At 46.4% G+C, this 109266-nt stretch overlaps 1 protein-coding gene across 1 annotated transcript; it reads left to right on the top strand.

Annotated features, from left to right (window-relative positions):
- Window positions 1-48121: 48121 nt before the first annotated feature.
- pcyt1aa (phosphate cytidylyltransferase 1A, choline a) lies at window positions 48122-107051 on the top strand. Its single transcript, XM_072254886.1, has 9 exons — window positions 48122-48191; window positions 66118-66250; window positions 80435-80534; window positions 85393-85509; window positions 96752-96903; window positions 98726-98804; window positions 104749-104891; window positions 105801-105989; window positions 106818-107051. Exons 1-9 carry the CDS (start codon window positions 48160-48162, stop codon window positions 107013-107015), a joined length of 1143 nt encoding a protein of 380 aa, XP_072110987.1. The 5' UTR covers window positions 48122-48159; the 3' UTR covers window positions 107016-107051.
- The last annotated feature ends 2215 nt before the right edge of the window (window positions 107052-109266 follow it).

Below are 109266 nucleotides of genomic sequence, written 5' to 3'. Positions count from 1 at the left end.
CCACCCCCCCCCCCCCCACCCCCCCCCCCCCCCCCCCCACCCCCCCCCCCCCCCCCCCCCCCCCCCCCCCCCCCCCCCCCCCCCCCCCCCCCCCCCCCCCCCCCCCCCCCCCCCCCCCCCCCCCCCCCCCCCCCCCCCCCACCCCCCCCCCCCCCCCCCCCCCCCCCCCCCCCCCCCCCCCCCCCCACCCCCCCCCCCCCCCCCCCCCCCCCCCCCCCCCCCCCCCCCCCCCCCCCCCCCCCCCCCCCCCCCCCCCCCCTCCCCCCCCCCCCCCCCCCCCCACCCCCCCCCCCCCCCCCCCCCCCCCCCCCCCCCCCCCCCCCCCCCCCCCCCCCCCCCCCCACCCCCCCCCCCCCCCCCCCCCCCCCCCCCCCCACCCCCCCCCCCCCCCCCCCCCCCCCCCCCCCCCCCCCCCCCCACCCCCCCCCCCCCCCCCCCCCCCCCCCCCCACCCCCCCCCCCCCCACCCCCCCCCCCCCCCCCCCCCCCCCCCCCCCCCCCCCCCCCCCCCCCCCCCCTCCCCCCCCCCCCCCCCCCCCCCCCCCCCCCCCCCCCCCCCCCCCCACCACCCCCACCCCCCTCCCCCCCCCCCCCCCCCCCCACCCCCCCCCCCACCCCCCCCCCCACCCCCCCCCCCCCCCCCCCCCCCCCCCCCCCCCCCCCCCCCCCCACCCCCCCCCCCCACCCCCCCCCCCCCCCCCACCCCCCCCCCACCCCCCCCCCCCCCCCCCCCCCCCCCCCCCCACCCCCCCCCCCCCACCCCCCCCACCCCCCCCCCCCCCCCCCCCTCACCCCTCGCCCCTCCCCCCTACCCCCTCCCCCGCCCCCCCTCCCCCCCCCCCGCCCTCACCCCTCCCCCTCCCCCGCACCCCCTCCCCCTACCCCTCCCTGACCCTCTCCCCTCCCCGCTCCCCCGCAATCCCCCGACCCCCGATCCCCCTCCACTGCCCTCTCCCCTCCCCGCTCCCCCGCACCCCCGACCCCCCTCACCCCTGCCCCCTCCCCCTCCCCCGCACCCCCCGCCTCCCACCCCCGCTCCCCCCCTCCTGCCCCTCTCCCCTCCCCGCTCACCCGCAACCCCGACCCCCGCTCCCCCCCCCTGACCCTCTCCCCTCCCCCCGATCACCCCGCAACCCCGTCCCCCCGCTCCCCCCCCGCCCCTCCCCCCCCGACCCCCGCTCCCCCGACCCCCTCCCCCCACCCCCGACCTCCCCCCCGCCCTCCCCCCTCCCCCATCCCCCCCCTCCCCCTCCGCCCCCTCCCCCCCCCCCCCTGCTCACCCGCAATCCCCGACCCCCGCTCCCCCCCTCACTGACCCTCCCCTCCCCCTGATCCCCCGCAATCCCCCGTCCCCCCTGCTCACCCCTCCTGCCCCTCCCCTCCCCCTGCTCCCCCCGCCCTCCCCCGACCCCCCGATCCCCCCTCACTGACCCTCTCCCCTCCCCCCTATCACCCCGCAATCCCCGTACCCCCTGATCACCCTCACTGACCCTCTCCCCTCCCCCGAGCACCCCGCAATCCCCGTACCCCCCGATCACCCCTCACTGACCCTCTCCCCTCCCCCTGATCACCCCGCAATCCCCGTACCCCCTGATCACCACCTCACTGACCCTCTCCCCTCCCCCTGATCACCCCGCAATCCCCCGTACCCCCCGATCACCCCTCACTGACCCTCTCCCCCTCCCCCTGATCACCCCGCAATCCCTCGTACCCCCTGATCACCACTCACTGACCCTCTCCCCTCCCCCCGATCACCCCCGCAATCCCCCGTACCCCCTGATCACCCCTCACTGACCCTCTCCCCCTCCCCCCGATCACCCCGCAATCCCCGTACCCCCTGATCACCCCGCAATCCCCCGTACCCCCGATCACCCCTCACTGACCCTCTCCCCTCTCCCTGATCACCCCGCAATTCCTTCCTGTTCCCCCCTATCACCCTCCCTCCTCTCCTGATCACCCCTCACTGACCCTCTCCCCTCCCCCTGATCACCCCGCAATCCCCCGTACCCCCCGATCACCCCTCACTGACCCTCTCCCCTCCCCCTATCACCCCGCAATCCCCCGTACCCCCCGATCACCCCCTCACTGACCCTCTCCCCTCCCCCTGATCACCCCGCAATCCCCCGTACCCCCTGATCACCCCTCACTGACCCTCTCCCTCCCCCTGATCACCCCACAATCCCTCTCCCGTTCTCCCCGATCACCCCTCACTGACCCTCTCCCCTCCCCCTGATCACCCCGCAATCAGCCGTACCCCCCGATCACCCCTCACTGACCCTCTCCCCTCCCCCCTATCACCCCGCAATCCCCCGTACCCCCCGATCACCCCTCACTGACCCTCTCCCTTCCCCCCGATCACCCCGCAATCCCCGTACCCCCCGATCACCCTCACTGACCCTCTCCCCTCCCCCTGATCACCCCGCAATCCCCCGTACCCCCTGATCACCCCTCACTGACCCTCTCCCCTCCCCCGATCACCCCGCAATCCCCCGTACCCCCTGATCACCCCTCACTGACCCTCTCCCCTCCCCCCGATCACCCCGCAATCCCCCGTACACCCCGATCACCCCTCACTGACCCTCTCCCCTCCCCCTGATCACCCCGCAATCCCCCCGTACACCCCGATCACCCCTCACTGACCCTCTCCCCTCCCCCTGATCACCCCGCAATCCCCCGTACCCCCCGATCACCCCTCACTGACCCTCTCCCCTCCCCCTGATCACCCCGCAATCCCCCGTACCCCCCGATCACCCCTCACTGACCCTCTCCCCTCCCCCTGATCACCCCGCAATCCCCCGTACCCCCCGATCACCCCTCACTGACCCTCTCCCTCCCCCCTATCACCCCGCAATCCCCCGTACCCCCCGATCACCCCTCACTGACCCTCTCCCCTCCCCCGATCACCCCGCAATCCCCCGTACCCCTGATCACCCCTCACTGACCCTCTCCCCTCCCCCCTATCACCCCGCAATCCCCCGTACCCCCCGATCACCCCTCACTGACCCTCTCCCCTCCCCCGATCACCCCGCAATCCCCGTACCCCCCGATCACCCCTCACTGACCCTCTCCCCTCCCCCTGATCACCCCGCAATCCCCCGTACCCCTGATCACCCCCTCACTGACCCTCTCCCCTCCCCCGAATACCCCGCAATCCCCCGTACCCCCTGATCACCCCTCACTGACCCTCTCCCCTCCCCCGATCACCCCGCAATCCCCCGTACCCCCTGATCACCCCTCACTGACCCTCTCCCCTCCCCCTGATCACCCCGCAATCCCCCGTACACCCCGATCACCCCTCACTGACCTCACCCCTCCCCCTGATCACCCCGCAATCCCCCGTACACCCCCGATCACCCCTCACTGACCCTCTCCCCTCCCCCTGATCACCCCGCAATCCCCCGTACCCCCTGATCACCCCTCACTGACCCTCTCCCCTCCCCCTGATCACCCCGCAATCCCCCCGTACACCCCTGATCACCCTTCACTGACCCTCTGCCTGCCCTCCCCCTGATCACCCCGCAATCCCCCGTACCCCCTGATCACCCCTCACTGACCCTCTCCCCTCCCCCTGATCACCCCGCAATCCCCCGTACACCCGATCACCCCTCACTGACCCTCTCCCCTCCCCCTGATCACCCCGCAATCCCCCGTACCCCCTGATCACCCCTCACTGACCCTCTCCCCTCCCCCTGATCACCCCGCAATCCCCCGTACCCCCTGATCACCCCTCACTGACCCTCTCCCCCTCCCCCGATCACCCCGCAATCCCCCGTACCCCCCGATCACCCCTCACTGACCCTCTCCTGTTCTCCCCTATCACCCCGCAATCCCCCGTACCCCCTGATCACCCCTCACTGACCCTCTCCCCTCCCCTGATCACCCCGCAATCCCCGTACCCCCCGATCACCCCTCACTGACCCTCTCCCCTCCCCCTGATCACCCGCAATCCCCCGTACCCCCTGATCACCCCTCACTGACCCTCTCCCCCTCCCCCTGATCACCCCGCAATCCTCTCCCCTCCCCCGATCACCCCGCAATCCCCCGTACCCCCCAATCACCCCTCACTGACCCCTCTCTCTCTCCCCTGATCACCCCGCAATCCCCCGTACCCCCTGATCACCCCTCACTGACCCTCTCCCCTCCCCCTGATCACCCCGCAATCCCCCGTACCCCCTGATCACCCCTCACTGACCCTCTCCCTCCCTCTGATCACCCGCAATCCCCCGTACCCCCCGATCACCCCTCACTGACCCTCTCCCCTCCCCCTGATCACCCCGCAATCCCCCGTACCCCCTGATCACCCCTCACTGACCCTCTCCCCTCCCCCTGATCACCCCTCACTGACCCTCTCCCCTCCCCCCGATCACCCTGCAATCCCCCGTACCCCCTGATCACCCCTCACTGACCCTCTCCCCCTCCCCTGATCACCCCGCAATCCCCCGTACCCCCTGATCACCCCTCACTGACCCTCTCCCCTCCCCCCGATCACCCCGCAATCCCCCGTACCCCCCGATCACCCCTCACTGACCCTCTCCCCTCCCCCCGATCACCCCGCAATCCCCCGTACCCCCTGATCACCCCTCACTGACCCTCTCCCCTCCCCCCGATCACCCACAATCCCCCGTACACCCCGATCACCCCGCAATCCCCCGTACCCCCTGATCACCCCTCACTGACCCTCTCCCCTCCCCCCGATCACCCGCAATCCCCCGTACCCCCTGATCACCCCTCACTGATCCTCTCCCCTCCCCCCGATCACCCCGCAATCCCCCCGTACCCCCTGATCACCCCTCACTGACCCTCTCCCCTCCCCCCGATCACCCCGCAATCCCCCGTACCCCCTGATCACCCCTCACTGACCCTCTCCCTCCCCCGATCACCCCGCAATCCCCCGTACCCCCTGATCACCCCTCACTGACCCTCTCCCCTCCTCGATCACCCCGCAATCCCTCTCCCGTTCTCCCGATCACCCCGCAATCCCCCGTACCCCCTGATCACCCCTCACTGACCCTCTCCCCTCCCCCGATCACCCCGCAATCCCCCGTACCCCCTGATCACCCCTCACTGACCCTCTCCCTTCCCCCGATCACCCCGCAATCCCCGTACCCCCCGATCACCCCTCACTGACCTCTCCCCTCCCCTGATCACCCCGCAATCCCCCCGTACCCCCTGATCACCCCTCACTGACCCTCTCCCCTCCCCCCGATCACCCCGCAATCCCCCGTACCCCCTGATCACCCCTCACTGACCCTCTCCCCTCCCCCCGATCACCCCGCAATCCCCCGTACACCCCGATCACCCCTCACTGACCCTCTCCCCTCCCCCTGATCACCCCGCAATCCCCCGTACACCCCGATCACCCCTCACTGACCCTCTCCCCTCCCCCTGATCACCCCGCAATCCCCGTACCCCCGATCACCCCTCACTGACCCTCTCCTGTTCTCCCCTATCACCCCGCAATCCCCCGTACCCCCTGATCACCCCTCACTGACCCTCTCCCCCTCCCCTGATCACCCGCAATCCCCCGTACCCCCGATCACCCCTCACTGACCCTCTCCCCTCCCCCTGATCACCCGCAATCCCCCGTACCCCCTGATCACCCCTCACTGACCCTCTCCCCTCCCCCTGATCACCCCGCAATCCCTCTCCCCTCCCCCGATCACCCCGCAATCCCCGTACCCCCCAATCACCCCTCACTGACCCTCTCCTCTCCCCCTGATCACCCGCAATCCCCCGTACCACCCTGATCACCCCTCACTGACCCTCTCCCTCCCCCTGATCACCCCGCAATCCCCCGTACCCCCTGATCACCCCTCACTGACCCTCTCCCCTCCCTCTGATCACCCCGCAATCCCCCGTACCCCCGATCACCCCTCACTGACCCTCTCCCCTCCCCCTGATCACCCGCAATCCCCCGTACCCCCTGATCACCCCTCACTGACCCTCTCCCCTCCCCCTGATCACCCTCACTGACCCTCTCCCCTCCCCCCGATCACCCTGCAATCCCCCGTACCCCCTGATCACCCCTCACTGACCCTCTCCCCTCCCCCGATCACCCCGCAATCCTCTCCCATTCTCCCCGATCACCCCGCAATCCCCCGTACCCCCTGATCACCCCTCACTGACCCTCTCTCCTCTCCCCGATCACCCTGCAATCCCTCTCCCGTTCTCCCCGATCACCCCGCAATCCCCCGTACCCCCTGATCACCCCTCACTGACCCTCTCCCCTCCCCCTGATCACCCCGCAATCCTCCGTACCCCCTGATCACCCCTCACTAACCCTCTCCCGTTCTCCCCGATCACCCCGCAATCCCCGTACCCCCTGATCACCCCTCACTGACCCTCTCCCCTCCCCTGATCACCCCGCAATCCTCCGTACCCCCTGATCACCCCTCACTAACCCTCTCCCGTTCTTCCCCCGATCACCCCGCAATCCCCCGTACCCCCTGATCACCCCTCACTGACCTCTCCCCTCCCCCTGATCACCCCGCAATCCCCCGTACCCCCGATCACCCCTCACTGACCCTCTCCCGTTCTCCCCGATCACCCCGCAATCCCCTGTACCCCCTGATCACCCCTCACTGACCTCTCCCCTCCCCCTGATCACCCCGCAATCCCTCGTACCCCCTGATCACCCTCACTGACCCTCTCCCGTTCTCCCCGATCACCCCGCAATCCCCCGTACCCCCTGATCACCCCGCAATCCCCCGTACCCCCCGATCACCCCGCAATCCCCCGTACCCCCCCGATCACCCCGCAATCCCTCCTACCCCCGATCACCCCTCACTGACCCTCTCTCCTCCCCCTGAACACACCGCAATCCCCCGTACCCCCTGATCACCCCTCACTGACCCTCTCCCCTCCCCCTGATCACCCGCAATTCCTTTCCTGTTCCCCCCTATCACTCTCTCTCCTCTCCTGATCACCCCTCACTGACCCTCTCCCCTCCCCCTGATCACCCCGCAATCCCCCGTACCCCCTGATCACCCCTCACTGACCCTCTCCCCTCCCCCTGATCACCCGCAATCCCTCTCCCGTTCTCCCCGATCACCCCGCAATCCCCCGTACCCCCTGATCACCCCTCACTGACCTTCTCCCCTCCCCCTGATCAACCCGCAGTCCCCCGTACCCCCGATCACCCCTCACTGACCCTCTCCCCTCCCCCTGATCACCCTCACTGACCCTCTCCCCTCCCCCCGATCACCCCTCACTGACCATCTCCCGTTCTCCCAATCACCCCGCAATCCCCCGTACCCCCTGATCACCCTCACTGACCCTCTCTCCTCCCCGATCACCCCGCAATCCCCCGTACCCCCAATTACCCCTCACTGACCCTCTCCCTCCCCCGATCACCCCGCAATCCCCGTACCCCCTGATCACCCCTCACTGACCCTCTCCCCTCCCCCTGATCACCCCGCAATCCCCCGTACCCCCTGATCACCCCCTCACTGACCCTCTCCCTTCCCCCGATCACCCCGCAATCCCCCGTACCCCCTGATCACCCCTCACTGACCCTCTCCCCTCCCCCTGATCACCCCGCAATCCCTCGTACCCCCTGATCACCACTCACTGACCCTCTCCCTCCCCCGATCACCCCGCAATCCCTCTCCCCTCCCCCCGATCACCCCTCACTGACCCTCTCCCCTCCCCCCGATCACCCCGCAATCCCCCGTACCCCTGATCACCCCTCACTGACCCTCTCCCCTCCCCCTGATCAGCCCGCAATCCCCCGTACCCCCCGATCACCCCTCACTGACCCGCTCCCCTCCCCCCGATCACCCCGCAATCCCCCGTACCCCCCGATCACCCCTCACTGACCCTCTCCTGTTCTCCCCTATCACCCCGCAATCCCCCGTACCCCTGATCACCCTCACTAACCCTCTCCCTCCCCCTGATCACCCCGCAATCCCCCGTACCCCCCAATCACCCCCTCACTGACCCTCTCCCTCCCCCTGATCACCCGCAATCCCCCGTACCCCCTGATGACCCCTCACTGACCCTCTCCCCTCCCCCTGATCACCCGCAATCCCCCGTACCCCCTGATCACCCCTCACTGACCCTCTCCCCTCCCCCTGATCAGCCCGCAATCCCCCGTACCCCCGATCACCCCTCACTGACCCTCTCCCCTCCCCCCGATCACCCCGCAATCCCCCGTACCCCCTGATCACCCCTCATGACCCTCTCCCCTCCCCCTGATCACCCCGCAATCCCCCGTACCCCCCGATCACCCCTCACTGACCCTCTCCCGTCTCCCCGATCACCCCGCAATCCCCCGTACCCCCTGATCACCCCTCACTGACCCTCTCCCCTCCCCCCGATCACCCCGCAATCCCCGTACCCCCTGATCACCCCTCACTGACCCTCTCCCCTCCCCTGATCACCCCGCAATCCCTCTCCCGTTCTCCCTGATCACCCCGCAATCCCCCGTACCCCCTGATCACCCCTCACTGACCCTCTCCCCTCCCCCTGATCACCCCGCAATCCCTCGTACCCCCCAATCACCCCTCACTGACCCTCTCCCCTCCCCCTGATCACCCCGCAATCCCCCGTACCCCCTGATCACACCTCACTGACCCTCTCCCCTCCCCCTGATCAAGCCCGCAATCCCCGTACCCCCTGATCACCCCTCACTGACCCTCTCCCCTCCCCCTGATCACCCCGCAATCCCCCATACCCCCTGATCACCCCTCACTGACCCTCTCCCCTCCCCCTGATCACCCCGCAATCCCCCGTACCCCCTGATCACCCCCACTGACCCTCTCCCCTCCCCCCGATCACCCCGCAATCCCCCGTACCCCTGATCACCCCTCACTGACCCTCTCCCGTCCCCCCGATCACCCCGCAATCCCCCGTACCCCCCGATCACCCCTCACTGACCCTCTCCCCTCCCCCTGATCACCCCACAATCCCTCTTCCGTTCTCCCCGATCACCCCGCAATCCCCGTACCCCCAATCACCTGCAATCCCTCGTACCCCCCGATCACCCCGCAATCCCCCGTACCCCCTGATCACCCTCACTGACCCTCTCCCCTCCCCCGATCACCCCGCAATCCTTCTCCCATTCTCCCCCGATCACCCCGCAATCCCCCGTACCCTGCCGATCACCCCGCAATCCCTCGTACCCCCCCGATCACCCCGCAACCCCCGTACCCCCTGATCACCCCTCACTGACCCTCTCCCCTCCCCCTGATCACCCCGCAATCCTCTCCCGTTCTCCCCGATCACCCCGCAATCCCCCGTACCCCCTGATCACCCCTCACTGACTCTCTACCATCCCCCCGATCACCCCGCAATCCCCCATACCCCCTGATCACCCCTCACTGACCCTCTCCCGTTTCCCTGATCACCCCGCAATCCCTTTCCGTACCCCCTGACACCCCCACTGACCCCTCTCCCCTCCCCCTTATCACCCCGCAATCCCCGTACCCCCTGATCACCCCTCACTGACCCTCTCCCCTCCCCCTGATCAGCCCGCAATCCCCCGTACCCCCGATCACCCCTCACTAACCCTCTCCCCTCTCCCCCTGATCACCCCGCAATCCCCCGTACCCCCCAATCACCCCTCACTGACCCTCTCCCCTCCCCCTGATCACCCCGCAATCCCCCGTACCCCTGATCACCCCTCACTGACCCTCTCCCCTCCCCCTGATCACCCGCAATCCCCCGTACCCCCGATCACCCCTCACTGACCCTCTCCCGTTCTCCCCGATCACCCCGCAATCCCCCGTACCCCCTGATCACCCCTCACTGACCCTCTCCCCTCCCCCCGATCACCCCGCAATCCCCCGTACCCCCTGATCACCCCTCACTGACCCTCCTCCCCTCCCCCTGATCACCCCGCAATCCCTCTCCCGTTCTCCCTGATCACCCCGCAATCCCCCGTACCCCCTGATCACCCCTCACTGACCCTCTCCCCTCCCCCTGATCACCCCGCAATCCCCCGTACCCCCCAATCACCCCTCACTGACCCTCTCCCCTCCCCCTGATCACCCCCGCAATCCCCCGTACCCCCTGATCAGACCTCACTGACCCTCTCCCCTCCCCCTGATCAGCCCGCAATCCCCCGTACCCCCTGATCACCCCTCACTGACCCTCTCCCCTCCCCCTGATCGCCCCCGCAATCCCCCATACCCCCTGATCACCCCTCACTGACCCTCTCCCCTCCCCCTGATCACCCCGCAATCCCCCGTACCCCCCTGATCACCCCCCACTGACCCTCTCCCCTCCCCCCGATCACCCCGCAATCCCCCGTACCCCCTGATCACCCCTCACTGACCCTCTCCCGTCCCCTGATCACCCCGCAATCCCCCGTACCCCCGATCACCCCTCACTGACCCTCTCCCCTCCCCCTGATCACCCCACAATCCCTCTCCCGTTCTCCCCGATCACCCCGCAATCCCCCGTACCCCCCGATCACCCTGCAATCCCTCGTACCCCCCGATCACCCCGCAATCCCCCGTACCCCCTGATCACCCCTCACTGACCCTCTCCCCTCCCCCGATCACCCCGCAATCCTTCTCCCATTCTCCCGATCACCCCGCAATCCCCCGTACCCTGCCGATCACCCCGCAATCCCTCGTACCCCCCGATCACCCCGCAATCCCCCGTACCCCCTGATCACCCTCACTGACCCTCTCCCCTCCCCTGATCACCCCGCAATCCCTCTCCCGTTCTCCCCGATCACCCCGCAATCCCCCGTACCCCCTGATCACCCCTCACTGACTCTCTACCATCCCCCCGATCACCCCGCAATCCCCCATACCCCCTGATCACCCCTCACTGACCCTCTCCCGTTTCCCTGATCACCCCGCAATCCCTTTCCCGTACCCCCTGATCACCCCCACTGACCCTCTCCCCTCCCCCTTATCACCCCGCAATCCCCGTACCCCCCTGATCACCCCTCACTGACCCTCTCCCCTCTCCCTGATCCATCCCGCAATCCCCGTACCCCCTGATCACCCCTCACGGACCCTGTCCCCTCCCCCTGATCACCCCGCAATCCCCATACCCCCTGATCACCCCACAATCCCCGTACCCCCTGATCACCCCGCAATCCCCGTACCCCCTGATCACCCCGCAATCCCCGTACCCCCTGATCACCCCGCAATCCCCGTACCCCCTGATCACCCCTCACTGACCCTCTCCCCTCCCCCTGATCTACCCCGCAATCCCTCTCCCGTTCTCCTGATCACCCCGCAATCCCTCTCCCGTTCTCCCCGATCACCCCGCAATCCCCCGTGCCCCCTGATCACACCTCACTGACCCTCTCCCCTCCCCCTGATCACCCCGCAATCCCTCTCCCGTTCTCCCTGATCACCCCGCAATCCCTCTCCCGTTCTCCCCGATCACCCCGCAATCCCCCGTACGCCCGATCACCCCTCAATCCCTTTCCCGTTTCCCCGATCACCCCTCACTGACACCCTTCCGTCCCCCGATCACCCCCCAATCCCCCGTACCCCCGATCACCCCTCACTGACTCTCTCCGTTTCCCTGATCACCCCGCAATCCCCCGTACCCCCGATCACCCCTCACTGACCCTCTCCCATTCCCCTGATCACAGCTCACTGACCCCCTCCCTCCTCCCATTCCCCTTGATTGCCCCTCACTGATTCCTCCCCCTGCCATTCACACCGATCTCCTCTCACTGACCCCCATTCCCCCAATAATCCCTCACTGACACCCCCTCCCCTCCTGTTCCCTCTGATCACCCCTCACAGACTACTCCCTCTCTCCATTTTCCCTGATAACCCCTCACTGATCCCTTCCCCTTCCATTCCCTCTGATCACCCCTCACTAACCCCCATTCGCCCGATCACCTGCCACTGACCCCTTCGTTCCCCCGATTATCCCTCACTGTCCTCCTCCTCCTCCAGTTCCTCCTGATCTACCCTCACTGAGCCCCCATCCCCCATCCTGTTCTCTGACCACCCCTCACTTACCCCTGAATTCCCCCTGATCACCCTTCACTTGTCCCCCTTCCTCTTCCCCTCCTGTTCCCCCTGATAACCCACCCCTCACTGACCCTTGTTCCCCTCCCCTTACCCCAATCACCCCTCACTGATCCTTCCATTTCCCCTTATCACCCTTCCCTGAATATTCCTCCATTCCCCTAATCACTCCTCTCTGACCCCCTTTCCCATTCCCCACTCCCATCTCATTGACTCTTCCGCCCCCGATCTGTCCCACTTCCGTTGTTTCAATCCGCTTTCCACTGTCTGCCTCCATCTCCCTTTTCCCTGAAGCTCTCAGTCTGAGTGGAATAGTGCCACACTTGTCTGGTGAGAGTTGCTCCGCTGACTGGAACCTAGCTAGTGTCGCAGTTAGCTTGGCACAATTGCAGCTTTGCATGTTGGAGTTGAAAGTTCAGCGTTGACGCTGTCTGTAAGGAGTTTGTGTGTACTTCACGTGACAACATGAGTTTTTCTGGGTGCTCTGCTTTCCTCCCACAGTCTAAGGATGTACGTGTTGGTAGATTACTTGTTTGTTATAAATCATTGTGCGATTAGGCTGGGGTTAAATCGTCTGGTTATTGAGCATTGTGGCTCTTTGGACCAGAAGGGCCTGATGCACACAGTATCTCTAAATAAATGAAATAAAATAAACAGGACAGATGCTGCCTGTTTAGATAGATAGATAGATAGATATACTTATTGATCCCGAGGGAAACTGGGTTTCATTACAGCCGCACCAACCAAGAATAGAGCATAAATATAGCAATAACAAAAACCACAAACAATCAAACAACAATATGCAAACTATGCCAGATGGAAATAAGTCCAGGACCAGTCCATTGACTCAGGGCATCTGACCCTCCACGGGAGGAGCTGCATAAGTTCGATGGTCACAGGCAGGAACAACCTCCCGTGACGCCCAGTGTTGTATCCCGGTGGAATATGGCCGGGGTCCAACAGCAAAAGGTTCAATATCCGGTCTATAAACGCGTTCCTCGATCATAATATGACCCGGATTGCCCCATCCGTTGTTAACCAGAACAGTAAGCACCCAACTCTTTTACGCTTACCACTCTCAGTGCTGTCAGTTTGAATAGTGTCCCACCCACCACCTTAAGCATTCAGCTCTGTCTCAGTGTGCACTATCTCCCAGCATCTCCCAAACCTGTGACCTCTACCGCTGAGATAAGAACACCACCATCAGCAGGTTTCCCTTCAAATCCAATGCCATATTCCTTTACCAGGACTAAATCCTGGAATTCCCTCTTCAATACTAGTAGGATTGCACTTGGGAGTATATCTTGAGCAGTTTTGGGCACCTTGGCTGTGCTGGCAGTGGAGAGGGTCCAGATGAGGTTCATGAGAGTGGTTCTGGGAATGAATGGGTTAACTTATTAGATGCATTTGATGGCTCTGGGTCTCTGGTTTGATGACTGTCGCTGGAGTTTAGAAAAATGAAGGGGGGTGCAGATCCCATTGAATATTGAAAGACCTGGATAGCGTTGATGTAGAGAGGATGTTTCCTGTAGTGGGAGAGTTTTAGACCAGCATCAGAATCACCGGCACACTGAATGTCATGAAATGTGTTAATGCAGTAGCAGCACAATGCTATACGTGATAAATATAGAAAACACTGGGTTATAGTATGTATATCATATAGTTAAATTAAAATAGTGCAAAAACAGAAATTACGTAAAAAGTAAAGAGGTAGTATTCATGGGTTCAATGTCCATTCAGAAATTGGATGGCAGAGGGGAAGAAGCTGTTCCTGAATCACTGAGGTGTGCCTTCGGGCTTCTGTACCTCCTTCCTGATGGTAAGAATGAGAAGAGGGCAGGTCCTGGGTGATGGGGGTCTTTGATGATGGAAGCTGCTGTCTGAGGCACCACTCCTTGAAGATGTCTTGGATACTGAGGAGCTGACTAATCTTACAATTCTCTGGAGCTTACTTCGATTCAGAGGGCACAGCCTCAGAATAAAGGGATGTCCATTTAGAACAGAGATGAGTAATTTTTTTAGTCAGCGGGTGATGAATCTGTCGAACTCATTACCACAGACGGGCTAAGTTATTGGGTATATTTAAAACAGAGGTTAATTGGAGATTAGTCAGAGCGTCAAAGGTTATGGGAAGAAGGCAGGAGAATGCAGTTGAGAGGGATGATTGAATAGCAGAACAGATTCGATGGGTCGAATGGCCTAATTCTGTTCCTTGCTCTTATAGATTGGTCAGTACGTTTTACCGCCTTCCAGGAGTGAAGGAGTAAAAACTTGTTCACTACTGCAGCCTTTCTCGGGACAGATACCGAATGTGGAACGCCTGTCCCTGTGACATCATGAATCGTAACAATCATCAGCCTTTTTGTTCATGAGCTCACAGGGTTGGGGGGGGGGTTACTGAAATTCAATGGAAGAGCTTTTCAAAGTTTCACACTCTTAACCAGATCTTTAGTGTGGAAGTGACGGTCTGCTGTACTCGCTGTCCTGTCTGGCTGACATCTTGACCGAGCTGTGAGTTGATTAGCTTTTGCATATCATCTGTGGGGTTATTGGTGCACACATTTGCTGTCCCTTTTGTTAATTAATTCAAGTTTCATTATTCCTTCTTGGTATGTGGGAATTGCAAGGTAAACACTTATAGAACACTACAGCGCAGAACAGGCCCTTCAGCCCACAGCACCGTGTCTTAACACAGAACATAGAAATCTACAGCACAGTACAGGCCCTTCGGCCCACAGTGTTGTGCCGACCATGTAACCTACTATAGAAATCGCCTAGAATTTCCCTAGCGCATAGCCCTCTATTTTTCTAAGCTCCATCTACTCATCTAATAGGATCTTAAAAGACCCTGTTGTATCCACCTCCACCACTGTCACTGGCAGTGCATTCCACTCACCCACCACTCGCTGTGTGAAAAACTTCCCTCTGACATCCCCTTGTACCTACTTCCAAGCACCTTAAAATTGTGCCCTCTCGTGTTAGCCATTTCAGCCCTGGGAAAAAGCCTCTGACTATCCACACGATCAATGCCTCTCATCATCTTACACACCTCTATCAGGTCACCTCTCTTCCTCCGTCGCTCCAAAGGGAAAAGGCCAAGTTCACTCAACCTATTCTCATAAGGTATGCCCTCCAATCCAGGCAACGTCCTTGTAAATCTTCTGTGTACTCTTGCTACAGTATCCATATCCTTCCTGTTATGAGGTGACCAGAACTGACCACAGTATTCCAAATGGTGTCTGACTAAGGTCCTATATAGCTGTAACATTACTGCACGGCTCTTGAACTCAATCCCATGGTTGATGAAGGCCAACACGCCATATGCCTTTTTAACAACACTGTCAACCTGCGCAGCAGCTTTGAGTGTCCGGTGGACATGGACCCCAAGATCTCACTGATCCTCTACACTGCCAAGAGTCTTACCATTAATATTATATTCTGTCTTCAAATTTGACCTACCTAAATGAACCACTTCATGCTTATGTGATTTGAACATCATGTGCCACTTCTCAGCCCAGTTCTGCATCCTTTCGATGTTGTGGTGTAACCTCTGACCACCCTTCAAACTATTCACAACACTTTTATGTCATCAGCAAACTTACTAACCCACCAATCTACTTCTTCATCCAGGTCATTTTTAAAAATCATAAAGAGGAGGGATCCCAAAACAGATCCCTGCGAAAACACAACTGGGCATCGTCCTCCATGCAGAATACGAACCATCCACAACCACCCTTGCCTTCTGTGGACAAGCCAATTCTGGATCCACAAAGCAAGGTCTCCTTGGATCCCATGCCTCAATACTTTCTGAATGAGCCTCGCATGGGGAACCTTATCAAATGCCTTACTGAAATCCACTGCTCTACCTTCATCAATCAGGCTTGTAAGGTACAACCTACCCTTAGTCAAAGCCATGCTGACTACCCCTAATCAGATTATGTCTCTCCAAATGCACATAAGTCCTCCCTCTCAGGATCTTCTCCAACAACCTGCCCCTACTGAAGTAAGACTCACTGGTCGATAATTTCTTGGGTAATCTCTACTCCCTTTCTTGAACAAGGGAACAACATTTGCAACCTTCAAGTCCTCTCGTACTTCTCCCATCAATATTGATGATGGAAAGATCATCGCCAAAGGCTTAGCAATCTCCTCCCTCACCTCTCTCAATAGCTTGGGGTATATCTCGCCCAGTCCCGGCGACTTATTAGTACTTATTAGTACCTTTCAAAAGCTCCAGCACATTCTCTTTCTTAATGTCTATACACTCAAGCATTTCAATCTGCTGTAAGTCATCCCTACAACTGCCAAGTTCTTTTTCACTGGCGAATACTGAAACGACATAGTCATTACATACCTCCGCTGGCTCCATCCACACGTTTCCAATCATGCTTCTGATTAGTCCTATTCTCACAAGGCTCATCCTCTTGCTCTTCACCTACCTATAGAAAGCCTTGGGGCTTTCCTTAATCCTGCTCACCAAGGCCTTCTCATTATCCCTCTGGCTCTCATAATTTTATTCTTGAACTCCTTCCTGGCAAACTTGTAATTTTTTAGAACTCTAAGAGTACCTGGTTTCTTGAACCTTTCATAAGCTTTTCTCTTCTTCTTAACTAGATTTTCCACATCCTCTGTACCCCATGGTTCTTTTACCCTATCATCCATTTCTTGCCTCAATGGAACATACCTATGCAGAATGCCGCGCAAATGTTGCCTGAACATTTGCCACATTTCTGCCGTGCATTTCCCTGAGAACATCTGCTCCCAATTTACATTCACCATTTCCTGCCTAATAGCAGTAGTAGGGATAGTCCGGGTAATTATAGACCAGTGAGCCTTACGTCTGTGGTGGGAAAGCTGTTGGAAAAGATTCTTAGAGATAGGATCTGTGGGCATTTAGAGAATCATGGCCTGATCAGGGACAGTCAGCATGGCTTTGTGAAGGGCAGATCGTGTCTAACAAGCCTGATAGAGTTCTTTGAGGAGATGACCAGGCATATAGATGAGGGTAGTGCAGTGGATGTGATCTACATGGATTTTAGTAAGGCATTTGACAAGGTTCCACACGGTAAGCTTATTCAGAAAGTCAGAAGGCATGGGATCCAGGGAAGTTTGGCCAGGTGGATTCAGAATTGGCTTGCCTGCAGAAGGCAGAGGTGGTGGTGGAGGGAGTACATTCAGATTGGAGGATTGTGACTAGTGGTGTCCCACAAGGATCTGTTCTGGGACCTCTACTTTTCGTGATTTTTATTAATGACCTGGATGTGGGGGTAGAAGGGTGTGTTGGCAAGTTTGCAGACGACACAAAGGTTGGTGGTGTTGTAGATAGTGTAGAGGATTGTCGAAGATTGCAGAGAGACATGTCCTTCTTGAACCATCTTAAGCCCAGCACACTCCACAGCCATTCCTTCCCCTGAGACATCCAAGTCTGTGTAATGGCCACAACATCAAAATTCCACGTATTGATCCATGATCTAAGTTCATCCGCCTTGCTTATGATACACCTTGCATTAAAATAGACAACTCTCAAACCATCTGGTTGAATGCTTTTTTGCTCTATCATCTGCCTATCCTTCCTCACAAACTCCCTACAAGCTGTCACTACTTGTGTGCCAACCGCCCCATCCTCTGCCTCTTCACTTCGGTTCCCAGCCCCCTGCAAATCTAGTTTAAACTGTCCCCAATAACATTAGCAAAGCTCCCTCCCAGGATATTGGTTCTCCTGTAGCTCAGGTGAAACCCGTCCCATTTATACAGGTCACTCCTTCTCCAGAAAAGGTATCAATGATCCAAGAACTGGAAACGTTGCCCCCTGCACCATCTCCACAGCCACTCACTCATCTCACTATCTTCCTGTTCTGACCTTCCCTAGCTCGTTGTACCATGAGTACAATAATCCGGAGATCACCACCTTGGAGGTCCTGCTCTTCAGCCTCCTTCCTAACTCCCTAAACTTACTGTGCAGGACCTCCCTCTCCTGCCTATGTCATTGATACCAACATGTTCCACGACCTCCGGCTACCTACCCTCCCCTTCAAGAATATTCTGCAACTGCTCAGAGACATTTCAACCTACTCTAACATCTTCCTTCCCACAGAACTGTTCAATTAATTATTATCCATGTGCCTGTCTAAAAGTCTCCTAAATATCCCTAATGTATCTGCCTCCACCACCACCCCTGTTCCATGCACCCACCACCCTCTATGTAATAATCGACCTCTGACATCCCCCCCATACTTTCTTCCAATCACCTTAAAATTATGTGAGGGCCTCCACTGGTCAGAGTTGACCATGGATATTGCATCTTAGGTGTCTAGATTAAGAAGCCAGGGCAGTACGATATGGAGAGCAAGCTGTTGCCCATGTTGCAAGCTCCCTCTCCACGCAACCCTAAGAAATGGCAGATACCAATACAGATTGGTACCAGCAGTGTCACGGGAGTTGCCAACAGGCATTGAACTCAATGTAGGACTGCCTTAGGGATTCCAGCTCCAGAGTTTTCCCTCAGGGTTTACTCCTGAAGTCTTCCCCATGAGTGGGTATAGCTGCAAGTCAGCGGAGGTTTGAGCTTTCCTTCTAGATCAGCTGCCAACCACTTGCCCGAAGCGACTGGATTTAAGGTGCCAGTAACCCGCCTTTGCCCCTTTTCGTGTCAGTAGAAACACTTCCGCCATGCTTCGCAGCTAAGCCACACGTGAAGGCCACGAGCTGAACTTGGTTGCCAGAGGCTGCTTGAGGCGCACGCCATTGGGAGCATTTAGTAAGTAGTGGGAGCTATCCCCACTATCACCCCTGGCTAAAACAACCTTAAACTAATGCCCTCTCATATTAACCATTTCCACTGTGGGAAAAAGTCTTGGCTGCCCACTCCATGTCCCTTATCAGCTTGAACACCTCTATCAAGTCGCTTTTGATCCTTCTTGTTCAAAGAGAAAAGCTCTAGTTCACTCATCCTTTCGTCATAAGACATGCTCTCTAATCCTGTCAGCATCCTGGTAAACCTCTTCGGCATTCTCTCTAAAGCTTCCACATCCTTCCTATAATGAAGTGACCAGAACTGAACACAGTTCTAACCAGCTTTATGGAGCTGCAACATTACCTTGTAGGTCCTGAACTCAATCCTCCGACTAATGAAGGCCAACAGGCCACAAGTCTTCTTAACCATCCTATTAACTCGCACGGCAGCTTCTAATCTTTGTAATTTCTCTGTTGATACTTTATTCCATCGGAAACTGGCTCCCTGCTGTTTAGTTTGTGTCACTATCTGGCGTCACATTGTGCAAGGAGGTGTTGGATGTGTTTTGTGCGAAGGCGGCAGCCAGCATTGTGACATTTATGAAATAAGATCATTACATAGTGTATACAATTTCCCCAGCAGTGACCTGATATTTGTTGACTGTTGGGCTCGCGTATGTAAAAATTCCCCACTTAATGAGGGCTTGGAGTTCTGAATTTTTTGTTATTCATTTGAATTTTTTCTCTGTTTTGTGGATGTCTGTAAGAGTAAGAATTTCAGGTTGTATACTGTATAATTCTCTGATATTAAATTGAACCATTTGAACATGAGGGTAACGTAGTGGTTAGCACGACTCTGTTACTGCTTGGGCCGTTTTGGAGTTCAGTTCTGGTGTTGTTCTGTAACGAACTCTGTGGAATACATGGGTTTTCTATGGGTCCTCCAGTTTCCTCCCACAGTCTAAACATGGGGAATTATCCCTTGATTAGGTTAGGGTTAATTGGGTTTGTCGGGCTGGCGTGTCTTGATGGGTCAGAAGGGCCGACCCTGCTCTGTATTGTATTAAACAGACAGGGTCTTCAAGTTCAAATTTATTGTCATTCATCTGTATACATGTATATGGCTAAACGAAACATCAATCCTCAGGGGCCCATTTCATACAGTCATACACAGTACATATTCAACCATACACCTGTATACAGTGAAACGAGACATCAGTCCTCAGGGGCCGATGTCACATAGCACATATTCAACCATACTCATGTATATGGCTAAATGAAACATCAATCCTCAGGGGCCCATTTCATGGTCAGTACTTAGTAACACCCCCTTTGGCAAGTATCACAGCTTGTAAATGCTTTCTGTAGCCAGCTAAGAGTCTTTCAATTCTTGTTTGGGGGATTTTTGCCCATTCTTCCTTGCAAAAGGCTTCTAGCTCTGTGAGATTCTTTGGCCGTCTTGCATGCATTGCTCTTTTGAGGTCTATCCACACATTCTCGATGATGTTTAGGTCGGGGGACTGTGAGGGCCATGGCAAAACCTTCAGCTTGTGCCTTTTGAGATAATCCATTGTGGATTTTGAGGTGTGTTTAGGATCATTAACCTGTTGTAGAAGCCATCTTCTTTTCATCTTCAGCTTTTTTTACACACGGTGTGATGTTTGCTTCCAGAATTTGCTGGTATTTAATTGAATTCATTCTTCCCTCTACCAGTGAAATGTTCCCCATTCCACTGGCTGCAACACAAGCCCAGAGCATGATCGATCCACCCACGTGCTTAACAGTTGGGGAGATGTTCTTTTCATGAAATTCTGCACCCTTTTTCTTCCAAACATACCTTTGGTCATTGCAGGCAAAAAGTTCTATTTTAACTTAATCAGTCCACAGGACTTGTTTCCAAAAAGCATTAAGCTTGTTTAGATGTTCCTTTGCAAACTCCTGATGCTGAATTTTGTGGTGAGGACGCAGGAAAGATTTTCTTTTGATGACTCTTCCATGGAGGTCATATTTGTACAGATGTCACTGCACAGTAGAACAGTGTACCACCACTCCAGAGTCTGCTAAATCTTCCTGAAGGTCTTTTGCAGTCAAACAGGGGTTTTGATTTATCTTTCTAGCAATCCTTTGAGCAGTTCTCTTGGAAAGTTTTCTTGGTCTTCCAGACCTCAACTTGACCTCCACCGTTCCTGTTAACTGCCTTTTCTTAATAACATTACCAACTGAAGAAACAGCTACCTGAAAACACTTTGCTATCTTCTTATAGCCTTCTCCTGCTTTGTGGGCACGATTTATTTTAATTTTCAGAGCGCTAGGCAGCTGCTTAGAGGAGCCCATGGCTGCTGATTGTTGGGAGAAGGTTTCTGTCTGTCTGTACCTTGTTTTATGGCAGTTGGCATCCAGCTTAATGGTGCATTACCGCCACCCTCTGCTCCGGAATGTGCACTAGACATACATTCTAAATCCCTTCACCCAGTCGCGCGCGCATGCACACATGCACCTACACTTTATCCTCCCATCTTTGACCATCCTAGTACCCTATTCCTGTTCATCCGTCACATCCTATAAGAAACCCCTGTACCCTTAAAAACGCTAAAAATACCCCGACTTGTGCTCTCTCACCCATGCCTAGCAACCCTTTTAATGTGAATTCCTGCACCCCCAACTCCCTTAATTTAATTCTCATCATCTCTCTCTGTATCCCATACTTCCTGCAACACAAAACTACATCTTCTACTGACTCCTCTTCCTGACATTCCTCACACAATCCTGTCTGGTGTTTCCCTATCATTTTCAGTGTTTTGTTTAATGCACAGTGCCCCAGCCTTAACCTAGTTCACACAGTTTCCACACCTCTTCTATTTCCATTACCTACCCTAGTACCTGTAACACTCTTTTGTATTTGATATAAATGCCTTCCTTTCCCCTCCCTGTCCCATCTTTCTTGCCACATTCAGTTGACTTTTTCCCAGATTACACATTTAACCTCTGCTTTACTGATACTAATGTGCATTTCCACATTTTCTTTCTTTAACGCCCTCTTTGCCAACTCATCCACCCTCTCATTCCCCTTCACCCCTACATGTGCTGGAACCCAGGAGAAGGTTTGAGGAGTCAGAGTATTTATAAAGCTTTGAAATTTGCATCACCTGGCCTTTCCTAACGATGACTGGGAGCAAGCCATAGCCCTAACAAGCTAATTAAAGTCTGAGACCTTGGTAAAAGTTTTCTGAGAACTCAAATCTCTTGGGGTGCTCAAAGTTTTTCATGGTGCTCCTCTCCTTTTTTTCCCTCTAAAATTGTACAAAACAAAACTAATCTTGCTTAAAATGTTGAAAAGAATGTTTCATCTTTAACTTTATGACTTTTGGAGATCAGTTCATCTTCTACCCACTTAACTATTCACAGTAACAGAAATTTTGACCAGGGTGCCCAAACTTTTGCATGCCACTGTATATAACTCAGGTGCCCATGAGTTTTGTACATTACTGTATTTGTCAATGTGGAGCGGAGAGTGAGTTTGTAAATCCGATAAAAACAAAGGGTATTGGGAGTGGTGAGGGTGGAGTGCCATGGGAGGGGTGTGGGGCAGGTGTCAGAGAAGGTATGCTGGGGGCAGGGAATGGCATTGGTGTGACACACCCAGCCCTGAGACTCCAGGCAAGGTCATTATTGATTCCAAGCTATTGATTTATTGATCATTCCGGAATGTCTCTCTGTGCTTCCCACTCCTTCCCCTCTCCCTACCCCTTTTCCCTTCCCCCTGTCCCCATTCCACTTCAGCCTGTAGAGGCCCATATCAGAATCACTCACATATGTCATGAAATTTGTTTTTTTTTGTTTCTGGCAGCAGTACAGTGCAATACATAGAATTACTGCAGTACTGTCCAAAAGTCTTAGGCATCCTAGATAGGTATATGTGCTTTTAAACACAAACAACAGGAATTCTGCAGATGCTGGAAATTCAAGCAACACACATAAAAGTTGCTGGTGAACGCAGCAGGCCAGGCAGCATCTCTAGGAAGAGGTGCAGTCGATGTTTCAGGCCGAGATCCTTCGTTAGGGTAGTCCTGACGAAGGGTCTCGGCCTGAAACGTCGACTGCACCTCTTCCTAGAGATGCTGCCTGGCCTGCTGCGTTCACCAGCAACTTTGATGTGTGTTGCAGGTATATGTGCTTAAGAGTTTTATACAGTAATGTGCATAGATTGATTGCATGTCCATAAAGTGACACTAGGCACAGGAGTGTCTGTACATCAGGTGACTGACAGGAAATGATAAAGTAGTGGTGGTTGGGGGTCTGGAGGGGTGGGTTAGTGGGTGGAGATGTTGATCAGCCTCACTGCTGGGGGAAAGTAACTTTTTTTGAGTCCGGTGGTTCTGGTGTGGACACTATATGATGGGAGAGGGAAAGACAGTCCACGAGCAGAGTAAGTGGGATCCTTCATGATGTTACTGGCCTGGTAGAGTTAAAACAGCACATACAGTCACAAAATAATATTACCACAGTCCCTGCGTGGCCTGAAGATTGATGGGTTGTCATGAACTGTGAGGTGCATGTCTGTGTGAGACAGTATAATGTAACTGACGCTAACGTAATAAAACAAGCAGTGGTATAAATACGTGAAACAGCAGCAATAAAAGATGAAAAAGAGACCAGTGCAGGATGAGAGTGTGTCTGTGAGTTGGGGGGAGGGGTGGTGAGGGGCGACAGGGCATTGGGACAGTGTTGTGCTGTAAGGTTTATAAGAGTGAGGTGGGGGGACTTGGGGAGGCGGAGAGAGAGAGAAGGATAACAATCAGAAGGAGCCGACATTTGGATTTCCTTCAACATTCCTCCAATAGCCCACACTCAGTGATTTGGGTGACTGAAATATTGCAGGGAGACTACTAAAGGCTGCAGAAGGGATCTGTTTGTACTGACAGAGACACAAGGGGCAGCAGACACTGGAATCTGGAGCAACAATCAATCTGCTGGAGGAACTCGGCGGCTCAGACGACATCTGTGGAGGGAAATGAAATGCCGATACTCTGCATCAACATCAACATTTATTAGTCAAGGCACTGAGTTCAAAAGTCAGCAAGTTATGTTGCAGCTTTATAAACTCTAGTTCAGCCACGTCTGGAGTACTGCACACAGTGCGGGTGCCCCATTATAGGAAGGATGTCGAGGCTTTAGAGAGGTTGCAGAAGAGGTTTAGCTGGAGTAGAGGGTGTTATTAGAGGGAGACTAAGCCCCAAGCCCAATATCAATTGCAGGGCATCTGTCTGCAAGGCCCTTCGAAGGATTGTGGAGGTTGCTGAGATGATCATTGGGATCTCTATTCCATACATCCGAGATATTTATTACAAGCATTGCATACTCAGGGCACTTAGCATTGTCAATCCTCCCTCCCATCCATCCAACAATCTCTCTGGCCCTTGCCATCAGGCAGGAGGTGCCATAGCCGTAGGACAAGGACTGCTCAGATGGGAAAAAGCTTCTTCCCCCAAGCGATAAGACTACTGGACTCCCTGCCATCACCCAGTTCTCATCACGTATGAAGCCCCAGTAGCATTATACTGTTTACTTTTAATTTGTGTCAGTAATTCACCATATTATTTGTTAAATTATATGTGGTAATATTACTTTATGTGTTGTGTGTGAGTTATATGTACTGTGTTGTGCATCTTGGTCCTGAGGAACGTTGTTTCATTTGGCAGTATACATGTGAATGGTTGAAGAACAATAAAACTGAACTTGAACTTGCAAAATCTTGCTTGAGGGATAAACATATCTCTGAACATTAGAACTATTTCCCCTGCTGTTTGAATTGATGCCATTTTATACCTTGAGTAAGCAGACACAGTGGTTCACCATCTCATTCAGAGAGTGCTTTCTGCAACAGAATGCTGTCTCCTTGATGCTGCCATCCTGAGAGTACTAATGGTTTACGTGCTCTAGTTTCTGAATTAGGAATTCAAAACCTTGATCTTTAGACTTGAAATTCAGGAAAACTAGCAGTCCGAGATCTGGTGATGGAAGTCAGAAAGTGACAGACTGCAAACTTTGTTCAAGGTCTTGGTTCTCTCCCTCTACCCCTCCCTGCTGTACATTCATGCATGATGTGTCAGGGTTCCATAAAAGCAGTGCGAAGGTGTGATTGTGCCAAGGAAGATCATTTTGTTGTCTGGACGTGCTGTATGAGATCATAAGACCATAAAATATAAACTCCATTCTCCTGCCTGCTCTCCGTAACCTTTGATGCCCTGATCAAGAACCTATCAACCTCTGCTTTAAATATACCCATTGACGTGGCTTTCACAGCTGTCTGTGGCAATGAATTCCCCAGATTCACCACCTTCTGGCTGTAAAAATATTCACCCCCTTGGATTTTTTAATGTTTTATTGTTTTACAACATTGAATCACAGTGAATTTAATTTAATTTGGCTTTTTTGATATTGATCAACAGAAGAAGACTCTTGTGTCAAAGTGAAAACATCTCTAGAAAGTGATCGAAATTAATTACAAATATAAAACACAAAATAATTAATTGCTTAAGCATTCACTCCTCTTTAATATGATATACCAAATCATTGGTGCAGCCAATTGGTTTTAGAAGTCACATAATTAGTTAAACGGAGATCTGTTTTTGGAGATCGATGTGCAGTCAAGGTGTTTCAATTGATTGCAGTAAAAATAGACCTGTATCTGGAAGGTGTAATTGCCGGTGAGCCAGTATCCTGGCAAAAACTACACCATAGAAGACAAAAGAACACTCCAAGAACTCTAGAAAAAGGTTACTGAAAAACCTAAGTCAGGAAATGGATACAAGAAAGTTTCCAAGACACTGAATATCTCTTGGAGTACAGTTGAGTCAATCATCAAGAAATGGAAAGAATATGGCACAGCTGTAAATCTGCCTCGAGCAGGCTGTCCTCAAAAACTGAGTGACTGTGCAAGAAGGGGACGAGTAAGGGAGGCCACCAAGAGATCTATATCAACTCTGGAGGAGTTACAAGCTTCAGTGGCTGAGATGGGACAGATTGTGCATACAACTGTTGACTGGTTGATTCACCAACATAGTTCCCTCTAAGCTGTGCGCGCAGACACATTTTTCAACCAGCACACAAAGGAAATTAATGTGCACGCAAAAGGTTAGTTACCTAAAATAATGTTGTAGTTAATAATTATACTTATTGAAAATGATCTTTTAGCTAACTGTTTCTGTTAACTATAGAAACCATAGAAACTACAGCACAGAAACAGGCCCTTTGGCCCTTCTTGGCTGTGCCGAACCATTTTCTGCCTAGTCCCACTGACCTGCACACGGACCATATCCCTCCATACACCTCCCATCCATGTATCTGTCCAATTTATTCTTAAGTGTTAAAAAAGAACCCGAAATTACCACCTCGTCTGGCAGCTCATTCCATACTCCCACCACTCTCTGTGTGAAGAAGCCCCCCCCAATGTTCCCTTTAAACTTTTCCCCCCTCACCCTAAACCCATGTCCTCTGGTTTTTTTCTCCCCTTGCCTCAGTGGAAAAAACCTGCTTGCATTCACTCTATCTATACCCATAATAATTTTATATACCTCTATCAAATCTCCCCTCATTCTTCTACGCTCCAGGGAATAAAGTCCCAACCTATTCAACCTTTCTCTGTAACTGAATTTCTCAAGTCCCGGCAACATCCTTGTAAACCTTCTCTGCACTCTTTCAACCTTATTTATATCCTTCCTGTAATTTGGTGACCAAAACTGAACACAATACTCCAGAATTGGCCTCACCAATGCCTTATACAATCTCATCATAACATTCCAGCTCTTATACTCAATACTTTGATTAATAAAGGCCAATGTACCAAAAGCTCTCTTTACGACCCTATCTACCTGTGACGCCACTTTTAGGGAATTTTGTATCTGTATTCCCAGATCCCTCTGTTCCACTGCACTCCTCAGTGCCTTACCATTAACCCTGTATGTTCTACGTTGGTTTGTCCTTCCAACGTGCAATACCTCACACTTGTCAGTATTAAACTCCATCTGCCATTTTTTAGCCCATTTTTCCAGCTGGTCCAAGTCCCTCTGCAGGCTCTGAAAACCTTCCTCACTGTCTACTACACCTCCAATCTTTGTATCATCAGCAAACTTGCTGATCCAATTTACCACATTATCATCCAGATCATTGATATAGATGACAAATAACAATGGACCCAGCACTGATCCCTGTGGCACACCACTAGTCACAGGCCTCCACTCAGAGAAGCAATTCTCTACCACCACTCTCTGGCTTCTTCCATCGAGCCAATGTCTAATCCAATTTACCACCTCTCCATGTATATCTAGCGACTGAATTTTCTTAACTAACCTCCCATGCGGGACCTTGTCAAAGGCCTTACTGAAGTCCATGTAGACAATATCCACTGCCTTCCCTCCATCCACTTTCCTGGTAACCTCCTCGAAAAACTCCAATAGATTGGTCAAGCATGACCTACCACGCACAAAGCCATGTTGACTCTCCCTAATAAGTCCGAGTCTATCCAAATGCTTGTAGATTCTGTCTCTTAGTACTCCCTCCAATAACTTACCTACTACCGACATTAAACTTACTGGCCTGGTTAGTCATTTTTTCAAATACTACAATACACGTCACTAATTTACATCACCTCACCTATCCTGTTCCGGTTTGTATGGCTGTGTCACGGCGGCAGCCATGTTTGGCAGACAGTGTTCATATTGTAAAGTTTACAAAGATCTGTTTCAAATCCTGTAGATAGCTTACTATGTTTTTATTGGAAAAAAATATTGATTCACAATGTTGAATTCAAAAGAAGCGAAGGGCGTGAAGCACAAAAAAACTGCAAATTTGTTTAAAGTTGAATGGCTAACAAAATAGTAGAAACTGTTACACCAAAAGCTCATGAGGTCATGAACGTTCAGCTATGAGAAATATTTATGTATATAAATAAAACCAGAGTTATCTGTTTGTATTGTCGTGATGCGAAAGTTGTTGGAGAATTTGCTAGTGGAAAGAAGTGGGATGATGTTTGGAAACCTGACTTTTTGAAGCGTCACTTGGCAAGTAAATCACATTTGGATGATGTACAAAAGCTCAGGCAACAGAACCCGTCATTACCCGTTACAGGAGTGCTACGCATGTTACGGTTAAGTGCAGATGAGCGAGAGTGAAAACGATCAAACCCAGAGGAGATCAAAGTTGAGGTACAAGAATGGTCAGCTTTTGATTTCTCCACAATTGCAGATTGTGACTTCACATTTGGCAATGAACAAGTTAATGCCTTATGTCTAAGATATCATGATTTTCTAGCTGAAAATATTGTAATAGTTAGACAGTTTAATGCTTTCATGTTTTCTGTGCAAGAAAAAATTAAATCCAAACTGATTTCAAACTTTGCTCAAATGGTGGCATTTGTACTTCAAAATGAACAGTTTTGCGACCTTGCACAGTTGATGGACATTGGGGGAACCTTTCTTGCGTCTAGTGCGGACTGTGAGCGAGGTCTTAGCCTAATGAATCAACTCAAAACAAGCTGAGAAACCATTTAGGTGAATGTCATTGGATATGTTAATGAGAATCAAAAACCATCGATAGGATGGAAGTTCTATTAGTCGAGATAGAGTTTACAAAGAATGGGTAAATGCCAAAGACAGGAGAGAGAAAAAATAACTGAGTGACTTAAATATGATAAAAATTAAATATCTCCAACCTGATAGCATGAACATTGACTTCTCTAACTTCCATTAATGTCCCTCTCCCCTTCGTACCCCATCCCTTTATTTATTTATTATTATGATGATTTTTTTCTTTCCCTTTTTTTCCTCTTTTTTCTCCCTCTGTCCCTCTCACTATAACTCCTGGCCCATCCGCTGGGCCTCCCCCCGTTCCACAAATCTAATATCTAGATGGAATAACCGTAACAAGTGGATGCTGCACCTATTTGGTTTCGCTTGAACAAATGGACCCAAACTCGATAGTTCCTTCAAATCCCACTTTATTGTTAATACAGAGAAGAAAATAGAGAGTTGCGAGTAATGCTTTATATTGCACACTACCTACACCACTAATAGGAAGAGCTGACTTAAACAACTCCTCGTGGTCTACACCGCCGAGTATACTTAGCAACGTCTGCGTGGTCACTGAGGCAGGTGATTGACCGTGGACTGGCTAGGGTGGAGGCCCTTGGTGCCAGTTCAGCTGCTCGGCCCCAAGGTGGGACCCAGGCGAGTGGTCTGCCCAAGAAAGAACTTGCCCACCTTTATAGCTCTATCAGCACCTCCCAGTCCAGCTGTAAGGGGCCAAGCATCCAATCCGACACCTACACAACCCCATCTTGGGCCAATTCCAAGTCCTGGTCACATATTAAGCCAACATACCTCCTTCACACCTGCAGATTCCACAATTGGGTGGCTTTCAACAGTCGGCCTCTGCCTCCCAGGGACAATGCATCCTACTAAGCTTGCAATCAAACAATTTTAAAAACATTTTTAGAGACAAGGTAATTGATTGCTTTTACGCAAATCAGCATTTTTAAAAACTTGCTTTCATGTATTGTCATCTGGTATACCAGGTATATATATATATATATATATATATTTAAGGGGGTTTCGTCTTTTATGTTACTGCGGAGGCTAATTCTCCCCTTATTTAGTATCAAGGGTCACTCTGCCCAACAACATAAATTGCTACTTGTTAACGATTTCTTTTCCGTATCCATTTTCATACCCACTCACTCTACCCATACACTATACACTTACCTATACACCCCTCCCCAGTTCTTTCTCCCTAGGCCTCCTGTCCCATGATCCTCTCCCTTCTCCAGCCTCGTATCCCTTTTGCCAATCAACTTTCCAGTTCTTTCTCCCTCCCCCTCCTGTCTTCTATCATTTCGGATCCCCCCCCCCCCTCACTTTCAAATCTCTTACTATCTCTTCCTTCAGTTAGTCCTGACGAAGGGTCTCGGCCGGAAATGTCGACTGTACCTCTTCCTAGAGATGCTGCCTGGCCTGCTGCATTCACCAGCATTTTTTGTGTGTGTGACTTAAATATGTATGTTATTTTGTTGTTATTCTGTGTAGTTTTATGTCAAATATTTTGTAAACCTGCATAAACCGTCCCATGTGTGCATTCAGTGCGCACATACTTTAGTCACAGGAAAAAAATTTGCACAATAAGATTTTTGTGCACACTGACAACTAAAAATTAGAGGGAACATTGTTCACCAGTTACAGCAAAGAGAATCCACTGTTGAAAAAAAACTCACATGAACTCTCAGCTAGAGTTTGCCAGAAGCCATGTGGGAGACTCTGACGTCAGCTGGAAGAAGGTTCTATGGTCTGATGAAACCAAAATCGAGCTCTTTGGCATCAGACAAAATGCTACGTTCACCAGCAACTTTGATGTGTGTTGCGTAGACTCAATGCTACGTTTGGTGTGAGCCAAACACCGCACATCATCAAAAACACACCATCCCTACCGTGAAGCATGGTGGAGGCTGCATCATGCTGTGGGGATGCTTCACTGCAGCAGGCCCTGGAAGGCTTGTGAAGGTAGAGGGTAAAATGAATGCAGCCAAACACAGGGAAATCTTGGAGGAAAACCTGATACAATCAGCAAGGGTACTGAGACTTGGGAGAAGATTTGTTTTCCTTCAAGACAATGACTCCAAGTATAAAGCCAAAACTACTCAGGAGTGGCTTAAAATCAACAAAGTTAATGTTCTGGAATGGCCAAGTCAGAGGTCAGACCTCAGTCCAATTGAGAATTTGTGGCTGGACTTGAAAAGATCTGTTCACCCATGTAATCTGACAGAGCTTGAGCAGTTCTGTAAAGAAGAATGGGGATAAATTGCAGTGTCCTGATGTGCAAGGCTGATAGAGACCTATCCACACAGACTCAAGGCTGTAATTGCTGCCAAAGGTGCATCTACTAAATACTTGAAAGGGGTGAGTAATTATGCAATCAATTTTTTGTGTTTTGTACTTGTAATTAATTTAGATCATTTTGTGGAGATCTGTTTTCACTTTGACATGAAAGAGTCTTTTTCTGTTGATCAGTGTCAAAAAAGCCAAATTAAATCCACTGTGATTCAAATCTGTAAAACAATAAAATGCAAAAATTTAAAAGGGGGTGAATACTTTTTCTAGGTGCTGTAGGTTTCAGTGAGATCCTCCCCCCATTCTTCTAAACTCCAGCGAGTACAGGAGTGTGGGCACACATCTTCAAACTGATACGGGACCTCTTATGACAACACCACATAGTTTGTCTGGTTAGCTGCCAACCTGATAACATGAACATATATTTTGCTACCTTCTGGTAATTTCTTTCCCCTTCCCCTTCCCTCTTTTTCTTCCCATTGGCTCCTCTCTTACCCCTTCTTTCTCCTCACCTGCCCATTACTTACCTGATTCTCCCCTCCTTCCCTTTCTCCCATAGTAATTTTCCTCTCATATCAGATTCCTTCGTCTTCAACCTTTCACTTCTTCCACCTATCATCTCCCAACTTCTTACCTTATCCCCCTCCCCTTTCCCCCTCACCCAGCCTTACCTGTTAGTTTGTAATCCTTCCCCTCTCCACACCTTCTTATTCTGACTTTTCCCCCTTCCTTCAGTCCTGATGAAGGGTCTCAGCCTGAATTTTCACATCTGTAGTCCCCTTTATAGTTGCTGTCTGACCTGCTGATTTCCTCCAGCATTTTATGTAGGGTAGCGGACTCAGTCAACTTGTAACTGAAGTTTCTGGGAGATATTTATGTGAAAAGACTTGAATTTCTCAAAATATTCTCATGTGGTTTAGAAAGGAATCATTAATCTTGTGAAGTTGGGATGGATAATGGACAAAGACACCATGGAGAGCTATACTGATTATGTTGACAGGCAGCAGGAGTTTCATTTATTGTCACAGCTGAAAGGCCGAGCCCTTGTCAATGCAGAACCATTCAATATAGTACTGGTATTGCTTTATCATCGTCACATGTCCCAAGATGCAGTGAAGACTTGGTCCTGCATCCTGTTCCAGACACCGAGACAGTCAGACTAGGCAAGTACACATCAACCTCCCTGACCGAACACCGGTGTACCGCAGGGATGTGTACTGAGCCCTCTCCTTTACACCTTTCACCCATGACTGTGCCCTTGCCTATGCCACCAACTGCATCATCAGATTTGCAGACGACACCACAGTGATTGGACTAATTACAAACAACAAAACAGCATACAGAGAGATGGTGCAGAAACTGTCTGAAAGGTGCAAGAAGCATAAACCTTTCACTCAACATCAAAAAAAAAACCTAAAGACACGGTTATTAATTTCAGGAAATCCACTACAGTACTCATAACTGGTGAAGCAGTGGAAAGGGTCTCCAGCTTTAAGTGTTTGGGAGTAAACATCAGAGAAGAGCTCTCTTGCACCACCAAGTAGGAGGGAATGTGAAACAGCACCTATACTACTTTAGGAGTTTAAAGGGAGCAGATTTATCCCAAAAGCTACTGGTAAACCTTTCTCGATGTGTAATTGAGGGCATATTGACCTACTGCATGGCAGTATAGTACTTTAGCCACAAGAAGTTCGACCAGAAAGCACTTCACTGAGTGACCAGCACTGCACAGAACATCACTGGGATGCAACTACCTGATATGGAAGCCATCTGCAACTCACGCTGTTGACAGCACGCTCACAACATCATAGTAGACTCATCCCACCCCAGTAATCACCTGTTCAATCTCCTCCCATCCGGCAGGAGATACAGAAACACTTCTGCATGGACATCCAGAATGTGGCTGTGCCCCTTGACAATAGGTACTCCTGTTTGAGTACTGTTGGGGGGGACAGCTTACCTGGGGGAAGCGACAGTGGCCATGCCTCCGGCACAGAGTCCGGCCCTGTAGCTCAGAAGGATAGGGAAAGGAAGAGGAGAGCAGTTGTGATAGGGGACTCGATAGTAAGGGGGTCAGATAGGTGATTCTGTGGACGCAGTCCAGAGACCCGGATGGTAGTTTGCCTCCCTGGTGCCAGGGTCCGGGATATTTCTGATCGTGTCCAAGATATCCTGAAGTGGGAGGGTGAGGAGCCAGAGGTCGTAGTACATATAGGTACCAATGACATAGATAGGAAAAGGGAAGAGATCCTGAAAGGAGAATATAGGGAGCTAGGAAGGGAGTTGAGAAAAAGGACCGCAAAGGTAGTAATCTCGGGATTACTGCCTGTGCCACGCGACAGTGAGAGTAGGAATGCGATGAGGTGGAGGATAAATGCGTGGCTGAAGGATTGGAGCAGGGGGTAGGGATTCAAGTTTTTGGATCATTGGGACCTCTTTTGGCGCAGGCGTGACCTGTACAAAAAGGATGGGTTACACTTGAATCCTAGGGGGACCAATATCCTGGCAGGGAGATTAACGAGGGCTACTGAGATGACTTTAAACTAGAATGGTTGGGGGGTGGGAATCAAATTAAAGAGGCAAGGCGAGAGGAAGTTAGTTCACAACATGGGGATGGGAACCAGTGCAGAGAGACAGAGGGGTGTAAAATGAGGGTAGAAGCAAAAAGTAGTAAGGTGAAAAGTAAAATTGGCAGGCAGGCAAATCCAGGGCAAGCATCAAAAAGGGCCACTTTTCAACATAACTGTATAAGGGCTAAGAAAGTTGTAAAAGCGCGCCTGAAGGCTTTGTGTCAATGCAAGGAGCATTCGTAACAAGGTGGATGAATTAAAAGTGCAGATTGTTATTAATGAATATGATATAGTTGGGATCACAGAGACAAGGCTCCAGGGTGACCAAGGATGGGAGCTCAACATTCAGGGATATCAATATTTAGGAGGGATAGACATGAAAGAAAAGGAGGTGGGGTGGTGTTGCTGGTTAGAGAGAAGATTAACGCAATATACAGGAAGGACATAAGCCGGGAGGATGTGGAATCGATATGGGCAGATTTTGGAAAGGTGCAAAAATAACAGGGTTGTTATCATGGGTGACTTTAACTTCCCTAATATTGATTGGCACCTGATTAGTTCCAAGGGTTTAGATAGGGCAGAATTTGTTAAGTGTGTCCAGGATGGATTCCTGTCACAGTATGTGGACAGGCCGACCAGGGGGAATGCCACACTAGATCTAGTACTAGGTAATGAACCGGGTCAGGTCACAGATCTCTCAGTGGGTGAGCATCTGGGGGACAGTGACCACTGCTCCCTGGCCTTTATAATTATCATGGAAAAGGATAGAATCAAAGAGGACAGGAAAATTTTTAATTGGGGAAAGGCAAATTATGAGGCTATAAGGCTAGAACTGCGGGTGTGAATTGGGATGACGTTTTTGCAGGGAAATGTACTATGGACATGTGGTCGATGTTTAGAGATCTCTTGCGGGATGTAAGGGATAAATTTGTCCCGGTGAGGAAGATAAAGAATGGTAGGGTGAAGGAACCATGGGTGACAAGTGAGGTGGAAAATCTAGTCAGGTGGAAGAAGGCAGCATACATGAGGTTTAGGAAGCAAGGATCAGATGAGTCTATTGAGAAATATAGGGAAGCAAGAAAGGAGCTTAAGAAGAGGCTGAGAAGAGCAGGAAGGGGGCATGAGAAGGCCTTGGCGAGTAGGGTAAAGGAAAAACCCAAGGCATTCTTCAATTATGTAAAGAAAAAAAGGATGACAGGAGTGAAGGTAGGACCGATTAGAGATAAAGGTGGGAAGATGTGCCTGGAGGCTGTGGAAGTGAGCGAGGTCCTCAATGAACACTTCTCTTCGGTATTCACCAATGAGAGGGAACTTGATGATGGTGAGGACAATACGAGTGAGGTTGATGTTCTGGAGCATGCTGATATTAAGGGAGAGGAGGTGTTGGAGTTGTTAAAATACATTAAGACAGATAAGTCCCCAGGGCCTGACGGAATATTCCCCAGGCTGCTCCACGAGGCGAGAGAAGAGATTGCTGAGCCACTGGCTAGGATCTTTATGTCCTCGTTGTCCACGGGAATGGTACCGGAGGATTGGAGGGAGGTGAATGTTGTTCCCTTGTATGAAAAAGGTAGTAGGGATAGTCCGGGTAATTATAGACCAGTGAGCCTTACGTCTGTGGTGGGAAAGCTGTTGGAAAAGATTCTTAGAGATAAGATCTATAGGCATTTAGAGAATCATGGTCTGATCAGGGACAGTCAGCATGGCTTTGTGAAGGGCAGATCGTGTCTAACAAGCCTGATAGAGTTCTTTGAGGAGGTGACCAGGCATATAGATGAGGGTAGTGCAGTGGATGTGATCTATATGGATTTTAGTAAGGCATTTGACAAGGTTCTACACAGTAGGCTTATTCAGAAAGTTAGAAGGCATGGGATCCAGGGAAGGCAGAGGGTGGTGGTGGAGGGAGTACATTCAGATTGGAGGATTGTGACTAGTGGTGTCCCACAAGGATCTGTTCTGGGACCTCTACTTTTCGTGATTTTTATTAACGACCTGGATGTGGGGTTAGAAGGGTGGGTTGGCAAGTTTGCAGACGACACAAAGGTTGGTGGTGTTGTAGATAGTGTAGAGGATTGTCAAAGATTGCAGAGAGACATTGATAGGATGCAGAAGTGGGCTGAGAAGTGGCAGATGGAGTTGAACCCGGAGAAGTGTGAGGTGGTACGCTTTGGAAGGACAAACTCCAAGGCAGAGTACAAAGTAAATGGCAGGATACTTGGTAGTGTGGAGGAGCAGAGGGATCTCGGGGTACATGTCCACAGATCCCTGAAAGTTGCCTCACAGGTGGATAGGGTAGTTAAGAAAGCTTATGGGGTGTTAGCTTTCATAAGTCGAGGGATAGAGTTTAAGAGTCGCGATGTAATGATGCAGCTCTATAAAACTCTGGTTAGGCCACACTTGGGAGTATTGTGTCCAATTCTGGTCACCTCACTATAGGAAGGATGTGGAAGCATTGGAAAGGGTACAAAGGAGATTTACCAGGATGCTGCCTGGTTTAGAAAGTATGCATTATGATCAGAGATTAAGGAAACTAGGGCTTTACTCTTTGGAGAGAAGGAGGATGAGTGCAGACATGATAGATGTGTACAAGATAATAAGAGGAATAGATAGAGTGGATAGCCAGCACCTCTTCCCCAGGGCACCACTGCTCAGTACAAGAGGACATGGCTTTGAGGTAAGGGGTGGGAAGTTCAAGGGGGATATTAGAGGAGGGTTTTTTACTCAGTGAGTGGTTGGTGCGTGGAATGCACTGCCTGAGTCAGTGGTGGAGGCAGATACACTAGTGAAGTTTAAGAGACTACTAGACAGGTATATGGAGGAATTTAAGGTGGGGGCTTATATGGGAGGCAGGGTTTGAGGGTCAGCACAACATTGTGGGCCGAAGGGCCTGTACTGTGCTGTACTATTCTATGTTCCATGTTCTATGTTCTATGCATAACACTAAGGGGCAGAAAACGCTGGTGGGAGTTGTGTACAGGCCACCTAACAGTAGTAGTGAGGTTGGGGATGGTATTAAACAGGAAATTAGAAATGTGTGCAATAAAGGAACGGCAGTTATAATGGGTGACTTCAATCTACATGTAGATTGGGTGAACCAAATTGGTAAAGGTGCTGAGGAAGAGGATTTCTTGGAATGTACGCGGGATGGTTTTTTGAACCAACCTGTCGAGGAACCAACTAGAGTGCAGGCTATTCTAGACTGGGTATTGAGCAATGAGGAAGGGTTAATTAGCAATCTTGTCGTGAGAGGCCCCTTGGGTAAGAGTGACCATAATATGGTGGAATTCTTCATTAAGATGGAGAGTGACATAGTTAATTTAGAAGCAAAGGTTCTGAACTTAAAGAAGGGTAACTTTGAAGGTATGAGACGTGAATTAGCTAAGATAGACTGGCAAATGACACTTAAAGGGTTGATGGTGGATATGCAATGGCAAGCATTTAAAGATTGCATGGATGAACTACAATTGTTCATCCCAGTTTGGCAAAAGAATAAATCAGGGAAGGTAGTGCACCTGTGGCTGACAAGGGAAATTAGGGATAGTATCAATTCCAAAGAAGAAGCATACAAATTAGCCAGAAAAAGTGGCTCACCTGAGGACTGGGAGAAATTCAGAGTTCAGCAGAGGAGGACAAAGGGCTTAATTAGGAAGGGGAAAAAAGATTATGAGAGAAAACTGGCAGGGAACATAAAAACTGACTGTAAAAGCTTTTATAGATATGTGAAAAGAAAAAAGATTGGTTAAGACAAATGTAGGTCCCTTACAGACAGAAACAGGTGAATTGATTATGGGGAGCAAGGACATGGCAGACCAATTGAATAATTACTTTGGTTCTGTCTTCACCAAGGAGGACATAAATAATCTTCCGGAAATAGTAGGGGACAGAGGGTCCAGTGAGATGGAGAAACTGAGGGAAATACATGTTAGTAGGGAAGTGGTGTTAGGTAAATTGAAGGGATTAAAGGCAGATAAATCCCCAGGGCCAGATGGTCTGCATCCCAGAGTGCTTAAGGAAGTAGCCCAAGAAATAGTGGATGCATTAGTGATAATTTTTCAAAACTCTTTAAATTCTGGACTAGTTCCAGAGGATTGGAGGGTGGCTAATGTAACCCCACTTTTTAAAAAAGGAGGGAGAGAGAAACCGGGGAATTATAGACTGGTTAAGCCTAACATCGGTGGTGGGGAAACTGCTAGAGTCAGTTATCAAAGATGTGATAACAGCACATTTGGAAAGCGGTGAAATGATCGGACAAAGTCAGCATGGATTTGTGAAAGGAAAATCATGTCTGACGAATCTCATAGAATTTTTTGAGGATGTAACTAGTAGAGTGGATAGGGGAGAACCAGTGGATGTGGTATATTTGGATTTTCAAAAGGCTTTTGACAAGGTCCCACACAGGAGATTAGTGTGCAAACTTAAAGCACACGGTATTGGGGGTAAGGTATTGATGCGGATAGAGAATTGGTTGGCAGACAGGAAGCAAAGAGTGGGAATAAACGGGACCTTTTCAGAATGGCAGGCAGTGACTAGTGGGGTACCGCAAGGCTCAGTGCTGGGACCCCAGTTGTTTACAATATATATTAATGACTTGGATGAGGGAATTAAATGCAGCATCTCCAAGTTTGCGGATGACACGAAGCTGGACGGCAGTGTTAGCTGTAGGGAGGATGCTAAGAGGATGCAGGGTGACTTGGATAGGTTAGGTGAGTGGGCAAATTCATGGCAGATGCAATTTAATGTGGATAAATGTGAAGTTATCCACTTTGGTGGCAAAAACAGGAAAACAGATTATTATCTGAATGGTGGCCGATTAGGAAAAGGGGAGGTGCAACGAGACCTGGGTGTCATTATACACCAGTCATTGAAAGTGGGCATGCAGGTACAGCAGGTGGTGAAAAAGGCAAATGATATGCTGGCATTCATAGCAAGAGGATTCGAGTACAGGAGCAGGGAGGTACTACTGCAGTTGTACAAGGCCTTGGTGAGACCACACCTGGAGTATTGTGTGCAGTTTTGGTCCCCTAATCTGAGGAAAGACATCCTTGCCATAGAGGGAGTACAAAGAAGGTTCACCAGATTGATTCCTGGGATGGCAGGACTTTCATATGATGAAAGACTGATGAACTAGGCTTATACTCGTTGGAATTTAGAAGATTGAGGGGGGATCTGATTGAAACGTATAAAATCCTAAAGGGATTGGACAGGCTAGATGCAGGAAGATTGTTCCCGATTTTGGGGAAGTCCAGAACGAGGGGTCACAGTTTGAGGATAAAGGGGAAGCCTTTTAGGACCGAGATGAGGAAAAACTTCTTCACACAGAGAGTGGTGAATCTGTGGAATTCTCTGCCACAGGAAACAGTTGAGGCCAGTTCATTGGCTATATTTAAGAGGGAGTTAGATATGGCCCTTGTGGGTAAAGGGATCAGGGGGTATGGAGAGAAGGCTGGTACAGGGTTCTGAGTTGGATGATCAGCCATGATCATACTGAATGGCGGTGAAGGCTCGAAGGGCCGAATGGCCTACTCCTGCACCTATTTTCTATGTTTCTATGTTTCTATGAAAAAGAACAGCTTTCTCCCCAGGGCTGTCGTGCAACCGTTCAATGTATCCAAATACTTATAGATCCTGTCCCATAAGATATAGGAGCAGAATTGGGCCACTTGGCCCATCATCTATGCTCTGCTATCCCATCATCACTTATTTATTATCCCTCTTAACCCTATTCTTCTGCCTTCTCCCCATAACCTTTGACACCCTGACTAATCAAGAACTTACCAACCTCTGCTTTAAATACACCCAATGATCTAGTCTCCACAGCAGTCTGTGGCAATGAATTCCATAGATTCACCACCCTCTGGCTAAAGAAATTCCTCATTTCTCTTCTAAAGGGTAGTCCTTTTATTCTGAGGCTGTGCCCTTTCATCCCAGACCCCCCCACCATAGGAAACATCCTCTCCACATCTACTCTATATAATCCTTTCAATATTTGACAGGTTTCAACTAGATTCTCTCTGCATTCTTCTGAACTTCAGCAAGTACAGGTTCAGAGCCATCAAACGCTCCTCATACGGTAACCCTTTTTAGATTCTTGATTGGTTGGGACATGAAGAGGTATGAGGAGAAGGCAGGAAATTGGGGCTGAGAGGAAAATTGGATCAGCCGTGTTGAAATTCTGGACCAAACCTGATGTTCCTACATCTTATCTTATGGTCTTGTGTTCTTATGGTCTTTCATTCCTGGAATCATTCTTGTGAACCTCCTCTGGACCCTCTCCAATGCCAGCACATCTTTCCTTAATAAGTGGCCCAAAGCTGCTCACAATATTCCATGAGGTCTGACCAATGCCTTACAAAGCCTCAGCAATACACCCTTGCTTTTATATTCTAGTTCTCACCTTCCTCACTACTGATTCAGCCTGTAGGCTAACTTGTAGAGAACCCTACATGAGTACTCCCGAGTCCCTTTATACTTCTGAGTTTTGAATTTCCTCTTCATTTAGAAAAAAGTCTGCACCATTATTCCTTCTATCAAAGTTCATGACCAAACACTACCCTACGCTAAATTCCATCTCCCACTTCTTTGCTCAGTCCCCCAGTCTAAGCCCTCCTGCGGTCTTTCTGCTTTGTCAACACCACCTGCCTCTCCACCTATCCTCGTATCATCTGCAAACTTGGCTACAAAACCATCAGTTCTGTCCCACAGAACTCACTTCAGTAATTTCCCCACCACTGATGTCAGGCTCATCAGTTTGTAGTTCCCTGCCTTGTCCTCGCTACTTTTCTTAATGCAGAAGTAAGTGTTACAGTTACAAAGTGCAGGCAGACAAGAACATGACAGGGTAAATTTGAAGGTCAGGAGTCCAACTTACACAAGGGAACTCTTCAATAGTCTCTAAAAATTGGGAATAGAGGTAAAAAGCAATGGAAACAGGGAATTGAAAATGCCCAGTGGTAGCTGATTCATTAGGTGAAGCAGCGCTGGAGGATCAGGCTCGATGGGCCAAATGGCCTAATTCTGCCCCTATGTCTTATGGTCTAAATCAGGGGTTCCTAACCCTTTTATGCCATGGACCAATACCGTTAAGCGAGGGGTCCGAGGACCCCAGGTTTCAGATCCCCTGGTCTAAATGTAAAATAAAGATTAATTGTAAGTTAGAGAAAGCGATTAAACAAGAGGACAAATGTTTCTTGTGTAATGGAATTGGTGTTGGTTTATTATTGTCACATTTATCAAGAGAACTGTTTGTACGGTTCCGATGATTGAGGTAGTACAACGTAAAATAAAAGAGTAAAGTGTTGTGGAGAATGTGCTGTGCTGTTTGACTATAAGGCCTGACAAGATTGTGAGGTCAAGAATACCATTCAAGAGACTTATAGCCATTGTAGATGCTGTCCTTAAACCTGGTGGTACGTGATTCCATGATTTTGTATCTTCTGCCCGATGGGAGAGGGGAAAAGCGAGAATGTCTTGGGTGGGTGGGGTCTTTGATTATGCTGGCTGCGTTAGCAAGAAGTCCATGTGCCAATAATAAACCAACTTACCCTCATCTCAAAATATCTCGGATGTGCTCCCACATTTTGATAATGTGGGAAGTTAGTTTTCTCGGTTTGAAGCCAATGGATAGAATCTCCAGTAACAAACCAATTTATTAAAGATTGGCCATAGTCGTTTTGAACAATAGGGCAAGCTCAGTGGGCCAGTGGCCTGCAGCTTCCATGTTTAATTGACAAACATCTCTGGTTGTGCCGAAAGCCAGCTGTGTTTGTCCTTTGTGGTTGGGTCAGTACTTTAGCTGATTACACTAGTGGGAAAAGCTATTGAACAACTTTCTGTTAAAGAGCATGCATGTCTTTTTCTTTGCATTTGACAAGACGCCGACTTTTGCTGTCGGTTCAAGTTTAAGTTTATAGAACAGAGAACAATAGAGCATGGCGTAGTCCAAGCTGGAGTCGGTGTTGCCCCTGGTGTTTGCTCAGCAGAAGACAAGCTGTGTTGTGTTTGACTGCAGATTTGTGCCTCGTGCTGTGTGTGAGCATTGATACCTTGGCCCTGGAGGAACAGTGTTTTGTTTTGCTGGACTCATGGGAATTTATGTATGGTTGAATGACAATTAAACTTGAAATTGAACTTCAATTTCAACAGGCCCTTTGGCCAACAATGTTGAGCTGAACCAATTAAATTGGTAATCAAATGGCCAACCAAACTAACCTCTTCTGCCTACACACTGTCCACATCCTTCCTTTTCCCTCTCATTTACCTGCCTATCTAAATGTCTCTTAAAAGCCCCTAATGTATTTAGCTCTACCACCTCCCCAGGCACCCACGACTCTCCATGTAAAAAACCTGCCCCCACATCTCCTTTGAAATTACCCCCTCACACCTTAAATGCCATTTGGTATTAGACATTTCACCCCTGGGAAAAAGATACTGTCTGACTACTTTATCTATGCCTCTCATAATCTTATAAACATCTTTCAGATCTCCCATCACCCTGCGTCGCTCCAGAGAAAACAATCCAAGTTTGTTCAACCTCTCGTCATAGCACCTGACCTCTAAACCACGCAACAACATTGTAAACCTCTTCTGTACCCACGACATCTTTCCTATAATGGGGTGACCAATACTCCAGATCAGAATCAGAATCAGGGTTATTATCCCCGGCCTATGACGTGAAATTTGTTAATTTGGCAGCAGCAGTTCAATGCAATACATAATCTAGCAGAGAGGGAAAAAAATAATAATAAATAAAACAATAATAAATAAACAAGTAAAACAGTTGCATATATTGAATAGATTTTTAAAAAGTGCAAAAACAGAAATACTGTATATTAAAATAAAGTGAGGTAGTGTCCAAAGCTTCAATGTCCATTTTGGAATCGGATGGCAGAGGGGAAGAAGCTGTTCCTGATTCACTGAGTGTGTGCCTTCAGGCTTCTGTACCTCCTACCTGATGGTAACAGTGAGAAAAGGGCATGCCCTGGGTGCTGGAGGTCCTTAATAATGGATGCTCCCTTTCTGAGACACCGCGCCCTAAAGATGACCTGGGTACTCTGTAGGCTAGTGCCCAAGATGGAGCTGACTAGATTTACAGTCTTCTGCAGCTTCTTTCGGTCCTGGGCAGTAGCCCCTCCATACCAGACAGTGATGTAGCCTGTCAGAATGCTCTCCATGGTACAACTATAGAAGTTTTTGAGTGTATTTGTTGACATGCCAAATCTCTTCAAACTCCAAATGAAGTATACCTGCCTTCTGGCCTTCTTTATAACTACATCGATATGTTGGGACCAGGTTAGATCCTCAGAGATCTTGACACTCAGGAACTTGAAGCTGCTCACTCTCTCCACTTCTGATCCCTCTATGAGAATTGGTATGTGTTCCTTCGTCTTACCCTTCCTGAAGTCCACAATCAGCTCTTTCGTCTTACTGACGTTGAGTGCCAGGTTGTTGCTGTGGCACCATTCCACTAGTTGGCATATCTCACTCTTGTACGTCCGCTTATCACCACCTGAGATTCTACCAACAATGGTTGTATTGTCAGCAAATTTATAGATGGTATTTGAGCTATGCCTAGCCACACAGTCATGGGTATAGAGAGAGTAGAGCAGTGGGCTAAGCACACACCCCTGAGGTGTGCCAGTGTTGATCGTCAGCGAGGAGGAGATGTTATCACCAATCTGCACAGACTGTGGTCTTCCGGTTAGGAAGTCAAGGGTCCAATTACAGAGGGAGGTACAGAGGCCCAGGTTCTGCAGCTTCTCAATCAGGACTGTGGGAATGATGCTATTAAATGCTGAGCTATAGTCGATGAACAGCATCCTGACATATGTGTTTGTGTTGTCTAAGTGGGCTAAAGCTGTGTGGAGAGCCATGGAGATTGCATCTGCTGTTTACCTTTTGTGGCGATAGGAAAATTGCAGTGGGTTCAGGTCCTTGCTGAGGCAGGAGTTCAGTCTAGTCATAACCAGCCTCTCAAAGCATTTCATCACTGTTGCTGTGAGCGCTACTGGGCAAAAATCATTAAGGCAGCTCACGTTATTCTCCTTAGGCACTGGTATAATTTTTGCCTTTTTAAAGCAAGTGGGAACTTCTGCCCATAGCAGTGAGAGGTTGAAAATGTCCTTGAATACTTCTGCTAGTTGGTTGGCACAGGTTTTCAGAGCCTTACCAGGTACTCCATCGGGAAAAAAGGGCATGCCCTGGGTGCTGGGGGTCCTTGATAATGGATGCTACCTTTTTGAGACACCGCTCCTTGAAGATGTCTTGGGTACTTTGTGGGCTAGTATCCAAGATGGAGCCAACTAAATTTACAACCCTCTGCAGCTTCTTTCAGTCCTGTACAGTAGCCCCCCCACCATACCAGACAGTGGTGCAGCCTGTCAGAATGCTCTCCACAGTACATATATAGAACTTTTTGAGTGTATTTGTTGACATACCAAATCTCTTCAAACTCCTAATGAAGTATAGTGGCTGCCTTGCCTTCTTTATAACTGCATTGATATGTTGGGACCAGGTTAGATCCTCAGAGATTTTGACACCCAGGAACTTGAAACCTCTCTCTCTCTCCACTTCTGATCCCTCTATGAGGGTTGGCATGTGTTCCTTCATCTTGCCTATTGTGGCAATGGGAAAATTGCAGTGGGTCCAGGTCCTTGCTGAGGCAGGAGTTCAGTCTCGTCATCACCAACCTCTCAAAGCATTTCATCACTGTAGATGTGAGTGCTTCTGGGTGATAATCATTAAGGGAGCTCACATTATTCCTCTTAGGTATTGGTATAATTGTTGCCTTTTTGAAGCAAGTGGGAGCTTCCGCCCATAACAGTGTGAGGTTGAAAATGCCCTTGAATATTCCCGCTAGTTGGTTGGCACAGGTTTTCAGAGCCTTACCAGGTACTCCATCAGGACCTTCCACCTTGTGAGGGTTCACTCTCTTTAAAGACAGCATAACATCGGCCTCTGAGACAGAGATCACAGGGTCATCAGGTGCAGCGGGGATCTTCACAGCTGTAGTTATATGCTCTCTTTCAAAGCAAGCATAGAAGGCATTGCTTCACAACCAGATGAACTCATCGTTGTGATTCAAGCTATTGGGTTTTGCTTTGTAGGAAGTACTGTCTTACAAACTCTGCCAAGGTTGTCGTGCATCCGATGTTGTCTCCAACCTTGTTCGCAATTGTCTCTTCACCCTTGAAATAACCCTCCGCAAATCATACCTGGTTTGCTTGTACAGACCGGATCACCAGACATAAATGCCACAGATCTAGCCTTAAGCAGGTGACAAACCTGGTTCATCCACGGCTTTTGGTTTGGGAATGTACAGTAAGTCTTTGTGGTCACACACTCATCCACACAGGATGAAATGCTTTTTGGGCAGCCTTTCATTGATTCTGTTATAGTTACTATTCTATAGATTTGTTGAATATGCCCACAAGAAAATGTAGCATGGAGTTATATGGTGACATACAGTGGCACGTAAAAGTTTGGGCACCCCGGTCAAAATTTCTGTTACTGTGAATAGCTAAGCGAGTAATGTGGATTGGACTGTATTCAGGGATTCATCTTCAAACCTGGATGAGTATGCTGCAGTTGTTACTGACTTCATTAAAACCTGTTTGTGGAGATTCAGCATGACATCTGAAACTCTGACGAACTTCTATAGATGTAGGTAGTGGAGAGTATATTGACCGGCTGCATCATAGCCTGGTATGGGAACACCAATGTCCTTGATGGAAAATCCTACAAATGGTAGTGAATTCAGCCCAGTCCATCAGGGTAAAGTCCTCCCAACCACACCATATCTACATGAAATTCTGTACCCTTTTTGGCTATTTTAAGTTCTATTTTAACTTCATCAGTCCACAGGACTTGTTTCCAAAATGCATCAGGCTTGTTTAGATGTTCCTTTGAACCCTTTGAATAGAACTTTTTGGCTGCAATGAGCAAAGGTGTGTTTGGAAAAAAAAGGGTGCAGAATTTCATGAAAAGAACCCCTCTCCAACTGTGAAGCACTGGGGTGGATCGATCATGCTTTGGGCTTGTGTTGCAGCCAGTGGCACGGGAAACATTTACTGGTAGAGGGAAGAATGAATTCAATTAAATACCAGCAAATTCTGGAAGCAAACATCACACCATCTGTAAAAAAGCCGAAGATGAAAAGAGGATGGCTTCTACAACAGGATAATGATCCTAAACACACCTCAAAATCCACAATGGACTACCTCAAGAGGCACAAGCTGAAGGTTTTGCCATGGCCCTCACAGTCCCCTGACCTAAACATCATCGAGAATCTGTGGATAGACCTCAAAAGAGCAGTGCATGCAAGACGGCCCAAGAATCTCTCAGAACTAGAAGCCTTTTGCAAGGAAGAATGGGCGAAAATCCCCCAAACATGAATTGAAAGACTCTTAGCTGGCCACAGAAAGAGTTTACAAGCTGTGATGCTTGCCAAAGGGGGTGGTTACTGAGTACTGACCACGTAGGGTGCCCAAACTTTTGCTTTGTGCCCTTTTCCTTTTTTTGTTATTTTCAAACCATAAAAGATGGAAATAAAAAAGTTTTCTTGCTTAAGATATTAAAGAAATGTGTCATCTTTTACTTTATGCCTTTTGGAAATCAGTTCATCTTTTACTCGTATACATTTCTCTGACCTTAAATTCAACTTTTGAACTAAAGCATTCTACCAGTTTGCAGAAGACAACAAACTGTGCAAGTGCAAATAATAAATAAATAATCCATAAATATTGAGAACATGAGATGAAGAGTCCTTGAAAGTAAGTCGGTAGGTTGTGGGAACAGTTCAATAATGGGGTGAGTGGTTCTCCACTTTTGTTCAAGAGCCTGATGGTTGAGGTGTAATAACCATTTCTGAACCTGGCAATGCAAGTCTTCAGGCTCTTATACCTTACACTTTCTTCCTGATGGCAGCAGTGAGAAGAGAGCATATTCTGGGTGGTGAGGATTCCTGATGAAAGATGCTGCTTTGCTACGACAGCATTTCACGTAGATATGGTGTGGTTGGGAGGGCTTTACCCTGATGGACTGGGCTGAATTCACTACCATTTGTAGGATTTTCCATCAAGGACATTGGTGTTCCCATACCAGGCTATGATGCAGCCGGTCAATATACTCTCCACTACCTACATCTATAGAATTTTGTCAGAGTTTCAGGTGTCATGCTGAACCTCAGCAAACTTCCAAGGAAGTAGAGGCACTGCCGTGCTTTCTTCGTAAGTGTAGGAGCGGATATCAGAGGTAGGTTATTTTACACAGAGGGTGCGTAGAAAGTGTTGCAAGGAATGGTGGTAGAGGCAGATACATTAGGGACTTTTAAGAAAATCTTAGATAGACACATAGATGATAGAAAAACGGAGGACTGTGTGGGTCAGCACAACACTGTGGGCCAAAGGACCTGTACTGTGCTGTAGTGTTCTGTGTTCTATAATTGCACTTACCTGCTGGCCCCAGGACCAAGTCCGCTGAAATAGTAACACCTAGGCATTTAAAGTTGCTGACCTCTCCACCTCAGACTCTCTGATGAGGACTGGCTCATGGACTCTGGTTACCTCCTCCTGAATGAAGTCTATATAATCAGTTCCTTGGTCTTGCTGACATTGAGTGAGAGGTTGTTGTTATGGCACCACTCAGTCAGATTTCAAAAGACAATGCTTCAAAAAGGTGGCATCCATTGTTAAAGACCCCCATCACCCAGAGGCTCACTCCCCTCATTACTACCTTCGGGAGGAAGATGGACACTCAACATTTTAGGAACAGCTTCTTTCCCTTTCATCAGTTTTCTGGACGGACAGTGAACCCGGGTACACAACTCTCTACTTTTTTGCTGTCTTTATGCAATACCTATTTAATTATATATAGTGTGTTAATTATTATTGAGAGCCACAAAACAAATTTCACAAGTGATAATAAACCTGATTCTGATTAGAACTTCGATCCTGCATTCATACCCTTGCTTATCAAGAATCTTTTTACTTAAAACTAATTAATGACTACTTCCACTGTCCTTTGAAGAAGAGACATTCAAAGACCATCAAATTTCTTCAGAAAACAAAAAGAACTCATCAGTTTTGAGTGGGCAATGTGTTATTTGTAAAGTCATTGAGTTTAATGACCAGATAATCTCGTTTCGGGGATGTTGACCAAGATCACACACCAACAGACTTAGCGCAACACAGCCTAATGATTCTCAAGGCTACTGTCCCAAGGCTGTCATGTTCACTCTGTACAGAGTTTTCATACTGCGGTATATTATTGGAGAGAAATAGGATAGTGCGATCACTCGAGTTGAGTATGATATTTTCCTAAAGGGTTGTCTATTGCTGGGTCTTCAGGTGGTTTCGAGGTCAAGCTGGGATCCACATATTCTGGTGTCATGTGGGCAGGAGGAAGTGGTGACTGTGGTTAGTGGAGGGGTCTTTCGGTTGTTCAGTCTGTCCTTTTGCAGCTGCTGCCTGTTCTCTGCAGCACGCAGAGTTCACTCCCATGTAGCACAGCTCCCTCTTGAACAGATTTCCTCCAGGCATAGCTATCGGGTGTAATGTCTTCCCAGATTTTAGATGTCATGTTGAATTTCTTCAGGCTGAATTTGATGTTATCTTTGAAGTGTTTCCTTGCCCACCAGGGGCTCATTGACCTTCCTTCCACTGGGAGTAAAGGATCTGTTTGAGGAGATGTGACTTAGACATCCAGGTGACATGACTCATCCAGTGGAAATTGTATTGTTTTGTCATGGTGGAGATGCTGTTCATGTTGGCCTTCTCCATTATGCTGGTGTTAGTGCCTCTGTCCTTCCAGCTGATCCTCAAAATCTTCAGTAAGAGCTTCTGGTGGTGTTGTTCCAGGGCTTTCAGTTGTCTCCTCTAGGTGGTCCATGATTTTGCTCCAGTCAGTAATGTAGGAAGGACGACTGGTCTATAGACCAAAAGTTTTGTTTCGACCTTTATGTTGCAGTCCTTAAGTATCTTTTCCTTAATCTTGCTAGGCTCCAGTAGCACAACTCAGGTGGTGGTTGATCTCTGAGTCGATGTCTGCCTTTGAGGAGAGAATGCTGACAAGGTAGGGAAAGTGGTCTACATTTTCAATGGTGATTTTGTCAACTTTTATGGAGGGCTGGATAAATGGCAGGTTGGGTGGTTGCTGATATAGGACCTGGGTCTTTTTTATATTTAAGACAAGACCCAGGGCCCGATATGCCTTGGCAAAGAGTATATTATTGATAGTTATTTTTTAAAGACAGTTTCATTTGCAATAGTCACTTACATAACTTTAATATTTGGAATCTAATCAGGTAAATTCACAGAATTACATTTTTATAATGATTCCACATTCCAACTAGCAGAATCCCTTTGAATATTGGGTTTAAACTAGAGTGCAGGGGGATTGGGAGCAGAGTGCCAGAATGGTTAGTGGAGAGGTTGTGGAGGCAGATGTTGGTAAGACCTCAGACCAAGTTAGAAATCAAAAGGTTGAGCATGGTGCGACCAAATTCGAAAGGGTGAGTACAGGACTGAAGGTGATGTGTCTGAATGCACGCAGTATACAGAATAAGGTAGATGAGCTTGCAGCACAGTTGCAGATTGGCAGGTATGATGCTGTAGGCATCACTGAATCATGGCTGAAAGATTATAGTTGTGAGCTTAATGTCTGAGGATACACATTGCATCGAAAGGATAGGCAGGAAGGCCAAGAGGGCGGCGTTGATCTGTTGGTTAAAAATGAAATTAAATCATTACAAAGAAGTGACATATTGTTGGAAGGTGTTGAATCATTGTGGATAGCGCTAAGGAACTGCAAAGGTAAAATGACCCTGATGGGAGTTGTATACAGACCCCAAACAGTAGTAAGGATGTGGCCTACAAATTACAACAGGAGGTAGAAAATACATGTCAAAAGGGCAATGTTACAATAGTCATGGGGGACTTCAGTATGCAGGTAGATTAGAAAATCAAGTTGGTGGTGGATTATAGGAGGGGGAATTTCTTGAGTGCTTACGAGATGGCTTTTTAGAGCAACTCTTGGTTGTGCCCACCATCGGCCCTAAGTGATCTTAGTGATCATAGTTTGATCGAATTTACCCTGAAATTTGAGACGGAGAAGCTGAAGTCAGATGTATCAGTATTACAGATGGGAATTACAGAGGCATGAAAGAGGAGCTGGCCAAAATTGATTGGAAAAGAACACTGACAGAGATGGTGGCCGAGCAGCAATGGCTGGAATTTCTTGAAACAATTCGGAAGGCACAGGAAATATACACCCAAAAGAGGAAGAAGTATTCTAAAGATGACACAACCGTGGCTAACAAGAGAAGTGAAAGCTGATATTAAAACCAAAGAGAGGGCATATAATACAGCAAAAATTAGTGGGAGGTTAGAGAATTGGGAAGCTTTTAAAAACCAAGAAAAAGGCAACGAAAAGTCATTAAGAAGGTAAAAGTGGAATACGAAAGTAAGCTAGCGAATAATATTAAAGAGGATACTAAAAGTTTCTCCAGACACATAAAGTATAAAAGAGAAGTGAGACTGGATATCAGACCACTGGAAGACTATGCTGGAGAGGTAGAAGTGGGGGACAAGGAAATGGCAGACGAACTGAATAAGTAGTTTGCATCAGTCTTCACTGTGGAAGACACGAGCAGTATGGTGGAGGTAACAGGTGTCAGGGGGCATGAAGTGTGTGAAGTTCCATAATTAGAGAGGAGTTTCTTGGGAAGCTGAAATGTCTGAAAGTAGGTAAGTCACCTGGACCAGATGGTGTACACCCCAGAGTTCTGAAAGAGGTGGCTAGAAAGATTGTGGAGGCGTTAGTAATGATCTTTCAAGAATCACTAGATTCTGGAATAGTTCCAGAAGACTGGAAAATTGTAAATGTCACTCTACTCTTCAAGAAGGGAGAGAGGCAGAAGAAAGAAAAGATGTATTGACATTGGAGAGGGTCCAGAGGAGGTTCACGAGATTGATTCCAGGAATGAAAGGTTTTTATGAATGAAGAGCATTTCATTCATAGCTCATGGCTAGGCATAGCTCAAATACCATCTACAAATTTGCTGACGATACAACCATTGTTGATAGAATCTCAGGTGGTGACAAGAGGGCGTACAGGAGTGAGCTATGCCAACTAGTGGAGTGGTGCTGCAGCAACAACCTGGCACTCAACATTAGTAAGACGAAAGAGCTGATTGTGGAGTTCAGGAAGGGTAAGACGAAGGAACACATACCAATCCTCATAGAGGGATCAGAAGTGGAGAGAGTGAACAGCTTCAAGTTCCTCAGTGTCAAGATCTCTGAGGATCTAACCTGGTCCCAACATATTGATGTAGTCATGAAGAGGGCAAGAGAGCGGCTATACTTTATTAGGATTTTGAAGAGATTGGGCATGTCAACAAATACACTCAAAAACTTCTATAGTTGCACCGTGGAGAGCATTCTGACAGGCTGCATCACTGTCTGGTATGGAGGGGCTACTGCACAGGACCGAAAGAAGCTGCAGAAAGTTTTAAGTCTATTCGGCTCTATCTTGGGCACTAGCCTGCAAAGTACCCGGAGCATCTTTAGGGAGCGGTGTCTCAGAAAGGCAGCATCCATTATTAAAGAACTCCAGCATCCAAGGCATGCCCTTTTCTCACTGTTACCATCAGGTAGGAGATACAGAAGCCTGAAGGCACACACTCAGCAATTCAGGAACAGCTTCTTCCCCTCTGCCATCCGATTCCTAAATGGACATTGAAGCTTTGGACACTACCTCACTTTTTTAATATACAGTATTTCTGTTTTTGCACATTTTTAAATAATCTGTTCAATATACGTAATTGATTTACTTGTTTATTTATTGTTATGTTTTATTTTATTTATTTATTTTTTTCCCTCTCTCTGCTAGATTATGTATTACGTTGAACTGCTGCTGCTAAGTTAACAAATTTCACATCACATGCCAGTAATAATAAACCGGATTCTGATTCATAGCTCTGGGCCTATACTCATTGGAGTTTAGAATGATGAGGGGGGATCTCATGGAAATCTATCAAATATTGAAAGGCCTAGATGGAGTGGATGTGGAGAGGATGTTTCCTGTAGTAGGGAAGTCTAGGACCAGAGATCACAGCCTCAGAATAAAAGTACAGCCATTTAGAACAGAGAAGAGGAGGAATTTCTTTAGCCAGAGGGTGGTGAATCTGTGGAATTCATTGCCACAGATGGCTGTGGATGCAAAGTCAGTTGGTGCATTTAAAGCTGAGATTCACAGGCTCTTCATTAGTCATGGCGTCAAAGGTTACGGGGAGAAGGCAAAAGAATGAGTTTGAGAGAGATAATAAATCAGCCAGTGGAACAGACTCGATGGGATGAATGCCCTAATTCTGCTCTTATGTTTTATAGTCTAAATTCCAGAATAATCCCTAACAGCTCACAGACTCTTTCTCAACTGCTGAGGAGATGATGTCATTTGAGCACATTTTAACAGTGAGAAAAGATGATCTACCCTGATGAAGGGTCTTGGCCTGAAACTCCAATTATCTATTCATTTCCATACATGCTGCCTGACTTGCTGGGTTCCTCCAGCATTTTGTTTGTGTTACTCTGGATTTCCAGCATCTGCAGAATCATTTGGGTTGATGAACAGAATTTTTGTACAGGGGGTTCAGAATTGCCAGACTGGGTAACAGCTTCTTCCCTCAGGCTGTGAGACTAATGGATACTGCCTGCACCAAGGTCTCATCACTAGAACAGTGAGCTACTTACTGTACTTTTTACTTGAGCTGCACACTTTGAATTGTATTTCATTACCTTATTTATGGTACTGTTTTGTTTTATGTGCTGTGTGTGATATACGTTTTGTGGATGTACCTTGGTCTGAAGGAACGTTGTTTCATTTGGTTTTATATACAGTATGCACAGTTAGATGACAATACATTTGAACTTTACTTGACTTGACAGTGTCATCAGTTTGGGCCCAAATCCTATTCCAGGTTTAGACCATAAGTCATAGAGCAGAATTAGGCCATTCAGCCCATCGAGTCTGGTCCACCATTCCTTCATAACTGATTTATTATCCCCCCCAACCACATTCTCCTGCACTGCCTGTAACCTTTGACACCCTGACTAATGAAGAACCCATCAATCTCTGCTTTTTAAGTAGTCAATGACTGAGAGGTAAAAGTTCACATGTTAGCTCACCACAGCATCCTACTTTATAATTTCAACTTCCAATCGTGCTAATAGAAAAGCATTTTAGGAAATAGAAGTGGTGTCTTAGGGAACTTGGTGTACAGTGGTAGTCAAGGTTCAATTCCTTCCGCTGCCTGTGAGGAATGTGTATGCTCTGCCCATGAGAGCGTGGGCTTCCTCCGGTTGCTCCAGCTTCCTTCCAAAGTCCAGAGGTATACAGTTTAGGGTTAGTCAGTTGTGGGCATGCTATGTTGGCACTGGAAGCATGGCGACAATTGCAGGCTGCCCCCAGCACATCCTCCCTGATGCAAACAGCACATTTCACTCAACACACATCAAAGTTGCTGGTGAACGCAGCAGGCCAGGCAGCATCTCTAGGAAGAGGTACAGTTGACGTTTCGGGCCGAGACCCTTCGTCAGGACTAACTCAGCATCTGCAGAGTTCCTCGTGATGAGCACATTTCACTGTATGTTTCAATGACAAATAAAGCTCATTTTTTAGGTGGTTTTCTCTGGAGCGTCAGAGGCTGAGCAGAGCTGATAGAGGTTTATAAGATTATGAAAGGCACGGATAGAGTAGGCAGAGAGTATCTTTTTCCCAGGGTCGAAATGTCTAATACTAAAGGGCATATATTTAAGGTAGAAGGGGTATTTTCAAAGGAGATGTGAGGGGCAAGTTTATTACACAGAAAGGGATGGGTGTCTGTAATGCGTTGCTAGGGGTGGTGGTAGAGGCAGATACATTGGGACCTTTAAGGGACATTTAGGTAGACACATAAATGTGAAGAAAATGGAAGGATAAGGTCATTGTGTGGGCAGAGGGGATTAGTTTAGCTGGCCATTTGAATACTAATTGTTTCAGCATAATGTTGTGGGTCGAGGGGCCTGTTCCTGTGCTGTACTGCTCTATGTTCAGGGACTGGTTAAACAAGAATTTCCGCTCTGAGATGCCCATCCCTATATGCACACATGTCCGGTTTGCTTAGCAGGAATCCCAGCTACTTGCAGCATTGCCCTGAGAAATCCTGCCTCAGAACAGAACTAGACCAAAGTCAATATAGGTGAAAGTTTACGGTCACATGCACAATGAAAAACTCACTTGCAGCAGCACCATACGTACATTAAGTCACAGAACATTAGAGTGCAGAAACAGGCCTTTTCGCCCATCTAGTCCATGACTAACAATTATTCTTCCTCATTCCATTGACCTGCATGTGGACCATAGCCTAAAATATCTCTCCCACCCACGTATCCAAATTTCTCTTAAAGGTTGAAATCAAACCTGCATGCACCACTTCTGCTGGCAGCTTGTTCCTTACTGTGAAGAAGCTCCCCCTCAGATTGCCCTTAAATATTACACCTTTCACCCTTAACCCGTGACTTCTAGTTCTTGCCTCACCCAATCTCAATGGAAAAAGCTTGCTTGCCTTTACCCTATTTATACCCCTCATCATTCTGTGCACCTGTCAAATCTCCCCTCATTCTCTGATGCTCTAGGGCAGGGGTCCCCCACCTTTTTTGCGGCCCAGTGGTTGGGGACCACTGCTCTAGGGTATAGAGTCCTAACCTATTCAGTCTTTCCCTATAACTCAGCTCAATATCCTGGTAAATTTTCTCAGCAGTCTTTCAATCTTATTGGCATCATTATCACCTCTGCAGCATACAACGTTAGATAAGCAGCATGAAGAACATAAATTATACACAATGTTTACCAAAAAAATCCAATGAGAACAGAAAAGAAATCAACTTTAGCACAAAGTGACAAGAGTGGATGTAGTGTGACTAAACTGTAGTGATTAGGCTTTAGCTGGTTGGTTGGAGGAATTAGCTGTTACTATGTTTTATTTAGAGATACAGCACGTACCAGGCCCTTCTGGCCCACCAAACCACATTGCTCAGCAATCCACCTATTTAACCCTAATCTAGTCACAGGACAATTTACAATAATCTAGTGTCCTGCGAATGGGAACGGTGGACTGTGGGTGGGAACCGGAGCACCCATAGGACACCCACATGCAGATGAGAAGAACGTGCAGACTTTCTTACAGAAGATGCTGGAATTGACCTCCAAACTCCACTGCCCTGAGCTGTAACAGCATTCTACTAATCACTACTCTACCATGGCGCCCTTGCTCCTGAACGTGGTGATGTGGGACTTCGGGTTTACAACAAGTTGATTTCACATTACTTCATTTTACAACTGGGTTGAGAACTTTGTTTTAAATGGTGGAACCTGGTGGGGCTGCAAACCTTAACTTTCTGAAATGGTATCTAGGTGAGCCATGGCTATTGACCTACAAGTTGGAAGGGTGGTGAGACTAAAATTACCCTTTGTGGGAGATTCTTCCTGTTATAATTCTCTCTCACAAATAGAGCAGTGATTCATCGACTCAATGTGGAGCACAGGAATTGATCCCAAATTTCCGTAAATCCCTTAAGCCCACTCCTGTCACACGCACAGTATGTGTGGAGGTGCCTGTCCTTTCAAGATATGACTTGACCATAGAGTCACAGAGAAGTACAGCACAGAAACAGGCCCTTTGGCCCATCATCCATGCTAAACCCATTTAAACTCCCTATTCCCAATGACCTGCACCAGGACCAAAGCCCTTCATATCGCTACTATCCCTGTACCTATCCAAGCTTCTCTTAAACATTGAAATTGAGCTCGTATACACCACTTGTGATGGCAGCTTATTCCACACTCTCACAACCCTCTGAGTGAAGAAGGTTCCCCTCACATTCCCCTTAAACTTCTCACCTTTCACCCTTAAGCCATGGCCTCGGAGGACTTCGGTAGAGCTCCTGGAGTGAAGTCGTGTTCTTGACTCGTTCCATTACCTCTGAGTTTTTTTTCTTATGATCAGCTATATTTTAACTAACCATTAAGGCATCGACCTTTGCAATACTTTGAAACAAATTGGGCTCTTCGATAATCGGATGTTTTTAAGGTCTGCTATGTCTACGAATGGAAAAAATGGGAAAGACGGCAAACCTCCGGTTAGACCGAAAGGTACCGATCTTCCTCCGACTGAACCACTGGTGACTTTGAAAGCTATATCGGATCTAATTCAAAGGGAAATTTCAACCTCTATTACGGAACTGATTCGTTCGTAAATTTCAATTAATTTCCAGAAAATTGCCGATTCAATCGATAAAATACAATTATCTATTACGGAGCATCAGTCGGCTATATCTAATCTTCAAAAATCCACGCAACAAAATGAACTCAAGATGGGGAAAATTGAAGAAACAATTACTATAATGAAGAAAAAACCTGACTTTCTGACCTTTAAAAACTCTGATTTAGAATCCAGAATGCGACAGCAGAATCTTCGAATGATTGGGGTGCGTGAAGCTGTGGAATCTGACAACCTTATGAAGTTTTTTTCTCAACTTCTAAAAGGTGCATTTCCTACTGTATTTCCTGACCAACCACCGTTATTGGATCGGGCTCACAGAGTTCCATCATACTCGTCTAAGTCAGATAAACCTTGACATGTCATCTTATGTTTTCATTACTTTCAAGACAAGGAGAAACTGTTTCGATTCGTTCGATCTAAAGGTTACATTGATTTTTCGGATCTTAATTTCCGATTCGTGGAGGATTTCAGTAAACCAATTCGGGATCAATGGGTTCGTTACAGATCTGTGATGTCGGAACTCTACCAGATGGATTTAAAACCAGCGCTGCTTTACCCAGCACGTCTAAGGATTCGTACGTTGGATGGAGCCCTCCATTTTTTTGAATCTCCATCGGATGCCCAGAGTTATCTGGATCAATTTTCACCTTCAACATCTTAATCGTAATTTTCAACTATCTCCGTTTGATTTAAGGTTGTGAATCTGTCAGCCTTAATTTTTTTTTTGCCTTATATGGGCAGAAAAGTTTATTTTTGATTAATTAATATGGTTGCTAAACTTTCTTTCTATCTGCGTCATTCCTTTCTTTTTCCCAGGGGATTCTGGGTGGTTATTCCCTCACCGTCATTCTACGTATTTCCTTTGAGGCCTTAAATTTTGTAGTTTTTAAATCTACTTCTTTTTGTAGGTTTTCATAACTAGTTTATGTTAATATTTTCATTTCTTTTTTTGTTTATTCATAGGGTCTGGGGTTTGTTGCGGTTTTTTTATATTTTCTGGCTTTTTCTTTGTTATATTAAGTGTTTGTTTTAATTGATTTACTTTTTTTATTCTTTTACTGTTTTATAACTAGCTGATCTTTTTTATATTTACACTTTTTTTAGGGAGCGTCTATCGGAAGTCATGGGGGTAGTTTTAGTGCTTGCTTCTTTCTGGCTGGTCTGTGTTAGATTTAGCCTTGGGGTCATGGGGTGGGGGTGGTGGGAGGGGCTTCACATTTTAGTTTCTTTCTTCTTGGGCTATGTACACTATTGAAGTATTGGTTGCGTTCTCCTTCCCGGTATCTCTTATTTGTTCTGTTCCCTTTCCGGGTTCGTGGGTCGAGCCTATCGTCAATCCTCCTTTTTGCGGGTTGACTTTAGGGTTTATGGAGTCTATTATTAATTTTGTCTCCTGGAATACTAATGGTCTTAACTATCCTATTAAAAGTAAAAAAGTTTTTAAAGTGTTCTGGAGACTTAAAGCACAAATTCTATTTTTACAAGAGACCCATGTGCGGAGGGGGGACAGACTACGTTTTTTTAAATTCTGGAAGGAACAACAGTTTCATTCGAACTCTAATGCTAAGATTCGAGGCGTCTCTATTTTTATAGACTCCTCAGTTACTTTTATACAACATGATATTATCTCTGATCTGAATGGTAGATTTCTACTGGTTAGTGGTCTACTATTTAATAAAAAGGTAGTTTTGGTTAATGTTTATGCTCCCAATATGGACTATCCGGAATTTTATAAATCATTATTCAATCAGTTCCTGAATTTGAATGAGTTTTCATTGATCTGGGGCGGAGATCTTAATACCTGTTTATCTCCAGCTTTGGACCGTTCAGCTCCTCTACGGACCTTACCTAATAAATCTGCAACTTTGATTAATTCATTCCTCTCTGATTCTGGGTCGATGGACACTTGGCGTTTTTTGCATCCTCAGGAAAAAGATTTTTCTTTTTTTTCACATGTTCACCATTCCTATTCAAGAATTGATTATTTCTTTATTGACTCTCGTTTTATTTCTTCAGTGATTAAATGTGATTATGACTCTATAACCATTTCGGATCATGCTCCACTTAAGCTTTCTATTAAAATTCAGGCCAATACACAAAATAATAGACAATGGCGTTTTAATTCGCTGTTGCTTCAGGATTCGGACTTTGTTAAATTTATGAATGAACAGATTGATCTTCTTTTTACAATCAACTATACAGAGGATATTTCTGTGAACATTCTTTGGGATACTTTTAAAGCTTATATTCGTGGTCAGATTATCTCATATTCTGCTGCTTTGAGGAAGAAGCTGAAGCAGGAGGAGTTGGTAATTGTGGACAAGATTAAGGAAATTGATAAGAAATATGTTACAGCTCCCTCTGAGGAGTTATATAAACAAAGAACTGAACTTCAAATGCAACACAGTTTATTACTTTCGTCCTCGATTGTAAACCAATTAAAGAAAACAAGAAGTGAATTTTATGTACACAGTGACAAAATTGGCAAACTGTTGGCTAACCAATTGAAGTCTAATTATGCTAAATCTCAAATTAATCAGATTTATAATCAAAATGATCGACTGGTACTTGATCATGCGGGGATTAATCAAACCTTCTTTGATTTTTATTCTTCCTTATATCAATCAGAGTCTCCTCGAGTCTCCCAAATGGGTAGCATTGGGATTACAATCTGTTCAGGGCTATACACTTGGCTCTATTTTAGGTTCCTCTCTTCCTTTTGATTTGAAATGCCTCAAACAGGTATCTAACCCGATAGTTAAATATACCTTACGTATTTGGTTTCAATTCAGAAAATTTTTTGATTTTAACCAATTTGGGCTAGCGATTCCTATTTTAGATAACATATTTTTTCCTCCCTCTTTTACGGATCGTGCTTTTCAAATTTGGAAGACTAAGGGTATTTCACGGTTTTTGGATTTATTTTTAGATGGTTCCCTTATGTCTTTTGAACAAATATCTAATAAATATAATTTATCAAGAATACATTTTTTTAGATATCTACAAGTTAGAAATTTCCTAAATACTATACTTTCTTCCTTTCCAATGCTTCCTCCTACATATATTTTAGATACTATAATTAACCTTAATTCATGTCAGAAAGGTGCATCGGCTATGATTTATAATATTATTATGAAACTTAGGAAAGTTCCATTTGATAAGATTAGGGTAGATTGGGAACAGGAATTGGGTTCTATCATTTCCGTGGATGACTGGGGGCAGATTTTACAATTAGTCAATACTTCCTCTATCTGTGCTAAACATTCCCTAATTCAATTTAAAGTTGTTCATAGAGCACATATGTCCAAAGATAAATTAGCTCGCTTTTATTCTCATATTAATCCTTTCTGTGACAGACGTCCGGGGCAGATAGCCTCTTTAGCTCATATGTTTTGGTCTTGTCCTACTCTGGAAACTTTTTGGAGAGACATTTTTAATATTATCTCAAAGGTATTGAATATAGATATCTCTCCTCAGCCTATTACTGCTATCTTTGGACTACCTAAAATTTCCAGTAATCTTTCTCCTTCAGCCCGTAGAATGATTGCATTTCTTACTTTAATGGCGAAAAGATGTATCTTACAACATTGGAAAGAGCTTAATGCTCCAACCACCTTTTTTTGGTTTTCTCAGATGATATTATGCTTGAATTTGGAGAAAACTAGAAGTAATCTTTATGATTCCTCACTTAAATTTGAACAGACCTGGAGATCTTTTATTCAATATTTTCATTTAATGTAATTTTTTTTTCTTCTCTTTTTTGCTCCATATTTATATACCCTTCTTGTTTTTTTTACTGTTTTTAATGGAGGTTGGGTTTGAGGACGTGATTTTAAGTTCTTTAACTCTACTTGGTTCCAAGTCAGCCCATTGCTTTGCTTTGCTTTTAGTTTAGTTGCACGGTGGGTTTTTTTTGGGGTTTTTTTTTCCTTTTCTCTATTGATATATATTTATATAAAAATTAGTATACTATTATGTTACCTTAGTATGTTATGTTTAACTTACATTGTTTGTATCACTTTTTTTTCTGTATTAATATCTCCTGTAATTTTATTATATTCTAACAGTGTATTAGTGCCTATATGGCTTACTTTTTTGTATACTTATTCAATAAAAAGATTTAAAAAGAAAGAAGCCATGGCCTCTTGTTGTAGTCCCACCCAACCTCAGTGGAAAATGCCTACTTGCATTTACCCAATCTATACCCCTCATAATTTTGTATATCTCTATCAAACCTCCTCTCAATCTTCTCATTCTAAAGAAAACAGTCCTAACCTATTCAATCTTTCCTTATAACTCAGGTCCTCAGGTATGTTTAATTATTAGTTTATTTTGTATTTGCACAGTTTGTCTTTTACACGTGGCTGTTTGTCAGTCTTTGTGTGTAGTTTTTTATTGATTCTATTGTATTTATTTGTTCTACTGTGAATGCTTACAAGAAAATGAATCTCGGGGTAGTATATGGTGACATATATGTACTTCAATAATAAATTTACTTTGAACTTTTTGAATCTTGAACGATTTGAGTATGATACCGGATCTGAAATTTGTGAGATCAAGATGGCACTGAGCTGTGATGAGCTTTGAGGTTATGGCTTAGCCTTTTGTTGCTTTTTTTAAGTTTGTAGGGATGATTTTGGGGACAGTGAGGGGAGTTAGGAATCAGGTTAGGGTTTAGGGGGCAGAGAGGAGGGAGAGTTAGGGGTTGGGGCAGTAAATGAAGAGTTAGGGGTACAAGCAGGAGGTTGGGGTCCATGTGAGAACATTCTAGGGTTGAAGGTTAGCTATCCGTGATGATGGAATGCAGGTCAGCAGATAAAGACCAGTGAACCCCATGGTCAAGGACTGAGGTCACATGTCTGTGTGGTCAGGTCTGGAGAATCAACGTCAATCAGCAAGTCTGGATGTCAGACCCCAGCGATCTCCAAGGATGGAAGTCAGATTGATAGGCTCTGAGGATGATTATCTGCGATCCCTGTGCTAAGGACCACAGTTGGTGGGCACTGATGATGAAGTCAGTGAGTCCTGGCTCGATGGTCAAAGATAGAAGTTCAAAGTAAATTTATTACCAAAGTACATAGGTGTCATCATATACGAACCTGAGATTCATTTTCTTGCAGGTATTCACAGTAAATACAGGAGTCACAATAGAATCAATGAAAAACCACACCCAACAAAATGGACAAACAACCAATGTGCAAAAGACAACACAATGTGCAAATACAAAAAGGAAAAGTAAATAATAAGAGTAAATAAATAATCAGTAAATATTGAGAACATGAGATGAAGAGTTCTTGAAAGTGAGTCCGTAGGTTGTGGGGCGAGTGAAGTTATCCCCTCTGGCTCCAGAGGCTGATGGAACAAAACTGTTCCCGGACGTGGTGGTGTGGGTCCTGAGGCTCCTGTCAGAAGCAGCGAGAAGTGAACATGGCCTGGGTCACGGAGGTCCGTGATGATTGATGCTGTTTCCCTGTGACTGGATTGCAGAGGTCCTCGATGATGGATGCTGTTTTCCTGTGACTGGATCGCGGAGGTTCTTGATGATGGATGCTGTTTTCCTGTGACAGTGCTCCATGTAAATGTGCTCAGTGGTGGGGAGGCCTTTACCCGTGATGGAGTGGGCCATTTCCTCTATTCTTTGAAGGCTCTCCTGTTCAAGGGCATAGGTTTTTCCATACTCAGCTGTGATGCAACCAGTCAATATACTCTCCACCAAAAATCTATAGAAGTTTGTGAAAGTTGTAGATGACTAGCCAAATCTTCGCAAACTCCTAAGGAAGTAGAGGCGTTGTTGTGTTTTCTTTGTAATGGCACTCATGTGCTGGGCCCAGGACGGATCCTCTGAAATGATAGCACCGAGGAGTTTGGTTAGCAGATTCAGATGCCAGAAGTTCAAGGTCAGCGTGTCTGGGGCCAAGGTCTGGAGATTGGAGCCCGGTAGGAGGCTAGTCATGGGGTGAGGGGCCTGAGGTCAGTGTGTCCCGGCTTCGTCGGGATGTGGAGAAAGAAAGGATTTGTTTTTCTGTGCTGCTGCATCCTTTGCTGCTTGTTGTTCTGAATATTGCAGCTATGTTATGTTTGCACGGGAAGTTTGGCCTTACGTACGGGCTGCCCCCACCACATCCTTGACTGTGTTGGTTGTCGACTCAAACAACGCACTTCACTGTATGTTTTGATGTAGACGTGACCAATAATCTTGAAATCTAACCTTGAATCTTTATAGCCTTGTTCTAAAACCTGTTGCTGCAGCAGTTTAGTTTCAAGGTTCAGTAGAGTCCAATGTAATTTCCAGTACACGTGTCAGGAGGACAAAATAATTGTTACTCCAGATCTGATGCTGCGCAAAAAAATTCAATAAATATAAATACATAAGAAAGCTGATATACACAGACTGATTGTATGTCCATAGAGTGACACGAGACACAGGAGTGTCTGTACATAAGGTGACTGACAGGAAATGATAAAGTAGTGGTGGTTGGGGGTGTGGAGGGGTGGGTTAGTGGGTGGAGGTGTGGATCAGCCTCACTGCTTGGGGGAAGTAACTGCTTTTGAGTCTGGTGGTCCTGGGATGGGTGCTGCGTAGCCTCCTCGCTGATGGGAGTGGGACAAACAGTCCATGAGCAGGGTGGGTGGGGTTCTTCATGATGTTACTGGGCCTTTTGCAGCCCCTTTCTGTATATATGTCCTTAATGGCGGGTAGGCTGGTGCCAATGGTAGAAACATAGAAAACCTACAGCACAATACAGGTCCTTTGGCCCACAGAGTTGTGCCAAACATTTCTTTACCTTAGAAATTACCAAGGATTACCCATAGCCTCCACCACCCTCGCCAGCAGTCCATTCCACGCACTCACCACACTCTGCGTAAAAAACTTACCCCTGACATCTCCTCTGCACCTACTTCCAAGCACCTTAAAACCGCGCTCTCTTGTGCTAGCCATTTCAGGCCTGGGATAAAGCCTCTGACTATCCACACAATCAATTCTCTCATTATCTTATACACCTCCATCAGGTCACCTCTCGTCCTCCATCGCTCCAAGGAGAAAAGGCAGAGTTCACTCAACCTATTCTCATAAGGCGTGCTCTCCAATCGAGGCAACATCCTTGTAAATCTCCTCTGCACCCTTTCTGTAGTTTCCACATCCTTCCTATAGTGAGGCAACCAGAATTGAACACAGTACTCCAAGTGGGGTCTCACCAGGGTCCTGTATAGCTGCAACATTACCTCTCGCCTCTTAAACTCAATCTCACGATTGATGAAGACCAATGCGCCATGTGCCTTCTTAACCACAGTCAACCTGCGCAGCACTTTGAGTGTCCTATGGGCTTGGGCTCCAAGATCCTTCTGATCGTCCACACTGCCAATTTTATCATTAATACTATATTCTGCCATCATATTTGACCTACCAAAATTAATCACTTCACACTTATCTGGGTTGAACTCCATCTGCCACTTCTTAGCTCAGTTTTGCATCCTATCAGTGTCCCGCTGTAACCTCTGACAGCCCTCCACGCTATCCACAACACCTCCAACCTTTGTGTCATCAGCAAACTTACTAACCCATCCCTCCACTTCCTCATCCAAGTCATTTATTTAAAAAAATCACAAACAGTAGGGGTCACAGAACAGATCCCTGAGGCACAGCACTGGTCACCGACCTCCATGCAGAATATGATCTGTCTACAACCACTTTTTGCCTTCTGTGGGCAAGCCAGTTCTGGATCCACAAAGCAATGTCCCCTTGGATCCCATGCCTCCTTGCTTTCTCAACAAGGCTTACATAGGGTACCTTATCAAATGCTTTGCTGAAATCAATATACACCACATCTACTCCTCTACCTTCATCAACGTGTTTAGTCACATCCTCAAAAAATTCAATCAGGCTCATAAGGCACAACCTGCCTTTGACAAAGCCATGCTGACTATTCCTAATCGTATTATGTCTCTCCAAATGTTCATAAATCCTGCATCTCAGGATCTTCTCCATCAGCTTACCAACCATGAGGTAAGGCTCACTGGTCTTTAATTTCCTGGGCTATCCCTACTCCCTTTCTTGAATAAGGAACCCTCCAATCCTCCGGAACTTCTCCCGTTCCCATTGATGATGTAAAGATCATCGCCACAGGCTCAGCAATCTCCTCCCTCGCCTCCCACAGTGGCCTGGGGTACATCTCATCTGGTCCCGGTGACTTATCCAACTTGATGTTTTCCAAAAGCTCCAGCACATCCTCTTTCTTAATTTCTAAATGCTCAAGCTTTTCAGTCCACTGCAAGTCATCCCTACAGTCGCCGAGATCCTTTTCCGTATTGAATACTGAAGCAAAGTATTCATTAAGTACCTCTGCTATCTCCTCCAGTTCCATACACACTTTTTTACTGTCACACTTGATTGGTCCTATTCTCTCACGTCTTATCCTCTTGATCTTCACATACTTGTAGAATGCCTTGGGGTTTTCCTTAATCCTGTCCGCCAAGGTCTTCTCCTTCTGCCCCTCCTAATTTCATTCTTAAGCTCCTTCCTGCTAGCCTTATAATATTCTAGATCTCTATCATTACCTAGTTTTTTGAACCTTTCGTAAGCTCTTCTTTTCTTCTTGACTAGATTTACACCATAATTCCTGTACCCTGCCATTCTTTCCCTGTCTTATTGGAACGTACCTATGCAGAACTCCATGTAAATATCCCCTGAACATTTGCCACCTTTCTTCTTTACATTTTCGTGAGAACATCTGTTCCCAACTTATGCTTCCAAGTTTATGCCTGGTAGCCTCATATTTCCCCTTACTCTAATTAAACGCTTTCATAACCTGTCTGTTCCTATCCCTTAAAGGAGATTAGAACTATGATCACTATCTCCAAAATGCTTTCCCACTGAGAGATCTGACACCTGACCAGATTCATTTCCCATTACCAGATCAAGTACAGCCTCTCCTCTTATCTACATATTGTGTCAAGAACCCTTCCTGAACACACCTAACAAACTCCACCCCATCTAAATCCCTTGCTCTAGGGAGATGCCAATCAATATTTGGGAAATTAAAATCTCCCACCACAACAATCCTGTTATTATTACTCCTTTCCAGAATCTGTCTCCCTATCTGCTCCTTGATGTCCCTGTTACTATTGGGTGGTCTATTAAAAAAAACACCCAGTAGAGTTATTGACCCCTTCCTGTTCCTAACTTCTACCCACATAGACTCTGTAGACCATCCCTCTATGACTTCCTTCTTTTCTGCAGCAGTGACACTATCTCTAATCAACAGTGCCACTCCTCCACTTCTTTTGCCTCCCTCCCTGTCCTTTCTCAAACATCTAAAGCCTGGTATTCGAAGTAGCCATTCCTGCCCCTGAGCCATCCAGGTCTCTGGAACAGCCACATAGCTCCAAGTTCTGATCCACGCTTTAAGCTCATCCGCTTTGTTCATAATACTCGCATTAAAATAGACACATCTCAAACCATCAGTCTGACCGCGTCCCTTCTCTATCACCTGCCTGTTCTCCCTCTTGCACTGTCTCCAAGCTTTCTCTATTTGCGAGCCAACTGCCTCTTCCGCAATAGCCTTCGCAAACCTCCCTGCCAGGATATTGGTCCCCCGAGATTCAAGTGCAACCCATCCCCTTTGTACAGGTCACACCTGCCCCAAAAAGAGGTCCCAGTGATCCAGAAATCTGAATCCCTGCCCCCTGCTCCAATCCCTCAGCCACGCATTTATCCTCCACCTCATTCTATTCTTATACTCACTGTCATGTGGTACAGGCAGTAATCCCAAGATTACTACCTTTGTGGTGTTTTGACTATGTGTTTTAAAGCCTTCCTGTCTGCCACAGTGCAATTTCTGTGCTGTGCTATAATGCAGCATGTTAGGCTGCTCTCTCTACTGCACATCTGTAGAAGGGCGCAAGTGCATATGTGCATAGTCCAGCTCTCTTCAGCCTCATCAGAAAGTTGAGGCATTGGTGAGCTTTCCTGATTGTGTAGGATCTGTTCTGGGACCATGAGAGATTGTGTGTGATGTGCACTCCCAGGAGTTTGAATCTGCTCAGCTGCTGCTGTAAAGAGGGCTGTGAGTAGTGTGAATTCTGAGTTTGATAACCACCACCTTTGTGCCATGGCTGAACTTGAGAATGCGATTACTTGGGTGTCTGGCCATGCAGTCATTGTGTGAGCAGGTGTACAGCAATGGGCTCAGTACACCGCCCTGGGAGGCACCTGTGTTGAGGATGATGGGGAGGGAGGAGCAATTGTACATCCTGACACTCTGAGATTTATCGAATAGTCCAACACTCAGTTGCACAGTGGTGTATTTAGACTGACGAGTGGAGTTTATTCACTGAGGTCCGTGGGACAATGCTGTTGAATGCCAAACTGAATCCAGGAACAGAAACAGCATTCTGACACAAGTGTCCTTGTTTTCTCAATGTGTCAGGGCCAGATGTATGGCAGATGCTGTGGCATGCCATAAAGTGGTTCTGACAGCAAGCATATTGGGGAGTGTCCAGTGTGGCAGGAATGGAGCTTTTGATATGTGCCATTATCAAAGCGCGTCATGATGATTGGTGCCAATGCCACTGCGCCGTAGTTGTTGAGTTCTGAATGTCTAGAGTTCTTTTGTATGGTCCAAAGAGTTTGTTGGTTCTTTGCTTTCTGATAGACATCCATTTGTTTTTTTCTCTCTTTAGCCTGCTGCAGCCACCAGATGAGATGGAGATGCCGGTTGCTGCCAGACTGAACTCCAGAAAGAGGAGGCAGGACGGATCAGGTCCCAATGGCACCACCAACGATGACCCCATCCCAATGAAAATCCCGCGACCGGTGAGTGGATCAGGTACTTTGTGCCTTAGCTTCAGTGGTGAGACCGATGGCTAGTCAGCTGCGTGGCCTCGGTTGTTGCACGGACCAGGCCCTCACGCCACAGGGTCGACTGTTTCAGCCGTCCGGGGAGGAGACACGACGCTGGGTTGGTGGCTGTCCTCTCCTGTCGGTGCTGCTCTCCAGTGTACTCTCAGTGGAAGACAAGCTGGGTTGTGTTTGTCTGTGGCTGCACTAGCGCGTGATGATCGGACGGTTGCGGACTTGTTCTTGCAGAAACGTGGCTTCAGGGCAACATCCCATGCACCATCAACCTAAAGCCTTGACACACAGGGATGGGCTATTTGTTTTCTGTTTTAATGTACGTTTTATTGATATCCTGTGTGCCATAATGGCATCATGATACCGTAGCGGTTAGCGCAACGCTATTGCAGCTGGAGGCGTTGGAGGTCAAGGTTCAGTCCCAGCATACTCTGTATAGAGTTTGTACATCCTCCCCGTGGAATGCATGGGATTCCTCTGGGTGCTGCAGTTTCCACCCCAGTCCAAAGAGTTAATAGATTAATTGGTCATTGTAAGTGTCCCATGATTAGACGAGGGTTAAATCGGGTTTTCTGTTCTGTATCTCTAAATGGATAGATAGAAAGGAAAAAAAAAACTGTGGCTTGTGCTGTGTGTGACTGTCAATACCAAGTTTTGCACCTTGGCCTTGAGGAATGCTGTTTCATTGGGCTGTATTCATGTGTATGTATGGTTGAATGACAATTAAACTTGAATTTCAACTTATAATGAAGTGGGATATTCACTAGGCAACTGAGGATTACAGCTTCTCTTACTCAGGTCCAGCCACTTGGCAGAACTGCTACTTGACGGTGTCCGCATTTCACGTGATTCTTCTCCCACCCTTCTAGATTAGATTAGATTTAGATTAGGTTCAACTTTATTGTCATTGTGCCGAGTACAGATACAAAGCCAATGAAATGCATTTAGCATCTGACCAGAAATGCAAAGAATAGTGTTATTTACAAAATAACTGCGAATAAAAAGTATCGAAGTACTGAGACAGTACAATACGGATGCAATGTTGCTTAGTACTGTGATGAGAAGGTAGAATGAGATCTCATTCCACCTTCTGTCCCTTGACTCCATGTGTGTTCCATTGAAGGGTCTTAGCTCAAAACATCAATGCTGCACGACCTGCTGAGTTCCTCCAACATTTAGCGTGATTTGCTCTGGATTTCCAGCATCTGCAGAATCGCTTGTGTTTACTATTCCCTCCATGACCTGGTCCTCATTTGTCCATTACCTTCCTTTGGTACCTCTTTCTCCCATGGTCCACGCTCCTCCTCCATAAGATTCCTTCTTCCTTTACTTCTTCCATCTATCGCTTTCCAGCTTCTCACTTCATTGCCTCTCTTCCCTTCACCCGGTCTCACCTATCACTTGAGCTCCTTGCCCTCCCCATCGTCCCATTCTGGCTTCTTCTCCTTTCCTTTCCAGACCGAAATGTTGACTATTTATTCCCCTCTGTAGATGATACTTGACCTGTTGATTTCCTCCAGCACTTTGTGTGTGTTCCAAGTGGTTTCTCCTTAACCCACCAACATTTCACAAATAACATTCCTTGTTGTAATAGTGTCCCATTCAGAGCACTCTTCTGACATCCGTTTGGAACTATTAGTGACAATTTTAGCATCGACTCCAGTAGCTACTTTATTGGGAACCTTCTATACCTAATAAAGTGGCCGCTGAGTGCACATTTGTGGTCTGCTGTTGTAGCCCATCCACTTCAAGGTTCAACATGTTGTGCATTCAGAGATGCTCTTCTGCACACTACTGTTGTAACGTGTGGTTATTTGTTACTATTGCCTTCTTGTCAGCTTGCACTAGTTTGACCATTCTCCTCTGACCTCTCTCATTAACAAGCCATTTTCACCAACAGAACTGCTGCTCACTGATTTTTTTTGTTTTTCTGTAAACTCGAGAGACTGTTATGCGTGAAAACCCCAGGAGATCAGCAGATTCTGAGATACTCAAACTACCCTCTCTGGCACCAAAAATCATTCCATGGCGAAAGTCAGTTAGATCACATTTCTTCCCCATTCTGACATTTGGTCTGAACAACATCTGAATGTCTTGACCATGTCTGCATGTTTTTATGCATTGAGTTGCTGCCACACGATTGGGTGATTATAATCCCATGCTGCCTGTAAGGAGTTTGTTTATTCACCTCGTGACTGCGTGGGTTTCCTCAGGGTGCTCCGGTTTCCTCCCACATTCCAAAGACATACCAGCTGGTAGGGTAATTGGTCTTTCTGTAGTGTCCCATGATTAGGCCCAGATTAATTTGGGGGATTCCTGGGCAGTGCAGCTTGAAGGGCCGGAAGTGCCCGTTCTGTGCTGTCTCAGTAAATGAATAACACTGCTTGCACTAATGTGTACCTAGTAAATTGACCACGGAGAGTGGAACCTCTGATATAGAACAGAGAGCAACAGCACAGTCCAGACACCTTGGCCCACAATGTTGTGCTGCCCTTTTAAACTACTCCCAAGTTCAATCTAATCCTTTCCTCCCACGTAACCCTCAATTTTTCTGTCATCCATATGCTTTTGAGAGTCTCTTTAATGTCCTTAATTCATGTATATCTCCCTTTAACAGCACCTCTGGCAGTGTGTTTGATGCACCCACCACAGTCATAGAGTCTTAGAGCACTACAACAACGAAACAGGCTGTTCAGCCCATCTAGTTTGTGCCAAACTATTACTCTGCCTAATTCCCTCAATCTGCACCCCAGACTATGCCCCTCCCATCCATGTACTGATCCAAATTTTTCTTAAATGTTGAAATGGAACCCACATCCACCACTTCCACTGGCAGCTCGTTCCACACTCTCACCACCCTCTGAGTGAAGAAGATCCCCCTCAGGTTCCCCTTAACCCACTCTCTGTACAATACCATTATATAAAAAGCATATGGACTGTCATATTGAGTGGATAGGCCTCGGGGGCTATCGACCAAATGCAGGAAATTGGGACTAGCTGAATGCATACTGTGGTGAATGTGGACCGTTTGGGCCGAAGGGCCTGTATCTATACTGTATTGCTCTGTGACACTTTAACATCAGTGTATTCATACACTGCTGCTAGGGGCCCTGTGGCAGAGGAGCATTGTGCTCTGACACTTGCCCTCCAGTGGAAAAGCTACAGAAAGTAGTAGATACCACCCAGTCCATCACGGGTAAAGCACGTCTCCACGGCGCTATCACAGAAAAGCAGTAGCCATCAACAAGGACCCCTACCATCCAAGCCACAGTCTTTTTTTACTGCTGCTATCGGGAGAGAGGTACAGGAGCCTCAGGGCCTACACCACCAGGTTCAGGAACAGTTATAACCCCTCAACCATCAGGCTGTTGATCAGAGGGGATAACTTCGCTCAACCTGACACTGAACTGTTCCCACAACCCATGGGCTCACTTTCAAGGACAGTTTTTCATTCACTGATTGTGTTGTGTTTCTTTGTATTTGCTGTGAATGCCTGCAAGAAAATGAATCTCAGGATTGTATATGGTGACATACATGTACAGTACTTTGATTAATTTACTTTGAACTACCAACATAGTAGTTATGGCAATTTAAAAATATTATTTGTATAGTGTTTTTTGGGGATTAGTCCTCAACACTTTATAGCCAAGGGGGTACTTATTTTTGAGGCTGATCAGAGAAATGGCAATCTGTTTGTGAACGTTGAGCTTGCATGGGTGCAGTGACAATGGACTGAGAAGTAGAGAGAAGAGGGGACGAGTCATATTGGATTCCGATATTTTTAATCCATGGTTCTTTCAGAAGTGAGGAACAAGACACAAAACTTGTTGCTTTATAATCGTGAAGGGAAGGGCGAAGAAGAGGCATGCTGTGGTGGTAGGGAATTTGTTAGTTAAGGGAACGGACAGGAGATTCTGTGGGCGAGAACAAGATCCCCGGATGCTATGTTTCCTCCTGGGTGCCGGGGTTCAGGACATCTGGGATAGAGTCCTCAACATTCTTAAGTTAGAGAGTGAAGAACCAGAAGTCATGATCCATGTAGGTACCAATGACATGGGTAGGGCGAGTGACGAGGTTCTACATTGGGAGTTCAGGGAGTTAGGTGCCAAGTTAAAGGGCAGGGTTGTGATCTCAAGATTGCTACCAGTGCCACGTGCTAGTGAGGCTTGAACTATTAATGCTAGTTTAGTATGTGGCTCAGGAATTGGTGTAGGAGGGAGGGCACAAGATTTTTGGAAAGAAGGTGAGACCTGTACAGAAGGGACAGTTTGCACGAGAACTGGAGGGGGACTAAAATCCTAGCTGGAAGGTTTGTTAATGCTGCACGGTGGGGTTTAAACTAGAGTTGCAGGGGGATGGGAACCGGAGTGCCAGAACAGTTAGTGGAGAGGTTGTGGAGGCAGATGTTGGTAAGACCTCAAACAAACTTAGGAATCAAAAGGCTGAGCATGGTGCAACAAAATGAAAAAGGGTGAATGCAGGACCAAAAGGGGTGAATACAGGACTGAAGGTGATGTATCTGAATCCACGCAGTATATAGAATAATGTAGATGAACTTATAGCACAATTGCAGATTAGCAAGTATGATGCAGGCATCACTGAATCATGACTGAAAGATTATAGCTGGGAGCTTAATGTCCAAGGATACACATTGTAACGAAAGGATAGGCAGGAAGGCGTGGGGGGGGGTGCAACGTTGCTCGGTTGGTAAAAAATTGAAATAAAAACATTAGAAAGAGGTGACATAGGGTCAAAAAGTATTGAATCATTGTGGAGAGAGTAAGGAACTGCAAGGGTAAAAAGACCCTGATGGAAGTTGTATACAGACCCCCAAACAGAAGCAAGGATGTGGCCTACAAATTACAATGGGAGATAGGAAATGGATGTCAAAGGGGCCATGTTACAATGGTCATTGGGGATTTCAATATGCCAGTAGGTTGGGAAAATCAAGTTGGTGCTGGATCCCAAGAGAGGGAATTTCTAGCATGCCTATGGGATGATTTTTTTTTAGAGCAGTTCATGGTTGAGCCCACTAGAGAATCAGCTATTCTGGTTTAGGTGTTGTGCAATGACCCAGAATTGATTAGCGAGCTTAAGGTAAAAGAATCATTAGGGGCAAGTGATCATAATATGATCGAATTCACCCTGAAATTTGAGAAGGAGAAGCTAAAGTCAGATGTATCAATGTTACAGTGGAGTAAATGGAATTACAGAGGCATGAGAGGGGTGTTGGCTAGAATTGATTGGAAAAGAACACTGGCAGGGATGATGGTAGAGCAGCAATGACTGGAATTTCTGGAAGCAATTCACAAGTTTCAGGATATATACAAAGAGGAAGAAGTTTTCTAAAGGAAAGATAACACAACAGTGGCTAACAAGAGAAGTGAAAGCTAACAAAGAGAGGGCATATAATGGAGCAAAAATTAGTGGGAAGTTAGAAGATTGGGAAGCTTTTAAAAACCACCAGAAGGCAACTAAAAAGTCATTAAGAAGGGAAAGATGGAATTTTAAGCAAGCTAGCCAATAATATTAAAGAGGATACCAAAAGTTTTTTCAGATACATGAAGTGTAAAAGAGAGGTGAAAGTGGATATCAGACCGCTGGAAAATGATGCTGGAAAGGTAGCAATGGGGGTCAATGAAATGGCAGAGAAACTGAATAAGTATTTTGCATCTGTCTTCACTGTGGAAGTTCCAGATGTCGGGGGGCATCTTCACTGAGTGAAGTTACCATAACTAAAGAGAAGATGCTTGGGAAACTGAAAGGTCTGAAGGTAGATAAGTCACCTGGACCAGATGGTGTATACCCCAGAGTTCAGAAAGATGTGGTTGAAGAGATCGCAGATGCATTAGTAATTATCTTTCAAGAATCACAAGATTCTGGAGTGGTTCCAGAAGAATGGAACATTGCAAATGTCACTCCAATCTTGGAAAAGGGAGGGAGGCAGAAGAAAGGAAATTATAGGCCAATTAGTCTGACCTCAGTGGTTGGGAAAATGTTGGAGTTGATTATTAGGGATGAAGTCTCAGGGTATTTGGAGGCACGTGATAAAATCGGTAGTCAGCATGGTTTCCTCAAGGGAAAATCTTGCCTGACAAAGCTGTTGGAATTCTTTGAAGAAATAACAAGCAGGATAGTCAAGGAGAATCGGTGGAGGTGGTGTTCTTAGATTTTCAGAAGGCCTGTGACAAGGTGCCACACATGATGCTGCTTAAAAAGATACAAGCCCAAGGAAAGACTCTAACATGGATAAAGCAGTGGGTGATTGGCAGGAGACAAAGAGTGGGAATAAAGGGAGCCTTTTCTGGCTGTCTGCTGGTGTCTAGTGGTGTTCCACACGATTTGTGTTGGGAATGATTCTTTTTACAGTATATCCCAATGATTTGGATGATGTAATTGATGGCTTTGTTGCCAAGTTTTCAGATGATATGAAAATAGGTGGAGGGACAGGTAATTTTGAGAGGCTACAGAATGGCTTAGGCAGATTAGGAGAATGTGCAAAGACGTGGCAGATGGAATACAGTATTGAGAAGTGTATGATCATGCACTTTGGTAGAAGAAATGAAAGGGTCGACTGTTTTCTAACTGAAGAGAAAATACAAAAACCTGAAGTACAAAGGGATTTGGGAGTCCTTTTGCAGGATTCTCTAAAGGATAATTTGCAGGTTGAGTCTGTGGTGAGGAAGGCAAATGTAATGTTAGCATTCATTTTAAGAGGACTGGAATATAAAAGCAAGGATGGAAGGCTGAGACTGTATAATGCATTGGTGAGGCCTCACTTGGAGTAGCGTGAACAGTTGTGGGCCCTTTATCTTAGACAGGATGTGCTGAAACTGGAGGGGGTTCAAAGGAGGTTCATGAAAATGATTCCAGGATTGAATGGTTTGTCATATGAAGAGTTTTTGATGGCTCTGTGCCAATATTAACTAGATTTCGAAAGAATGAGGGGTGACCTGTTTGAAACCTATCGAATGGTAAAAGGCCTTGATAGAGTGGATGTGGAGTGGATGTTTCCAATGGTGGGAGAGTATGAGACACAGCCTCAGAATAGAGGGGTATTCTTTTAGAATGGAGATGGAGGAATTTTTTTTAGCCAGGGAGAGGTGAATCAGTGGAATATTTTGCCACAGGCAGCTGTGGAGACCAATTCTTAATGTATATTGAAGGCAGAGGATGATAGATTTTTGACGCGTCAGGGAATGAAGGGATATGGGGAAAAGGCTGGAGACTGGGGCTGAGGGGGAAATGATGAAATGGCGGAGCAGACACGATGGACCAAATGACTTAATTCTGCTCCTATATCCTATGGTCTTGTAATAATAAATAAAAACATTATATATACAGTATTGTGCAAAAGTCTTAGGCACATATATATGATGCATAAGACTTTTGCACAGTACTTTAGTAATTTTATGTATTTCACTGTACTGCTGCCGCAAAATTAAACAACTTTCCTGACACGTGTGAGTGATGATTCTGATAGGGTCTATTGTGGACTGAGAGTGGGAAGGGGACAGGGAGAGAGGAATCATGGTTGGGATAAGAGGAAGGGAGAGGGGAGGGATTGGGAAGCATCAGAGAGACATTTTAATGATCAATAAACCAATTGTTTGGAATCAGATGACCTTGCCTGGTGTCCAGAGCTGGGCATGTCTGCACCTGTGCCACCCCCTGCCCATGCCATTCCTTCTCTACCAACTGTTCCATACCCTTCCCGCGGCACTGCACCCGCGCCATTCCCAACATCCTTTGCTCCCGCCAGATTTACAACCTCGCTCTTCACTCCACATTGACAAATACAATACCATGCGAAAGTCTTAGTCATCTTAGCGATATACAGTGCCTGTAAAAAGTATTCACCTCCGCCCCCCAGAAGTTTTCATGTTCTATTGTTTTTCAACTTTGAATCAGAGTGGATTTAATATAGCTTTTTTGACACTGATCAACAGGAAAGATGTCAAAGTGAAAACAAACTTCTACAATTTGGTCTAAATTTATTACTATTATTAAACACAAAATAATTGATTCCATAATTACTCACCCTCTTCAAGTTAGTAGATGCACCTTTGGCAGCAGTTACAGACTTGAGTGTGGACAGGTCTCTATCAGCTTTGCACATCTGGACACTGCAATTCCCCCCCCCCCCCCATTCTGCTTTCAAGCTCAATCAGGTTGCATAGGGATGGTGAGTGAACAGCCCCTTTCAAGTCCAGCCACAAACTCATATATGGATTGAGGTCACTCCAAAACATTAACTTTGTTGTTTTTAAGCCATTCCTGTGCAGCTTTGGCTTTATGCTTGAGATCATCGTCTTGCTGGAAAGCAATTTTCTCCCAAGTCGCAGTTCTCTTGCAGATTGCATCAGGTTTTCAACCAGAGTTTCACTGTATTTTGCTACCCTCTACCTTCACAAGCCTTCCAGGGCCTGCTGGAGTGAAGCATCCCCACAGCATGATGCAGCCACCACCATGCTTCATGCTAGGAATAGTGTGTTCTTGATGCTGTACGGTGTTTGGCTTACGCCGAACATAGAATTTAGTCTGGTGTCCAATAAGTTCAATTTTGGTTTCATCAGACCACAGAACCTTCTTCTAGCTGACTTCAGAGTCTCCCACATGCCTTCTGGTAAACTCTCTCTCAGATTTCATGTGAGTTTTTTTTTCCCCCAACAGTGGCTTTCTCAGGGTCAGACACCCTGAGCTAATAGGCTGGTCCTGGACTTATTTCCTGCATAAGTAATTTACATATTACTATTTAACTATTTATGGTTTTATTACTATTTATTATCTGTGGTGCAACTGTAACGAAAACCAATTTCCCCCGGGATCAATAAAGTGTGACTATGACTATTTGTCATTCACCCATAAAGCTGTGACTGGTGAAGCTCCAGGCAATAGTTCTTGTATGCGCTGTCTCTCTCATCTCAGCCACTGAAGCTTATAACTCCTCCAGAGTTGTCATAGGTCTCTTGGTGGCCTCCCTCACTCGTCCCCTTCTTGCACGGTCACTCAGTTTTTGAGGATGGCCTGCTCTAGGCAGATTTACAACTGTGCCATATTCTTTCCATTTCTTGATGATTGACCTAACTGTACTCGAAAGGATATTCAGTGACTTGGAAACTTTCTTGTATTCATTTCCTGACTTGTGCTTTTCAATAACCTTTTCTCAGAGTTGGCTGGAGTGTTCTTTTGTCTTCATGGTGTAGTTTTTGCCAGAATACTGACTCACCAGCAGCTGGACTTCTGACTTTTAATAGCAGTTGGCAATCTAACTTAAAGGTGCATTACTGCAACCAATAGGACTGGAGTGTAGTGTAGTGTGTTTGGAAATAAAACTCCTAATAGTTCTTTATCAAATGAAAACCAAATTACCCCAATAATGCCCTATAGATTTTAAATAATGAAAGACAATATTGTGAATTAAAGTCACTTCTATAACTTAGTGAAGTTTTTAAAATGAAAACTGTCAACCCCGAAAGCCAATAGTGCAGCCTGCAATTGCTTTCTTTCAACCTTATAGGCTCCACATTGTAAAAGAATGTGTTCAACTGTTTCATAGTAATGCCAAAACCTACACACCCCAGAGTGATGTTTTCCAACAGGATATAAAGGTATAATTAAACATAGTATGCCCAATTCTAAATCAAGTGAATAATTCCTTCCCTTCTTGTCTTACCCCCTTCTCCCATCAATCCAACAGTTTTATGTTAAGGTGTCTCACTTTATGCCCATTATCCCACAAGTCTTGCCATAATCCCCTAATTCTTAGCCCCACCAACCCCTTTGGTTCTGATTTGCTAAGTGGAAAGTCTATATCCACAGATGAACTTTTAACAGCTTTTTTGGCCAAATAATCAACCTGCTCATTCCCCTCAACATCTCTATGTGCAGGGACCCGTAAGATGAAAGCATGTAGACCAATACTTTGAATGTGAAATAAAGACTGAAGAGCTTCCAACAGTAAATCTGACCTACTGCTAGAATGACCCATTTTAAGACTAGTCAAAACCGAAAAATAACCTGAACAAATTATAACTTTGCAAGGACAGATTTCCTCCACACACTGTAAGCCCAAAATGATGGCAACCAGTTCTGCAGTATACACTGATAAATAGTTAGTAAGGCGTTTCTTTATTGTTACCTGTAATTCAGGCACAAGAACACTGACATTCCCGATTAAATTATCTCTTGATTCATCAGTAAAAATGGTTAACAAATCACAGTAATTTTCCTTAACATATTGATGAACCAACAGACTCACTGGCATATCAGGATCCTTGGATTTCATTAAATCATGCAACCGAAAATCAACTAAAGTCATTGGAAAAAACCGTGGTGGGGTTATCGAAAAAGCAACAATGGGACATACTGCAGAATCCAACAAACCCATGTTCCTAATGTGATGAGAACCCAGCCATCCAAAGCTAAAAACACTCTTTTTATGATGTCCCAACAGTCTTCCAACACACTTTTAACAGGATATAACCATATAACCACAGCACGGAAACAGGCCATCTTGGCCCTTCTAGTCCGTGCCAGACTCTTACTCTCTCCTAGTCCCACCAACCTGCACTCAGCCCATAAGCCTCCATTCCTTTCCTCCATAGATCTATCCAATTTAACTTTAAACGACAACATCAAACCTGCCTCAACTACTTCTGCTGGAAGCTCATTCCACACAGCTACCACTCTCTGAGTAAAGAAGTTCCCCCTCACGTTACCTCTAAACTTTTGTCCTTTAAGTCTCAACTCATGTCCTCGTTTTAAGCTTCCCCATTCTCAATGGAAAAAGCCTATCCACATCAACTCTATCAATCCCCCTCATAATTTTAAACACCTCTATCAAGTCCTCCCTCAACCTTCTACGCTCCAAAGAATAAAGACCTAACTTGTTCAAACTTTCTCTGTAACTTAGGAGATAAAACCCAGGCAACATTTTAGTAAACCTCCTCTGTACTCTCTCAATTTTATTGACATCTTTCCTATAATTCGGTGACCAGAACTGTACACAATACTCCAAATTTGGCCTTACCAATGCCTTATACAATTTCAACATTACATCTCAACTCCTATACTCAATGTTCTGATTAATAAAGGCCAGCATACCAAAAGCTTTCTTCACCACCCTATCCACATGAGATTCCAACTTCAGGGAAATATGCACCATTATTCCTAGATCCCTCTGTTCTACAGCATTCTTTAATGTCCTACCATTTACCATGTATGCCCTATTTTGATTAGTCCTACCAAAATGTAGCACCTCACATTTTTCAGCATTAAACTCCATCTGCCATCTTTCAGTCCACTCTTCTAAATGTCCTAAATCTGTCTGCAAGTTTTGAAAACCTACCTCATCATCCACAACACCACCTATCTTAGTATCATCTGCACACTTACTAATCCAATTTACCACCCCATCATCCAGATCATTAATATATATGACAAACAACATTGGACCCAGTACAGATCCCTGAGGCACACTGCTACACATCGTCCTCCAATCTGACACACGGTTATCCACCACTACTCTCTGCCGTCTTCCATCTAGCCACTGCTGAATCCATTTTACTACTTCGATATTAATGCCTAACGATTGAACCTTCCTAACTAACCTTCCGTGTGGAATCTTGTCAAAGGCCTTACTGAAGTCCATATAGACAACATCCACCGCTTTACCCTTGTCAACTTTCTTAGTATCCCAAGGATGATCATTTCTCTGCCCCCTCAGATTAACCCAGTATGTTAACATCAACATCAGCCTCCACATCTGTAAGGGTAATTGTCCCATTTCAACTTGTAAAGCCAAAACAGGAGACAACCTTACTGCACCACAACAGTCTTAAATCCTGTGCTTGTAGCACAGCCAAGCATTTTAAATTTGAAGATGAAGCTGATTCATAAGCCAAACAGCCATAATCAAGTACCAATCTAATTAAACAAATATATAGTCAACAGAGATTTTCGTGTAGCACCCAAGAATACCCACACAGACACCCAAGGATATTTAACACCCCTTTACATTTGTCAATTATCTTACTGATACGGTGCTTTCATGTCAGTTTATTATCCAGCCACATGCCAAGAAATCTTATCACTGATATTTCTTCCAGAGTTTGACTATATAATTTCAAATTAAGTGCATGTCTGTTGATCCTCTGTAAAACACATAACCTGTGCTTTAGCTACTGAAAGCTTAAAACCCCGTCTCTTTGCCCACTGTTCGACCTTATTGCTAATTGCACCCTATATACAGTTAAATTGCATTTTTTTTCCTGATCCACAAGGCTCCATCATCTGTAGGAAGTGAATTACCCACTCCCTACCTATCTCAGAGAAAATATCATTAATCATAATATTAAACAATAAGGGGCTACAAATACTGCCTTGTGGAGTTCCATTTCTCTATCCCATAGAAGCCCGAATATACCTTACCTGCATAGATGGTCCAAATAAAAAACCTCAGGGAAAAATTATATAGCCTTCCTCTCTCACCTAATTTTCATAATTTAATCAAAAGGCCCTCCCTCCACAACATAACATACGCTTTTTCTATATGAAAGAATACTGTTATTACAATTTCAATATTTACCTGTGCTTTCCTAATATCACCTTCCAAACATAAAACTGAATCTAATGACGTTCTACCCTTCTGAAATCTGCTTTGATAAAACACTATATCACCTCTTTTTTTCAAAATATAATTCAACCGCTCTATTACCACGCGCTGCGTAAGTTTACGTGGGTAGGACGTTAATAATATTGGTCTATAACTAGAAGGATGCAACAGGAGTTTTCCAGGTTTTAGAATAGGCACTACTACTGCCATTTTCCATGAGGGAAGATGGCCTAAATTTCAATTATGGATCAAAAGTTTTAATATTATCTTAAGAGAGCTGTCAGCCATCTTACCCTTTCCTGGAGCTGTCTGACCTGTACTATTAATAGCTTTCTTAAATTCACGCAAAGAAAACTCCACATCACTAATACTATCACTGCTACAGCTGGCTTCCAACACATCAGGGTATTCACTCAGAGCCTTATCCCTACATTGTTTAGCCCCTTCACTTAAATTATCTTGCAGCAGATGGCCAAGCCAGTAACTCAACCTTCCCTGTTTTGGTAAAAATTGTATTTCCTTCTTTAACCCATACTGGAATGGTAGCAGTTGGGCTTTCCAGATACAGATGTATTTTTACTACAGTCACCTTAACTGCACACAGGTGATCTCCATTTAACTAAGTCTGTGACTTCTAAAACCAATTGGCTGCATCAGAAATGATTTGGTGTGTTATATTAATGGGGATGAATACTTACGCAATCAATTATTTTGTGTTCTATATTTGTAATTAATTTAGATCACTTTGTTGAGATGTGTTTTCACTTTGACAAAGAGTGAATCCCTTCCAAGCCCAAATTAAATCTGCTGTGATTCAATGTTATAAAACATTAAAAACTTCTGGGGGGGGGGGTGAATACCTTTTATAGGCACTTCATATATGCCTAAAGGCTGATTTATACTTCTGTGTCAAATCAACACCGTAGGTACGGCGTTGCGAACTCTACACAGTGCCTACGCGGATCCCTACGCCGTAGCCTGACCCACACCTTTCCCAAAATGTAACTGCGCGTCACGGCAACGCAGACCGAACAACTGTGATTGGTCCGCTTGGTAGCATCGCATTTCCTCCTACACTGCAATAGCTTCCCATTGGGCGACTGAAGGGCAGGGAAGGGACTCTGGCTGCGATGCTTTCCATAAAGCTTTACAGACCTCCGAAATTATGGAGGACACATTTCGCTTTTACGAAAAAAGATGCTCACTTTAAACTTGTTTACCCCGAGAAAGACTACCATGACCATGAAGCCTTGCACGGGCAGGTGTGTGCGCATGCGCGACGTGCCCGAATTGCAGAGCGGTGCAGACACACCAACGCACAAGTATAAATGCTCGTAACGTGCATAGGCCACTTGCGTAGGTTACGGCGTCGAGTTGACGCAGGAGTATAGATCAGCCTTTAGACTGTATACCTCTCTAGATGCTGAGTCCATCCAGCACTTTGGGTGAGTTACTCTCTTGTAACACCTGCAGTAGATGGCCCCCGTTTACTCCAAGTCCTTCCACCTCTCGACAATTCTCTTTTTTAGGCCCTTTCGATGCCAGCTCCTTTCGCACATGAGAATGGAGTGAGAACTGAGAAGCCATATCAGCGTGTGACGTTTGAAGAGGCGAAAGCTGGGACCCCCTGTGAGTACAGAGACAACTGTGGCTGTGCGTATAAGATGATAAGAGGCACAGGTGGAGTGGGCATCCAGAGACTCATTCCCAGGGCGGGGCCTAATTTTAAAGTGATGGGAGGAAAGTATCAGGTGATGTTATAAATAGAGTCATAGACTACTTTAGCACAGAAACAGGTCCTTCAGCCCATCTAGTTCATGCCAAACTATTATTTTCCCTAGTCCTAGTGGCCTGCATCTGGGTCAGGAGCACCAAGTTTTTTGGGGTGCATATTACTAATTATCTCACCTGGTTCCTCAACACTGCTTCTTTAGCCAAGAGAGCACAGCAGTACTTCCACTCCTGGAGGAGATCGAGGCAAGCGAGGCTCACCCCATCCCCTTTTCTCACCACTTTCTACGGAGCACCATGGAGTGTGCCCTGACCAGAGGCATCACTATAAAGGCATCCGTTAATCTTGTGAGACCATGGATCTGCGCCTGGAAAGTCCAGGCCTGGGCAGGGTTGTATGGAAGACAGGCAGTTGCCCATGCTGCAAGTCTCCCCTCTCCACGCCACTGATGTTGCCCAAGGGAAGGGCATTAGGACCCATACAGCTCGGTACCAGTGTTGTCACAGAGCAATGTGTGATTAAGTGCCTTGCTCAAGGACACAACACGTTGCCTCAGCTGGGGCTCGAACTCACGGCCCTCAGATCACTAGTCGAATGCCTTAACCACTTGGCCACATGTCCACAGAGGCATCACAACTGTTACAGGAATTGCATTGCATCAGATTGCTTGACCCTGTAGCAAATTCTGAGGACTGCTGATATCTTCGCTGAGGTCTCTCTCTTCTCCCCCACACCCACCCCCCATCCATCCAGGACATATACCAAAAGCGCTGCATTCACGGTGCCTTCGGCATTGTCAAAGGCCCCTCCCATCCTTTCCGCAGTCTCTTTTATCTCCTGTTATGAAGCAGAAGGTAGCAGAACCGTCAGGCTAGGTAACGGTTCCTTTCCCCAGTCTGTTAGACGTCCTAATACTAACACCCTGCCGCCGGCCAACACACATGCACACCCGTTCTGAATGCCCTGACACCACCCACCCCCACAACTCACAGACACACTCTCGTCCTGCACTGGTCTCTTTTCATCTTTTATTTTTTTCTCTCCTTACGGCTATTTTAGTTGCCTTCTGTTGGTTTGTAAAAGCTTCCCAATCCTCTATCTTCCTGCTAATTTTTGCTATATTATATGTCCTCTCTTTAGCTTTTTTGCTGTCTTTGACTTCCCTTGTCAGCCACGGTTGCTTCATCCTCCCTTTAGAATACCCCTTCATCTGTGGGTTGTCTCTATTCTGCACCTTCCGAATTGCCCCCAGAAGTTCCAGCTGCTCTGCTTCATCCCTGCCAGTGTTCCCTTCCAATCAATTTTGTCCACATCCTTTCCCGTGCCTCTGTAATTCCCTTTACTCTACTGTAATACCGATGCATCTGACTTTAGCTTCTCCCTCTCAAGCTGCAGGTTGAATTCTATCATATTATGATCTCTGATGCCCAAGGATTCCTTCATCTTAAGTTCTCTCATCAAATGCGGTTCATTACACAACACCCAATCCAGAATTGCCTTTTCCCTTAGTAGGCTCAACCACAAGCCACTCTAGACTGCCATCTCATAGGCATTCTACGAATTCCATCTCTTGGGATCCAGCACCAGACTGATTTTCCCCAACTGAAATCCCCCACGACTATCATAACATTGCCCTTATTACATGCCTTTGCTATTTCCTAGGAACAAGGTGAATAATAACAGAATGCAGAATAAAATGTTACTATTGGAGAGAAGTTGCAGTGCAGGTAGACAATAGTCATAATGAGATGGATTGTGAGGTCACTGTATTATTATTGTATTCCTAATCTTATTGTATTAGGAACTGTCATGTTTTACAACTTCATGACATTAAACTAATTCAAAGGAAGACCTCGGAGTCCAAAAATGTGGGTCTAACTTCAGGTTTACCTTAAGCAAGGCACGCACGTATCACATGATAGTGTGATGACACATTTGTACTTATAACCCGTAATGAATTATTTAAACAAACAAGAATGCTTAATCGATAAAAAATATATAATATTTGAATATGAAATACAGAACAGAACCGTTAGGTAGTCCTATAGCAGCAAGGTAGAAACTATCCTTGAGCCCAGTGGTATATGCTTTCAGGCCTTTGTACCTCCTGCTCAATGGAAGTTCGGAGAAGAGAAAATGTCCTATTTGCCACATTTGGTTCATATCCCTCTAAACCTGTTCAATCCATATACCTATGACTTTTAAATATTGTTAATTTACCGGCTTCAACCAGGTCCTTTGGCCACTCGTTCCATATATTTGGTGTAAAAATGTTGCCTCTCATGTTCCCTTACAATCTTACCCTCTGACCTTTAACCTATACTCTAGTTGTTGATTCCCCGCCTTTAGGAATTCGACTGAGCGAGTTCATCCTATCTGTGCCCCTTGTGATTATACACATCCCTATAAGGTCACCTCTCAGTCTCCTTTGCTCCATGGAATAAAATCCCAGACTCTCTCTCCAACCTCTCTCCCTGCCCTATTAAAATTGGAATTGGAATTGGTTTATGATTGTCACGTGTAATGAAAAGCTTGACGTGCACACTGTTTATACAGATCAGATCATTACACAGAGCACTGAGGTTGTACAAGGTAAAACAGTGCAGAATATACATAAACCATAAAGAGTAACAGTTACCGAGACAGTGCAGTGCAATTAGGCATCATCATCATTATGTGCCATGTTGTATGACGGAGGCAGTCAGGGTCTTTCTATGACCATGATTGTTCTTGGCAAATATTTCCACAGAAGTGGTTTGCCATTGCCTTTTTCTGGGCAGTGTCTTTAGAAGACGGGTGACCCCAGCCATTATGAATACTTTTCAGAGATTGTCTGCCTGGTGTCAGTGGTCGTATAACTAGGGCTTGTGGTGTGCACCAGCTGCTCATACGACCATCCATCCAGCTGCTCCAATGGCTTCACGTGATTGGTCAGTGGACTAAAGAGGTGCTACGCCTTGCCCAAGGGTGACTTGTAGGCTAGTGGAGAGAAGGAACGTCTTACACCTCTTTTGGTAGAGACTTATCTCTACCCCACCACCCAGCAGACAGACAATAAGGTGCAAGGTCATAACCAGGTAGTTAGTGAAGACAACACACACAAAAGATTGGAGGAAGTCAGCAGGTAAGGCAGCTTCTATGGAAATGAATTTTAATATATCAACTGTTTATTCACTTACATAGATGCTGCCCGACCTGCTGGGGTCCTCCAGCATTTTGTGTATGTTGCTCTGGATTTCCAGCATCTGCAGAATCTTTTGAGTTTGTCAAGGGGCTGATTCCTGGAGAGGTGTGGAAGCTTTGTGGGAGTGCAGAAGATGTTTATCTGAATGTTGCCTGGATTAGAGAATTATTACCTATAAGGAGCGGCTGGGAGAAACTTGGATTGTTTTCTCTGGCGTTTTGGATGCTAAGAAGGTATAGGTATAGGAGCCATAGGTTCCACACCACCAGACTGAGCAACCTTCAGGCACTTATACCGCAGGGGATAACTTCATTCAACTCAGCTCTAACTGATGACCCAATCTACAGCTTCACTTTCAAGCAATCTACTCATTTTCTCTATATTATTTATTTACTTACTATTTATTATTATTTTACTTCTGCATTTGCAGTTTGTTGTCTTTAGCATATTGGTTGTTTGTCCATCTTTGTGTGTAATTTTTCATTGATTTGATTGTGTTTCTTCGTACTGTAAATGCCCACAAGAGAATGAATCTCAGGGTTTTATATGGTGACATATATGTATTTTGATAAATTGACTTTGAATGATTATAAATGTATAAAATTATGACAGTCACAGTTAGGGTAGACTGCCAGCGTCTTCTTCCCCAGCACTATGAAACAGTAGTGGATAATGTGAGTGGCGGGGTGGAGATAGTCTCAACCAAAAATGGTGTAAGGCACTTCTTCCCTCCACTAGCCTGCAGGTCACCCTGAGGCAAAGTTATTATTAGTATTCTTTATACACCCATGTGTGAGGTAGGTGAATCCCCGATCGATCGTCTCGCCTAGTGACATCATTGAATGAATTACAGAACACAGGGGAAGACTATTTGCCTTTTTGGGTCGCGTAGCGTAACAAATTATTGTGCCAGTGACCTGGGTTCAATTCCCGCCACTGTCTAGAAGGAGATTGTACTTTCTTCCCGTGACCGCATGGATTTCCTCTGGGTGTTCCAGTTCCCTCCCACATTCCAAACATGTACAGTATAGATTAGGGTTAGTGATTTGTGGGCATGCTATGTTGGCGCTAGAAGCATAGCAACACTTGTCGCTGTCCCTTGCACATCATCGGATTGTGTTGGTCATTGACACAAACAACATATTTCACTTTTGATGTTTCAACGTACGTGTGACAATAAAGCTAATCTTTAATAACACACACAAAATTCTGGAGGAACTCAGCGGGCCGGGCAGCATCTACGGAAAGGAATAAACATTTGACGTTTCGGGCTGAGACCCTGAATTGGGACTGGAAAGGAAGGGGGAAGGTGCCAGAACAAGAAGGTGGGGGAAAAGTACGGAAGACTAGCTAGAAGCTTCCCTCCCCCCCCCCCCCATCTTCTTATTCTGTCATCTTCCCCCTGCCTTTATAGTCATGAACAAGAGCCTCGGCTCTGAATGTCACTGTTTATTCCTCTCGGTATGTGCTGCCTGACCTGTTGGATTCCTCCTACGTTATGTGTGTATTGGGCAAGGAATGCAAATAGCTGATTTGATGATGTGACGTGAAATTATGTTTTCTGCTTTCAGGGGATCGCCCAGTACGAGTTTATGCTGACGGTATCTTCGATCTCTTTCACTCTGGCCATGCACGGGCACTAATGCAGGCAAAGAGCCTTTTTCCAAACACATTTCTAATTGTAGGAGGTAAGGAATGAATTGTTCTGGAGCATTGTATACTGTTCGGGTCACCCTGTTATAGGAAAGATATTATTAAACTAGAAAGAGTGCAGAAAAGAATTACTGGAATGTCATAGGACATAGCACAATATAGCACTGATGAAGGGTCAAGTTTATATCACTGGCATGTGACATGAAATTTGTTAACTTGGTAGTAGCAGTTCAATTCAATACATAAGATAAAAGGGGAAATAAATAAATAAATAAACTTATTCAGTATACTTTATACAGTATGCATATATTGAATAGATTAAAAATCTGCAAAAAACAGAAATACTATATATTAAAAAAAAGTGAGGTAGTGTCCAAGGGTTCAATGTCCATTTAGGAATCGGATGACAGAGGAGAAGAAGCTGTTCCTGAATCGCTGAGTGTGTGCCTTCAGGCTTCTGTACCTCCTACCTGGTGGTAACAGTGAGAAAAGGGCATGTCCTGGGTGCTGGGGGTTCTTAATAATAGACGCTGCCTTTCTGAGACACTGCTCCTTGAAGATGTCCTGGGTACTTTGTAGACTAGTACCCAAGATGGAGCCGACTAAATTTACAACCCTCTACAGATCCTTTGCAGTAGCCTCCCCCCGCCCCCCACATGTCAGTCAGTGATGCAGACCGTCAGAATGCTCTCCACGGTACATCTGGAAGTTTTTAAGTGTATTAGTTGACATACCAAATCTCTTCCAACTCCTAATAAAGTATAGCCACTATCTTGGCTTCTTTGTAACTGCATCAATATGTTGGGACCAGGTTAGGTCTTCAGAGATCTTGACACCCAGGAACTTGAAACTGCTCACCTTCTACTCTTCTGAACCCTCTAGGAGGATTTGTATGAGTTCCTTTGTCTTACCCTTCCTGAAGTCAATAATCAGCTCTTTTGTCTTACTGACATTGAGTGCCAGGTCTCGACCTGGAAGGTCAACTGTTTACTCTTTTCCATAGATTCTGCCTGGCCTGCTGAGTTCCTCCAGAATTTTGTGTGTGTGTTGCTTTGGATTTCCAGCATCTGCAGAGATTTTCTCGTGTTTGATATCTCCCCAAACACTAAACTTATGCCCCCTTATATTAGCCATTTCTGCCCGGGGGAAAAGTCTCTGTCTATCCACTCATCTGGTTTTGAGGGCCTGAGTGGCAAGGAGAGGTTGTGTAGACTCAGCTGTATTTCTCTGGAATGTAGGAGTTTGAGGGGTGATTTAACAGTTATAGAAGATAACTGCGTATATTCAGGAATTGTTTGAAGACGTTCGAGGCGAAAAACCAGAAATTAAGAAAAACCTTGAAGGTCCAAATATTTTAAAATCTGAAGTTCGTAATGCAATAAATAACATGAAGAAAGGAAAGGCAGCAGGTCCTGATGAATTAGTAATAGAACTAATTATTGAAGATTATGGAATTGAAAAACTTACTGATTTAATCAATGACATTTATGAGACTGGAATAATATGAGAAGAGATGACAAAATCAGTATTTATCACTCTTCCTAAGAAACCTGGAGCAATAGAATGTGAATTACATAGGACCATGTTTAATGAGTCACATCACCAAGATACTTCTAAGAATTTTGATGACAAGAGATAAAAGTAAGGTACAGACTGAAATAGGTGAAGAACAATGTGGTTTTGTGAAAGACAAAGGTACAAGAAATGCAATATTAACGTTAAGGATAATATTAGAATGAGCTATTCAAGTGCAAAAAGGTTTGTTTGTTTTATCGACTACGCAGAAGCATTTGATTATATTTGAAATATTACAGAAAACTCTAGATCTAGATTTGAAAGACCTCCGCCTAATCAGAAATCTGTACTGGGAACAAACTGCTGCTGTAAGAATAGATGGAGAAGTGAGTCAGTTTACAAAAATCAAGAGAGGCGTTAGACAAGAGTGTGTTTTCTTCCCTGATTTGTTTAATATGTACAGTGAAACACTATTACAAAAAATAAGAGACATCTTGGGAATCAAAGTTGGCGGTGAAAACATCAATAATTTCAGTGCAGATGACACTGTGTTAATTGCAAGTACGGAGGAAGAACAACAAAACTTAATTGATATAATTGTTGAAGAAAGTGCAAAAATGGGTCTATCTATCAATTGCAAAAAGACATGTATGGTGATTTCCAAAAAGAAGGAGAATCCTATCTGCAGGCTGAGAATAAACGGGGAAGACATAAAACAAGTACAGAACTTTTGCTACTTAGGAAGCTGGGTGACATCAGGTGGCAGGTGCGACATGGACTTCAAAAGAAGAATAGGGATGGCAAAAGACACCTTTACGAGAATGAAGAGTTTACTGACCAATACTAAACTAGGCATGACAACCCGCCTCAGAGTACTGAAATGTTACGCTTATCCAGTTATGTTATATGGCTCAGAATGTTGGACAATATCTAGTAACATGACGAAACGAATTGTAGCAGCAGAGATGTAGTTTTTGAGGAGGATGCAAAGAATATCATGGACGAAACGAATATCTAACGAGGATATGAACACAAAAAGAGAAATAACATATGAGATTATGAAAAGGCAACATAACTTCATTGGACATGTGATTAGGAAAGAGGAGTTAGAATCCATGGTAATTATGGGAAAGATTGAAGGGAAGAAAGTGAGAGGAAGACAAAGACAAATGATGATGGAGACAGCAGCCAGAGAACTGGAAATGAATACCAATGAATTGATCCACTTGACCCGAAACAGGAGTGTGTGGGCCATGGCAGTCAAAGGTGAGACCACACCTGGAGTATTGTGTACAGTTTTGGTCTCCAAATTTGAGGAAGGACATTCTAGCTATTGAGGGAGTGCAGTGTAGGTTCACAAAGTTAATTCCTGGGATGACGGGACTGTCATATGTTGAAAGATTGGAGCAACTGGGGTTGTATACACTGGAATTTAGAAGGATGAGAGGGGATCTGATTGAAACATATAAGATTATTAAGGGATTGGACACGCTAGAGGCAGGAAACATGTTCCCGATGTTGGGGGAGTCCAGAACCAGAGGCCACGTTTAAGAATAAGGGGTAGACAATTTAGAATGGAGTTGAGGAAATACTTTTTCAGACAGAGGGTTGTGGTTCTGTGGAATGCTCTTGCCTCAGAAGGCAGTGGAGGCCAATTCTCTGGATTCTTTCAAGAAAGAGTTAGATAGAGCTCTTAAAGATAGCGGAGTGAAGGGATACAGGGAGAAGGCAGGAAAAGGGTACTGATTGTGGATGATCAGCCATGATCACAGTGAATGGTGGTGCTGGCTTGAAGGGCTGAATGGCCTACTCCTGCACCTATTGTCTATTGTCTATTGTCTAAAGCTCAAACTGGGCATGGCACCTGATGATGATGATGATGATAGAAGATCACAAGGGGCAGAGACAGGGTGAGAGCACATAGTCTTTTTTCCCCAGGGAGGGAGGATGCTAAAAACAAGAGGGCATTGGTTTAACTCAGGGTGAGAGATTGAAACGGGACATCAGGGGCAGCTTCTTCACACATATTTGGAATGAGCTGCCAGAAACAGTGGTTGAAACAAGCAGCATATTAGCAACATTTGAAATCTATTTTGTTAAGTGTTTTACACTACTCCAATGAAAAATAAAAACTTACTCCACACATTTCTTTTAACTATTCTTCCCTCACCTTAAAAGTACCTAACAGGTCAGGCAGCTTCAATGGAGAGGAATAAAGATCTGACGTTTCAGGCTGAGACCCTATTTCAGAACATGAAGACCCTTCATCCCAGTCCTGATGAAGGGTCTCAGCCCAAAACGTCGACTGTTTATTCCCTCCATAGCTGCTGGCTGATTTGCTGAGTTCCTCCAGCATCAGGTGTGTGTGTGTTACTCAAGATTTCAAAGATTCAGAGATCCAAGGTACATTTATTGTCAAAGAATGTAAGCAGAACACAACCCTGAGATTCGTTCTCCTTCAGGCAGCCCCAAAACAAAGAAACACCATGGGACCTGTTCAAAAAACATCAAGCACCCAACGCACGAAAAAAGGAACAAACTGCGGAAAAGGCCAAAAGCAAGCGGACAACACATAGAATATCAGACATCAAACCTGCAGTATTCAGCTGAGTTCAGTTCAGCTACTCCTCTAACCAATGTGCCCCAGTCCGCATCGATTGCCTCAATCAAAACCCTCAGAACCAGGAGACAATAGAGTAATCAGAATCCAGAAATGCATGCAGCATGAATCCCTAAAAGAGTGCACGGCCTCACCGATCAATCCTGGCATTGTGAATCCCAACACTGCAGTACTATCGTCTGGCAGCAGCCAGTGAGAGGGAGAGGAAGACCGGTCAAATGCTGGCAGGAGGTGCCGACCACCCACCTATACTCCACTCTCATCCTCACTGAGTTCAACCTTGCTCGACGCCTCAATCGGAGAGAAGCAATGGATTCGATCATGAGCTCACCTGCGGGCTGCACACTCTGCTCCAAAGCTCTTCGAACTCCCTCAGAGACAGTAATTTACTAGATTGCTCAAACGGCCCCAAAGCACGCCATGAAAATGGAAAGCAATTGCCCCAATTGCACGCAGCTTATTAGCAGAATCATATTTGAAAGAAGTAAATGAAATAAAAGAAATAGTTTTATGATGTGCTGCAGGACATCGCCATTGGTTGCATTGTTCACTGGAGTCATCTTGCAATCTTTCCAGCATCTGCAGAATCTCTTGTGTTTATCCTCTAGTAGTAGTACCCTGGGGTAAAAGATTCTGACTGTCTACCTGTCTCTGCCTGCCACGATGGACAATATTCTTCCCACATTCTCATTCTCATTGCACCAATTAAGACAATGCCAGTGCCTCACTTTCTCAAGTCCTGAACAGTCTAATATGTTCTTACCATTTTCTGCTTTTATCTTTGTTTACTTACCTTTAATGTTGGTTTTCATACCTTGCATTCACAGTGTAGATAAGATGTACAGGAAGCATTGCTGACCGGCAGAGGTTTATTGACTGGATTTTTTTGAGCTGCAAATCCATCAAAGTTCAAATTTATTATCAAAATACATGTATGTCATCTTGTGCAATCCTGGCCTTCGTTTTCTTGTGGGCAATCACAGTATATACAAGAAACACAATAGAGTCAATGAAAGATCTTACCCAACAGGACGGACGACTACCAGCGTGCAAAAACAAACCTGTAAATCTTAAAGGGAAATGACAGGCTGTGGATTACAGTGAGAGTAATTCAGAAGAGGTATGTTTAGAAGTATTCTAAGCAGACTGCAACATCATTCACCAGTGCCATCTTGGAAAATCTACCTTTGCATACCAACTTTTTGCGGGGCAAGTTGTGTCTCACAAACTTGATTAAGTTTTTTGACAAGGTGGCGATGGTGATTGATGAAGGTAGAACTGCGGATGTTGTCTATATGGATTATTAGTAAGGCGTTTGACAAAGTCCCTCATGCGAGGCTAATCCAGAAGATTAAGATACTTAGGATCCATGGTGATTTCACTGTTTGGATTCAGAATTGTCTTGCCCATAGAAAACAGAGGGTAGTATTCAGAATGACCAATTCTAGCCATAGGTCTGTGATTAGTGGTGTTCTGCAGGGATCTGTGCTGGGACCTCTGCTGTTTGTGATGTATATAAATGACCTGGATGAAAATGTAGATGGGTGGGTTAGTAAGTAAGGTTGTAAATGATACCAAGATTGGTGCTGTTGTGGGTAGTGTAGAAGACTGGTAAAGAATACAACAGGATATAGATCATTTGTAGATATGGGTGGAGAAATGGCAGATAGAGTTTAACCCCACCAAATGTGAAGTGTTTCAAGCAACACACATAAAAATTGCTGGTGAACGCAGCAGGTTACACCTTGGAAATGCAAAGAGACAGTACATTATTAAGGGCAAGATGCTTAACAGTGTTGATGAGCAGAGGGATATTGGGGTCCGAATTCAAAGCTGCATGAAAGTGGCTACACAGGTTGATATGGTGGTTTCAGAAAGCATATAGCAAGCTTGCCTTTGTTAGTCGAAGCACTGAGCTCAAAATTCAGGAAGCTGTGTTGCAGCTTTATTAGGTTGCACACGTTTCTGGTCACCACGTTATAGGAAGGATGTCGAGGCTTTGGAGAGGGCGCAGTAGAGGTTTATCTGGTTCTTGTCTCGGATGTTCCTCTGAGTTTAAGGTGCAAAACCCAATACACAGCACATATAGTTATGCTAGCAGATACAGTCAAAAATTTATATCAGCACAACTCTGTGAGTGGAATGGCCTGAAGATTGATGGTGAATGGGATGTTGTGCTGGAGCCACGTTTCTGCAAGAACAAGCCCGCAGCTGGGTCGGTCGCAGGTGAAGGCAATCTAGCTTTTCGTCCAGGGAGTGAGCGGCACTGACGGGAGGCTCGGCCTGCAGGGGCCGGCCCCAAACCAGCACAGAGTCCAGCATGCTCGCTGTGCCGCTGTTACACCATAAGACCACAAGATATTGGAGTAGAGGTGGCCCATTCAGTCCGTCAATTCTGCTCTGCCATTTGATCATGGCTGATCTAGTTCTCTCTCAACCCCATTCTTCTGCCTTTTCCCCATTACCTTTTCTGCTCTAACTTAATTAGAATCTATCAACTTCCACTTTACTGTTTTAAACCATAGTACGTTGTGCCTTGGAACACAAATGGTACCAGTTTAACATCCGCTATTAAACGTATGAAAGGTCAAAAAGTGTGATTATAGAAATCTTGGGTAATTAGAGCTCTTGACTGAAGAATGAAGGTGAGGAAGCAATGGTCCTCTTGATAAATCCAGCTGGCGATTAGGAGATTTGTAAAAGGTAAATTATTGTCACTTGGAATCTGGGCAGGTAAATTTACAGCATTGCATATTTACAGTGGTGGTAAATCCCAACAAGCAGAATGCCTTTAATACTGATACTGATTCAGTATTCAATACTCATTCATTCATTCATTATGTGCAGAGTGTCATATGACATGGGCAATCATGATCTTTCCATGACCATGATTGTTCTTGGAAAACTTTTCTGCAGAATTGGCTTGCCATTGCCTGCGGGGCAGTGCTTTACAAGACGGGTGACCCCAGCCATTATCAATACTCTTCAGAGATTGTCTGCCTGGCGTCAGTGATCGCATAACCAAATCTTGTGATGTGCACCAGCTGCTCATAGGACCATCCATCATCTGTTCCCATGGCTTCTCATGACCCTAATCGGGGGGGGGTTACACCAGGTGCTACACCTTGCCCAAGGGTGACGTGTGAGCTAGCAGAGGGAAGGAGTGTCTTACACTTCCTTTGGTAGGAACTTATCTCCACCCTACCGCCCTTCAATACAGTTATCTGTCCCAAAGGCCACACTGCAATCTCCAGACACCCAAAATATACCCTTTTTGCTGAAGGATGGCCCCGTGAACATAAAATATAGAACAGTACAGCACAGTACAGGCTCTTTAGCCCACAAAGTTGTGCCAACCTTTTAATCTACTCTAAAATCAATTCAACCCTTGCCTCCCACATAGCCTTTCACTTTCTATCATACTGTGCCTATCTAAATACCCCTAATGTACTAGCCTCTACCTCCACCTATAGTAGGCAGCAGCATGGTCCACACCAAATCCAGCTCCATCGGTTTTGAGCAACTCGCTGGTGGGTAGACCTGCAGTACCTGATGTTCTTGATAACTTGCAGTGTCTTGCAATCATAAAAGAGACATAAAGGACGAACAAATGCACATTTGATTAGACCCGGAGTGGCTGCTATGACCATGCGCACCACCATCTTAGCAGAAGATAAATTAATTAAGTAGTGCAAAAAGAGGGCAGAAGAGGGAAAGAAACCGTGAAGTTATGTATGTGGGTTCATTGTCCGTTCATTAAAGATGTACCTCCATCTTGCCGCCCAAAGTGCATAAAGAGAGCAAAAAAATAGTGAGGTAGTGTTCATGGGTTCATTGTCCGTTCAGAAATCTGATGGCGGAGGGGAAGAAGCTGTTCTTAAAATGTTGAGTGTGTGCTTTCAGGCTCCTGTTCCTCCTCCTTGATGGTAGCAATGAGAAGAGAGCATGTCTTGGGTGATGGGGGTCCTTAATGACGGATGACACCTTTTTAAGGCATCACCTTTTGAAGATGTCCTTGTCGCTGGGGAAGTTAATCTCCTTAAAATTACGCATCCTTGATGTCATTTCCTCCCACATCACAAAGGCATGCAGGGTCGGTGAGGGGAACTGGCTGCCGGAAATTGACCCTAGCATGCAGGTGAGGTGTAGAATCTGCAGGGAGTGTGGCTAGAAAAGGGTTAGTGTGAGTGGGTTGTTGATGGTCATTTTGGAACAGAGACAAAGGGTCTGTTTCCGTACCAAGATGGCACTAGCGATGTATGGCGACATTTTGCAGGCAACTCACAAAACCACTAGATATTTTATGAGATATACTTCTTCTGAACTATGATCACTGCAATCCGCAGGTTATAACTTCCCTTTAATAAACATACTTTTGAAGCGTCCAAACGATCTAGTGATTTTACAGTCTCCTGAAGGACTTGGTGAACTTGACTCTCAGGAATACAGGTACATCACCTTGAAGTGGACAAAGACTGGCCAACGCCAGAGGAGAGGAGCACGCCTGGCCAGGCATCAAGCCAGATTAAAGCGATGAGGCCCGAAGGTGAAAAACGAACTCCATCCCCCGCCTCAGCCCATCCCATCTGGTTTTGTTTGACCCAACTCCCTCTCTTCTCGCTACTGCCATTGGGTGGGAGGGGCAGGAGTCTTGGGTCCCCATGACAGCCGGTTTTGGAACAGCTGTCAGGCTCCTGGACAAGTTTTACAGACTGTGGGCGTGGATGTACTTCGGGGGAATCTGCATCTCATGTTCTCAGTATTACTTTATTTACTTTTTAATTATTTGCATTGTTTGTCCTCTTTTGCGCATTGGATGTTTGTCAGTCTTTGTTATGTGTGTGTTTTTTTGTGGATTCTTTTGTATCTCTTTGTGTTCCTGTGGGTGCCTGCAAGAAAATGAATTTCAAGATTGTATACGATAGACATACTTATGCTACAAATCTGTGTGCAATTGCAGCCTGTAATTTACATTTTGGTAATGTGTTTCTGGGCCAGTGGAATGATCTGGAACTTTTGCTGTGTTCGAGGGAATTCGGCCTGGTTGAGAGCAAGGTTGGGAGTGGAGTGCGTGGCCTAGTGGCAGAGCTCGAAACCATGATCAGCTCCAGGTCTCGACCAACTTGCCGATTAAAGCATCGAGTGAGATTGAAATCAGCGAGCACGAAAGCAGAAGGCGAGTGTGTATTCAGCGCTGTCTGCCTGTGTTTAACCAGTCTCTCTCATCTTCTCTATTGCTGCTGCTAGACGAAGGTGCAGGAGTTTTGGGTCCTGGACAAGGTTTGATTGGTGTGGTTTGTGGATTGGACTTATTTTCAAAGGACTCTGCAGTTCATGTTATATGTGTTTCTGGTTACTCCTTTTTTATTGCTATTTTGTGCCATTTTGATTTGGGGGGTGGGTGCTGGCTCTGCAGCCTGCAGTCAACAAACGCAGCACTAAATTTAACTGAACTGACCTAAACTGAACATTCCTAGACCGTTTCAGGGGGTATGGAGAGAAGGCAGGTACAGGGTTCTGAGTTGGATGTTCAGCCATGATCATACTGAATGGCGGTGCAGGCTCGAAGGGCCGAATGGCCTACTCCTGCACCTATTTTCTATGTTTCTATGTTTCAGGGACTCTGCGGTTTGATGTTCAATATTCTGTGTGTTATTCACTCATTTTTTGCTGTTTGCACGATTTGTTTTTGTGCATTTGGTGCTTGATGTTTTCTTTGAATGATGTTTTTTTCGGTCAAGATGGCACCTGCATACGACGCCTCATTGGTCGACGTCTTGTGGATAAGTTATGAAACCACACATTTCACTTCTTTTATGTCTTTTACGTTTGCTTTTTCTGTCTTGAATGGGATGTTGGAGCCTGTGATTTGCAGATTGGAGATTGTCGCGGTCTCTGAGAGGATTCCGGGAGACAGACGCAGCGTGTGCAAGCCTCATGGGAAGAAGGCTGAGGGGAGGGGTGTCAGCCGATGTTCGACTCCGTTTCACCAATTAAACCTCCCATTGTTCACCGATTAAAGCGACAAGGGAGAGATTGTAACATCGTGGCGAATGCGGAAGGTGACTGCTGGCTGCCTGCCTTTTGATTGCTGGTGCGATTGCTCTGCTACAAGGGAGGGGAGATGGCCTTTATAATTGTTGGTGGCGTATCTCTGCTGCCAGAGATGGACAGGCCTGCCGCTGTGCCTGGAGAATGTTACCCAGGTTTTTTGCATTTTGGATATGGACTTAGAGGATAGACCTTTTTATTTAGTCTTATAGTTTTTTTTTATTCTGTGTTTTCTCACCTGATCTTTCTTGTGTTTTTGTGTACGGGGCAGGGTGATTTGGGGGCTCAATGTGCCTGTTCTATTCTTGTTTGTGTTTTTTTTGTGTGAGGAGGAAGGATGATTGTGCTGCTGTTTTTTTTCTTTCTTGGTTTCGTGGCTATCCAAAGAAGAAGAATTTCAGAGTTGTATACTTTGATAATAAATGAACCCTTGGACCTTCGGACATTTTTTTTAGTTTCATGGCTGCCTGCAGGAAGTCAAATCTCAGAGTTGCATGCTGCCTACATACTTAGATAATAAATGTACTTTGAATCTTTGAATAATGATGCGGTAATGTAGCAGTTAGCACAACGCTATTACAGTTCGGAGTTCACTTCTGGCATCCTCTGTAAGACGTTTATACGTCCTTCTGATCAGCATGTGGGTTTCCTCTGGGCACTGCAGTTTCCTCCCACAAAGACGTATGGGAAATTGTCATTTCATTAGACTAGAGTTAAATAGGTGGGATGCTGGGACGACGCAGTTCAGTGGGCCAGAAGGGCCAGTTCCACGCTGTGTCTCTAAAAGTAAAAATATATATTATTTATTTACTTTCTAAAAAGTTATTTGCACACTTTGTCCTCTTTTGCACATTGGATGCTTGTCAGTCTTTATTATGTGTGCCTTTTCGTGGAATCTGTTGTATTTCGTTATTTTCCTGTGGATGCCTGCAAGCAAGTGAATCTCAGGGTTGTATATGGTATACGTACTTTGAATTTTGTATAACTCCATGATTGTGAGACTTTGAATGGATGTTGCATTTTTCCCTGGCGGTATTCTGGTCTAGTTGCAAAGCTGGGGTAAATGACAGAATGCCTGTTTGTTTCTGCAGTGTGCAACGATGACCTGACCCACCAATTCAAAGGGTTCACTGTGATGAATGAGGCAGAGAGGTACGATGCAGTCAGGCATTGTCGCTATGTCGATGAGGTGGTCCGGAATGCACCCTGGTCACTGTCTCCCGAGTTCCTAGAAATGCACAGGGTAAGGTACTTCATTAGCTGCTTCCACATCCCAGACTGTTGGGTCATTTTCAACGGAGACAAACTATTTTTGCTGGTTAATCCTGGGAGGGGAGGGGGCAAAGCCTAGGAATGTGAGAGGTTTAAACCAAAAGATGTAGGAGCAGAATAGGGCCGTTCGGCCCATTGAGTCTGCTCCGCGATTCCATCATGGATGATTTATTATCCCTCTCAATCCCATTTTCCTGCCTTCTGCCTTTCACACCCTTAATAATCAAGAAACTATCAATCATTGCTTTAAATATACAAAAGGACTTGGCCTCCTCAGCCATCTGTAGCAACGAATTCCATAGATTCACAGCAACCCCCCCAATCCCGGGCTAAAGAAATTCCTCCTCATCTCTCTTCTAAATGGATGTCCTTCTATTCTGAGGCTGTGTGCTCTGGTCCTAGACCATCCCAGTACTGGAAACGTCCTCTCCACGTCCTTGGTTAATTTTTGTCACATGTACTGAGGTACAGTGAAAAGCTTGTCCTGCATGTTGTTTCTACAGATCACATCATTACACAGTCCATTGAAACAGTACAAGGTAAAACAGTACGATGCAGAATAAAGTGTTACAGTTACGGAGAAAGTGCAGTGCAGGTGCAATGTCATAATGAGGTAGACCGTGAGGTCAAGAGTCCATCTTGTCATACTAGGGAACTGTTCAGTAAAACAATGGGGGAGAAGCTGTCCTTAAGATTGGCAGTACGTGTTTCCTGGTTTTTGTATCTTCTGCCTGAAGGGTGACGGAGGAGAGTAAAATGGGTCAAGGCAAGATTTCAAGATTGAAGATTGTTTCATGTCATTTCCAGTACACACGTATAAAGGAGAATGAAATAATTGTTACTCCGGAACTGATGCAGCACAAAACAAAACACAATAAGATAAAGAACACAATAATAATAATAGTAAAACACAATAAATATAAATACACAATATAGCTTATATACATAGATTGATTTTATGTCCATAAAGTGACACTAGGCACAGAAGTGTCTGTACATAAGGTGACTGACAGGAAATGATAAAGTAGTGGTAGTTGGGGTGTGGAGGGGTGGGTTAGCAGGTGGAGGTGTTGATCAGTCTTACTGCTTGGGGAAGTGAGTGAATGTCTTGTCTCATCACTGAACTTTTCCCACTGAACAGGACTCACTTTCAAAGACTCATCTCGTGTTCTCAATATTTATTGCTTATTTATTTATTATTTTTGACAATGAATCTCAGGGTTGTATGTGGTGGCATATGTGTACTTGATAATAAAATGACTTTGAACTTTACAGGTTGTAGTTGGGCTATGTGACATGCATTATCTCAGTGACTTGATGGAATGGACTCAGGCAACTGGATTGCCTCCTCTCCCGCTATGTTCCTCCTGTGTCGCCCATGCATCAGGGCCAGCTGATAACAATGACAGTTTCACGCTGTTCAGAGAGGCACCTTTCCCTAATTATTGTGTTCTTTATCTTATTGTGTTGTTTTTTTTTGTGCTGCTTCAGATCTGAAGTAATAACTACTTTGTTCTCCTTTACACTTGAGAACAGAAGGGATCTCCACCATGACCAGAATTGTGCAGGATTATGATGTGTACGTTCAGAGGAGCCTGCAACATGGTTACACTGCCAAAGAACTGAATGTCAGCTTTACAAAGGAAATGACATTAAACTTTAAACAATCTTGAATCAATCTCCTGTGCTCCAGAGAATAAAGTTCTAACCTATTCAGTCTAAATCTCCGATAAATGCTCTTAATATTATTGTCGATTTAATAGCAAGTTTTTGAAGATTTCTTTCTGTTACAGATTGACTTTGTAGCTCATGATGATATCCCATATTCCTCTGCAGGAAGTGATGATGTTTACAAACACATTAAAGAAGCAGGTATGTGTTTATAGTGCTTGAGGAAAGTACCTCCACCACAACCCCAGGTGGTTGTAGAAGTTCCTTCATTAAGTTTGTTGAAAGCACAGGTGTAAGGGTTTCTTCTTTTATGTTACTGCTAAGGGGAATAAAATGGCTTCTCTGTACTGTTAACTGCTGAGACAGTGATTCTCTACAGCAGTTAGTGATAACGGGACTTGTATTCATTTGCTAACCAATTGGGATAGATGCTATTCTTTCTGCCTGTGTGAAAGCTGTTAGTTTGCGCGGGCTTGGGGAGATGGCGCGAGGAGGATGAAGAGAGAAGAGGTGGCTTGAGGAGACGGTTGCCGGACCCGCTGGGCCTGGGCTCGGGGTGAGAGCCCAGGGGCCGACTAGCGAAGGAGGATCAGCGAAAGGGAATCCGGGAATTCCAACGTTGTGCACTGGACATGTTTATCAGATTATTGGCGCCTTTTATTTGTTTTTCTTTTGTATTGTTTCTCTACTAGCCCCATACTTAAATATAAAATCTTAATCGTTTAACTGCACATTGTGGACTGAATGTTATTTCAGGGTACTGATGTTACACAGGGGACACCACACGCAGCATCCACCCAAACCAGAGTGCTAAGGTTTCACCGGTCAGGGGGTTATCACCCTGAGATCATGCCACTTAGCAAAGCGAGTGTTACATTTGGGGGCTTCATCCGTGGATTTGATTCAGTGGGGTGCTGTGTGATTGCCCTGTTTAAATCAGTGCTACTGTGTCTCTGTGGGATTGCGGTTAGTGATGTGTGTCTCTGGGGATTGCGGTTAGTAACGGGTTGAGTGGGGTGGATGAGTATACCTTGGATGAATTGTTAATTCGATTTTTGATGGCAAAGTTGAAACCGCAGCGCAAAAGTTTGATGAAGTGTCAGGTTCAGACCTTGCTTCAGCGCGGTCTAGCGCTGACGTCACGGAGGTGGAATTGCCAGTGTCTATTGGTGCTCCAGGTGAGGCAGGGCCAGGGGCTGTCCATGCTGTCAGGAGGGAGGGTGAAGAGTGGTCGGAATGTTCCAGCTATTGCAGGGTTCGCCCGTTTTTTGGAACAATGTCTACCCCTAAAGGGACGGAGGCGTGGGTGGAGCGGACCTCTCAGTTGTTAGGTGAGTGGCAGTGCTCGGCTGAGGGAAAGCGACAGGGATTGGTTGAAAGTTTGAGTAGGCAGGCTGTTAGCAGTGTTAGAACTGTAAGGTTCAATTGCCCTGTAGTGACAGCTGCCAGTTATCTTTGAGCGGGGGAAAATGCATTTGATTGGACTGGAAGTAACATACAGCACCTGGGGGGCTTTCCATCCCTGTGTCAGGAGATTGGGGGAAAGTTTTCAGTGTATCTTCTCCAGCTAGGGGGACAGCTAAATTGCTTGCGGTGCCAGGGGGATCAGCCCCTCTCTCAGTTGTTCAGCTAATCAGAGAGGTGTCGGGAAACTTAGTGGAGGCCCAGTGGGGGAACGGCTTGGGGTCTCTGGGGGAGCACATTCCCAGCAATGTACCAAGGAACTTCCGAAAGGGAAAGATCCTATTTCTGAAGGCTTAGAGGGACCACGCCCCCGTGTGTCGTTACAGATAGATGGAAGCTATGCTAGGGCCATCCTGGACACCAGGGCGCAGGTCGAGTTGCTGTACAGTTTGTTTTACAACCGGTATTTGAAGCATTTACTCTCGACACCATTCAGGGCACTGGGAATTCGGAATTCAGTGCTGGGGATTATTCAGAAGACGATTATGGGTCAGTGCAACTGGAGTTCTTGGAGGCCAATGTGTGGGTGTCAGAGGGCCGTGAATTGTTAATGCTGATGTGTCTGGACCCTGGTGCGACGGGCAGTGTTTCGATTCTGGAGGGGATCAACACCCCGCTGATGAGGAGGCGCATGGGGACCTGCCAGGAGGAGGCGGGTGAGAGCTGTCTGGGGGCGTTGTCTCTGCACCCAGTGTTTCGAGCTGCTTGTGAGGACGTGTGTAGCAGCATTGGGCCTGTACCGAATTTAAACGAGACCCAATGGTGGTACGGCCTGGGGGAAGAATCTGAGGGTGAGACCCTCTTAGTGGACGCTCCGACGTACCACGTGGGGAGGGGAGTTGACTGCTGAAGACATCTTGGTGAGAGAAAGGTCGCGGCGACTGGCCCCTGTAGCCGTGGAAGACGTAGGCAGCGTGTGTGTGGATTGTAGGTCTCTGAACAGGCGCACTGTCATTGACCAGAATATGGTCCTGAGGGCCGAAGACGCAGTAGTCTGTTTGTGTGGTGCGACGTGGCTTAATGTGCTGGATCTGAGGAGTGGATGTTGCCAGATCCCGATGAGTGAGGCCGACAAGAAGATGGCCATTATAGGTCCCCTAGGATTTTCCGGTCCGAAAAGATGCCACAGGGCATATCCGGAGCCCCTGCAACCTTCTCACGGGGCATGGGGAAGACCATGGGGGATGTGGAGGTGTTTGGAGTTTTGGCGTATGTGGATGATCGCCTAGGGTTTGGACTTGCCTTGGGGGACTATGACGTGAGGCGAGTGCCGAAGCCCAGGCGACAAAGAGTTAAAGAATTAGAACTTTGTTTGGACGAGTGCCAGGTCTGGAGAAAGAGGCCGTTCATGCGTGCTCTGTGTCCAGCTGTGGAATTCTACGGTAATTCTTGAGGTTCGCCAGGGACTACGGCAAAGTACGGCACCCCTTGAATCTGCTGCTATGTGGCTACCCTGCCTCGGAGAAGAAAGGGAGGGGGGAAAAGCGACAGAGGCGAAGGGTAAAATGTGGAGGAGTTTTTGGCCGGCGGAGTTTGGTGCAATCTGAGAGAAATAACCCGACATACCAGTTGAACTTCCTGGTGTTGGAACAGACGGTGGTGGACCTGGGGCTGGAAACCCAGGTCGTCAATCGGAATGAGACACTGGGGAGAGAGGGGATTCGCACCGCTGAACTGAGCGCTCGGAATTGCAGGCTGGAGACTGAGTGCCGCACTTTTGGGACAAACCTTGAAGACTTAGAGTCCACGCTCATCAATGTGGAGACGGAGAACTGGAATTTCGAGCAGAAACTGCGGCTACTTACTGATGAATTAATCCGGAAAAGATTGGAAGACTTGCACGTTGGGGAAGACGAAGGAAGCTGTCTGACGAAGGTCAGCAGAGAACTGAGAGCCCAGGGAGGGAAGTTTGACTACACTTCCAAGGAGGTGAAGCAATTGCGGACAGATCTCGGAAGAAGGAAGTGGAAGCTTGAAGGGAACCTGAAGATGACCATCGACAGTTTAAACGAAGTGGAAGAACTTTTTCTGATTGGGGTGGAAGAAGCTGGTGGAGTAACTGTGTCCCAGATTGAGATGGCCAAGAGGCAGGAGTCAGAACTGCTGAGACTGTGGCGAGAGTTGGAGGAGTCCAAGAAGAAACTGTCGTCTCAATTACAGGGGCTGAAGAGGCTGCAGAGGCAGTCCAACCCAAGTGCTTCAGTTTGGAGAAAATCAAACAGCAGCTACAGATTGAGGAGATGGGGAAGACTACGGATTCGAAGGATGATGTGCTGGACGTGTGGTTCATGCTGCCTTTTGCTAACTTCCTCTTGATTGAGGAAGAGGCTTTTGGCCCTTCTCCCACTGAGTCAGGTGTAGTGGGGAGGGCTAGCTGTGGGCAGCCTGGGTTACAGCAGGACCCTGAAGGAAAGGAAGTGGTGCCTCAGACATGGGACAGGGGACTGCGAGTTGCAGTGGGGCGTGAGTGAGAGATTGAGAGAGGAGTTGGCAAGCAAACCCGAGGTATCCCCAGTAGTGTCTGAGCATTAGGGTTTAGGTGAGGGGGTACGGAGGTCTTGGAGGATTAGGAAACTCCCAGATAGGTTGGCCTATGTAGCGCCTGGGGAACAGGGCATAAGGTCTACTGTTTGAGGAGCAATGTCACTGTTTGGGTTTTTGTCTCTGCAGGAAGGGTTGGTGAGCTATTTAGAAGTCATGAGGACATGACTAAATTTGGTCGGGGGAGAGTGTAAGGGTTTCTTCTTTTATGTTACTGCTAAGGGGAATAAAATGGCTTCTCTGTACTGTTAACTGCTGAGACAGTGGTTCTCTATAGCAGTTAGTGATAACAGTTCTTGCATTCATTTGCTAACCAATTGGGGTAGATGTTATTCTTTCTGTCTGTGTGAAAGCTGTTAGTTTGCGCAGGCTTGGGAGAGAAGGCGCAAGGAGGATGAAGGGAGAAGATGTGGCTTCAGGAGACAGTTGCCAGACCCGCTGGGACTGGCTGGGGGTGGGAGCCCAAGTGTCGACAACGAGCGAAGGAGGATCAGCGAAAGGAAATCAGTGAGCTCCAACGTTTGTGCACTGGATATGTTTATGAGATTATCGGCGCCTTTTATTTGTTTTCCTTTTCTTCTGTTTCTCTACTAACCCCATACTTAAATATAAAATCTTAATCGTTTAACTGTACATTGTGGACTGAATGTTATTTCGGGGTACTGATGTTACACAGGGGACACAACACGCAGCATCCACCCAAACAAGAGTGCTAAGGTTTGGCCGGGCAGGGGGTTATCACCCCAAGATCATGCCACTTGGCAAAGCGAGCGTTACACAGGTTATTAGATTTCTGGGTGTTAAAGGGTACAATGGGAAATGATGCTGACATAGAAGACTGTGATCTTGATGATGCTGGAGATTCTGCAGATGTTGGAAACCTAGAGCAACACACACAAAATGTTGGAGGACCTCAGCAGATTGGGCTGTGTCGATGGAAGAGAATAATCAACAATCTCAGGGGATAGTTAGGGACGGGCGATAAATGCTGGCATTGTCAGCATTTCGAAAACTGATTGGAAGCAAAGAGGATGGTGGGACAGTTTAATCTCTCAGAGTGGAATCCCTGTTCTAAAAACGCAAACAACAGGAATTCTGCAGATGCTGGAAATTCAAGCAACACACATCAAAGTTGCTGGTGAATGCAGCAGGCCAGGCAGCATCTCTAGGAAGAGGTACAGTCGACGTTTCAGGCTGAGGCCCTTCGTCAGGACTAACTGAAGGAAGAGTTAGTAAGAGATTTGAAAGTGGGAGGGGGAGGGGGAGATCCAAAATGATAGGAGAAGATTGCCCATCCTCTGGGTTCCCCCCCCCCTTTGTCTTTCTCCCTGGGCCTGCTGTCCCATGATCCTCTCATATCCCCTTTGCTGTCCAGCTGTCCACCTGTCCAGCTCTTGGCTCCATCCCTCCCCCTCCTGTCTTCTCCTATCATTTTGGATCACCCCCTCCCCCTCCCACTTTCAAATTTCTTACTAACTCTTCCTTCAGTTAGTCCTGACGAAGGATCTCGGCCTGAAACATCAACTGTACCTCTTCCTAGAGATGCTGCCTGGCCTGCTGCGTTCACCAGCAACTTTGATGTGTGTTCCCTGTTCTAAAATGTGCCTTGTAACAACATGTGTTCCAAATAACTCCAGCAAAACAGTTACTATGCCTTCACCAGAGTCCTTTCAAAAACATTGAGGAACACATACAGAAAGTGCTGGAGGAACCCTGCAGGCCAGGGAACATCTATGGAGGGAATTAAACATTCGACCTTTCAGGCTGAGACCTTTCATCAGGAGTGGAAACGAAGGGAGAGCAAGCCAGAATAGGAGGGTGGGGGATGCGGGAGTTGATAGGTGAAACCAAGTGAGGGGGAAGATGGGTGGAGAAGAGGGATGAAGTGAGAAGTTGGGAGGTGATGGGTGGAAGAGGTAAAGGGCTGAAGAAGAAGGAATCTGATAGGAGAGGAGAGCGGACCATGGGAGAAAGGGAATGAAGGGAGGCACAAGAGGACGGTGAGAAGCGAAGGGGTGGGAGGGTAACCAAGATGGGGAATGGAGATGATCGGAGGAAGCTCTGTCATTCTGAGAAACGCGGGGTATGTTTCAAAGCCCAGTGAAGCCGTAACAGTGTCTCTACTCTGCATGACTTGTAGGGATGTTTGCCCCGACACAGAGAACAGAAGGGATCTCCACGTCGGACATCATTACCAGAATAGTGCGGGATTATGATGTGTATGTACGACGGAACCTGCAACGTGGTTATACTGCCAAAGAACTGAATGTCAGCTTTATAAATGTAAGTTTGAGTGGCGATTGGCGATGAAACCTGTTGGGCTGGGGAGAAGGGACTGAAAGTGGTGACTGTGATTAAGAATCAGAATCAGGTTTAGTTTCACTGGCATATGTTGTGAAAACTGTATTTTGCAACAGCAGTATATTGCAAAATTTCCTCTGAACTTTTTTATAGTTGTGCGGACCAACCATTGCTCTCAGCAGGAAATAGTCACACACCCGGAAAGCTGCGGCAGTTTAAATGTTTTATATTATTTAGAAAATTGATGGATTATATTCATTAATGTTTTATTAATTACATGGTATTTCATTAGTTAATTAAATATAGATTTCAAAATTTTATTAATGTTACAAGGGGTGATTGATAAGTTTGTGGCCTAAGGTAGAAGGACAGTGATTATAAACATGCTTCTAATTTTCTGTGAGCTATGATGAGTGAGCTTGCAGATGAAATAAGAATACCTGGTGGTGTGGATCGCAAGGGAGGTTGTCTAAGTCCACAACAGGATATAGGTAACATGAAAATTTGGGCAGAGGGTTGGCAGATGCAATTAAATCTTGACAAGTATGAGGTGGTGTACATTTGAAAGTCGAGTAGAATTAGGCCATTCGGCCCATTGAGTCTGCTCTGCCATTCCATCATGGCTGATTTATTCTCATTCTCCTGCCTTCTCTCTGTAACCTTTGATACTCTGACTAATCAAGAACCTGTCGACATCCACTTTAAATATACCCAGTGACTTGACCGCCTCATCCGTCTGCGGCAATAGGGGTAAATAAGGGTAAGAGATCCACTTAGTGACCACTTTATTACATATCTCTATAGATGCCTCCTATGTTGTATGGTCTTATAGTCTCTGTTGCCCTTTGAATGCAGCCTGTTCACTACCTCTGGCACGCTCTTGCCTTCCAGGAGAAGAAATACAACCTACAGGAGCGGGTCGACAAAGTCAAACAGAAGGTTAAGGACGTGGAAGAAAAGTCGAAGGAGTTTGTGCAGAAAGTTGAGGAGAAGAGCATTGACCTGATTCAAAAGTGGGAGGAAAAGTCGAGGGAGTTCATTGGAAACTTCTTGGAGATGTTTGGCCCTGAAGGAGCCTTGGTAAGCACCTGAATAACAAACAGCACAGGATATAAAAATAAGCAAAAGTCAGGCATTAGGCCCATCTTCCCTGCTCTGCATAGTCATAGAGCACTACAGTACAGAGTCAGGCCCTTCGGCCCCTCTAGTACATACCGAACTGTTATTCTGCCTAGTTTCATCAACCTGCACCTAGACCGTGCCCCACCCATCTATGTATCCTATCCAAATCTCTCTTAAATGTTGAAATCGAATTCACATCAGCAACTTCTACTGGCAGTTGGTTCCACATTCTCACCATCCTCTGAAGAGGTTCCCCCTCATGTTCCCCTTAAACAGTTCAGCTTTCAAAGTTAGAGAGTGGTGGGTGTGTGGAATGCGATGCCAGCTGTGGTGGTAGAGACGGATACAATCGAGGCATTTAAGAGAACCTTATGTAGGCACGTGGATGACAGAGAAATGGAAGTTTATGTGGGTAGGAAGGGTGCATTTTGTCCTACGTTTTATGTTAAAGAGGTTTACACCACACTCGCACGATCCTTTAAGTGAATGAGTTCCTTCTCAGGTTAATCTTAAATATTTCACCTTTCACCCTTAACCTATGACCTGTGGTTCTAATCTCATTCAACCTGAGGGGAAAAATGGAATGGAGGGTTATGGTCTGGTGTGGATCAATGGGACTAGACAGATTTACAGTTTAGACCAGACTAGATAGGCCAAAGAGCTTGTTCCTGTGCTGTCGCGTTCTATGACATTAAACCACCCCATAAATACAAACACTGTTACAGTGATTCTGATGCTAATGTGGTTGATGTTTTTTGCTCACTCCCTGTTCTCCTGAAACTCTAGAAACACATGCTGAAGGAGGGCAAAGGCCGAATGCTACAGGTCATCACGCCGAAACAGAGCCCAAGCAGCAGTCCAACCCGGGAGCGGTCCCCTTCGCCCTCCTTCCGGTGGCCTTTCTCCAAGACCTCCCCGCCCTGCTCGCCGAAGTCAGACTTGGATGCAACCGGCTACAATACCAGTGATGATGAAACCGAGTAATGGTGCTATACCCTCTCCCTCTTTCTCTTTCTCCTTCCAAAGTCATCACTCCTCCACCCCAGCCACTCCCTCTCCTCCTTCCCTCAATTCCCTCTGGTTGTCCAAGAGGCTGCAGTAATGGGACAAGTATTCCTTCACAGATCTGAACAAGCAGGGTTAAGTCGGACTTGGGATCTAAAACAACCATTTTTCCACAGAGAAACAGCTCAAAAACTATGCAAACTGCTTTTTTTTTTCTTTTTAAGCATATTAAACTAATTAAAAAGAAAATTCCTTGAAAACATCACAAGGAAAAATAGCTTTTCTTTGATATTTTAGCCTTGCGCCACAGCATCTCTCAAGAGTTGGGGTTGGAGATCGGAACTTTTGCGTATCTTTGGGGGGGTGGGTGTGGCCGGAAATGTACCTATCTTTCCAACCCAGTGTGGGGAGGTTTCAAACACTCCCCACGGCTGCAATCGACCCTACAGGACCACGTACCATGTCATGGAGGGATTAATCCATTCCGATCCCAGATCAGCTGAATTGCTTCAAAATTCAGAGTAAATTTATTATCGAGGTACGGCCGTCACACCTACTGGGACATAGACGTTGACAGCAGCTGGCCAGAGTTTTCTGTCCTGGGCCAGTCTTTCACGTAGCCCATTTTCTTTGTGTCTAAGATCTTCTGCTCCCAGAAATGAGGTCTTTGGAGCTTCTGTTGCCGTTCCTGTAGCCCTGGGTTTTTATGCGGTGGGGCTGCTAGGCCATCCCTCCTGGTTTCGCAACCGGGCTTGGGACCACCTGTCACAGAGTTAAAGCACGTGTATGTCCCCATATACCAGCCTGATCCATTTTCTTGTGGGCAGTCACAGTAAATACAAAGAAACACAGTAGAATCAGTGAAAGATCACACACAAAGACCGACAAACAGCCAATGTGCAAGACAACAAGTGGTGCAAATACAAATAGAAAAACAAAATCGGGTAAATACGTAAATAAATAATATTGGGAACATGAGTTGTAGAGTCCTTAAAGTGAGTCAATAGGTTATGGAATCAGTTCATTGTTGTGGTGAGTGAAGTTATTCACACCGGTTCAGGAGCCTTATGGTTGAGGGGTAATAACTGTTCCTCAACCTGCTGGTGTGGGACCTAAGGCTCCTGTACCTCCGTTCTGTAGTCAGCAGCGAGAAGAGAGCATGGCCTGGATGGGGGGGGATCGTTGGTGGTGGGTGATGTTTTCTCTGTAGGTGTGCCCGCTGTGGGGAGGTATCACACATATCAACAGCTGCTTTAGATGAGGGTACGCTGCCACTAACTGCAGGGTCCTGGAGTGACAAGTTTATGGGAAAGTGTGGAAGGGGATTCCGAAACTGGAGCACGTGGTACCGATGCTTCTTAAAGACCACAAGCGGGGGGGCAGGAGCAGTGCTGTTGATACTCTAGGGAGCGCAGAACCTCAGCCGTGTATGACGTGAGAGGAGAGGGAGCCAGAGATGTAGGGAGAGATTCTTAGAGCATAGATCGGTACAGCACAGGAACAGGCCCTTCGGCCCACAATGCTGTGCTGAATCAATTAAATTAGTAATCAAATGGCCAGCTAAACCTATCTCTTCTGCCTGCACGAAGTCCATATCCTTCCATATTTTTCACATTCATGTGTCTATCTTAATGTCTCTTAAAAGTTTCTAATGTATCTGCCTTTACCACCACCCCAGGCAGTGCATTCCAGGCTCCCACCACTCTCTGTGTAGTTTTAAAAAAAATTCCCCTCACATCTCCTTTAAAATTACCCCCTCTCACCTTAAGTACATGCCCTCTAGTATCAGACATTTCAACCCTGTGGAAAAGATACTGCCTACTCTATTTATGGCTCTCGTAAGCACCTATCAGATCTCCCTTCAGCCTCTGCCATTCCAGAAAAACAATGCAAGTTTGCCAAACCTCCCTTTATAGCACATTCTCTCCTCTCCAGGCAGCATCCTGGTAAACCTCTTGTGCACCCTCTACAAAGCCTGGACATCCTTCCTATAATGGGATGACCAGAACTCTATGCTATGCTCCAGATGCAGCCTAACTACAGTTTTATAACATCACAACATAGCTTGCTGACTTTTGACCTCAACGAACTTAATTCTAATTTGCACAATCCAGTTGACTGGTTTGGCATTTGCTCCAATGCCGTCTGTGAAAACGCATGCCCTCTGGTATTAGACATTTCAACTGTGGGGAAAATAGATATTGCCTCTTTTTATGCCTCTCGTAACCTT

The sequence above is a fragment of the Mobula birostris genome, chromosome 4, assembly GCF_030028105.1.
Source record: "Mobula birostris isolate sMobBir1 chromosome 4, sMobBir1.hap1, whole genome shotgun sequence".
Lineage (NCBI taxonomy): Eukaryota > Metazoa > Chordata > Chondrichthyes > Myliobatiformes > Myliobatidae > Mobula > Mobula birostris.
Note: the sequence above shows the minus strand (reverse complement) of the source record. Positions and strands in the feature narration are given on the sequence as shown.

Excerpts from the sequence above, each read along its gene's own strand:
- pcyt1aa (XM_072254886.1), top strand. The coding sequence starts at position 48,160 with ATGTCTGCCTTTGAGGAGAGAATGCTGACAAG. Across the intron at positions 48,192-66,117 it reads GAGGAGAGAATGCTGACAAG|CCTGCTGCAGCCACCAGATG; the intron begins GTAGGGAAAGTG and ends TTCTCTCTTTAG. Across the intron at positions 105,990-106,817 it reads TTGGCCCTGAAGGAGCCTTG|AAACACATGCTGAAGGAGGG; the intron begins GTAAGCACCTGA and ends CTGAAACTCTAG.